We start from the raw sequence: 144,179 nt of genomic DNA, 5'->3' as shown, positions 1-144,179 counted from the left end.
TTTTTATTAAATAAATTAAAGAAAGGATATATATATATATATATATATATATATATATATATATATATATATATATATATATATATATATATATATATAAATCAATTCACATCTCTCTTAGTTACCTTTTTATTATAAATTTAATTCTTGTTCTCTTTTATTTTATTTTATGTTTTTACAAGAAAATACATTCTAGAATGTTGTAAAGTACATGTCATATATTCTAAAGGACAAATATGTAGAATTTGAAAATGGGTGAAGAATTATACAAGAAAGTGGCTTAGATTTTACTGAAAAAATGTTGTTGCAATTTGGTTTTAACAAGTATGAAGTAGATTTATCCATGGAGAAGTTCTTGGATATGGAAAAATTCTTTAGTATTCTCAATGGGCATTATGCTAGCAATTTTCACTGTCTTTCATCAATACAAACTTGATTTTTACTTGTTATTAATGTCATGTAAAACAACGTTTGACTATTATGAAATCTTTTGTTAGTTTCTACATTATGATCATATTTTATTGTAGTATATACATTATACACTTATTAACCTAATTATAACTACAACTCTCTTGTTTAACATGATTATTATGTAGATAAATGATGGTTTTTTTTGACATTTAGCATAAATAAAATTGTCAAAAGACTGGAGGAAAAAATATAACGTCATATTTTCAATCTTGTAAAAAGTTTAAGAATAGCATAACTACAAGTGTTTGACAATTGTCATTGGGGTAATCTTGCGTCAACATGATCAAGCTAAAAGTACTATATTTCAAGAGCCAAAATTTGTGAAGCAAAATCTAGATGGTATGAATGTCAAAATCAAATCATTGTTTTGATCTAATTATTTTTTGGAAACCAACTTTTCTTAACATAGCGATGACATGTTATATTTTTCATAAGAAAAAGGTAAAAGCATTTTTCATATTGAATGCCCGAACTTCCAAGGCCTTACATAGAACCACCACTTTTAAATTCATTCATCATTCTACAATGCTTGTTATGAAGCCATTTTTATCAATAAAAATTAGTTAGTGATCATTTGAGTTAATATATCCATTGTCATGAGTTATCTTATTTTAGAAGGATGTTGTAACAAATTATAATCCTCAAGGTTTATATTTTTTACATTGTAAAACATATTCTTAAATATTTCAACACAATTTTGAGAAAATTATTTGAAGAGAACAATACACTTGTCCCTCTTTAAGGTAATAGATGGGAGAAGATGGCCTAAAATTTTTTTCTATTCAAAATTATTAGTGGTTGGTGTTGGTAGAAGGGGGATGAATAGAGCATGTAAACAAATTCAAACAATACTTGTGCAAACAAAATATTCAACGTAAAGAGTAGAGATAGAGATAATGTATACAAAGAATTTATAATGGTTCACCTCCACCTGAGGTTACGTCCAATCTCTTAAGCAATATACTTAAGATATTCCATTAATCAACACATTCATCCTCTTCGGTTTACACGAGTTTCAACCTCTCTAGGTATGCAAGTACAAACCTTTCCAGGCTACATCAAATATCAACCTCTTTAGGTATCCTTATTAATCTCCTCTTAAGATTAAGAACTCTCAATTACAATGATTAATAAAAAAGCACCCTCACAATAGGAGTGCACAATTCAACTCACATGTTACAATTTTACACAATGAAGGATTTATAATATGTAAGATCTCAACCTAATTCATTAATCACTAATGATATGAAATTTTCTTAGAACTTTGATATTTTGAAATAGCTTCGTTAAACTTCACGTATGCATCCTTTATATAACTGTTGAATTTTTTAGTTGCTAAGAATTCAAATTGCAGTTCTTCACATAATCTTCTTGATATGGAATGACTTGATCAATTCTTTAATTTGATTTTTCGGATGAATTTTCAACATCGTTCTTCAATACTTCAATTATGAATATGTTAATGTTCTTCGGGATTGTTTAATTTAAATGTTCTTCGAGACTTTATTTAAATTATGCTCTTTCCTCAATGTTCACGATTGTTCCGTTAAGAAAACTTTGTGCAATTGGATTATCCACTTGAATTATTAGAGCAATAATAATATCTTAATCAATCAAACAAATCACTTATCAATTGTATGGAACATCTCCTTAATGCTTATATTACTTGACCATTTGATTTCAAAGACTTTCTTCTTATAGGAGGTAAATTATCACACATAATTCTTTTATCATTATAGCTCTTAATTAATTCTCTTCTTCAAATAGTCATATTTATATCAATTCATGTAGTTAATAAGAGATTAAAAAAGTGTAATTAATCCACATATCAAGGTGAGTTTTGACTTGTTATATTTAAAACTAAGTTTTATTATTCATGTCGTCTAACACTCTTAGTCGTTTAATGGCTTAGTTGTCTTTGGTCGTCTAACCCTTATATTACTTAGGTTGTAACATCCCAATAATTATAGCATCAAACTATAATAGAGTTCTTACATCATTGATACAATAGAACAGTTGATAGAAGCAGGAATAAGAGTTTTCCTCATTATTATACAAACCCTCACTGTTAATTCAAACTAATTACACTCCACACCTTAAAACAGAAATAAAAACATAGGTTTCCTTATTAAAACTATTCTTCAGTCGATCCTCCATCTAAGGCTTGCTCCACCGGCATATCACCGACTTCTGCTCCCATCCACCGGATGATCATCGCCAATCAAAATACATAACACAAAATAACAACCAAACAACAGACAAAGCAAGGGTGAGCTAATGCAATACAAAACATCATAGTAAATTAAATTAATAACCAAACTTCCATCTTATAAGTTAAATTACTCAATAATATAATAAACATACCATTATCATTCGTAAACTCCACTCATTCGGATAATCGTATGAATATTGAACTCTTAGCTAGTTCTACACTTACAGTGGTACTTTACTCAGCTACATCCTATCCTACTCTGTCCCCAAACTGGATCTTCGGACATGGATGTACTTATTCGCTAGCTCAATTATTCTATCCTACTCTGTCCTTCAAACTGGATCTTCGGATATGAATAAAACCACTGAAGCTACATCCTTCCTACTCTGTCCACCCCACTGTAGATCTTCGGTAAGGATTTCCCACTCTCCACCACATAGCTTTCTCTCTAAGTGAGATCGAGACTATTGAGAGCATAAGAATGAACCCCTAAGTCGGAGTTCCTATATTCATACGTACAGTACTTGACACAAAATCAACAAGGAGTTCCTCCTTGGAACTCTATTCTACACTTTCCATTCATAAATACACATGTCAACATATTATCATCTTTAGTCATATCTTAAGAAAATAACTCTTACATACTCAGACATTTCACATCCTCACAGAAACATCACTTATTAACACATAACTCTTTATGGTCTATTAATTCGAACCCTTAAGTAGTTCAAACAGCTTGGATACCCTCACCAATGGCTCCGGAACGATCAAAAACCCCCATATCGACCTAAAGAACGTCCAAAACGAACATCCAGAACTCCCAAAACGTCAAAAACATTAAAACACTAAATTTGTTACGCATAACTCGCTCCAGCGAGTTGACTCATTCACTCAATCGAATTTACTATTCCAAAATCACGAAAATTCACTTCCCGGACTATAGCGACTATTCCTTTCACCATACAGACTTTCTAAACATCCAAAAACTCATCTCTTATCAACAACCCATATTCATCCAAATCTTATAAACATCTAAACTAAACATATAATTAAAAAGGCATCGGATAATTAGTACAATCCAAAATTTCCGATCAAGACCTAGTCTCCTTTTAAATCCATAAACAGATTCAAAATCTTCGATCTATACGTATACCTAAAAACTTCCACCGATTCAAAATGCTTAATATGAACAAGATCTCTTCAAAACCATCAAAACAGAAACATATCCCAATTCCAAACCGTACATCAATTCAAAAGATACAATAGAAGTAGAATTTCATTCTAAAATCATAAAGAGAATCAAAATCCTAAACATATACCAAATTTAAAATCATACAGAAACAAAAAAGACTCAAGGTTAGCTCCCCTTACGGTTTTCTCCTAAGCTTGCTTTCAAACGGTTCCCCGACGTTCCTCTGCCTTAGAATTCCTTCTCGTGGCTCCAAACTTAGCTCTAAAACTTCTCTGGTCCAATGCTTTTAGGTAACAGTTCTCAGATTCAACTTAGGAATTCTCTCAGCCCCAAAACCCTCTTAAATAACCAGAAAAACGTGTTTAAATAGTAAAACGCGTTTACTGAGTCAAAACGCGTTCAAAACGCGTCCAAAACGCGTACAGCGAGTGAGTCTGATTTTGACAACTTTGCCAGTCCAGTTGAACCCCTTCCCGATGTCGGAATTACGCGTATAAGTACTCGAATCGAAACTATTCGAGTCTACTTTCTAATGGAAAAAGAATCAACTTAATATCTAATTTGTACAATTAATTATAATTAAAATACCAAACCATGTCAAAGTTGACAGCATTGTATTTTGCATATAAACTTTAACTTTTGTTACAACTTGATACATTTTTGGTTTCTTACTCTACTAATGACCCAAGATTCACATTTTCCTTTAATTTTTCAGGGTCTTACATAGGTCATCTAACACCTTATGTCACTTAGTGGTTTAGGTCATTTAGTGACTTGAGTCTTTTAATGCTTTAATATAGTGATTTCCTTTGTTGTAAAATGTCTAACACATTAACTTGTCTACTACTTAGACTCTTCTAATGTTATGGCTTGGTCTTTGCATTTACCAAACTCTACTTATCATATATAATATTTGAATACCAACCATTTAGCACATAAAAGCATAAGTATAGATCATATATTTTAATATTCAACACATGTTGATCAATCACTAAAACTCATTATATCTATCAGACATTCTTTCTTAGTCATCTAAGGTTGTTTCACTTCTAACCAAAGACTCTCTCGTCTGGTAGAGTGAATGTTTTGTTATCATCAAAAACCTTATCAATTAACAAGGCTTTGATCATGGAGGTTATTTGTGTTTTTGAGTTGATCTTGAAGATCCAAAGTCTTTTCAAAGTTTCCATTTTTCAATATGCAAAGAACCAAGAAGCCCAACTCCACATGGGAATAAATTATTATATTTGATCTACACATGAAGTAAATTAGAATTTATTGTTTGTGAGGGATTCAATTTTAAGAATAAAATGAAGAATATATCAATTGAAAATCCATCAATGAAAATGAAAACAATTACAAAATAAAAGGAAACATAAAGTCTAAGAAAAGGGAATCCTTAAATATAAAGGAATTGAAAAGATTCAAGCACGCTTTTACTTAGAGTATTTAGAATGAATTAAAATTTGTGAGTTAACCTGTCCACCATGGGTTTGTGGCAAATTGAGTTAAAAAATATTTGTAAATTTTCATCTTACCTATGATTAAATTATGCTAAAAACCCCATATTGAAGTTTAAGCATTAAGATGAATATGCTGGATATACTTTTGAGATTATTTAGATTTTATTTAGAATTATGATTTGGTTTTTAGGATAAATAAACTTATTTATTGTTTAAAATGAGAAAAAAACTGATTTTTAAAATAGATTTGGACTTTTTTTATATTTTGGTTACATGTTAAAAAAACCTCTTAAACTGAAGAAGAAAAAAAGTTGTAATCTTTTTTAATTAAGTGAGTCAACCTATGGGAGGTAGGACTGAGCTCAAATTTCTTAAGCTTCCTAATAAGTGTGCCAAGTTGGATTGATTCACTAAATAACTAACTTATAGTTGGTAGAGTCAAACCAGACTATTTTGACTACTCTACTTTTACTAATCAAAGAATAAAAGATATATACAAATGAGAAAGGAAATAACATAAAAGTTACACTACAATATGTCCTAAAGCCAAATAACAGAATACAATAGTCAAAATGAAAAAAATAGAATGAAACAAATATTATGTAATTGTACAATGAAGTTTGTGAATAAACCGTAATGATATTTTTCTTTTACATAATTTATTTTAACTATGATCCATTCAGTGTATATATTTTTTTCATATGTATCCATTCAACCTAGTCGTCAATTTTCGTTCATTTGTACCTCTCAACTTAACTTTAGTGAATAACTCTACTTTTGTTAATACTTTAATATCTTAACAACGAGCAGCATGTTGATTTAGTAGATTATTATGACTAGGAAAGAAGACAAAGAAGTGGTCAATTTCAAAATGCCAAAACATTGTCAAAATCTTTATGTAACCTTATAAGCTTTGTAAAAGAATACTATTATGTTCTTATAGCAAACTTTTCTTTGTTTAGCTATTCTCTAAAAGAAAAAGTGTGCTAATTAGAAGTGACAACTATCCAAACAATTACATTTCAAACAATACTCAATGGATTAATCAGAAGTGATTAAGATCCAAAAGATATTTAGCTTTAAACAAAGAGTAATGAGTGTTTAAATAATACTCATGCAAAAGTAGTTATATTTCAAATATTACTCAATTTATAACTTGAAAGAAAAAATACACCTTTAATAACTTTCAAACAGATGCTAATAAACAATTCAAATATCATTCAACTCAAAGTAATTTAAACATATAGCAAGGGATTTTATATATAAAGGGTTTTGCTCGAAATCAATGTGATACTAGAAACTTTAAACATGAGATGTTTAAATCAATGTAGCCAAAAACTTTAAACATGAGATGCTTAAATCAATGTGACCAAATAAATGTTGAATTGTTATATAGAGACACAAAATAATAAATAAGTTTTTTTAACTTCTAAATCAATTTTGACATAATTAAATATTGATCAAATTTTGCCTATAAAATTAATGTCTTGATGTTGTTAACTCTTCTCCAAACCCAAAAAAAAGTGTATATAGTTTATATATATATATATATATATATATATATATATATATATATATATATATATATATATATATATATATATATATATATATGATAAATAAATGAATAAACATAAATGAAAATTGTTTATTTTTTTTAACTTTTGTTGTGTAATTTTTTAATTAAGAACGATATTATAGTGTTACATCTTGATTTGAAGTGACAGACTTTTTTTTTTTAAGAATGTTATGTTTGATTATAAATATAAAATTATGAATTTTTTGTTTTTATTCGTGAATATGTATTTAACATTTTTTAATGATTTGATTAGTTCGAAAAGAAATTCTATCTTTATTGAAAAAAGATATTATAAAGATAAAGACATACAAATAACAAAATATAAAAAATAAGTTAATTAGAATTCAAAATATTGAAGTTATTTTTACCTTTATGGGAGTTTAAAATCGTAGAAATTAATGAATGTCATAAGCCCCTCAAAAAGTCAATTAAAATATTATTTTATCATATACGAAGATATTTTAAAAAACAACTTGTGCATCAGTCTAAACATGGAAGTATACTCTTTATTTTTAAATAATCCCAGTGTAACATTTTTTAGGAAGCGAACTCAGGAATCTCATTGACCTAGTTTAATTATACAAGCGGACTACAATTCTTTTATTTTTCTTCTTTGTTTTATTCTTTTTAACATATGCCTTGGTCAAATACTTTTGAGTTAACCCAGGATAATTGGATAAATAATTGATCTAATACAATAAATAGTGACATTTTTAGTATGATAAAATATTACAATGTTAATACAGTAATATATGTAATTTACAAATAAAAAATATAACGAAATTTTTTAATGTTAATTTTTCTTTAATAAATATATATCGTTATAATTATAAATCAAACATGTATTCAATTATCTTTATAATTAATACATAAGATAAAACTGATTTAATTAAAGCTTATATATTAAAACTATAATTATACTAAAAATAAAATATTTCGATATTTATTTTTATCATTTAAATTATTTTTATCAAATAAATTTTATACGTATAATTATATGGTCATATCTATCTAATGAACCACATTATTTTCTAATGGTCAATTAAACTGTCACTTCAATCAAAGATTAACTAATGATTTTTAGCTTAGAGCAAAATAAAATTACCAACAATTTGATGGAAAAGTTCACCCAAAAAATTATAAATACAAGTTTAGAATAAGAAAGTAAAATATATATTAATTGCTATATCTACTCTGATTTTGACATTGAAATAGATAATTCTTCAATTTGATCTAACGGTTTCATTTTTGTTGCGAGATAAAAGACACAAGTCCCAACTTGAAAGATAAGTTTGACTGGAAAACTTGTCCCAAATTTCAATTATTAAGACATCAATTTAATTTTTCGTTTTCCACTCCCTCAAATACTTTTCCAATAGATTAAATATGTTTTTCTACAAAACTATTATAAAAAATTATCATGACTAACAAACTATACAACAAATGTTTTTCACATGTGCATAATAAATTAAAATATAACTTTCATATGTCATTTATTGAAAAGGGTATTTTATATAATTTTTATAAAATACAAAATAAAATATTTTATAATTTAATTTAAAAACTAAAACATAATTTTTGTTTTATAATAATTTGGGCCGAAAAACAATGTATAATCTTTAACACAAATATAAATACATTATATAAGTGACTTGACAACAAAACTTTGAGAACTGCCCAAAACTCTGTATTCAAATACATGTGCCTAAACTTTTTTCTAAGTATTAAAACTTGGATGATCTTATTATAGTAGCCAAAACACTTACCAAGTTATATGTTAAACATAAGTCACTATAGAAAGATAGACATTTGAAGATAAGTTTATCTTAAGAAAAGAAAAATATTGTCATGATTAGAATACCCTTTAGTACAATTTCTCAAATATTAGAAAAAAAATGTTTTGTTTTACATACAACCCACTTTTAGAGATATTTTGATTATTAAAAACATTTAACTTTTATATTTATAAAGAAAAAGAGTGATAGAAAAATAAAATAATAAATATAGAGTATGTGTAAAAATTTATTGAGTGTAAAAATAATTGTATCCATGTTAAAATAGCCTTGGTGAGATGTTAATTACTTGTGCTGGTTGACAAAGCATTGGCAGATACTACAGCTAAGCCACCCCATACTGTGTCAGTGATGAACCCTTCTAACTGTGCCAACAAGTGCCGCTTTGTAAGCTGAACCATGTATCACTACACATATCCAAGCCCAATGGTCCCAATTCTTGCATCTCACCCTTTCTTCAATCATTAAAATAGGATCTCAGTTTTTGTTTTCTTTTCTTTTTCCATCTACAGTGAACTCCATCATCTCTACTCTATCCTACTATCATCAATATAACAAAATTGAACTCTAAGTTACCAAGAAAAACAACTTGTAAAACTGAAAAAGTTGTCTTTTTTTCACTTAGCAACATTATAGTTACCAAGCTAGCAGCACCTTTTCACAAGTTATATCTGCTGTTATGATCAGTAAATTGCATAGTTTGGTCCAACCCCATCACCCTTTTGAATTATTATTATTATTATTGCTACTACTATTATGATATTTGATACTGAGTATATAAAGATTAAAGAGTGAGAAGGATTTAATAACACACAACTTGTGTGGCCAGTGAGAGAAGGAAACTAGAGAGATAGATGGGTGGTCAGGTTTTATGGTAGGTGACTAAACAACCACCTTCAGCTCACATGCCTTCTTTATGTTTATAATAAAAACTTTGCCTTTTTATCTCTTCATGTCATGTGTTATGATGTTCAGTATCTATCCCAAATTTTCAACACCTCATTCATTTCTCTTTGATGCAAAGAAAGATAATTACCACCAAAATGTCACTTTTGGAATTTCACACAACAATTTATATTATTCATACAAGGCCAGGGTGGAAGCTGTGTGAAAACAACACAAGGAGTGAGAGTCTGTTACAAATTCCTCAAGTTTGAAGGATGGCCAAAATCATGAACCTAAAATTTGCAGCAAGGAACTTATTCCTTGAAGTATGAACAAAGTAACCAACAAATATCACCCCACCAAAAAAATATAGAAAATAAAAAGAGAAAAGGATGAAAAGTTCCTTATGAAGTACTTGAAGAATAACAGAAATACCTCAAAGAAGATATGAATCCTGAAAAGAATTAATGAAATAAGTGCATAAGCTTTTTTCTATACAGTTTGGAATCTTCACTCTGAAGTTGAACTGAGATTTGAAACCTCTGCTGGAATGAACTGTGATAGGTTTAGTTTAGTTAGAAATGAGGCCTATCAGTGCCTCTTGCTTGTGGCTGCTGCCTCCTACTACCCACCAAGGTTTGTAAGGCTCAGCATGGCCATGGCTGTTACCTTCTTCCTCTGTAGAAGCAGGAAGATTAAGATCAAAAAAGTCCCTAATTTCTGGGTCTTCTCTCCCTAGTACAACTCTTTGACTTTGACAGTTTCTAGCAATATCAGACCCATTAGGCAAGTGATGAGATCTCTTGTGACCACCCAAGGCTTGTCCAGATGGAAAAACCTTGAGGCAAATTGGGCACTCATGAACTTTCCCCTTTTTCAAATCTCTCTCTCTCTCTTCCTCATTGTCAAAACCAGTAGTAGTAGTAGTAACAGTAACCATTTCATGTTCTTCCACATATTCCTTCTTCAGGAACTTACTTTCTGTTGTTGGATCAGGGGAGAGGTCTGCTTCCAAGTCAGTGCTGTTTTCACTGCTCTCATTTCTTGAAGCAAAGCATCCCTTGATCTTCTTGTGACTAGCTCTGTGACCTCCGAGTGCTTGGTATGAGTGGAAGATTTTCTTGCAAGTAGCACACTCAAATTTTCCTCTCTTGTTTGAGCTTTTGCTCAATTCAACTTCTGGGGACTTGTTCTTCACCCAACTCTTTGAAGAACTAGCCTTCAATTCAGAATCCAAATACTTTGCCTTGATTGAAGTGTACTTATTATTTCTATTATCATCTATTCCATTGTCCTCAAATGCAGAATCAGTATCAAGCTCGGCCTTCTTATCAAGTTCTGAGCTTATTTTTCCTTTGGAGTTGAGATATGAAGCATCCAAATTTCCAAAATCCCACTTCATATCCTTTGGTTTGGTAACCTTATTTTCAGAATCATTGGAGACAACCCTCTTGCCTTCAGCCTTGGAATCTAAATTGGTTGGAACCAAAGGAGATTCAAAATGAAATGAGTTCACAGAACTGAGACCACACCAAGGACTAACATCCCTGCTAAGCATCATCAAACTCATGGCAACCTCTTCCTGCTCCTGCTCTGCCTCAGAAACAAAGGACACAGAAGAAGTTGATGGAGCCACGTACCTTGTCCTTCTCCTCCTGGATCTTCTCCTACGGTTTGGAGCAGTGGCTTCATTGTCGGAGTGGCTATCATCCGACACCATCTTCTGGCTAGCATTGGTATTTTCTGTCCACGAATCTTGATCCTCCATCAAGCTGCTGTTGTTCTGGGATACTCTCTCGGAGTGGCACTTCATGTGACCAAACAGAGCTTTCCAAGAGTGAAAGCCTTTGCCACACTCCTTGCACAACTTGTCCAACACCAACAAAGTGTCATCAACGGAATTCGTGAACCTCCAAGTCTTCTTCGGGTTCTCTCTCAGACCATACCCTCCATTGCTAGTTCCCCCTTCAGAACCCATTATTCCCGTCTCTCTATCTCCACCATTGTTGTTGTTGAAAGACGAAACTTTCTCTGTCTCGGATGAAACATTGGTGACGTGTGACCTCATGTGACCTCCTAAGGATCTCCCACAAGGGAAGCTCTTGCTGCAGAACTTGCACGAGTGCTTCACTTCTTGATCTTCTTCCATTGGATTTTCAAGAAACCGAACACACACACACGCAGGGATCAGCAAACAAAGGCAAACCAACTCACTTCTTGATCATCAACACAAGAGGAGAGGATCACAGCGAGAAATAGCAAGACCCCAGATCAGCATAGTATCTTGGAAGCGGTGGGAGAGAAGAACAAGAGAAACCCCATGTCTGGTTTCACGAAAAAATTGAAAGGTGAGTGCAAGATCTAACTCAGAAAAAGAGGAAAACAAAAGGGACAAGAGAACGTGGTGTAGTATGGTAAACTATATAAACTAGAAAGCTTCTTGAGAATACTAGACCAGCAGTAGTAGCTCGTGTCCTTTGGGAAGTTGAATTTTGAAGAAAAAATCAAACTTTGAAGAGATGGAGAGGAGTTGTGCGTGTTACCTTTGTTGCTAATGATAGCGATGATGGATGAGGAAGCCAAGGGAGAAAAGAACAAACAAGAGTGAGTGAGTGAGTGAGCGTTTGTTTCTCCAATTCTCTCTCTAAACTTCACTATATTAGGAGGAGAAATCCATGCATGGAAGCAAAGATTAAAAAACAAAAAAAAAAAGGAAAAAAAGAGAGAGAGAGAGAAAGGGTGGTAAAGGGAGAGGGACAGCACGTGTACTCAACTGAGGATCTTACGCCACCCCTTCATCCAACGGCCTCAGATTCCTCCACGTCCGCAACCAATTGGCTCAGGAACCTGCTCAAACTAACTGCATTTCCAACTATTCCTTCCTTTGTCTTGCCATTAAGGAAATGCTTCTTTTCTTTCTTCTCTATATATGTACTAATGCTAAAAACACTTCAAGTGAAAGAAGTGAAAGGTTCTTCTCTCTGACCGTTATTCTTCTGGACTTTCTATTACTCTGATGTTTTCTTATTTGTCGGATTTACAACAGATTTTTCATGTGGGTCCTCCATCTAATTCCATTCAAGATGCATAATACATTAATAAACCAAGTGTTAGAAAGTGTAGGGTAAACCTTCCTCTTCTGACACAAGTCTGTCAAATGCCACTGTTTTCTTGATTCTCCACTGGGATTGAGTAAGGCATATTTCAAGGCCAATTTGGTAAAGCAAAATTTGGATTGGTGGGTCATAATCAAGTGGGGTTGTCTGATATTTTATTTTATAACTTCTTGTTCATAAATATAAGGTTCATTTTATGGTTGCACCTATAGCTGAACTGAGCCATGCCACCAAAACATAAGCCAGGTACAAGGTGAGCTGGTTAAGTAATGCAACTGAAATCTGGCACATTTATTTGAGTCCAAGAGTGTTGTGTCTTTCATCTTTTTCTTTTTATCTTTCAATGCCCTTTTGGAATTGTCTATGTAAAAACATTGTAAATGCCTAAGGGTCAATTTATAAAGCTAAATTTTCCAAAATTGGATATTGGATGCTGACAAGAATATGGAGATGTTATCCATTAGAGGAGTGTTAATGGCTCCTAGTTAAGCCAGTTGGGCACTTTGATCCCTTTTGGTCACCCTCAAGTATATATATATATAGTCCTAAGCAACTTTAAACTTGTACCTATTTTGCTGTTTCAAAAGCTTTTTAACTGCTTGCAAACAACATTGCTGTGATGTTTTTGTCTTCTGGTGCATTGTAAAGGTGTTGTGGTTTATTACAATGATGAAACTTATAAAGCAGATATGTTTCCTTGGAGCTTAAATCAGTGCAGAAAGCAAAGTAATTTACTAATTCTGAGCCGAATTTTGTTAAATCCAATGATGTTCATCTGGTTCTTCTCTTGTTTTCTTTCACCCTTGGATTCTTCTTAATAAATAGAATTTACCCTTAGGTTATCTTCAATGTAAAAGTCTCACCCACTGAAATTAAATTTCAAGTTTTACTGTGGTAAGTTAATTCTGATCATTGTTTTAATTAAGGTTCTTTGATGAGGGAAAAAAAACATTATCTGATGACAATGTAAAATATGGTTGAATCACATACTACACTCTTATTATGATAAGCTATTATTTCTACAATAACTTGATATTAAGAACATACTAATAATTAATTTATGATCACTAATTTATAACTTGCTCGTGTACCCTTTGAAGATACTTAAAAGACATTTGTCAATAAAAAATCACCATTGTTGAGAATTAGTCTTCTCTTGATTGGAATAGATTTTGTTTAATACGTTGATAAAAGACATTATAAAATCATACGATTAATATGATATTTTAAACTGATAAATAATTTTGCTAATACCATATGATATCATTAGTTTAATATATATTTTAGTGGTAGTGACAAATTAGCATGATGCATATATATTCCAGTGTAACACATTGATTAGTTCCAAGAGAGAAAGTTGAGGAAATAGATACAAAAATTGGGAGAAGAACTTTGTTAGAAGATAAGTTAATTAATTAAAGGTATCTTGTTAAATGAGTGCAAGCTGTCCAACGTTGAGCTGAGGAAGTGCTTCTTTGGTTAATGGCTTCATGTGCTTACTAACTAAAACAAAAGGGCAAAGAAAACTCCAGAGAAGCCATGGTGCCGGCCTTTTTTTTATTTTTTAGAAGAGCTAGAAAATTGTTTTTTTAATTAGAATTTTAATCAAATTCAATTATGTTCCAATAGTTTAATAGGATAAAATGAAAATAATTTTCATTGTGAAAAAACAAGACAATATCAGAATTTTTTTTTTACAAATTTAATTTGAGGGTTTAGGATTGAGAAAAAAAATGAAATACAAAAAGATAAACGGTCGATTTGTAGATTTAAGATTTATACAGTAGTTCATTAAATATTAAATTACAATTATCTAATTCGTTAATTTAATCAAACAAAACATCATTTAACTAAAAATAATTAAAAATTAAATCAAAATATCATTCAATTTGGTTGCTAATTTTGTTGATAATGTAACATTCTATTTTAATAGTGTTTAACTATTAAAGGAATGATCATACATTCAATAACAATTAACTCAAGATAAAATATAAAATACTATTACAGTTATTCAAATATAACTATAACACCAAAAATATATATACAAGATCCTATATTATTAAGAATTATATTACACTTGTCTACAAGTACAATACTAAAGTTTTACAAAAACATATTAATACACAAAAATTAAATTCTTACTCAATACTTCAACCATCTCCAATTTGTACCTGATCACATAAACATTCTCATATGCTCACACCATTAAGGTGATCATAACAAACAAGAAAGCAAACAAACAAATAAAGATAGAAGAGTAAACTAATTGACCAAAAAAGCATTCATACAACAAAATATAGACATTGACACATATATAAAGTTATATCAACAAATCTTAAGGCATATAATCATTCATTCTATACTTGAGCATTTTGATTCACTCTGGCGAGTTATGCATTTGTGAGCTTGCTCACCCTAGCTACCACACATAAAGTTAGTTCGTCAATCATCTTTGGCCAAGGTAAAACCCCTGGACTAGGACCTTTGCTCCTTTTACAACATACTCCACCATTCTCTACTTGAGATTTGATGGTTCTTAGAGCATTAGCATAATCCCCAATACAAAATCCATATATCAATACATACACTACTTTAACCACCACCAATCCTCCTTGGATTCGTTTCAACCATTCATATATCATGTTATAAACCAACCATTGTTTTAATATTCACATAATCACACACATTAAACTCATCATAAGAGATATATGAAAATTTAGTTTAAAAGTATGGTATTTTCGCTCAGCCATAAGATATACTCACTCAACGAATAATGTATGGCAACACATTCGCTTAACCACCAGATAGCTTGCTTAGTGAAAATGCCACTAGAACTTACAGATTTAAGTTCTCCTAAAAGTCACCCAACAAGTATATTTTTGCTCTACGATTATCAAGTCAGTGAACTCTTTGACTTTAGTTGCCTTAGAGAGATTTTTCTTGCCCAACGACCACCAAGTTAGTAGCTCCCTGATTTTGACTTCTCCCAGCGAGTATATGTTCACCCAACAAGTCTGCATAATTTTGTAGAACAAAATTCTGCATATTTATATCATTCAACCCTATAGAACTAGTCTAACACCAATCACAGATGTTAAAAATCAACCAACCATCAGACTATACACAATTCTATGTCTTAAACCTTAAATGAAATTTCAACCATACAACATACCAATATTTCAAATACAATCACTAAAGACTATTCAAAACTACTAACTGAATCCAACATGCCATAAATCATCATACGACTCAGTTTCACAAACCAATTATCGTACAAGCCTTCAATTGTTAATTATAAGTTGTCTATCAATTAAAATCAAAGTAATTATCTTCTCTTGCCTTTTTAAAGAACCAAACTACTCCAAGAGTGCTAAGACAACTCCAACGACTCAAGGAACTCTATCTGCTCGTACAAGTCGCAAAAACATTATCAGGATATACCATTAGTACCATTAATAAGCAAAAAGTCTTATAGAAGACTCATATGACACATACAATGAACCACAACTCACATGCATAAGAAAATGCATAATTTAGATAAAAGAACATAAATTCACTTACTCTTTGTAAAAACTAATCAGATAAAGTTAGTTTTCTATTTAAGAATAACAAAGAACATGAAGGATGAGAGAAAAGGAAAAGGAACTTTGAAATTCAAGAAAAAATTAAAGAAAAAGACAATTTCTAAAATTGAAAAATTAAACTAATTATTTTTGTTTATATCATTAGAGCACATTTAAGCTATATGGTTCTTTTTTATAAAATTTCACCAAAGCTATCTCAACTTTAAAAAATTGTAGAAAATATCATAAGACTACGAATCCAATAAACCATATGTCAGATTTGAAGTCATAAAAATGTAAAATATAATGCAATTAGAACCAACCAGAAATAATATCTACAAAAAAAAATTATGGAAATAGTAAGGAAAGATCGTATTGTTGAGAATACAAAATTAAATTCTTTATATACATTGAACTCCATTTATTATAACTAAAATGAAATGGTTTGAAATAAAGGATATTAGAAGTTTTCAATAAATAATTCTATAAATATGTTTTGGGACAAATTTTATCTTCACAAGAAATAATTTTTTTGATTTATCGTCTTATGCTACGTGTAAAACCATCAATATGGCCTACCTAACATGGTTTGGCCTTTAATCACATGGATTAAAGCCAAAAAAACCCACAAAACCAAAAGTCTTTCTATAGAAAAAGATCACGTGTCCAAAATATCTTTAAAAACCTTGGGGTCAAGGTTAACTCATGAACTTTTTTTTAGAAAATAATATTTAAATACAAAAAAAATGTAATTAACTTCTAATTTGTTACAAATCTAAGTGTTATAATTTTTAAAAATGATCAAATTACATTTGATAGATCAAAGTTATTGCCAAAAACATCTATACAAGTTTTCTAAAAATAAAAAAAGAACACTAGCTTTATAAAAATACTTAAATCATTGCCACATCAAACAGGTTAACAATTAACTTTCTGAAACTCAAGTTGAAACTTAAGTTAGACAAAAAGCGTTATAGTTAGGATTTTTTTTATGTACCTATATTTTTCACCTCGCACCTCAACTACAGGTAACACAGGAAATTCCACTATTACTCTTCCCTAATAAATTCAACAATTTTTTGTTCGTATTTTTGGATTACTATATTTAAAATATAATTTAATGTATTTCAGATATAATTGTTGCTTCGTATTAGCGAGTAAGTGTCGAATTCATTAAAAGAAGATTCTGATTCAGTAAGGGTTCTTTTGTAATGCACTTGTTATATCTTAAAGTAATTATTTTGAAAATAAATATGATATGGACTAATAACTAATACTAGAATATTATTTTTTAGAAGCATCAATTTTTGAAATATATTAGGTTGCACAAAACTTTATTTAGAAACAGACATATTTTATACACTATCATAGATGAATATTTTTTAATTGTTAAATTCAAGTTTTTTTACAAAAGTTGGTAATTAATAAAATCTATATGAAGTTTGGTAGTATAGTAATACATGAGAAATATATATGAAGTGTTATCTTTCTTTTATTTATTTATTTATATATATATATATATATATATATATATATATATATATATATATATATATATATATAAACTAATATAAGATGACCTAAGAGAATGATAAGTGCGTAATTAAAAGCTAAATTTAAGATCAAAGTATACCAATATTGGGATCTTATCAAAACACACTAAATATAAAACTTTTCTTCTCCTTTAGAAAAACAAAAAATCTATTAAAAACACTAGGCTCCTAAAGAAGAACTCAAGTCAAACAAATATTTGTTCAATTATTAAGGAAAAAATATAATTCAATATAAACATTACATAAAACTCAGAACTACATTGAATGAAGAAATGTCAAAACAATTAGTCATTACAACCATCGTTGATGGTGCTCATGATATAAAATATTTTTCTTCCTTTTAGTAGTATAAGACTAAAAGTTCCTAAACTCTTTAAGTTTCTTAAGAAAATTGGATGAATCATCTTTCAAGGGAGATTCCTTATAGAAGAAATTGGATAAGATTACTCCGATTGTGACTTCAAAGAATAAGAATAATACTTTCATAAAAACGACTGAATTCTCATTCAATTCAAGGTGAGTGTTACATGGAGCAAGGGTTTTGTATATAGATGATCTAGTTTCACACACATACACTTGAGCAAAAGATTTTATATCAACATCGTGAATCATGTTCTTTAATCAATCTTCCTCTAATTGATCATTAATGGTGGAATCAATAAAGTCTTTAGTTTGGACACTCTTAACAAGTTTGATAATTCACTATATTATGTCCAAGTTGTATAATTTCAAAGAAAATTATCATAATTTAAGCATTGTCTAAATGTGTGAAAACCTTACTTTTGTATTCAAAGTGTGACCTTATCTTATTTTAGAATATCCACTTTTTCCTATCTCATTAGTTCATAACTTTTAAATAATATTTCTTAAATTTCACAAAAAAATTTAGCATTCAAATGTGTGACCTTATCTCATTCAAGAAGATTCATTTTTCCTTATTTCGTTAGTGCATATAACTTTTAAATAACATTTCTTCAATTTAAAAAAAAATTGGCAATATTTCCCATTAGTATTTAGATTACACAAAATTAAAGTGGTAATAAACCACAATCAAATATGCATTGAAAATAATATAAAAAAGTAATCAAACAAATTTAATGAAATATATGAAATGTAAACTAAAATAGATTTGTATGAATGAACTATTAAAAAATAATTAATCTTCTTAAATTGTCCAACTAGACAATTCAAGATTTAATACAATTACTATTAATACTGCCTCATTTTATTTTTAAATAAAAGAAATAAATTTTTAAATTAGGGATAATATATAATTATTGTATTAAATCTCAAACAAGAAAATAAAGTTAACTTAATGCAATAGTCGTGTAATATTATATAAAATAACAAACTAAATTTTCACATTCAACAAATCAATTAAAAATAAATTATACTTAACAATTACTATTTCAACCAAAATTTCAATAGTATAACACCTAAAATATGAACTTTCTTCAAAATAAAACAATTTGACACCCTATACTCAACACCACTACACTTAAAGAATTGAATATTCCAGCAATCCAAATATAGCGAAAAATAACTCAAAAATAATTCACACATTCGTATAATTGTTTTAAAAATATAAAAACTAAGAGTAATAAGAAAATGAATTAGGGAATGATGAGCAGTGATAATAGTGGTTTATGTGTGGTAGTAATAAGTGAGAAGTATGGTACAAAAAGACTTAATTACAACAACAAATATGACTTCATACAATCACCTTAGGGGAGCAACAGAACCACAAAATAAAAACAATCTAAGAAAAGAAGTAAAGCTGGTGGACAGTCTTAAACCAAGGGTTTAAGCAAAAACCAACAAATGTCACAACACAACACACAATAGTAGAACAATAATGAAAACAAAGAAAGAGACAAGTGGGAGCGAATAGGAGACTTGCATGAATGATAACACGATGGTTAAGTGGGAATTATTGTCTTTTAGACTCAACAACTTTTGTTATGAATTTTTTATCATCTGAGTCTAAAAGTTGATGATTTTCATGTAACCATTGTCATATAGTTGTTTCTTTTCTTCGTAAAAATGTTATTGTTTTAACATAAATGATGATTTTATAAGGAATCATTAGCAGAATTTTTGTAATTACTTATGAAATTTTATCGACAGAGATAAATTTATCAACAAAACCAAATTTATCAATGGATTTTTCCAAAAAAATTTAGCATTTCAATCATAAAAAAAAATATTCATCGATAAATTAGAATATGTGTTACCAACAAATATTTTTGTTGGTAATGTATCTGTCAGTATTGTATACATCAATAAATTCCATTGGTAAAAAATTTAAAATTTCAATTACTGACAAAAATATTCATCGGTAAATTAAAATATATATTACTAACAATATTTTTTTCGGTAATGTATCCGTCACAAAATTTTGTCGGTAATTTATTTGTCAATAAATTTTATCGGTAAATTCTAATGGTAATTTCTATTTTTTATTATCGAAAAATTTATCTATTGGTAAATTTCTTCGTTAAAATAGCATCAAACTTCCTATTTTGGTTTTTACCTATTCAAGTATAATTCGTCGGTAAAATTCGTACGGTAAAATTCGTCAATAATTCTTTACTAATGGATTTTTCCGATGATAAATTCGTTGATAAAATGAACGACAAATTTCTTTCCATATTTGATGATATTTTATAAATTAAGTGAAGATAGATGAGAAGAAGAGAAGAGAAAGAAAACAAGGAGGAGAAGGAGAAAAAGGATGAGGAGAAACCAAAATCGATGATAATGATGGTGGCAAAGACGCGACATCAATGCAACGACGACTAGAAGTGGAGCAAGGATGGTACCCAAAACAACAATGATGATTAGAAAAGAAGTTGAAAGAGGAGGGAAAGGAAAACAAGGAATTGAAATTAAATTAAACGAACACAATGGTGACAAAAGTGGAGGTGAACGGTGAGGAGAAGAGGAAAAGGAGGATGATGAGAGAAAGAAGTAAAGAAAGGAAAAAGAAGAAGGAGAATGGGAGGAAGAAAAGAATTAATCATTGTATTTACCATTTTAATATATATTTACTTATGGATTTAGGTTATGAGTAATCACCCATGCGTATTTATTGTTAGATTTTTTTGTCATTGATAATTATTGACATATTTTTTTTATTTGTTGTTAAATTTATTAACGAATTTTTTTTTCATATGTAATTTGTCAATTAACTCATATTATCAACAAATTTTTATTATTGTTAACATAATTTGTCTTTGACTGCCGAGAAAAAATTTCAGCTTGAAATTTTCAATTAATAGAATATGTCGCTTCGATGTTCTTATAGCAAAACTTCCATCATTTCTATCAAAAATATTTACAAACCGGTAAAAAAAATATTCTACATAAAATAATATTATTTTTTAGTATTTTAAATGTTTATGAAGTTTAAATTTTGCTTGTAATTTATATGAAAGTAAAAATAATAAAGGAAATTTTTTCTTTATCTCTATAAAGTCTTGTTTAGTGTTGAATAAAGCAAAGTATTTTAAATTCATCATCTAAAATTGTTTTGATTTTAGTTTTATCTTTGCAAACTTTTTAATTTCAAATTACTCTGCTTTTGTTATTTTACAGATTAATCCTTAAACTTTTTAGGTTGAGAAAGACATTTATAATGCTTTAGAAGAGGAAAGTTACAGTCAAAAGAATATTTTCGGATTAATATATCTTATAAATTTCAAAATAAATAAGTTAAAAGTATACGTAGTAATAACTTAAAAAAAATAGAGTAGCACAAAATGTTTGAAATAAAATAATGATTTTTTCTTGAGATTCACCACAAAATGTGTTATAAACAAGTCAGGCGTTTTAAAAATAAGAAAAAGAAAATATAACACAGAGGAATGATGATTCGACCGATTTTATCACGCACGAGTGGATGATTAACCGGCTTTTAATCACTTTAGCTTTAATAAGTCTCCATTAAGTTAAGAACATAATAGATAAACAAGCTTTAATGATTTGTTTCCAAATCACAATATGGTGGTGGCTATCACCATTAACAACTTATGATATATGTAAGCAAATTATTACTAATTAGGACATTTTATATCACTATTAAAAAAGCTTAATATGTAAGTTAACTAGTGATAACCAGAACTTTTTAGATGTCACTGTAAGTCTTTTAAAATATTAGAAAAATGAATGTTAAAAATTAACCTCTTGATACTTTTTAAATTAAAATTATATTAAACAAATTAAAAGTATTTAAAAAAAAGTCTTTTTATACTGTAGGATCACCTGATCAATTAAACGACTAGGCGTTACTGACTTGAGCATCGAAGTATCTTCTATAAACATCCTACCTCATGGCTAAAACAAAAAAAAGAAAAAAAAAGAAAAAAAAGAACACAACTAAATCATAAAACGAACAACTTTAAATGCTTTGAATTAGGAATCTCAATTCTATCGATACACTTTCAAAATGATATTAATCTACTATTATACAACACTGGTATTTAGGTTTATTTTGATAGCCATGGTATAGTCTTAAATGAAAGATAAAAAGTGTATATCCTTGAGTAGGATTATGCAAAGCGTAAAGGAAAAATGTGTATTTTATGTTGCTTGGAAGCATTCTAAAAAGCAGTGTATTTACAGCAATTACAGAATGTTTGATTATGCATGTGGCAGCTATTTTCCAGTTTTAACTGTTTCCAAAAGGGTTACTCACATAATGGCATGAGAAAGACCCACATTCTGTGTTTGATGTTATTTGGTGCCTAATCTCTTTGACCAAAACCCTAAACTTTCCTCAATACTCTATCACCCTTCTTCTCGCCTTTTCAAATCACAAATTTCACTCTAAGAAGCTTTTCATCCTCATTCACAAATTTAACTAATCAATTTTTAAATATTAATGATAATAAAAATATGTGAATGGTTATGAATGAAATTTAGCATGAATAATGAATAATTAATATTTGTAAGTATTTATTATTGGTATGTAATATGTTTTTTAATATATGTTTATAAATAGGATTGAGTAGATATCGTATTTGTGGATATTTATTTTTGTAAAAAATTAAAATTTTTAATTTGTATTTTATTAAGATAAATTTATTAAAATTAAAATTAATTTATATTTTATTAATTTAAATTTAATTTAATTTATATTACATTATATATTTTTTCTAAATTTTATTTGAAAATATTATAATTTTTTTTAAATATTCACGTATATTTATAAATGGCATATTTTAAAATACTCATAAATATTTTTTAAATCATATTCAATCAATAACAAGACAAATAATAAATAAATTTTGTTAGTTGTCATTACTATAACCATTATTTATATTACTTATTATCATCTTTAATTATGTTTTATGTTAGCACTTCTTTAATAACAATATATGGTTTAATAATTGGAAATCAACAACAGTTACTTTGAAATGGGAAGAGTAATTCAAAATTCAAGTCTTTCAACAACAAAATCTTTATGCAATAAAATTAATCACTCTTTTTATATATCTTTTTTATCTTGTTGGTATATTAGATTGTTTGAAAGAAAGAGACTAAAAGTTGATTGATATTATATGGTTAAACACATCAAAGTAATTGATTGAAAGCTCTAGAAGATTGCAGAAACCTATGATGATTATTTCAAGATCTGAGACAAAGGCATAAAATCATTACCTGCTTCTAACACAATTTTGTTAGAGAAGAGAAACCATTATACTTATGTTGGTTCATTTTAGTAGCCTCCTTTTTCTCTCTCTCCTTTAGGAGAGTAATAAATGGAGTCAAAAAGAAACCAATTCAAAGCATATAAAGAAAAAACATTGCTCACACAACTATAATAACATTATTATGATGATGATTTCTTCATACAAAACACAGACCCATTAACTTTTTACACACCTTTTTCTCATTGATTTCTTGCTGTTCTTTTCAATATTCAACTACCTACAAGTGGTCACAAATCTTACAAGTTATACAATATAATAGTGAAAACAAAGCAAAGGAATGCCAAACTTGTATCTTTTCCATACTAAATAACAAATATAGGCTGTCAGATTAAACTATTTTGCTCATTAAATCAAATTGTTTAACCAAGAATGATTAAACATTGATTTAATTTTACATAAAATATAAAATTTAGGAGAAATTTATGAAAGTAATATAAATCATACTTAAAAAATTCATAACATAACAATAATCATTAACTACAATTAATTTGTTGTTAAGGCCATGTTGGCCCATTACGTAATCACACAATTATAGCATGCATATATATATATATATACACCTAACTCTTATTCATCGTAAGCCATACAAAATCAAAACCCAGAAAGATAAATAGTGTGGAGCACATGAAAATATTAATTAGATATTTTGTGATTTGCTAGAAATGATTATCTTGACTTTTGAATCATGATATTTGTCTTGAAAGTTTCCCATGCATGAAACGTGTGGGCTAATTAATTACTCACTAAAAATTGTATGGATTATTAGAAACCCTATCATTTTCTCTAATTACAAAATAAAATAAAAGAAAAAATGAAAATGGACGGCTATACTTTAACTTCACCCAAAGACAACAGGGATGAAAAACAAGTATAACTTACAACCTACTCAAAGCATTGCATGTATGGTATAGGAAAAAGAAATGATAAAAATTTGAAACTTTCCCTTCATTATTCCTTCTATTATATGTATATGAAACTTATATATAATTTAAAAGCAAATAAAACAAAGAGTGGTATGTTAATAAATTAAGAAATGAAGAGGTAACTGTTTAATGATTATATATTATTCATGTTCCCTTCGCTTCAAGGTGAGGCATGCCTAGTGTGATTGTGGGGCTCCAATTCATAGCCCATAGGCTTAAAAGTTCAAACCCTTTGTGTGTTTAGGTCTTGCCCACAGGCTCCTGTCCCCCTAAATGTCTTAATTTTTTATTTATTTTGCATTATATATATATATTAAAAAAATAAAAATATCTAATTAAAAAAAATGGTTCCAACTAACAAGTCTTTAAAAAAGATTTATTAATATTTCGGACCTGGGATCAAGGATCACAATCAAAATAATCTTTCGTATTTTTTTTTCAAATTCTTTAAAGTCATTTTCGATTTTCATTACGAAATATTTCTAAGTCTTTGATGTTCCAACTTCAAACCCTGCAGGTGAGCACCAACTTAATACATAGTAAGTACGCTTTACATATAAATTCGTTGTACTTAAGACTATTTAGATTTTGTAATCGCTCAATCGTCTTGGAGACATGATTGACCAGTCGTAGTGACATGTTAATGTTAGTTCACATGATCTGTAATTAGTCGTGTGGACATACGATACAATTAAGAAAACATAATACTTTAAAGTAATAAATTTATAGATATGTATTTAGATTTTCATTTCTAACGTGAGATTTAGATTAGATTTTCTTTTTTTATCTTATCAATGATAAAATTTCTTCTGCCAGTACCAATTATAATGTTCAAAAGAAACATTTGCAACATAGTAGAATTAAGATATTTTTTTATTATTTGAATTTGACACGACATTTTAAAATTTTAGAGAAATAATGATAAGGTGTACCAATTGCATGCATGCAGTGTGGAGACCAGAGAACCTTGTCCACACCAAAGGAAAAAGAGAAAAGAAAAGAAAAGAAAAAGTCAAGGCAAAACACTATAACTTCAACTTTTTGTCAATTGCTTTGATACTTGAAAATTAAGAAATTCTAACAAAATTCTTTTTCCTAAGCCCCTTAGTCTTGAAAGAAGACAGGGGAGAGGGTACAACTTTTTGCATTGAGTGGTTTGAGTCCATTTATATTTGAGTTAATAAAATAAATACATTAAAATTGTTAAATATTTATTTTGCTTACATTTACATATGTATATATAATAAAAGTATTTTATGAATATATTCAAGATTTAAAATAAATTGTTTATTAATGAGTAGTTGTTGGGTATGCTTTTCTGGTGATTGTGGGAGAGAATGTGGTAACGAAATATTGAACGTAAAGGTAGAAGAGTCGATGTGGTACTATTGAAGTCCAAAGTTGAAAAGTGGACAGATTTCAAAGCACTGATTTTGCATCATCACGTGTGTCTCCCAGCCAGCAAACCATCGCTATCCCTCAAATTATGGTATCCCTTTGGCTACGTGAAACATATTCAACTATAAAAGGCCCCCATTAGCACCAACACTTTTCCCCACAGTCCATGAAACCACCTTGCTTTTGAATTCTCACCTATTCTATTCCATTCCTTCAACCCTTCACCTTTCTGCCACACTTCATCGTGCCTTGCCACCATCTTGGTCCTGCCACCATGGTTTCTGAGACAGTCCAGAGCCAATCGAAGAACGTGTGTGTGATTGGAGCTGGACCATCAGGGCTGGTGGCTGCCAGGGAGTTGAGAAAAGAGGCTCACAGGGTGGTTGTGTTGGAGCAGAATCATGATGTTGGAGGGCAGTGGCTTTATGAGGCAAATGTGGAAGAAGAGGACCCTTTAGGGAGAAAGCCTTTTCGAAAGGTGCATAGCAGTATCTATGAATCCTTGAGGCTTACATCTCCACGTGAGATCATGGGGTTCTCTGATTTTCCATTTTTGGTCAAGAAGGGTAGAGACATGAGAAGGTTCCCTAGCCACACTGAGCTTCTTCTCTACTTGAAGGACTTCTGTGAATACTTTGCCTTGAGAGAGGTCATCAGGTTCAACACAAGGGTGGATCATGTGGGAATGCTGGATTACGGTGTCTGTAGTAGTGATTTGAAATGGATTGTCAGAAGCATAGATAAGAACAGTGAGAAGGTGGTGGAAGAGGTGTTTGATGCAGTTGTTGTGGCCACTGGTCATTACTCTCAACCAAGATTGCCCTCAATTCAAGGTAAGTGAAAGTCAGAGTGATCTATCTATCTCTTCTATCACTATCTCTAACACCTTCATTTGTTTCATGCCAAAGAAAATATCAGATTATGTACATATACATAATTTTCCTTTGTTTCTGTCTTTCTGATGCTCAGGAATGGATACATGGAAAAGGAAACAGATGCATAGTCACACATACAGGACCCCAGAACCATTCAATAATGAGGTATCTGCCTTATGCAATCTCTTTATTAATAATTTGAAGAGCATGAACTGAAACAGGAACATGTGCATTAGCTTAAAAAGGATGAATATTCTTGAGCTGTCATATTCTATCAGTCTTAAACTTAACAGAGGCAATTTCTCATGTAACAGATTGTGGTGGTGGTTGGAAATTCCTTGAGTGGACAAGACATATCAATAGAGCTTGTGGAAGTAGCAAAGGAAGTCCACATGAGTTCCAGATCTCTGAACATCTCTGAAGGTTTGTCTAAAGTCATATGCAAACATGCAAACTTCCATCTTCATCCACAGGTACTCTTACTTCAACCTCTTGTTAAGTTTTCTTACAATCCAAAACCTTAAATTAATAACTTGTTTGACTTACCTTTTATCAGATAGAGAGCCTTCAGGAAGATGGACGGGTGACCTTTGTGGATGGTTCTTCCATTCTTGCAGACTCTATTTTGTACTGCACAGGGTAACTTCCTACAACCAGATAATCAATCAGTATTAAGCATCTATATGTGACAGCATCTACTGTATATAATGAATAGTACACCTAATCAAAGGGCAAAACTAATCTTAATATGAGTTTCATTTCAGCAAGTTAAGTTCCAAAAGGTAGCATGATTGAACAATTATGATTTTAGGTTAGGAGATTTCACCGTGGGCCTATGTCCAAACATGTCTCCATGTATCCCTTTAGATTTAATTAGTTGTGTTTTGTAATCATTGATGATGGTTTTCAAATTAAGTTGGTTATGTGTAGGTACTCCTATGCATTTCCCTTTCTTGACACCAAAGGAATGGTGGTTGTGGATGATGACAGAGTGGGGCCATTGTATGAGCACACTTTTCCCCCATCACTTGCTCCATCCCTTTCTTTTATAGGCATCCCTAGAAAGGTAAACTACTATCCCAAAATCAGTGATTTGAATATGGTTTTAAGGTGTCATGTTTTTCACACACACAAATTCCTTTGGGTTGCAAGGAAAATTTGTATCTTCCCATGTAACATTATAAGAGTTGTTTGGGGACAATGCATGTGTTTGTGTGGTTACAGATCATAGGATTCCCTTTCTTTGAGTCTCAAGCAATATGGATAGCTCAACTGCTTTCCGGAAAAAAAGTGTTGCCATCATGGGAGGAAATGATGAAATCCATCAAGGAGTTTTACCATTCAAGAGAAGCAGCAGGCATTCCCAAGCACTGTACTCATGAAATTGCAAACTTTGAGGTAAAGATAGTAAAAATTATTCACTTTAGCTTGAAGTTTATTTTGCTATACATACTACAAACATGTAAACCTCATTCTAATCCTTGAAATTATTACCATTGCTCAACTTTCTTTTACATTAAACAAAATTTGATGTACATTTGCAAATAAGTTATACTAAATAGTAAGTCAAACTAAATAGTTGGTGAGCATGGATTTGAGTAAGTTTTTGTTGCATTGCAGTACTGTGATAAATATGGGGACAATGTGGGGTTCCCACATACAGAAGGATGGAGGAAAGAACTATGCTTATCAGCTATAATTAATGCTGATGTGAACTTGGAGACTTACAGAGATTTGTGGGATGATCATGACCTACTCCAACAGGCCCTTCAAAGTCCTCACTTCACTCAACTTGGTCTGCAAGATTCTCCACTGTAAAGCCAAAAATTAAATATAAAAAAACATCAATCAAAGAAAATTTTGCATGATTAGCCCTAAATAATTTGTTTGTGTATTTTTCTGTTTTTGAACCATTGGAAAAGACAAAGGAGATTGAATGAGAAGAATATTGGGTTTGATACAGAGAACAAGAATGATTTTTGTTTGTATTTTTGTTGCAATTTATTTGTTTTGTGATTAGGTTCTGGGGAACTCTACATAACAGAGTTGGCTAAGTGGAGAATTTCTTGAACAATTAGAGAAGAAAAAGCAGTTGTATACAATTAGCAAATCCTAAATACGCATGCTATTTAAGATTTTATAATTGAAAATTTGAAATGATAAAGATTTGTTCTTCAATATTAAATGTTGTTATACGTTAGAAATTAGAATTATGAATTTAAGGAATATAATTAAAAGGACGTGCATTTAACTCGTTTATTGTATTATATTATATATATATATATATATATATATATATATATATATATATATATATATATATATATATATATATATATATATATATAGGTTTGACGCCTGTTTTCAATTGTGTACCGGATTTTAGTAGACAAAAATATCCTTATATATCATGATTTTAAGTTTTAAGGTTAAGGGTATTTTAATAATTTTTATTATCAAAACTAAAAAGAAAAAGAACCCCGAAACTCTTAGTGACCTTTCTCATTCCTCTCAACCATTCATCTTTCATCTCTCTCAATCCAACATTTTCTCTCTCATCCTATGGTAGCCCAACTGAAAAAAATCAGAAACATTGGTTGTTAAACAATCTTACAAAAAATGATTTTATAATGAGTTTTCATTTTATAATTTTTGTCTTATCTAATTTTATCCAATTTTCACAAGTATAAAAGAATTGGTAATTGACCTGGAAAAAATAAAGAATACTCGTTGTTAAACAATTTCTTACAAAAAAATGATTTTATAATGGTTTTTTATTTTATAATTTTTGTCTTATCTAATTTTCACAAGCATAATGACATCAAAGGAATTAGTAAAAACAATTTCTTACAAAAAATGATTTTATAATGAGTTTTCATTTTATAATTTTGGTCGTATATAGGGTTTTTGTTAGAGATGATGATTCAACATATGCAGATGATGAAATTATAGAGGTTAGTGAAGATGGTGAAATTGAAGAGATCTTGAATGAACCTTTGCTGAAGGTGAATATGTCAATGACTCAACTCTTTACAAAGACAAATTGTTTAACGGCAAGTGTTTATGATTTTTTCAATTGGGGGATGACAGAGAAAAGGTTGGAGTGAGAGAGATGAAAGAGAAAGGGTTGAGAGGAATGAGGGAGATGAGCAAGGGTTTGGGGTTTCTTTTTTTTTAGAATGAAAATTATTAAAATACCCTTAACCTTAAAACTTAAAATCCATTATATATAAGGATATTTTTGTCTACTAAAACTCGGTACACATTGCTAAAATATACCAACGAAAAAATAGGAGTACACGCGTTAGCAAACTCAATATATATATATATATATATCCAAGAAATAAGTTGATCTTGATTCTAAAATGAAACTTATGTTTATTATAAGGTCTATGTAAATACATGTTTCAATAGGAAAGTTGTTAAGTTGTTAGCACAGTCAGAGTTTTCTTTAATAATGTTGGACTATTTTTACTAACAACAAATCCAGTTATGCATATCAAATACATTTTGTTCATGATCACGTCCAACAACAACATCTTAGTCTTATTCACGTGTCAGTCGTTCTCCAAGTTGAAGATGTTTTAACAAAACTTCTCGTTGGTGATTTTCAAACCTTCACATGTAAATTTATGCTTATTGTAAATACCCAATTTCAAATAAATAAATTCGTTTTTAAAAAATAAAAAAAATGTTTTCAATTGATGATAAATAACAAAAGGCAAAAAATATAAATATTTTTTATTCGATTTTTAAACTTTAATTTCAACACAAAAAGAATAAAAAATAATAATAACAAAAATCAAAGAAGAGGAAGAAGGGATAGTCCAATTTGTTTGTAATTATCACATTTTTTTATGTGTAGTTTAGATATATTATATTTATCTTGTTTTTATTTTTATATTTAGTTTGTTACTATTTCTTATTTGTATTTTAGGTTTAGTTTATATTTCTTCTATTATAAATAGAGGATCGTATGTGTATATTTAATCCAAGGAGATTAATCTCATACATAGTTTTCACTATATTCAATATTGTATCTAGAGTTTAAAGTTTTTTCGAGCAAAAAATTTCTTTTTGTCTCTGCCACTACACTCGTTATTGCCAGCGGCGGCGCTGTCTACCGTCGTCGTCTATCCCTGCCAATACAAGACTTCCAGTTTTGACCGACGATCACACAATTTTGATCATCTCAGGCAGGTGACCATCGTGTCGTTAATGATGCCTTCATCGGAGCTATTACGCACTTTCAACGCCTTTTGAAGTTGTGGATATGCTCCCTTTTACGTCGTGCGTGGTGGCACGTCTCATCTCCTCTCAAACAATGATTCAAAGTGTTGAGGTCGCTCGTTTTCCTCTTTTTGATTCGTCGTGCGTGGTCGCATGTCCCATCTCCTCTCAAACAGCTATTCAAATCATCGAGCTTGCTCTTTTTCCTTTTTAAGGTGTCTTGATTGGAGAATCTTGGACTTTCTTAAGGTTTCTCTCTATTGTTCATCCATAGCTTCTTTTGTTGTCTTTTATGACCTCCCTTTTGTCACCATTGCGTTTGACTCATCCATATATGTCTTTTCTCCCGTGGCAAAGATGAGTTTTGTTAGTTTATTTATAGCTGTGGTGGCTCTTCAATAATGACCTCTTTATCCATTGGATGCCAACAATGCATTCATCAATGGCGATTTGCAAGAAACGATTTACATGGAGCAACCTCACATATTTGTTGCTCACGAGAGCCTTCTAGGTTGGTATTTCATCTTCTATGTCGTCTTTGCAAATCATTAACAATTTGATGTCACTTGAATGCAGAAATAGATATTTTCACTATATTATATTAGTAACAAACTTGGTATATACGATTTGTATACACTATCTTGAAGGGGAGTGTTAGATATATTATCTTTCTATTATCTTTATCTTTTATATTTAGTTAGTTTGTTATTATTTCTTATTTTTTATTATTTCTTATTTGTTATTATTTCTTCTTGAGATAATCAATTATCCCAATTGATAATAGATTATCTGCTAGCCTTTTCAAGAGTTATTTTTCTATGATAATAGATTATCCCAAGTGATAATTGATTATTCTAGAGAACCATGTTATTTCTTATTTTAACTAGGATAATCGATTATTCCAATGCATTTTTGAAATAATGCTTTATTCTGGAGATCTTTTGCACTTGTTATGCATCTTGGTAAAGCTAAGTCTAAAATACAATTACAAATAACTTATTATAAAAGCTTTAATTGAATAACAATTTCTCTAATCTTCAAACTCAATGTTAGCTTCACTATTAAAACTCTTTTGACTTCAATTTAACTCAATTCAACCTTGTTGCTAACAATATCAAGGTCATAAATTGACATGCGAAAATTAATAACTTAAAGATCAATGAGTTTCAACCTTTGGTTATAGTACTTGAATTTTTTTTTGCTCTAGGCTTATCCACAACTCTAATTAAATTTGAAAATTTTAAAACATAAGTTAATGTAAATATAACTAAGTAGATGATATGAAAAAAAAAATAACACTTACATTTGTAACATGGATTTCAAGTCAAGTTTCATCCGGGAACAAAACCGTACATATGTGCATTATCTTGGTATGATGACCATTAGTTGTCAATGAGCTGTATCATAAATCACAAATAGTTAGTTGATTAAATAAGTAAATTCATAAAATATTACATTCAATAACACATACTCATGTAAGATTTGACACAAGTTATATCTCTCTTTTTGACTCATACATTCATGTTTACAAATATGTTTGCTTATGATCAAGTGTGTTTCCAGAAGGTTAAATAGTCTGATGTTATAAATCCATACATGGAAGTCCGACCTTGGTCCATAATGATTGTGTCCATATACCTATAACAAGAAAGTTAAGTATATATTAAAAAGTAACACTTCAAAGATCTAAATATGGAAGACAATGAAAAATCTTACATGTACCATAGTTGTATTATTGAAATATTTAACATCATATCTTCCCCAATGACCTCTAGTGCATCATTTATAGTAATGTGCACTAGCACATGATACTAGAGGCCAAATACTATTAATTCTCACTCTAACTCTACTGGTCCTCTATTCAACCTGTGTAATTTCGTCATGAGCTTTGCTAGATGATTATCCTCTACTTCTACATATCATCATCTTCATGGATAACAGGTTGATGCATAACCTGCTTCTCAGGAGGGGAGAACTGGAATAAATATTTTTAAAGTTATAAATCATTTATTATAAAATTTACATAAAAATACTAAGAATAACAACCAAGCTCAAAATGTGCCTAAGGCCTTCCCACGAATTGGATTTCTAAAGTTAGCACAAGTAGAGTCAAGCATGGGAATCTCAAACTTCATCAATCGTCACATATGCGTAGTGGGACAATAGAGAAGCACCATGTATAATTTACCCTCCTTCAAGTTGTCGCCCTACGACCACTACACGTGGGGGATCTCCATCAACAGATAGTTCATACTGATAAATGTAGTCAGTATGATCTACAACAGAGCATGAACATTTTGTGCTCACACAATGTCCTATTAGAGCTTTAGTGGGTACTCCATGTTATGTTGGGTCATGGATTGAAGCTTTTCTTCAAGTGCTCTTTGTATTTCTTGTTGTTGTTGGAGTTGTTCCATGAAGCGTTGCTCCATAACATTCATGCGTTGGTTGAGGTTTTCCTCCATTTGGAGCTCTATCTTTCTCAACGCCTCTTGACTCAAGGATTCACTACTTCTTTGTGGAAGGCCAAAGTAGTCTCGAAGACCAATTGCACCTCCAATGCCACGCACACGACTTGAGTGCTCTAGCTTTCCAATGATCATTGTAAGTATATCGTTCCTACCTTGGCCAACAAAGGAATCTTGAGTTTGTTGCTCAATTAACTCATCATGCACCACATAATCAAGTTTGTTAATAAAACACTTCATATGAACTATGGTTTTGGGTTTAAAGTTTGTACTTATAATTTTTTCATATATCAATTGAGTTGATTGTGATGTCATGTGCCCATTAGACTTAGTCTGAGAAACTTTCCACATCACCTAGCAGGTGCAGGTACTAGGTCATGGGACTGAATTTTTGCACAGCGACCCTTGTCGCATAGCGAATTTTTGATGATACGCACAACGACCCGTTTCGCATAGCGACTCAGTAGTACTGCATTGCTTTGATTTCGGTTTATTTGCATAGCGTACACTGGCGCATAGCGAATCTCATCTGGCAGCATCTCTGATTTGTGTCATTCACTTCCTCTGACCCCTTCTTCCACACTTGTTGCACTGTATATTGTTTCTTGTAGATGACACCTCCCAAGATCACACAAGAGAAGAAGAGGAAGACCACCTGCGGGTCTTCTTCTAGATCCCAACCTTCAGAAGCCCAAGAGGAGAACCTTGTACTGAACTATGATCAGGACTGTTTTATTTCAGAGGCAGTCTCCGATAGGTTCTATCAGAACATTATGGGCAGAGCACTATTACCTGAGAGGAGGATTGAATTGAAACCTGGAGAGTATTAGCCAACCTCCTAGATGAGATTGATGAAATATTGGTCAAAGAATTTTATGCAAACGCCTGGGAACCTGACCACTCTCAGCCTCACTCTAGAGTCTCCAAAGTGCGAGCCAAGCTAGTACGCTATGATAGAATATCATTGAACAGGATATTGCATACACTCATGTTTCAGTCGTGCCCTCTAGGAACTTTCATGTCCAGTCATCCTGACCATGACCTTATTGCATCCACTTTGTGCCTCCCAGGATATGGCTATCAGCTAGGGACTAGTGGGACGCCAGTGAGAATATTAAGGAAACATCTGAATTCACTGGCAACCATCTGGAGTACCTTCACCTTCACAAACATTAGTCTCAACTCTCATACTTCCGACATCAACCTGGAACGGTCGTATATGATATATGGTATTATGACAGGGATTGATATGGATGTGGGAGCTTATATCTCCCTAGAGATTGCGCTGATTGCTGATAGATTCTTGTAAGCTTAGGTTTCTTGCTCTGTTGACAGCCTTGTGTAAGGCAAGTGGAGTAGCTGGGGTATCTGATATAACTTTGAAACTACAACCTGCTCTCAACAAGAAATTTGTTGACACGAATTGCACCAACAAGGGGGAGTTGTTTGCTATGAATGCCCCTCCTCCAGTTCCTCCTCCACGTAGGAATGTTAGAGCTGTCAGACCGCCCTTAGTGCCTTCTGTTCCTTCACCAGACTTGTTAACTCGCTACATGCAGTAGAGTCTAACTCGACAGGACGACATCCGAGACTGGTGCAACAGTATGCGGAAGGGTCAGGTGTCTTTACAGGAGAGCATGTATCACCTGTTCCTGGGCATCCCTGATTTTCCTCCAAATTCACTGATGATTGGAGCCTAGTTTGCGGCACAGATTCCATGGCCTGATGGCAGGCCGAAGTCCAAGTGGGGGAGTGCTTACCTAGCAGAACCAGAGCCAGAGCTAGAGTAGTAGGAGGACATGATGGCCGGTGACGGTGACGAAGAGGAAGAGGAGCCAGATCCAATATGGACACAACAGAGTTACCATACACAGGAGAGCCAATGGAGATCAAGACCTGATGGGTCTTGGTAGAGCAGATGGACAGAGACTCCTGTTGTTTTTGTTTAGTGTCATGTGTTATTTGAGTGCAGTCGTTATTATGTGGAACTTTGTTTAGTTGATATATGTTTGTGGTTGTAAAGACAATTGTGTTTTGATTTAATGATTATGCAGTATTTGATTAAGTCATTTGATTCTTGAGGATGATTGCATATATGACTATGGTTGCAATGTGCTTCATATTTTTATCTGTGAGTAAGTATGAACTATGACCAAATCTGTTGAGTGTTGAGAGCTATGTTGATTGAGAGATATTGAGTTGTCCAGATATGGAATTGACTTTTGCATGATTTTGATTCTACATACATACACACTTGTGTGGTTAAGGATGAGAGAGGCATTGTTTGATATTGATTATACAGCTATTTGGCCAAACAACCATCCTGAACACATATCATATACATTTGTGAACCCTTTTGAACCTTTAAATTTGTTCTTTCCACCTTGAGCCTATTAGATTATATCCTACCTTACACCTTAGAAGACAACAAGTATTATGCTTTAAAAGAAGGTAAGGTTGAATTCAAGTTTGGGGGAGGAAAAATTGTTCAATATATAAAAAAAAAGTTGATCAAAAGGGTGCTTAAATTGAAAAATAAGGTTGAGCTGTGAAAGAAAATGGTATGTGATGAATGATATATTGTGAGATTTGAGTACTGGATTGGGAATTGAAGTTGTTTTCTTCTTAATAGGTGTCTTTGAATCCAAGAAAAACCATGATTCTTTTTCTAGCCAAGCAAGCCTTAACCTGAAAAGACCTTTGGACTTAACCAATAGTGTGTGAAGTGTGTGAATCAAATGAAATACAAAAGCTGATGAAGTTCTATGACAATTCTACTGTCATGTGAGGACAAACACTTGAGTGGTGAGTAATGATAAATATTGATCTGGTTGTTCATATTCTATGCACAGGTGATTTTGTGAGTAATGCACCATGTCATATTTGTTTGAAATATTTGGGAATGCATGTGATTTTTTTTTCTGATGTGCAAAGTCATTTTATCAAAATGTCAAATGTCTGTTGTGTTGTTAATTTTTCTTCTGTGATTTCCTGAGGGCATGAAATAGTTCAAGTTTGGGGGAGTTGATAAGTGTGAAAAAGAGTTGTTTTTACACTTATAAATTATCTCAATCTTATAATTATTCATGTTATTACTCAGTGAAAAGTTGTAATAGGAACTTTTGGCTTGCGCTTAACGAGAATTGGCTGAGACTCAAAATAATACACACTTTCCTGTACAATATTTTACATAATAATCTACTTCCTATTACAATTTTTCACTGAGTAATAACATGAATAATTATAAGATTGAGATCATTTATAAGTGTAAAAATAACTCTTTTTCACACTTATGAGGGACTCAAGTCCTAAAGCCTCTGCATAATACGTCTCACTCGTCTCTCCAATAATGCATAACAACATTCGAGAGTATGTGTGGTGCGTCATTAATCTTTTTTCTTTGTTGGGATGCTATAATTTTTTCTCGTCACACCACCTAAAATTTATAATTGTAAAACACAAATGAATGCCTTGTGTGACTGTATAAAAATTAAGAAACAAACCTATCAGTCTTTAGACTCTTTAGATGCAGAAAACTACATTTACTTTTCCTCAATGGGCAAGCATATTTTGTTGGGCGAACATTTAGTTATGATTATTACACTTTGAGAAATTCATTGGGGGAGCCCATTCATTGGGTAATGAGTTTGAGTTTGTTTTCTTATTTTTGAGTATTTTACGAGCTGATGCGTTTGGCCTTCTTTAGAGTTCTTAGGTGTTTAAGTCTATTTATACATTTCTCAAAGACATATGTAAACATCTTGATTGGTCATATATGACATTAGTTTTCGTTTAAGAGAGAATTCTCTTAGTTTTTTTTTATAAAACACACACTCTTTTAAAGATTGAATTCTTTGTGACGAATCTTCTTTGATTTGTTAATACGTTAGATTGTGACATCATTAATCTTTATCTTATTCTTATTCTTTCTCATATATCTTTTGATATTATCTATTTTATCTTATATAATTTACAAAACGAATTTAAATTTATAAACATTCACAATCTTTCTTTGATAGGATCGTATTACAAAATACAAATTGTCTTACATTAAAGGACAAAAATAATGAAAAAAATTATAACAAAAAAAAATACTAAAAACTCTTAGATCAAAATTTTTACACTTATTTAACTTCTTTAATTAAATTCATACTTTGAGCCCACTTGAACATTAAAAATTCATCTAATTAAACTTAGTTAACCTTCACACTTATATGTTGGTTAAATTATTGTTGAGAAACTTTCTTGAATTTTTATTTCTATCACAGGAAGACAAGATGAATATCTAAATCATTCCTCTATTTAGTTTTATTAAACTACACTAAACCTATTTATATATGAACCAAGAATCATACTAGGCCACCTAATTAGCTAGCTAACTAACAAAACTAATATTCATAAAAAAGTTGCCAACTAAAAAATATTCATTGACACCGATAAAGACCTGATAAAATTCATATTATAGCATTAAACCTCCTTCTTAACAAAGTATGTAATTAACAAAGTATTGAAAATAAATACAAAAACATAACAAAGACTCAATAAAAAGATGTAAAATTCTGATTCTAGTATGAAACGTTCTTCTTAATTCTTTATCCATACATTCATCAAAGTGGTATTAAATCTATCTTATAAAATACAATTAATATAATTATATATAATTTATCTTTATTGGATGCAAGATTCTGTGTAGTCTAATGAAAGTCTATAGTAATTTGGTTTAACTAAGAAAGGTTAAAGTGTAATTTATAATTTCATTTGATGAGTCAAAATAAGTCTTTTTTTTTTATATATTTCCATGTTTGGATATTTCCACTTATGAGATAATCACTTTTACGTATTTCATACAAGTTTCTCTCATAAAAGTGTTATTTCTTTAAATCCTAAAGTTCTCCTAGAACATTCTCATACTAAAAATTTGAATTTAGTTTATTTTATGGATTAAATATGTTTTCAGTGAAAATTGAAAATAATTATTTTTTACAATTTTAAAAATATCAATCATTTTAACTAAATTTATTACATTTTATTATATTTATTTAATATTTCAAACATGTATTTAATTAACAAGTGAAAATGTTATCGAAAAAAAACATAAAATAAATTTAATAAAATTTATTTAAAAAATTTAAATCTTTATAAGATTAAATTGATTCAAAGTCACTGGTTATAATTTTTCTAAAATTAAAAAAATTTAAAATATATTTAATCATTATTTTATAAAATTTGTTAGATATATGACATTAGACAAATCTTCATTTGTCTAAACATTTGGATTTGTCAGAGAAAATCTTCATTAAGATACGTGAGTGAGAGAACATTTAAGATAAGATTCTATATTATAATGTCTTCTTTTTAAAGTATAAATAGAAATTATTGAAATAATTTAATAATAATATTTTATTGAAAGAATAATGTTATTACAATTTAAAAATGTTATAAGTGAAACAAAGAAGATAAATTCAAGATTAAACGTCACAAGTGGATTCAAAGTGAAAATAATATAAATAAATTTTGTTAGATAATTATAACTATAATCTTTATCTAATATTCTTTTATAAATTGTAATATAAAAACTTTCCTTAAATCTTGGATCTTGGTTCTACATTTAACAATTTGAGTTAGTTCCATGCAAATTTCCACAACTTTTGTAGGATATTTTCGAATTACCAATGTAATTCTTAATTCCTATTTTTCTATTAACAATTATATAAACTACGATAACAACAATGACTTAAGCTACATAAACACAAGTTGCAATAATAAAAAGAATTTTTTCACAAAAAATAAGAGAAGTTGAAAATTCAAAGATAGTAAGAAAAAGAAATTAAAGAAACACTTACTAGACACTTATAACGGAATAAATATACAAAGAAATCTTATTAACAACAAATGTGTCGACTTCACAAATAAATACAACAATATTATATTTTGTATACCCAAAATATATATTATTGGAAGGAAATTAAGTTGTTGAGATTAATTTTCTTTCAACAACTCTTTTTAGTGATAAAATATTATATTCAAATAATAATAATAATAAAAAATGTAAATAAAAATTTAGAATAGATTAATAATGCATTTAATTATATAATAAATATATGTAAACATAAATAGAATTTTAGAATACAATTTAGAATAAGACAATAATACGTTTAATTAAATTAAATAATATATGAAATGATATGAGTATGAAGATTACAGTTCCCTTGGTAACATACTTCAATTCAAAATTTAAATGCCCGAAGGAAACATTTCTCCCAATTCCAGCAGGGCGTGAATGTACGCGCCAGAGTGGCACGTGCTTAGTTCAAAACTGAAAACTGCACTCCTCGGTTCAATTCAAATGAAATCAAATCAAATCACATCAAACTTCATTCATTCTGCTGCAAATGGAGCTCACCGAAGAACAACAACGGCAAGTTGAAGCGAACCGTGCAGCGGCGATCGCAAAACGCAAAGCGTTCTTAGAATCCAGAGCGCAACGAGAAGAACAATCTCATGGTGAAGGAGAAAAGACTACGAACCCCAACCCATGGCATCTTTTCAAGTGCCAAAAGTTCCCTAAACCTCAACCCCCGAAGTTCCTCGCCAGACTCGAAATATGCTCCGCCGATTCCTTCTCCATCACACCCATTCAGCTTCCTCCATTCCCCTTCCCCGGTCACCAGCATTGCCTCTCCACTCTAAACTCCATTCTCTCACATGTACTTCACTTCTCTCACTCTCATTTTTAGCCATCACACACCACTCTTCTATTTTTTTATTTACCCTAATTTCGTTTTTCGTTTCTCAGGTGATGCTTTCGCACTTCACGCAGACCACCGGAGGGGTGGAGGTATGCGTGTTCAAGCTCACTGAGTACCACGCTGTGGTCAGACAGTTGAAGGTGGAGGTGGAGGCGCTTCAGGTGGAGGAGATCCCCTGGGCGACGTTCAACGTGGTGGAGCGTCTCTCGCTTTCGGTAGCTGCTGGGCGGTGGACGCCGGTGCGGCCGGAGCACTTGGCCGACGAGGAGGTAGAGCGCCTGATCGCGAAACTCCCAAGGACTCTCCTGGACGTGTTGCTCCCTTTCCAGCATGACGGACTGCGGTTCGCGTTGAGAAGAGGCGCTCGGTGTCTCATTGCCGATGATATGGGCCTCGGGAAAACACTCCAGGTAACGTTCATTGTTGTGATGATTTGTATTTGGCTGGATTGTGTAAATGTGATTATAAATTTCTGACGTGATTGTTTGGATGATGGTTTTTTTTTTTTGTTTTGTATTAGGCTATTGCTATTGCGGGGTGTTTTCTGGATGAAGGTTCCATACTCGTGGTTTGTCCTGCTGTGTTGCGGTTCACGTGGGCGGAGGAATTGGAGCGCTGGCTTCCTATCTGTTTGCCGGCTGATATACATCTCGGTAATGTTTTGCTTTTTAAGAAAGGTTGTGGTATTTGTTAATGACCAATATTGGGGTTGGTCTCAATTGACACTTGAAACCGTGAGCGTGTTGTTCTTGAAAAAAATGTAGAGTGCTTGCGATGACAGTACAGTTCACGTGTTTGAGATTATGTTAATGGAATTCTTTGGATGCATAGATGATTCTACTGAAGATGGTTTGGTATTGGGATATTTGAACAGTAAAAGAAAAAGATGGTTTTGGATATGGTGCCTGGACTAGATGGAAAGATTGGTTAAATGAATCAGCCATGCTTTATAAATATATGGTTTGAGAACTCTACTGTGGAGATAACTTTGTGTGGATGGGTGTTTTGTTGATTACGTGGTTAGTTAAGAGTGGTTTGTAGTTATGCGCAGACGATGATGAGTTGATAATCTAGTAGGGTGTTTTTTGGTGTTGGCACGTGCCACATTAACTACTTAGAAGATTTGGAGCTAAGCTGATTTCATGATTAGATTCAGGAATAATGAACATAGGTTTTTAGAAGAACGTTTGGTGTTATGTGGTCATGGAAGTAAGTCCAACTGTTCAGCGCTTTACAACTTGGTGTGATTGCTTGGTGCATTTAAGGCTACGATTTTCTGAAACATAAATGAAGCATGGGTTTGCATTAGTAAGTCGCCAATTAACCAAGCTTATTGCAGAAAGAAAGGGAGAGGGAAGGGGGATTAGTTCCTCATGTGATCAGTGCATTTACTGTGATCACTGAAAGCAATGAGTAAAAGTACAACTAACTGTATACATGGCATGAAGCATGGTAATGGGAATGCACATAGGACTATTCAGTTGGTTTGAAGAGGGGAGAAACCGGGAGGAGGGGAAAGAAAGAGAGAGAAGAAGCAGGAAAGATCTGAGTAAATGGAATTGCAGGAATAGGCCATGGCTCTCAATGGCTTTGGATAATCTGTATTTATTTTACAATTCTGCTGCTATTTTCTCTGCAGTTATGTTTTCCTGATACTAACATTCCACTGATACTTGTAGCAGAAGTGAGTTGTACACTATATGTACCATTTTCAGTAGAGAGCTGGTCCCTATTTTCTATCTTTTCACCATGCTAGTTCTCTCAGTAGTACAACCTTCTACTACTACTAGGCCAACAAATAAGATCTGTTACTATTTGCTGAGCTCTGGCTGTGATAAAAGGACTTGTTGTCCACCTCTGTACTCTTCTCCTTGTGGATTTCTCTACGGCCAGTCCCAAGTGCCAATAAAGGAGGAGAGTTGTATTAAGCCCTTGACAACCAATGTAAAGCTTGTTGAAACCTTAAAAACAATTTTCTTATAAATGAGACAACAAAAAGTCAGTGCAATCCACATGAATATTCACATATTCAATTTTGCATTTGTGTACACATTAAGTTGATTTGTTGTATTGTGACTGTTTAACAGTAATCCAATTTGGTACAGATTTCAAAGCCAGCATGATGTGAAACATTAGGAAAGATAAGCTTAAATTAAAAATAAAATGACAATATGATCTGGAAAATATAATTTTTCTCGCAGGGCCTCATTATGCCCTTTCCATTAATAACTTACATGACAGCCATGACAAACTGGTAGTTATCAGAATGACGAGTCTGTCCAGCAATTCACTTTAGTCTGCTGTATATTCAGTTAAAGGGTGTCTGGGTAATTTATTTTCAATACTACAGTAAAGCTGTTGGTGAGCACTAATATAGATTTGACTTCTAATAATTTGAAATATTGCCTATTAATTTCCTTTTTCATTGCATGCCCATTTTTGTTCATGATTCTGTTACAAAATTGATAATTTCTTGTGCTAGCTTGTTGACATTTAGATGTTTCTTCAAATTCAGTTTTTGGCCATCAAGACAACCCTATATATTTAACAAGAAAACCTAGAGTTGTGGTTATTTCTTATACCATGCTTCATCGTCTAAGAAAGAACATGCTTGAACTTCAATGGGCTCTTTTGATTGTTGATGAATCACATCAAGTGCGATGTACGAAGAAAACAGAACCAGGAGAGGTATGCAATGTTTCCATTGTGTTTCTTGTTTGTAAAATTTAAAACACCAAAAAGAAGCTACTTAAAGAGAAAAAGTGTAAGATATCTTTTGAATCTCACTGTTTTTTCATGTTCATATATTTATAAGGATTGCTTACAAAATAAGCTTAAGAAAGGAGAAAAAATGAAACCCCTAGGATGCTAGGTTGCGAGTAGATAGAACAAGAAACAACTTTTTGTTCAGAAAATAATATAAACTATTCCAAGGTTATCAAATTCGAGAGTTTGCATAAACTCGTGAGAGTTGAGTAAACTCGACTCGTAAACTCGTAAGAGTTTACTTCAGATGAAAAAAAATTATATAAATAAGTCTACAAAATTATATAACTTTAAATAAATAAAATCTATAGTTATATGGGGTTCATAAAAATAAATATTGTAAAACATAAATACTTGGATTATTGTCATTAATTTTGATGCATTTCATTAAATATATAACTTTCAAGCTCGCAGAATCGCTCCAAACTCACGATTCTACACGATCCTACCGATTTCACAGTCGATTCTACCGAGTTTATGCAGAAAACGAGTTTACTTTCGAGTTAACTCGGAAGCCATGTCTGAGAACGTAAACTCGAGTTTACGAGTTAACTCTAGAGTTTGATAACCATGAACTATTCTATTCTAACACCCCTTTCAAGTTGGAGCATAGAGATTATATGGTCCAATATAAATTGAATCGGAGCTCCCATTGATTTTGTTAGAATGTTTGCAAGTTGATCATTGGAGACAACAAACTCAGTACAAATTTCCTTGGACAACTTTTCTCTACCAAAATCACACTCATGTGTTTTGTCATCTTATGAAACACAAGGTTGGAAGCAATGTGAAGAGTTGCTTGTTTATCATATTACATTCTCATTGGTTGAATTTCACTAAACTTCTCATTGTTTATCTTCATATAGTAGACCTTGTCCTAGAATGTGAGGTATTTGAAAATGTGAAAAACAACATTCAAATAATCAATGCAAGGAATTTACAAAAATTGACTCACCACACCAAATGCAAAAGGTAGGTCAGGCCTAGTAATAGTAAGATAAATAAGTTTTTTTCGTAAGTCTTCTTCATATCTTTGGATCTGAGAAGGGCTCACTTTGTTCCGCCATTAATTTCTATTTTGGATCCACATGACTATCCATCGATTTATAATCAATCATTCCCGTTTCTTTCTAGATATTCAATGCATATTTTAAACGTGTATTTCTGTTGAGCAATTAAAAGACCCTCTTTTGATTGAATCACTTCAATGCCTAAAGAAGTATTTGAGACACCCAACATCTTTGGTTTGAAAAAAGTGGTTGCTCAAATGTTGCTTTAGACTACTAGTTTTTGGTGACATCATTTCCTGTAATAATTATATCATCAACTGATAGGTACTAGAAAAAAGAAAGCACAATACAACTGAATAATCTCTGTATTAGTAATGAAATCAGGACTGTATCAGAATGATATCAGTGTCTGAATCAGGAAAGAAATACATAACAGTAAGCAAAGTAGAAAGTATCTCTAGACAATTAGAGAGTGCCTAGTCTCTCCCAAATCCCAGCCAATTCCAGCCTATTCTCCCCCACTATCTTCCCATGCTTTATACCCATACAACAAAATCACTGCTTTCCTACCGTGCCAGCTCAGCAGTTTGTTACATGGAAGGACTCTTCTCATTCTCTATCATGCCATTTTGATCCCCTACTTTGTCATTCATTCTCTGTTTAATATACACCTTAGATATTTTGGGTTTGGGCCTAACTATTTTCGAGTTCCTATCATCAACATACTCAGTTAGGTTAACACATTTTCTAAGAGATGTATGACAGTAAAAGACTAAATGATCTACTTCATTGCGTTTCAGTCCAAAGATTTGAACAGTATAACTAAACTTTTCTAACCAAACGCCAGAAGATTGTTTTAGTCCAAAGATTTTAACAATATAACTAAACTTTTCTAACCAAACACCTGAAGATTGCTTGAGACTGTAGAGGGATTGTTCCAGGCTTCTTCAATAATCTTCCCTCTGTCAGGATGTTTAATCCACATTAAAAGAAATTTAAATGAGGAAAAAAGATTTAATCCCTCTGTATTTTTTTGTTCAAAACATCTATTTTCCGTTGCCTTTGTGTGCATGAGTGTTTTGGTGGAAACTACTACTGTGGTACTCCTAAGATAGAGGCTTCTTGGTTCCCGTAAATGATGATCACATTATAATTGTTGTAGCTACAATTACTAGCACTGTTATCTCTCTTTTGCCCTGGATTATGAATTTGCATTTACAATGTATTGTAGTTTGTAGCAGTGCTGTATGAATTTGGTTTGAGGGAGGAGATTTATATTAGTGGGATAAGAAGATCTGATTGGGGTTTGGTAATCAAATAACCATATTTTAACATCTGAGAGTACGAAATCAAACATGTGAACTTCATTTTCATTTTGAAGAACTGCTTTCAGAAGGCAGATTTTCATATTGTTAATATCTGCCTTGTAATTGTAATTTAGTGTTATCTTTTCTCTCTGTATCTCCTATTTAGCTAAAGTCTGAAAGTTATATTTTGTCATCTATCTTTTGTTTGAACAGATACAGGCTGTTCTTGATGTGGCTTCAAAAGTCAATCGTATAATTCTGCTATCAGGGACACCTTCTCTGTCAAGGTTGTGGCATAATCACAGCAAGCCAGTTGCATTTATTTTCAAGTTGGAGTGAAAATGAAAAATCTTATTTAATATTTTGCTTTTTACTCTATATTTAAGTTTATGTTCTGTGTCCACTGTTCTTGTTTTTATTATTTTAACAATTAATAATTCTTACATGTTATGGTGCCTCTCTTCCTAGGTGCTCATAGACCGTACGACATATATAACCAGATAAATATGCTATGGCAAGTATATTCATATTGAATGTTTTTGTATTTAAAATTTTCTATCTGCAAAGACTCTGAATGCAATTTTCTGCAAAATGCTTCTATTTACAGGCCTGGTTTGCTGGGGAAGACTAAATACGAATTTGCAAAAACTTATTGCGATTTAAAATATATCAAAGGCAATCAAGGAAAATATTTTGCGGTAATCCTGTTATAAAATCATTTCATTTATCTCTATGAATGTGTACTTTGAGAACATCTGTATTTAGATATTTTGATATCATTATAATTATCTTCTTGCTGCTAAGATGTTATCTCTTACAGCAGAAGATCATCATTACCTTTTGTATGATGTATTTCAGGATGATTACTTTTGTTATTCCTTTAACTTGGTTGGTAAAATATATTTAAATATGGTTGCAGTTGGCGAATGAAAATGTTATAAAATTATTAGAAAAAAAGGGCTAATTCAAAGGTTATAGAATTCTTAGATTCTGTTTTAGCCTCTTGGAGGTTTTGTTTAATACCTGATCTTTTACATAAAGATTTTCATCTTTTTAATCTTTAGTTACGTATGATTAGGGAAAAAAATGATGGAATTTATATATTTCGCTTTCATATTTCTTTTTGGGTTGTAATTCACTGTTATGAAATTGACAGAATGGTGGGATTATGCTGCAGGATTATTCAAAGGGTGTGCGCTTGGAAGAGTTAAATGTGTTACTGAAGCAAACTGTTATGGTAGGATCTCCTCCCATATTAATCATCTGATCAGTACTTCAATATTTTTTTTGTTTTTATTTTAATTACTGACATTAATTACATTCGTTGCGTTCTTCTTTTTTGACATCTGCTCTTCAAATGACCAGCCTGGCATTTCGAAGCTATGAGAGCAGTTTGGCTGTGAAATTTGTACTGCTAAATTAGACTCTGATGAATGGGATCTAATTTTGTTTTCGTCTTGTTTATCCAATCTCACCTTGGAGGATAAGGTTTGATTGTTGCTTTAATTTGATGATTTGGTTATTACATATAGGTTTATATCCTTTAAGTACATCAAACAATACCAAGGAAACATTGTTGTTTTGTAAATAATTGTATTTTGGCTTCACAATAGTATTTATTGAGTTCTCACTAGCTACTGCTTATTGAGTGATTTTTTATTTTAAATCTTCATTTGGTTACGGAGTGCCACATTTTAATTTTGAATACTTAAAATTGGTTTTTATTTAATCATGTCTGTTTTGTTTTCTCCGTGATTGCAAAGAACATGGTTATATGAAGTTGTCCATTGTAGATAAGGCGTCTGAAGGAACATGTGATGCTACAGTTACCTCCTAAACGTCGGCAAATTATAAGACTGTTGATAAAGAGATCGGATATTGTTGCTGCTAAAACTGCAATTGGGGTATTAAGTATTGATGCAACTGAAAGGGAAAGTGAAGAAATAGCTTTGGAAAATTTGGATGAAACTGATGGTATTGTTAAGAAATCTTTAACTCTACTGCAGTGCAATGTTGATTTGTGAGTCATCTATTGTGTCACATGATAGACTTTAAGTTCATTGGTTTACTAGATTGGGAGGAAATTGCATTAAAAGAATACAGCTTTGGAAATTAGTACTTCATAAAAGTGAATTTGATGCCTACCACATTAATAGCCGAATTCTAGTTGAAAACCTAGACGATTTAAAATTTGCTTACGGTGCCAAAAAGGCATATAATACCGATGGTCACAAGAATATCCAATAAGACCCAAAAAAGTGTTAAAAAAAGTCCAATTGTTACCTGTGTTATTTATCGATACCAACCTACATTTGAACTATGCAAAAAATTGAAAATTAATTAAAATTTCATGTTCTTGTCAAACTGCGTTTTGTCAATACACCGTGTCAAAAATGTTGTTTGGTTGTTATTTTTTTGTGCTTTTCAAAGAAAATGGCCATGCTAATTTCTAATGTATAAAAATTATAATTCTATTTCTGTATGTTTGTGTGTCTGTAATGCAAAAGATTGTTATATAAGTTTCTTCTTTCATCTCTCTACCTGTTGCCAGGCAAGCTTTCTTATCAGGAACTTGGAATTGCAAAGCTTTCTGGTTTTCGTGAATGGCTTGCCCTCCATCCAATAGTTGCAGGATCAGAGAATGCTTCAAAAATGATAATTTTTGCTCATCACCACAAAGTTCTTGATGGAGTACAGGTTTGGAAACTACTGCTTCTTGTAATCCCTTTAGCAGTTATATAAAATTGTAGAGTGATGTCAGTGACTCAATGTTTTTCCTTTTTGCATTTCTCTTTTGCTTTTTGCTGACTATCATAGTTTAGCTTTTGTTGGATTTGGTCCAACTTATTTTAGGCTTTTCTTCATAAAAAAAATAGTTTGGCCAAACACATTTCTAAAAGGTTCTTGAAAATTAAGCAACTTACTTCTATAAAAGAAAAATTAAAGTAGTCTGTTTGAAAAAAATGGGAGAGGCAGCTTGTAGGAGTCAAATGAAATGATAATTGTCAAACAGATTCTACTTTATTTTAAAGATAGTTTTTTGAACTTTAACTTTGTTGAATATAGTGAAGAAGATTAGGAGAAATCTCCCTTATGTGTTTAGCATACACATAGGGTAGTTTATTTATAATGTAAGATAAGGGTTAAACCCTAAATACAGAATGGGCTAAGCCCAATTAACAGAAACACACACCTTAACATCTAACAAACTTTGAAGGAACTTTTAAAGCAAATATTGCCCTAATAAATCATGCTCCTGGACTACGTTCATGAAGTAAATAAGAGGTACATTTTACTTTTGGAATCACCTTGACTAGTAGTAATCCTGTGTAGTGGCTGGAGCATGATGTTCTCCTGCTGTCTTCATTTATTTGATTGGCTATCAGAATTTTTGTTTTAAGTTGGCCTCTTGTGATTTGATGACTATTATGAAAAACAAACATTTATATCTATCTTTTTTATGTGAATTTTATCTTTCTAAACTATTCAGGAGTTTGTGTGTGAGAAAGGTATAAGTTTTGTGCGAATTGATGGAAATACTCTTGCCAGAGATAGGCAATCAGCAGTAATCTCATTTAGGTCGTCACCAGAGGTATTGCAACCATTGCCTTTTCTTCTCAAGTTATTGTGAAAAATATCGGTTTATTTATTTTGTTTGCCTATTTAAGATATTTTCTATGTTTATGTTATTTTGTTTGAAATTATAACTTGTTTTACTTTCCATTTCTCATGTTGCACTATTAACAACTTTGAAGTTGTGTTTTCTGACAATCAGACTCAGTTTTATTATCATTGTTCTACTGTTCTATTTTTTAAATTAATGTTTTTTTTAATCTTGTTGGGGGCATGCATTGATACTTGGCAATTTTTTTAAGCAAATTAAGTCATTATATCAAGTCTCTTGCTCCACTCATTGAAAAGACAATTTGTTGTGTATGCTAAAAGTAAGAACCATGTCATTCCTAACATCATCTGTCTTGAGCATTTCTGTCAACATCAAACTCCCTTTACTACCGTATTTATGCACTTATATGCAACATTTGTTCTGAATTCCAGGTTACTGATTCATGGGTTTCATTCTTCATTTAAGTTTACTGACTTATGTGTTGCATTTTTATTGAAGGTTAAAATTGCAATAATAGGTATTCTAGCAGCAGGTTTTGGACTTGATTTCTCAACAGCACAAGATGTGGTGTTCTTGGAGCTACCACAAAGCCCAACTCTAATGTTCCAGGTTCTGTTTGGAATACCAATTCATTGATTAATTTGTATTTATAACTATCGTTGGGTTGTTGAATTTGTATCATATGCTACTGACTTGTGTTTTCTGCTGTGACATTGATTTGGTTTGTGTCAAACCTGTGTTCCTATGTCAATACAACTGATTTATTTATATTGAGAAAATGAAATCAATTCAATAAATAGAGGAGATTTGGTATGATACCTGAATAACTGTCACTAGTAATACCAATATGATCTTAATATTTCTAATTATAAAGATATGATCCTTATTTTTTTATTTACAAAACTCTACCAAAAGTTGGAGCATATAATGTGTTCAGCTTGCTAAACATTTTATTGTTCCTTGATCCTTTTAAGGAGTTGGTGAATATGTCTGTTAGCACTATAGTTGACAAATGTGGTGGTGATATCTTTAGGTTCCAAGTTTTCTTTTATGATTTTTTAAGGTACACATCTGGTTCTTTCATGAATGACAAGATCAGAGGCAGTGTGTAATGCTTGATAGCTTGTTGCATATATGGTGCTGTTGTTAGTAGGATATTCAATGTACTACTAAAAGCTGTTAGAATGTGAAAGATCTTTTTGTAATTATTTCTTTAGAGTTAGAGTTCTTAATATATAGATACTGCTGTACTATTTCAGGTTAATCAATTTGAATAAATATCTTCTTTCTTTCATATTAATCCTTTGAAGTGGTGCATTTGGGAATTTTCATGAAATTTAAGTTTTTTGAGAAATTAGTTTAGCCATATCAGCTCATAGGTGACTAAAGCCATTCATTGCCTTGTATTTTACTTCTACACTTGATCTTGTACAGTATTTTTTTTCTTGTTATTCAAAGATATTAAAGTATTCCTAACAAGAACACAACATCTTGAAATAGAGTGTCTATCACTACGTGAGGTTGCCCCGTTCGCATAAATGTGCTAAACCATTTATGTATTACCCTCATCTTCATACATATGGCCTTTCCCAAGAATATTTCTTAGGATTTGTACAATTGCATCCCAATGATTTTGACAAGGAGAGTTCAAGAATTCACTTATTGCATTCACTGCAAAGGCAATGTTAGGACGAGTCACAATGAGTTGATTTTGTTTACCAACTGATGGTTGACATCTCTATGGGACTGAAAACAACATTCCTTGGTCAGGTACAAGTTTGATACTCGGTTCATTGGTGCCGCCACAATAAGGCTGTGGCGAATCGGATTTTCATGACGGCCCATAGCGGCCGCTTTGTGCATATCGGCTGGTGAATGCGGAACGGCAATGGTGAAAAAAATCGGACTGGAGAAAGAAGAAGATGAAGAGAGACCAGCGGGATCAGAGGGAGAAGAAACTAGCAGCGGCGAGCAACATTCTTGGAGAAGAGAAACCTAAACTGCAAGGATATATTTATTTTTTTAGGGTTTAAAACGCATGGATTGGGTCAGGCCCAATAACATTTAATTTAACCTAATAGGCACACACGGACAACAAGGTAAAACAAGTTTAACCACATGGTAAAAAATATTTAAAACACATGGTAAAAAAGTAGACCAGGTTCAATAAAATTCAATTTAACCTAATAGACACACAACCACTCTCTCATTCCTCTTCAGCATCTCTTAACCCTTTATGTTACTGTCACACAGCCAATAACCAGGAAAGCTCAAGAACATCCCACAGAACACACTTATTTTGCATTATAATTATATTTCTGCCGTAACTCTATAGTTTTCGTTATAACTTTATAGAGGAATTTTGGGTATCTGATATTTTCCGTTGTCCAATATCGATAACACTGTTGTCAATTGACTTAGCTTTAACATTCCTGTTTCTTCTCAAATATCTAGAGCATATTTCCTTTGTGATATGACCAAACCAACCTTGGATTGAGCAACCTTACTACTAAGTAACATAGTTTGTCTTTCTTGTGGAACTATTAAGCAAACTATTGTTTTAGATGGAAAATATGCTCGTTGTACACTACCTTTGATTACAATGTCATTCCCATTTACAATAAGGAAGATGCATCCTTGCAAGGAATGATGGTGAAATCTTGAATGATCAATTTCACTTTGTAATATTCCAAACTGTTGGATGACGTTTTGAAAAATTCTGAACCATGAATGAGGTTCGTGCTTAAGGTCATAAAGGAACATGTGTAGGCGATACACCTTATTGGATGATTGCATATGTCTTCATTTGAAGAAACAAATGGAAGTTATGGAATAGACTCAAAGAAGGAAACATTAGTAGAATAAAAAGTATCAGTTAAGATCAGGAGAGAAACAACCTTTTTTTAGAACAGTGATATCCCAGGAAGACACATTTAGAAAGATCTAGGAGAAAGTTTTTCTCAACTCAATGAGGTTATGTGCAAAATAAAATGGAACCAAATGCATTGAGCAAATTGTATATAGGGGAATGTGGAAAAAATATTGAGTGAGGATAAAGGGAGAAAATTTGATATCCTTTAATGATACAAATATGATACTAGAATAAATATCACCAATAATACAAATATGATCACGATATTTTTAATTATGAAGAGATCCTCATTTCTGTAATTGTAACAGTTTGGAATAGTTTGCGTTAGTGGAGTGTCACTGGGAAACCCTAAATTAGAACTTGTTGGTTTAGCAAAGGGAATGAAATAGCCCTATTGGTGAATGGTACACAATAATGGAATTTTCTGAATTAGGTCAATAATATGTAGGGAATGTCTCCCAATCTTGTACTGCATGGTTGAATGGCAGTATTGTTGGGATAATGTTTTAGGTGTGTTTGTAGGCGATAGTTGGTAATATTTTATTGAAAAATTGGAACTAACTTACTGTAAGATGATAAATCTATAGAACTAATAGTTTGGCTTTCTTACAACTAATTGTGCAAAGTGTTACACTGTAAGTCTTTTCTACCATGCAACAGTTGCAGTTTATCTTAAGTAAATAATGTTAATATGTTTTGAAGGCTGAGGATAGAGCTCATCGTCGAGGACAAACAAATGCGGTTAATGTTTACATATTCTGTGCAAAGGTGACTAGGTTCTCATTTATTTTGACAGTTTGGGATTAGGGTTTGTTGTGATATGCCTAATATCTCTTACAAGCTGCATTTGTTGGTATACTCCTTCTGCAGGATACCTTGGATGAATCACATTGGAAAAATTTAAACAAAAGTTTGCAACGTGTTTCATGTACAACTGATGGAAAATATGATGCGAAGAAAGAGATAGAGGTACCATATTTCTAGTCTCTGTTAGTTTCGTATTGAAAAGCAATTGTATTTGCAGATTATCTTTACATTAGTAGGCTATTTTTAAATCTGAAATTAGCTCATTATGATTTGTGGGTCTACCATCTATTTCAAATTTTAAATGACTTATCATTAAAATATTTCGTGTATATAGATATCAATTGTTTTGCATTTAATATGTCCACATTTCTAACACTTCTTAATCCTCACACTTGGTCCTGGTGTACTATTTTTGCTCAAATATATGAAATTGAATACTGAGACAATATATGCAATAAATAAATGGATTGGAGGATGCCTGTGGGATGGATAAATGAATTCCCTTTCCTACTTGTGATGATCCTCTTTACAATTAATAACATTTCATAAGTTTCCTACTTCGTCCAATTGAATGACTTATTTTTTCACCGGTTGTCACTAAAGTTCTCCAACCTATTGGGATCTTTTTTTGCTTTCAAAACTGTATATTTCTTTGGTGTGAAAGTTTGCGTACTAATTTTATTATTCTGATAATCTTACAAGATACACTTCTATTTCCATTATTATGAAACTAAAGTGCTTGATATTTTGCTGTGTCATAATGTTTTTCCTCCCTTATATGACATCTGCTTCCTTTTGGGTGGTGGCAGGTTGAAGGTATTTCTTATTTAGGCTCATCTTTTAAAAGAGATAATAGTGAAGAGCAATCCACATGCAAAGATGCAGAAGGGGAAACACAATTGGATTTGCAACCTTCTGCGGTAAATTCAAATGATTCAGAAGCAAATGAAGATGATAAATCTGGGGAGGGAACTTCTTTTCTTAACAAGTCAATTCAGAGTTTTAATGTTTTGGTAATACACTGGTACTTGAACTTCAAATTGTTTTGTCTCACTTAAGCACATCATTTCATTGTCTTTGTTTATTCATTATTTTACTTGCTTTTTAAATTATTCTAACATGTTGCTAGAATAGGCTGATGGCGTCTCCTGCCAAGATTTAGGCACAGGTTTAGTTCTGGATGGAAATTGTGATGCTGATGTTTTTGAAGATGTGGAGAGATATCCTGGAAAGAGTTTAGAAGACGCACATCCAGTAATTGAGATGCAGTTTCATTTTCAACTTTCTAATGTACAGAATAACTACTTGAGTGTTTAATTGTCTTATTTTACAGTTGCAGGATATAAAAACTGTTTCAACAACAGAAGCAGATGATAACCAGTCTGCTCAGCTGGTTGAAGCCGAAAGTCATTGTTCTAATCAAATTGATTTTCTGCGATTTGAGGTGAATTTTATTTTAAAACTTGTTGGTTAAGTCCATTGTACAAGAAAATTGATATTTCTTTTAGTGATTTATTTGTTATTATAAAATTGTGTGCTGGAATATACCATTGATGCATGATTATATAAATTTATTGCAATCATTATATGTGATCAAAGGATATTGTTTCCCCTAAACACGACTCTTAAAAGATGGACTTTAAGTTTAGTTGAATTTTATAAAATCGGCTTGAAAGATAAGATTTGCACCCACTTATTTATTATACTTTTGTCATATTTGTAATTGCTGTAAGATCTCTAATACTCCATCATGCCAAAAACTGAACATCTTGAGTGTGAAATTAAATGTTTTTGGGTCATTCAATAGTGGGTGACATAATAGGCCCAACAAATCTTGTTGGGGTTGGGATAGGTTTTGATACATATTAGAATCTGAACTTTCAACTTAACTCAAAATTACAAAATTTATTTGTAAGATAACATTTATACCTACGTATGTTCTATAATTTGGTCATATAGGCGATGGTAGATGTTAGATAAATTGCATTTTATGTTAATTAAGGAAAACATGTCCTTATGTTAATTATGTTATTTTTACATATTCATTTGTATTTGGACTTAGCCCACGATCTCTTTATTATAAATACATTTATCCCATGTGTATTTTCTACACAAGGGAGATTAATCCTATATTTAGTTTTTCACTATATTCAACCGTAGATAATGATGACTATTAAGTTTTGCATCACTTGTGAGAAGAACATGACCTAATGCTCAAAAGAGAAATGTGATGATGGATGATAACAAATTCACTGGACATTTATAGGAGAGATCCATGCATTAAAGATACATATAAGTAATGATAAATCCTGTAGGCCAAATCAATGTTATCAAAACTTGGTTATGGTGGCACCATGGTAGAAATTGTTGGTGGTTTTGCAGTCTGCTGCCACAACATGGCGGTGACAAAGAGGTTTCTCATGGTGGCCCTTTTGCGTACCGGTTGGTGGGCATGGAACGGATATGCCGAAAAAGTCGGGGCAATGACATGGAGAAGAATTGTTAGATATATTATATCTTTTATCTTTTAGTTAGTTTGTTATTGTTTCTCATTTGTATTTTGGGTTTAGCCCATATTTCTTCTATTATAAATAGAGAACCCTATGTGTGTATTTAAAACAAGGGAGATTAATCCCAAATATAGTTTTTCACTATATTCAACATGGTATCAGAGCAGGTTCTCTGATCTTCTTCCGGGGTCTCTGCTGTCTGCCGGCGGCCGGCCGCCGGCAGCCCTTAAAATTTCAGTGGGCAGCCCTTTCTCTTCTTAAATTTGTGCCACAGTCAGCACCAGTGCAGCCAATCGCCTCTGCCGTCGACCATCGCCGCTATCCGCCGCCGCCGGCCGCCGTCACAGTTTCGACCGGTGACCAGCGGATCTGAAGCGTCTCCTCGAGCAACGACCAACCCTGCCGGAGTCAAGACCAGACTCATCTTCACGCGCCTCCACGCGCCGCCTGTCTTCAGCTGGTCTCGGGTCGCGTGTGCTGCCACGCGTTGCCTTGTCGCCGGCCACCGTCACAATTCCGACCGGTAACCAGTGGATCTGGATCGTCTCTTCAAGTGCGACCTAACCCTGGTGGTCGTCGTCTCTGTCTCGTTCGCATGCGCTGTCACGCGCCTCCTCTCTCCGGTAGATCTCGAACGCGTGTTCATCACGCGCCGTCTTCTCGGCGTCGGCATCAAACCGCGCTGTTGCCGGTCGTCTCGCCGGAGCTTCTTCTCTCTGTTCTGACCCTCCATAGCAACCATAGCTTCCATCTTCTTTGGTCTTCACAGAATCTCCATCTTCTTCCTTTCTCACTAGATTTGCCGCAGTCGGCACCGGCGCAGTCAACCGCCGCTGCAGTCGCTACCGCCTCAGACAGACGCAACTGCGTCAGTTCTTCTTGGGCTAGAGTTTAGCCCGATCTTCTTGTGATACACTGCTAAGTATCACCACTTGGGAGTTGTCCAGCAAAGAATTTTGGACCTCCAACATGTCTTTGGATCTTTGATGCCTTTGTTTCCGCATTGTAGCTTAATATTTTGTTTTGTTTTAGTGGTCCAGCAACTGTGATATTTCACATTTCCGCCGTTCACACTAAGGGGGAGTACGTTTCCAAGACACTGCAAGTCACATAAATATGGGTGTAGTCCCTGCAGTTTTGTAGATTTCAGCCACTACTGTTGATCCCATCACCCATCCATCATTGATGAGGATTTAGTGTAGTCCCTGCAGTTTTGTAGCTCTTAGCTTTCAGCTACTACTGTTGATCCCGTCACTCATCCATCACTGATTGGGAATCAGTCCTTGCAGTTTGTCATTGTCCACCACTGCTCTCCTTCATCCACTTTTGAAGTTGAAGTTTCACAAGCTGCTGTTAGTCCATCTATGTTTGTCTCACACTCTTGAAGACAAGTCATCTAGTTCAACACTGAGTTCATCTATTCCAAGCTTAGTTCATACAATTTGTATGCTCCAGCTTGAGGGGGAGTGTTAGATATATTATATCTTTTATCTTTTAGTTAGTTTGTTATTATTTCTCATTTGTATTTTGGGTTTAGCCCATATTTCTTCTATTATAAATAGAGAACCCTATGTGTGTATTTAACAGAAGGGAGATTAATCCCAAATATAGTTTTTCACTATATTCAACAAGAATGAAGGCACATAGTTACCAGAAAGCTGGCATCAAACGTGGCCCACCGTTAGCCACTTTAAACAAAATTTAACCTCAAACAAAATTTAATCTCAAACAAAATTTAACGCCGTTGCTTTTGGAGGACTAAAAATTATAGTTTCCTTTAGGAAAAAGGATCAAAGTGAAACAAAGTTTGGAAGAGGGACAAAACTCAAAAACGCTTGATACTTGAGGAATTAAAAACATATTTAACCTTATTTCTTTTGATTGTAATGTTTCTGCAGTACATATTATGGTTCCCTTTATAACTTTATAAAGGATTGTTGGGGTCTTTGATATTTCTTGTTATCCAATATTGATAACACTGGATTAGATAGGAAACTATGAATAAGTTAACTTATTTTGAATAAGTGTCACAGTTCAAACAATTGTCAAGAATGAAAAGGTCATGCTATTGATTAAATAGCACTTAGTAGAAGTGCATCACCCCGAAAACGGAGAGGTACATTATAGTGAAGGAGGAGGGTAAGTTGTTAGAACTAGGTGACTATTTTTCATACAACATTTTCTTGTGGTGTGTGGACACAAATTGTTTCTCTTAGAATGCGATGTAAGGCAGGTCCGAGTGAAGCTTGGAAGGCAAAATAATCATCAATAAAGGTGCAAAATAAAAATGTTTGAATAGCCTTTCAGGTTCTTGAAAGTATGTCACCTAGTTAGTTCCTAAAATTGTCGAAATAAAACTTAATATCCTCCTGTAAGATCTTTATTTTGGTATAGTCCCTTCCTTGTATGCATGGCGTTAAGTAACAAAGTTAGTTTGTTAGCATACTGAATGACATGTCAATTAACACCTATTGTGAAGACCAACATGAAATGCCACATGCAGTGCAATGCATTAGTAGATTTGCTATAATCTCATGTATTGCACTAGCGTCTACTCAACATCACATGCATTGCATGTGCTAACTTTTAGAATGTTTTTGTTAAAGGGTGAGTCTAAGCGCTGACAAAAAAACGGGTAGAGGCCAACCCATATCTTTGAAAGGCTCAACATGTGATGTCTTTCCCGCCTCCTAGAAAGCAGTGTCATGATCATATCACGTTATGCTTTCAAACTTTCAAGAGCCCTAAGAAAATTAACTGTCACTCAAACTTCCTATGCAGGTTAACTCCTTTTTCTCCCATGGCCCTGATTTCTCTCGCATTACCTTTTTCTCTGAAACTGTTTGGCAGGGAAGTAATGAGAGGGGTTGGAAAGTGTATTATAGGAAGAAATTTAAAAATAAAATTATTTAAGTAGCTAGTCGTTAGGGGGGTGAGACTTCATGAGAAAGTCTGTATAATTTTCTTGTGGGATGCTAGGAAATAAGGGTTTTAGTTGTGACAGGGAATGCCCTGTATGAAAGGAAAAACTGTTGAATAATACAGAAAAGGGATATTTTTCTATGTTTTCTTTATCTTGTTTTATCATTTCTTGAGAAGGCATTCTGAATGTTTATCAGAACACATAATTCTGTATCTAAAAAGATCAAGAATACAAAATATTTAAATAAAATAAAGGAGAAATAAGGAATATAATCTAAGTGTTAGCTATGCATATTTCTCTATTTACATAGTATCATATATTTAATAATAGGCTGTCATACCATCTGTACAGGAATTTAATCTACTATAATTTGTGTTTATTATAATCAGTCTATATATGAAATGGACTCTTGCATGTAGTTCGTGCACACATTTTTCAGCTTCTCCTGCACCTATTGCTATCTCTTTTAAACTTGTATTGGAAATAATATAGGAGCTTAAATTCTGGTTGTAGGGTAGGTTTATTGTGATTTCCTTGGTGTACTTTTTGTTAGAGTGTAATACAGACATTTTCAACTTTAGGTTATTTGCCACCCTTGGTGTTGTGTATAGAGGCTGAATTGAGCCGTTGATTATTATTTATGAATACCAATAACATTTTCTTGCTTTTAGGTGAGCCCTTACACCGGAAGGATCCACTTGTATACTTGCATTTTGGGTACCGATAAACGACCACAACCACTTTATGAAAATTTTCGACCAGAAGAACTTGAGTTGTTGAGTCCTGTTGCTCCTGATCAGAAACAGGTTCATGATGAAAAACAAAAAATAGAGTCTGTTAAGGACAACCCCTTTTATAGGCATGCTCTTCTAGCTTTTGCGGAAGAATGGAAGAACTTAAGGTCAATTGAACGCCGGAAATTAATTGGAAAACCGTTGCAACTCCCTTTGGCTGTTGAATTATGCTATTTGAGTGAAAGCAACGACTACAACAACAATGTAAGTATAGCGAATTTGACTATTTTTAGTGGATATGATTATTTTTCATGAAGTTAATCCATGCTTGCTGTAACACTCCAATTTTTCACTCACTAAAATCTATAATTAACACAAATTACATAATTAAAATAAAACTTTATTTCTCCCTTATTTGAAATCTCAATAAAAAATAAACATAAACATTGTTTTACAAACAACCTTTATTGAAAAGGAAAAACATAAGACTACAAGATTATCCCAAATATTTACCACTCTCTCTAGTGTTGTGTATCTTCTTCAACATCTGTACAATCATTTCTCCAGTATAAAATATGATCATTGTGGGTGTAAATCATAATCATCAAAATTGAAGGGTGAACTAACATATAAACATCAAAACCAACATACACATCAACCATAATAGCCACATGTCTCATAATGCTATACAATTACACTAATTGTTTCACACAACCACACCAAGCATGTTATAACTACAAATAATACAACCACTAGTAAACTCAATTGCAAGATTTGATTTACAACTCTCGCATGCAACTTACCAATATAGTTGTCACCTCCCATTACTCTCCTTGGAAGTCTCGACGAAACATACATAGTCACTTCACATTACTCTCCTTGAGAGTCTCCATAAAGTATGTATGTGTCACTTTCCATTACTCCACACCTTCGGTACAACTATATAGAGTTACCCTTCACCACCTTTTGCCAAGTCACTAAACACAAGCATACATTTATGTTTCCAACAAACACATATTGACATATCATCACAATCATTATAAATATCATTAACTCAACAATTTAGACTTATAAAATAATACATCATATACAAACAAGAAAAGAAAGAAAACAAGAAAAAAAGAGAATGTAAGCTCCCCATACCTCTTACTCTTCACTTCTTCCTTTAACCCCTTCTAAACTCAACCTTAAAAGCTTTCTCGCTATACCTTGTTCTCCCACATATTTATAAGCTTAATATTTTTTAGGGAAATACCAATGTTTTTTTCTCAGTTATTATTATATAACAATAGTATATAACAATATATAAGAGTATCTCATTATATCTAACAATATTTCTTAAGATATCTTTTAATTTCTAACAATATAACAATATCTAATAATATATTTTTCTAATTAAATAATTATTCACCAAATCTTATTTTATAGAAAATCTTTTAAAATAAAATAAATTCTTTAAATTATTCACCAGTTCTTTAAAATAAAATAAATCTTTAAATTCTTTTATAACAAATAAATTCTTTAAATTATTCACCATATTTGTACATTTTTCTAATTATTAAAATTTCTACTCACACTTGCTGGTATTAAGTTTTATATAATGTCACAGAACAAAAGTCTATGATTGACAGGGATTATTAAATGGTGGAAGTAAAAGGCGCAAGACACCCATAATAGAGGTTAGCTATCCATTACCTCCTGATGCAGTTTGGAAGAAGGTTTATCTGCGAAGTGGCCTCGGTAAGAGGGAAAGAGAATATACTCAAGGCTGGAGTGTGACAGATGAGCCACTCTGTAAACGTTGTCAAAAGCAGTGCATGTAAGTTCCATACCAATCATATATTGCTTTTATTTTTTATATCCGTGTTCAATATTTAGCAACTCTACTTTCAGGGGTAAGAATGCCAAGAGACCTGAATTTCTAGAAGATCTTTTTTGTAACCTTGTCTGCTATGAGGAGTATCGATTGAGAACTAGCAACCGTTTCCTCCGTGAGGTCAGAGCATGGATCATATTCATTTCAAATGAAGATTTCATTTACTAATTTTGCTTTTTAAGTTGAGTGTTTCACTCAAACAGTATTGTGTAATTTTGTCCTGTCCCTGAGCTAGCATTAAATATACTTGAGTTGAGATCTTCAGGAACTTTTCAAAATTGAACATGGTGTGTGCACAAACTGCCAATTAGACTGTCATAAGCTTGTTAAGGATACAAGACCTTTGTCATTGGAAAGGCGACGAGAATTTATACAGAAAATAGCACCAAATATTGCTAAGCGGAAAAACATGTAAGTATAAAGTATGAAAATGAAATACTTAAGGTTAATTCTCTTATGGTAGTAAACAGTATTACAGGCTTGTTAAAGGATTTGCTATACAGAAGATTGTTACTATACTTGCTTGTTAACCTTGACAGTATTCTAAAGTACGAGTTCACTATTTGCAGGTTTGAGAAGCTTGTCAATGAACCAACTGAAGGGAATGCATGGCATGCTGATCACATTGTTCCAGTATATCAAGGAGGAGGTAGAATTTATCTAAAAGTGTAATCCTACTTGCTTTTTAGGAAGATATATAATATCAATCCCTAGGAATGACCAATACATTGTACAATAACACTTATATTCAACATAAAGAGCGTTTGATTTAAATGAGATGTCTATTTTTTTTTCTCTAAGTTAGTTTTAGAGTTGAGATTGCAAAACATGACACAAGTGGTCTCATTTTCGAATAATAAAGTTATTGTGATTCATGCCCTTTGCCAATTAAGTAACTTTTACCATGTTCAAGTATGACAAACAAATTAGCACAACAATTTAAAGATCAAGCTAATTTCCTTAGACTAAATTATAAGGAAACTGTGGAATGCGCAAGAGAACATTATGATTTAAAAATGAAGATAAAGGAACTTGACCAATTCTTTGAGATGTAACTTTGCGTTCATTGGCTATAATACTAAGGTGGAGAATTTTTGGAGATGAGGTAAATGACAATGAAGAGCTATTTCCAAAAATAAGATAATAGGTACTGAGTCAAGTATCCATGAACCTTGACCTTCCAAAGATTGCGAAATAGAGTTGTTTGAAACACATCACGGTGAAGAAGATTGACATTGATGGTTGAGTTTTTTAGATTTAAGTCTCGAATACTCTTGGACTTAGACTTTCCTTTTACAGATTTAAACACGAATTCCTTGATTGCAAAATCTTGCAAGGAGTAGCGATTCTTTTGGGTGTTACCCATTCATCTACAATATGTCTAGGATTGTTCTTGGGTTGGGTTGGGTATGATTTTAGAAAACCCATCATTACCTAATCCTTTGAGCTTGCCTTTCTTTGGTCGCTCTTAGTTGCTCAACTGTTGCTTAGTGTTCATCGTGTAAATTGACTTGGATCATAATTTGAACTTTATTCAACATAGCAGATGGTCTAATAAGAGTGTTTGTTCTCAACGGTTGATCATGTGGAACTTGCATAAGTCAAGAAGCATTTAGTGAAGCTTCAACCTGTATAGAGATTAATGCTTCAGCTTCCTTCCTAAAGGCGTCCTCTTCGACTTTCTACTTAGCTTCCTCTTCTTCTTTCTTCTTAGCTTTATTTGCTTTCTTGTGAGCTTTCTCTTCTGCTTTCTTTCCTAGACTCTTCCAGCAAAGGGTGGATGATAGAAAAGGAGTCCATGGTAATGGCTTGTGAAGGCTTGAACCAACTTCCACAAGGTAAAACCTAGTTCTTGTAAGAATAGAGTTGTGGAATCGTCTTTTGAGAACATGTTCAAAGGCCTCACAAAGCTTAAACAATCAAAAAAACATCTCCCTATTCCAATGTGGAGAACATCCTTCTTGAAAACATAAGAAGATGAAGTCTCATCAGCATGTCTCCACAAGTTTTCTCTCCAACCATAAGCAGCTTTGTCTTTATTTGGGATTCAATATAATCCTATCTTCTCATTATAGACATAACTCCAATCCTAAAGATAGGCTTGGAGGAAGAAGCTTTGGATTTCTTTGGAGCATGTTGAGCAACTTTGGTTTGTTCGACTTTCTCTCATCAAGAGGTTGTACAACAGTCTATTAGAAGTCGTTAGAGGAAATGTGTAACGTTTTGTAGTGTTAAGTGGATTTTAAATCTAACTCAATCCCACGAAACCAACTTATAAGGTGCAGTTTGCACTCACTTATATACTATAAATTGGTCTTCTCACTTTGAGAAATAACAATTCCATTTATTGATTGTGCTTTCCCAATCCTTAAGAAATATCCGAGTTTGTCCTGTGAGATGTCATGGTGATCACTTTGCTTGTAAGCACAATATCATCAACATATAGTACTAGATAGATGCATCAAGCATTCACGTGACGGTAGAATACTGAATGATCTACCTCACTGTGAATCAAACCAAATTGTTGAACAATAATGTTAAATTTGTCAAACCAAGTCCTAGGAGATTGCATGAGGCCATATAAAGATTTGCAAAGATGACATACCAATCCAGAATATTCATCTGAGCATCAAAACCTAGAGGTTGTTCCATATAAATTTCTTTCTACCAATCCCTATTAAGAAAAGCATTTTTGACATCTAATCAAAAAAGAACCCAACAATAAAGGGTAGCCATGACTATGAATAGGCAAATAGAGGCCATCTTTCATACAACACTTTTGTTCGATTTTTTTTAGATGTGTCCATGTCTCTCCTTCCTTTCTATTTCCTCTTGATTCGGGTTATACTTTAGCTGGGTGTTTGAATTTGATATCTTAGTTAATTTTTTGTCATTCATCACAATTCCCTCTATTTTGGAGGAAAAATTTGATTTTACCTTTGATTTTAATTTCATACCTTATTTAATTATTTCTATAGGTGAATGCAAGCTAGAGAATATGCGTACTCTTTGTGTGGCCTGCCATTCTGATGTGACTGCCGCACAATGTTCTGAACGATCTAAAGCAAGAGTGAATGCGAAGAAAAAACTGAAAGAGTTAATGGGCAGTATCAAAATTGGTATGAAGTGTTCTGCTGTCACTAATATTAAGGTATTGTTTATATAATTAGACGATTTTAATTAATCCATTTAATATTACAATTTGTTGTAAATAGAATCTGTTGCTGTTGTTTGTGTTTTAGAATTAGGCTTATGGGAATGAATCTTACCTGATATTCAGGCCTAAATTAGTGTACAAAATTAATCTTGTCTTTGTATTTCTTATTCCCAATTGTATCAATTTTAAAATCAGTGAAAAAATTTACTTTTCTGCATGGTATCAGAGCTTGATCTGAATCATATTTAGTACCCTTGCTTACCAGCCTTCCTGAAAGCCACATCTCTTGAAACACTAAAATCCATAGATAGGACACCCAACCTTTAAAAATGGAAACTGGAGAACAATTTAGTCATGGCATGGCTTATCAACACCATGACAAATGAAATTAGGGGAAACTTAATGTACAATTACAAAAACGAATAGATGTGGGATGTAGTGAAGGAAACATGTTCCAATGTGGATAACATCTTTGAAAGTAAATGCATGCCGCAAAAGTTGTGACAGGATGAAGCTTGAGTTATCGAGTATTCCAACATGCTTGGTCGACATTGGTAGCAGCTGGATATATATGAAGAGGTCTAGTGGAACTATAGGCACTTAAAAAGAAGTACAAAGGATGGTGGGAAAAGATAGAAACTACAGTTTTTAGAAGTATTCACAGAAGGGAAGTGAGGATAGAACGAAGTAGGAGGAAAATCTTGTTGGCGAAATCTATTCCAGCCCCATCCTCTAATAGCTCAGCAATGGAAGTAAGGGGAAACCAAGCTCTTCCAACACACAATAAGTATTGTCCTCAGTGCAATCATTGCAAGAAAATTAGTCAAACCACGGACAGTTGTTGGGACATTCATGGGAAACCTCCGGATAAAAAATGGTTCCCAAACAAGAGTACAAAGGCAATGCAGCAGCCTGTAATCTGGAAAGGTAAACCTTGAACCATCTCTTTTCAGCAATGAACAAATGAGAGCTCCACAAAAGAATCCTCTAACAAATTCACATTAGAAAAGGTGGTACAAGCCAAGAAAGATAATATCTTGCATGCTTTAAATACTAGCAAAGGAAAATAAAAATCATGGATCATAAACTTAGGAACAATTTATATTATTTTCTAAGGAACTTTTTAAAAGTTGGTTTGTGTTATACTCACTCTATTCTTTGTTCTAGGGGTGAACTCTGTTTTATTTATTTTCTCTCTCTCCCTTTGTTGCAAGATACACATCTCTATAAATATGAATATTAATATTAATTTAAAGAGATCTAAGGTGAGATTTCTTAATTTGGAGTCAAAGCTGATTGAGCATATCAAGAAAAGTGGAATGTCATTTTTTCCGGTTAGCCATTGTCATTTTGTCTCGCGCTAGTACTGGATTTGAAGCACCTCGCTGAGCGACACCAAACCTGACATGATGCAAAGGTTGTTTCCTCCTCACACACAACTTCTTTTCATGGCTTACCTTAGCAAATGATGTCCACCTTCCCACCACTAGAGCGACATCATGTTGGTTTGACTTGACAGAGCGATTATAGCGAAATGGTTAGTGTGGGATAACAAACCAAGAGGGGGGGTGAATTGGTCTTTAATAAAAACGTGTGCCTTTTAAAATTTTTAAAATTTTTACTCAATTAAACTTACTAAGCAAATAACAATAACAAATAAAGAGAGTAAGGTTGAGAGAAATTTCCACAGATGATTTTATCCTGGTTCGGATCTTACCAATCCTACGTCCAGTCGCCTATCTCAAAACAAGATAAACAGTTCACTAATCACAAAACAATTACAAACTACAATCACACAGATACAATTTGTAATAGTTAGAAAACACCTCTCTTGAAGCCACAAGAGATGAACCTACACCTCCTTTGAGTCTTCACAAAGGATGAAACACTTCCTTTGAATACTTCACGAAGGATGACTTTCTCTTTTGAACACTTCCTTAGACACACCAAGGATGAACCAGCTATTCCTCTGTCACCGTAGCAGCACTTCAACAGCTCCACAGACGAGAGTTTCTTTAGTCGAACAAGAGCACACAATTCTCAAGAGTTTCTGAGTTCTAGAGCACAAGGGAAGAGTTATTGTTGAAGGAAAATGAGAGTCTATTTATAGACTCAAGTAAAGACTTTTCCATTTTTTGTTTTCTGCCTCTCTGGCGCTTTTAATTAATCGATTAAATTGAGTGTAACTGCTAGTTCAACGGCTAGAAAACTCCAACGGTCAAATTTAATCGATTAATCTACTTGTTAATCGATTAGCTAATTGATTAAATGGTAGTTTAATCATTCCAGAGACAATTTGAGTTTTCAGTTTTTACTATGATTAATCAATTAATTCCAGATCTAATCAATTAATTCAATGTGTTTTTGACTCTGAACATAAATTTTATAATTCTAAGATACATGGAATCAAAACCACTAAGAACCTAAGTCCTATACACTAAATTACAATTATTACAAAAGCTTTTTATCTCAATACAAGTCTTCAAAAGATCTTCTTGAACCTTGATTTCGCTTGACTTGATTTCGCCATCATCAAAACTTCATCTTCATCATTTTGCTAACATGACCGGCCTCACTATCCCTGTGTAACCTCTTTTTTTCATATTTATCGTACTGTTGATTGTAGTTCATGTTCAACACATTAATACCCAAATTGATCTTCACTTGTTGAGATTTGGTTCCTTGGTCAAGGTTCTATGAGCACTTGGCACATGTTAGTGGTGAAATATCATTAGAAAGTGCTGAACAACGAATGAAACTAGACTTTCAACTTTGTGCTCTCCTATGGCAATATGTGGAACCCCTAAAATCTTGTCTCAAATACTTCCTTGGTGTTAGGTTCCTAATTCAAGAACCTAATGTAAACGCACACTGAACAACCCGAAACTTCTGTATAACCCTCTTTGTATTATCCACAAACACGAATACAATGTCTGGATACAGCTAGGGAGCTTAACCTCCCCCTACAGGAATCACGCTTCCTGAACAACTCACACAACACCCTTTCTCTATTCAATTATTCACCGTTTTATACTACCCATCCCGCCTTTCCTAACTGTTATTGTAGTTAGGCTAACTAACTTCTAATTACTTCTCTTTCTCCTCTCATATACACGTAACTTCCTAACACTTGGTATTTAAGGGACTCAATCCAAGGAAGTTATTGTGATTTCTCAAAGGAAATGTGTTAATTATCTTTAAAGAAACATGCATGATTGATTGTATATCCATGGATAGTCTTATGGATCCATAAATTAAATTAATGGCAAAGTGAACCTTTTTCGGACCTAGAGATCTAGAAGACGTCAAAAGAATTATTTCGCTAACTACTATGTGTTAGGCAATTTATGCAGACTCCTCGTACTCATTATTGGAATGTTGTTAGTTGCATCCTCAAATACTTCAAGACTTCCACTACATGGTCAACTATATGAAAGTAAAAGAAATATCCAAATCTCTTAAGTATTGTGATGTCGACTGGGCATGATCTCCCATAGATAGATGTTCCACTACTGGATAGTGTTTCATTGTAGGGATATTGTTTCTTAGAAAGCCAAATAAACAAATGTTATTACTCAATCAAGTCTTGAAGTTGAGTATCAAGCGATGATGTCACTCACTTGTGAACTTATGTTTATAAAGCAATTCTTTAAAAAGCTGAAATTTTGTGAATTCCAACAAATGAGGATATATTGTGATAACCAAACAACTTTCCACATTGCTTTTAAGCCCATGTTTCATGAAAAGACTAAACACATAAAAAATTATTGTTGTTTTTGTTCTAAAGAAATTTGCACTAAGTATGATAGTTCCAATTATCAACTTGCAAATATTTTTACAAAATCTTTGAAAGGACTTTAAATTCAATTTATATTTCAAGCTTGGTACTGTTCCAACTTTAACGGGGGGAGTGTTAGAATAGTTTATATTATTTTCTGAGCAACTTTATAAAAGAAGTTTTTTTTTGTAGCTGTATATAATCTAGGTTCTAGGGTGAACTCTCTCTAATCTCTCTGTACTCTGTTATGAGAATCGCATCTCTAAAGAGAGACCTAATTAAGATCTCTCTAGTTCCTTTTCTCCTATTGTGTCTCATGTCGCCCAGCCACCCACACACATAAAAGCCCACTTGAATATAGAGGATGGTAAAAAATCAGTGATTCAGCCTCAGCCCTTAGCTTATGTATTATATATATATGAAAAGATGAGAACAAGTACAATACTTGGAAAACCCTGATTCCTAATCCTAACAATAGATACGTCCAAAAAGGGGAAGCTTTATAAAATCTATACAACAATTAATGAATAATTATTAACACTCCTCGAGATGGAACATATATTGTATGTACTAAGTCTGGAATATATAGACCGAATTCTAAGCCCTCTTAAAAGACTTGGTTAGAATGTCAGCAAGATCTTTTAAGTTGATAAATCTAGTACTAAGTTGCTTCAATAACAACTTCTTCCTAATGAATTGATAATCAATTTGTGTTCCATTTGTTCATGAAATACTGGATTGAAGAAAATATTTGGTTGCTTGACTTCACAAAATTTGAACTATTCCAAATGGTATTGAATCCGAGTTTTGTCTGCTCATTTGAGGCAATAAGAAGGGTTGCCTTATTATCAAAATACAACGTCATCTGTTTAATTTCAGAAAATTTCAACTCTTTTAGTTGCTTATTCCACACAAGGTCACAAGTTATTTGTTAATGATTTATATATAAAATGATGAAATTATCAAAGTAAATCATGTTAAATTAAATTATTCTGAAAACAGATATAGACAAAATTAGAAAACCAAAGACACCCTTGACTGGCTAGTAAGGTTCAGTGGGAAATTTCCATCCTAGGGTTTAAGTTATTCGCTGCTTTTCATTTAGGTGCATGTCGGTTGGAATTGCCATTTGGGTAAGATTGATCTGCCTGCCTTAAATAATTGTATCTGTTGGCCAGGTATTCTTCAATTTTTAACATTGTGAAGATAAACAAATTTGGATTAGTTATTTTACTATATAGGTTGCTTTGATTAGTTATTGTTGTGTTCTACTATAGGTTACTCACTCAGCTGTTCTGTATTTTACTATATAGGTTGTTGATTACTTATGCACCTGCTTCCTGATAGTATTTCCATAGGTTGCTTTGATTACTTTTGCATTCCTTGGAAGTAAATTGGACCTAGTTGTAAAATATGATTTTTTTCTCCACCTCACTGTCCAAAATTCTATTAACACAAGTTATTTACATTTTACATACATGTAAAACCATTGATAAGACATCTTATCCTAAGTTGATGAGTGTTCCGAGCTTTCTATTCACATCACTTCATGAATCAAATTCAGGACCATAGGGCTATCGATGAACGAGGGAGTAGTGTAATCGAGGATGAGCTTTTACTCGAGGTTCCTGGAAGTGCCTATTCTATAGCAGACAGCTAATGAATAGAGATGCACCATAGAAAGGATTGCGGACTACAGAGAATTTCCAGCGTCAATCATTTATTTGTAAGAGGAAAAAGTAAAATTTGGTAGCCTCATGATGGAAACTGGCACGTCAGTGCAGTTGGTGTTCCATGTGGTCTTCTGCTGGAAGAGGTCGAGCCATGAAGGAAGAATTACTTTTGGACAGATGTGTTGTATAGGTGAAAAGCATGCAACAGTCAACATTTATACGTGTAAAAGGCCATTAAGTCTAAGATATAGGTAATTTTTGCGGTGTAATGACACTGATCGGGTCATCCATCTCTTGCCCATCATTGATTATGTATGGCCTGGCAAGGTGTTGTATATTGCTACCTACACCCTATCACTTCTGGAATTTATTTTCCTGAACACACTTTCGAAAATTCTTCTCAGGAAAGCAATCACTCCTCCCTGTCATACGGAAATTTCCGGTAGCTTTTTGATGGGGTGAGACAAATTTGACAGGGTGTAGGAAGCAATACCCTCCTACCAATTTTTGGGCCGCTTTTGTATAATGTAAAGGCAATTATTGTTGGATCAACTACAAGAACATTCTCGGCAAATTCTTCCTGTAGATTTTTCGTGATGCACACCCATAAATACAAAAATTGCTGTTTTGCCCATTGTGAATTGGGAAATTTGGGGGTGTTGTTCCCTCCACCACCCCAAGTGCTCCTGCACCTCTTCACTATTTTCTTTTATTCCAAAAATACTTTACACCTCCCCATTATTTTCTTTTATTCTAAAATTACCTTACACCTTCCCACTATATTCAATAATTTTTCTCTTTCTCTCTCCACATTAATGGAACATTCACATGGTTCAGATTTAAACTTGTGATATATTGTAAACTTTTATTTACACTTTTCCTTAAATAAGCTTGATTCAATCTTATTTTTACTGTTCAATATATTTTTTTTTCTTCAAATCACTTAATAAATGGTAAAAATTTGTTCTAAATTTTTAGAAAAATGTTTATATATATGTGTGTTTTTTTTACATTTAATATCTATAATTTTTAACATTATATTATGTTTTAACTTAACTTACCGACATGTTTGACTCAAATAACTTGAATAAAGTATTTAATTTATTAGATAAATAATATAAAAATATTATTAAATACTTAAAATATAAAAGAAAAGTTATTTGTTAAAGATTTGGTATTTATTTAGTTCTTTTGTCATTATAAAGTTAGTATATAATAATAATAATAATAATAATAATATATTAATTAGTATTAATATTATTATGTTTATTATTTTGTATTTGCATCTAATCTTTAAGTTTATAAAATGGAAGTGGTAGAAACACTAATATTGAAGTTTCCTCTCAATTTTATATTTTGCAATATATCACAATTTAAATTTAAGCCATATGAATGCTCCATTAATGTAAAGAGAAAAAGAGAAAGATAATGCTCCATCAATGCAAAGAGAGAAAGAGAAAGATGGTTGAGGACAGTAGGGAGGTGTAAAGTATTTTTGAAATAAAAGAAAATAGTGGAGAGATGTAAAGTATTTTTGGAATAAAAGAAAATAGTGGAGAGGTGCAGAAGTACCCCGAAATCTGGATGTTGAAAATGACTTCCAAATTGTGTAATCCAGTCAAAATAAACTTCTAAAGTTCGGAAGTCATATCCAAAATGACTTCTGAGTTGTACAAACCGATAACTTTTGAATTATACAATTTAGAAATGTGTTTTTTTAAATTTTATTTTAAATTTAAGTTAACATTGACCTTCACAATTTAAAAGCAAACAATAACTTCTAGATTTCGTAAATTATATAATTTAAAAGTTAAAAATATATTTTGGATTATGTATATTCTGAACATTTTACTTTCAAATTTTGTGTAAAAGGAAAATGTTTATATTTATAGAGTACTGTGGAGGTGTAGAAAGAATTTGTCACGCTTGAGGTCTGCATGAAATACTGGTTTGTATGGTTCGACAAAATGATATCATTTTTTTGGTATAATCAATTTTATTGATATCATGTTATTTGTACTAATTTTTTTAATATATATATATATATGATTTGACAAATTTATTTAAAATTAAAATTTGAAATAATAAAATAGCAGGCAATTTTGATTTCATAAGTCAAATTTTAAAATACGATTATGGTAAAGTTATCAATATCAAAATAAACTTATTAACAAAAATCATAAATAAAATTAAAAGAAAGAGTGTTATTTTGTATCTAAGTTTTGAAATATATGTATACATATAAGATACATATATATATATATATATATATATATATATATATATATATATATATATATATATATATATATATATATATATATATATATATATACTTTCTATATCCTTGTAGTATATTTACCAAATATTTATTATGTACTTCTTTTTGTTGGAATTCTAGCTAGAATTAACCCAATTGTGGACTAACATTTTTTGCAAATTATTTTTAATAAAAGAGGGGAGAAAAATTTAACTTCTAAAATAATTTAGGTTGTAGATTTGTGAATAATAAAATAAACTGATTAAAATTTAATAAATATTAATTGGGTTATAGAGTGTAGAATATAAACTTTTATTATTTCCTTATTGTTTCAATATTGTAAATGATGATAATTAATTCTTTTAAATAATGAAAAAATTATTAAAATAAAATGGCGATAATTAATTTGAAATAAATCTTTAAAAGTTAATTTTATGTTATTAATTTGGTGATAAAAGAACAAATTGTTAATAATGAAAAATCAGATATGCATTATGAAATATGAAATACAGATTGTATAATAAATATGTTCTCGTTATATTTTAAAAAATCTCATAATTATATATAAAATGTTAATATATTTTGGTCTTTAAACTTTAAATATAATTATTTTAGTCTTTAGTAGTTTTGTCTAACTCTTATTATTCACTCTTGTGCATCATCCATCCTAAGCACCTATACGATTATTTACTCCCTATAATATGATCATTGTAAGTGAAAACTACATATACAACGGTAAGCTAATAAAACAACATAAAATCTCAATCTTAAATCAAATTCATAAATCGTTAAAAATCTCAAACATGATATAAATTTTTTTCAAGAATCTTTATCTTCATTAAAAGTAAAACATATGAAAGTTTATCAAGTAGACCTCCAAAAGCGAAAGATGAGTCACAACAGACAAACTTAAAAACTTCGTCTTTTCTAACCGTAGTTTTCCACATATAATTTCCACATATATTATTTCTAACAAAGAAAATGAAAGTCATTTAAAAAATGTAACATTTTTTAACAAAATCCAAACTTTTAGAATTTGAAAACCAAAGATTGTAAATCAAATACATAGAACAAATATTGCACACAATGTTTACTCTTTTGAGCAATCTCTCCCGCTATGAAGAAACAAAATGCTCTTTTGAGCAGTCTCTCCCGTTAATGGAATGCATTATATTTTTGAGCAATCTCTTCAATTAATGAAACACTTCACTCTTCCCAGCAATCTTCCCAACTAATGAAACACTTTCAAAAGATTCATTTTTTTAATCACATTTTTTAAAAAACAAGTTGAAATACCTACAAAATTTACATTCACTTAAAATCATCATCCTTCTAAATTTGAAAACAACACTTTGTTAGCCCTTATACCCCAATTCAATCATCAAAACCTCAATTTCAACCTAATTCACATAAAACTCTTTTAAGCATAATGAGATAATAAAGTCAACACCTTTCAAGCATTATTGAAAACTAATTACCATATTTTCTAATATCTCAGTCCTAAAATCATAACCTACACCTCACACCTTGATCTCATCAAAAGAAGTTAGATTTCTATCATCAAATTCATCCAAAACCATGTCATTATTCATGTAAAACAAAAAGTCAGTTAGCTTACCTTACACATAATAGTGAACACACTTTGTATCTTTTTAGCAAAAACTAACTTTTATCATAGGAAAACCTATATAATAATAGTATGGACTCAATTCAAACCCCAAAGAAAGATCAAGACTAGTTAGCTTCCCTTATGCATATGTATGAACACAATATGGACTCAATTCATACCCAAAATAGAGATCAAAACTAGTTAGCTTCCTTTTCCTCTTAAACGTTTTGTATTCTTCTAAGATTTTTCTTCCTTTTGTTTCCGTCATACTATACATTTCTTTCACTCTTTCTTGTGCTTGCAACACATCCTTTAGAGGGTAAAAATGCAGCTTGCCTCTTATCATATTTATTATCCTATTTATAGAGCTTTGTTCTCCCTAAATCTTGCAACCTAGGAAAGATTCATGTCACAAATCTCATTCCATAACTAACTACTCCCATTTTCATGAGTTAAAAACAATAAATATCAAGGGATTCAGTTTGTAGCCACTTTAATTGAATAAATATTCACCAATGTTTCTTTTTTTTCCATAATCTTGTAAAAATCACATTTTTGGTTATCTTAACCAACTCCACCATGATACTAATTATTATAATTTTCTAGGATCTCATACAAACAAAAATCCTCACCACGCCTAAGTTGATTCCAATATCCCACACCAAGAACTCTCTTTAAGACTGTGTTTATTTCAAAGAATTTATCGTTGGTGAGCGAGTGAGACTCGCGTTTGCATCAAGGGATTTACAGGTAAATGGGGAGCGAATTTGAGGGAAGAACCTTAGATTATATCTTCATTGAAGTTAGGAGATTTATACATATGCATAGTGCAATTATCAAATAAACCTTCCTTTATTTCAACATTTTGCATTTGCATTTTACAGCGTATGAGAAGAGCTCAAAAGATGGAAGGTTTTTTTTCGTTCCATACATACAATGAACTGTAGAAAGTAATGGAGTACGGAACGAGCAAGAGGGAATGTTTTTTTTTCATGGTTGTTGACTTGTGGTTTTTGGTGTGCTCGTGGTGTTTGTTAATGTACTCGTGTGGTTGTTGGTGTATTCATGGTGGTTACTGGTGTGGTCATAGTGGTAATGGTTGGGACATTGTAGATAGGATTATTGTTGGTGGCACTAAGGAAAATGGAGAATAAGATGAACAATAATATTAATAATATCAATAATTAGATTTTATTTAAGGGTTAAATATGTTTTTGGTCTTTTAACTTCAAATAAAAATTGGAATTATTTAAACTTTAATCTAATTTAGTCTTTCAACTTTAGAAATATATGAATTTAGTCATTTTAACTAAATTTTGTTAAGTTTATTTGACATTTCAAATTTCATGATAACATTTAAGTTGTTTATACCATTTAACATATTTGGAAATGTGTTTGAAATGTCAAATAAATTTAACAAAATTTAGTTAAAAAAACTAGATTTATGTAATTTTAAAAATAGTAGACTAAATTAAATCAAAATTATAAAAATAATTTTAATTTTTATAAGAGACTAAAAAAATATTTAATCAATTATTTTAATTATAAAGATAAAATTATAATGTTATATTTTAATCTTAATAGAATTTTATTATCCATTATATTTATTAAATTATTATAATTTTTATAAATTTTCCTTTTAAATATTTTCACTTACACTTATCTATATCTTAAAGCAATGATCACTCACATTTTCCATGTCAAATTAATCTTTTAAAACAAACATAACCTAATGCTATGATTGATTTGAAATGTGACAATTTAACTCCTTTAAACTCCGAAAATAACCATCAGCTCACAAATTTTAAACTCGAAATCTGGTGATAATTCATACTTAATAAAATTAGATTGGGTTAAATAAATCAGGTCAGAGTAAAATATTTACTTTTGAAAAGCATTAAATTAATTAACTAAAAATATTTAATCTTCTGAAATATTTAATAAAATATGCTAAAAGTACGAGAAACAATTAATAACTTCTACTGATTTAAATTGACTTATATATGATCTTCTTAATGGAAAATGTGTGGTATTTAGTAATCACTAAATTTTCGTTTTTGGTTTTAGAAAACAAAAAAGTATTTAGTGATTTCTAATTTTATTTTGCTTTAAAATTTCTTACTTTTTCCATAACCATCTATACAGCAGCCATGTCAGGATAGTGGAACAATAATTCTCCCTCTATAATTAATTATTATTAATGCTGTGCAGTTTATCTTATTTTATGTGCAACTTTCAGTTACGTTCTACAGTCTTACAGAGGAAGAAAGGAACCTAAATAGGGAAATTATTATCCTTTCCACTCTGAAATACAATGACCCATGTTTTCTATTCAATTTTAATTTTTTATTCATCTGAGCATCAGACATAAACTTCAGCCTACCGACACTGAAAACTAAAGAAAAGAAAGTACCTTTTTTCTGCCATTATTGATCCTCACAGTTGGGACTCATCAATGGCGAAAGAAGCTTCCAGTTGACACCCACCATTTCCAAAGTTTGCTCCTTTCTGTACCCCCTCTTCTTCTTTTTCATTTTTCTCTTCTGGGTTCCTCTTCTTCTTGTCATCTGTGTTTAGTTTATAGCTCCACATTTTGCATCAACCAGTCAAGGAAGGTCAAACCCACTTCATTTCACTCCACATTTTGAAAGATTTTCAATTACTGTGGCAGTTTTGTCGTGATCTTCAATACTGCGACAGACCAATGTGATAGATGCAGTCACTAATAATTTTCTAAAATCTTGATACCGTGGCTGAAATCGCCGATCACTGATAATTTTTAAAACTTTGAACTTTCGTATTTAATACCATGATCTCACAATTCTTTGATGTTTCATTCGGATCTCAATCTCTGTATATATAAAATATATGTTATCTCTTGTTGACCTTGTTAATGAATTTATTTTATTTAATTAACGTGTGATTTTTATCTAAGTAAGGTGCTCCAAAATTTTGAGAAGCGGTTCCCAATTTTTTAGTTGCCTTTCGCTGCAATAAAGTTGTTTACGACACTGGTAATCATGATTGGGACACAGCATGATAGGACACCAGTGTTACTCTTCACTGTTTTTAACGTCAACTAAGTAGTTCTAACTTATGTTTTGAAACTATCAATTTGGGGTATCATAATATTCACTTCATTTTATTTTTATTTTTATTTTTTTGAAAATAATTATGAACACTATTACTTTTCATTTCAGAAAATTAGACAATCAATCATGATATATATTAACAATTTAACCATGACCAGTCATTAGGTAGTGTTCATTTAAATGCTTTCGAATTATTTAGCATGAGAAGATCTGTGTATAAATTTTCTTTATATGCTCTATGCAGCTGATTTGGATTAGTTGTGTTGAACTTGGATGCTGCAGCTTATACAGTGGATCAACTAATGAGATTCCACCTTGCATTGTTTCTTTTGTTGGCTTCTGTTCAAGCCAATTTAAGTCAAGATATTGAACATGGTTCACTTCTAGTAGATGGAGCTCAAACAAAGGCTGAAACAGGTGATAACTTTATTTGTGCCACCATTGATTGGTGGCCTCATGACAAGTGTGACTACAACCATTGCCCCTGGGGATATTCATCTGTGGTGAATTTGGTGAGTATTTTAAAATTCATTTGTATAGCAAATGAAATGAAACAGTCTCTACCATTTATCATCTCCTTCCATCCACTCCCACCTCTCCTATTTAGAACCATGGAAACCAATTAAGGTGCTGTATGCATTCACTTCAATCTGGATTGATTTTTCAGGACTTGTCTCGTCCATTCCTTGCCAAGGCCATCCAAGGTGTGTGTATATTTGCATTACTTCTGTATGATCTATAAAGTCTTTATGAATATCTTTAACTTTGGAGTAATAATGTTAAGCATGATGTTATTCTTTTTGTAATGGTTGCATGATAGAACTCAAGCCCTTGAGGATACGACTTGGAGGTTCTTTGCAAGACCAGGTTATATATGATGTAGGAAGTTTGAAGTCTCCCTGTCATCCCTTGCAAAGGATTGAAGGTGGATTGTTTGGATTTTCAAAGGGATGTTTACACATGAAAAGATGGGATGAGCTGAATCAGTTTTTCAATGAGACAGGGTGAGAATTTTAACATTGAGACTTAACTATCTTCACCTCTTCCATTGTCCTCTCTTCCTTCAATTAAAAGCAAAAGTATGAAAAATAAGATGAGCTATTTAATTTAGTACTTTAACAAAGTAATGACCTTAATTTGTTTGGGTCATATTTTAACATAATAGCTGGTGAAGGGAGTGTCTGCTTCTGTTTAAATATCCAGTCATTGCTTGTAATAGGCTCTACAATTGCGTCTCTAAGTTATTTTACCACTCTAGATCACAAAACCATGCAAATAAAAGGTTATACGACACTACTGACTTAGTTTCTTATTCCAAGAACATGCAATTTATATGCAGTCATTGCTGGTATAACAGTCTCTATAATTGCATCGCTAAGTTGTTTTCCCACTCTTGATCACAAAACCATGCAAATAAAAGCATATTGTAATAACTTGGTTACCACACTCTCTAGATGCTTTATTTTAATTATTGAAGCTTCTATATTCCATTTTTGCAATTATTGGTGTAGATTTTTGTTCTGGCGAATATCTGACATACTAGTCTATGGTCTGTACGCTTGATTCCATTCCTGTTACTTGACTTTGTCTAAATAAATTAAGACATGGAATACAAATGTCAGTACATGCATGATTAGTATACTACGTCTTTATATGCATTATATAATGGTAGAGGTTAAGAAGAAAGGGATGAGGGATGAATTGTTTAGCTGTGATGTAATTTAACTGTAGTTTGGTACTTGCAGGGCCATTGTGACATTTGGTTTGAATGCACTCCATGGGAAGCACCAGATTAGTCATAATGTTTGGGAAGGGGCCTGGGACCCCACAAATGCTTATGATTTTATAAAATACACTGTTTCAAAGGGATACAAGATTGATTCATGGGAACTTGGTAGGACTACGTATAACAAGTGGAAGGGTTATTTGTTACGTTTAATTTTGTTTGATTTAACCTTGTTCTTGAATCTGCTGCTGTAGGAAATGAGTTGAGTGGTAAGGGCATTGGTGCAAGTGTTGGGGTTGCACAGTATGGGAAAGATTTGATAAAGCTTAAGCAAATTCTAGGAACATTGTACGAGAACTCCAACTTCAAGCCTTCACTTGTGGCACCTGGAGGATTTTATGAAAGACAGTGGTATGACAGGCTTCTTCAGGTCTCTGGTTCAGGCATAATCAATGTTCTGACTCATCATTTATACAATCTGGGCCCAGGTTTGACTGTCACTTAATTCTTTCTACTGTAGGCATTCTTGCCAAATGATTAATAATCTGAAATCTCTGGACAGTCCTTCCTTTGCTTCTGTTTCTCAGTTCTTGTGGTTAATACTATTGTTATCCGGGAGCACCCACAACAAGTTGATAATAAGACAGCATTGCATCTTTATTATAGGAGGTTTAAAAAGAAAATAATACAGTTGTAAGGTAGCTTTTACAGCTAAGAGTTTGTTAGATAAAAGGAGCCCTTTAATAGGAAGCTTAGAGGAAAAAGGGGAGGGGGTTGTGAGATTTAGAGACTTGTAATTGGAATAATCCAGTGGAAAGGAGAGTGCTCCTTTGTAGTTTGTACGTTTGTGAAATAAAGACGTTTTTATTTTCTTTTCATTGTTATTCTTTAAAATAGTGCTGATTCTTAACTATTTTGGTCCAACCTCCTCAATCTATGAGTGGCATAATGGAAAAAGGTAGTGAGTGCTTTGGAGAGATGAGTTGGTGAACAGATGAAGGGGATTGAAGACCTGAGAACAAACATGACTCTAGTGAAAGAAAGCGTACTGAACATGAGAGAAATAAAGGCTTTACTTTTTGAAGGGAATGATCCACAAGGATGGATAGCCAGGGCAAAGCAATTGTTTGAAGTACAAAACGTCAAAAGGTCAAAAAAATTGTCCCTAGGCCTCATTAGCATGGAAGAAAACACTGACCATTGGTTCAAGTACTAGTGACAAAAATTGAGGGAATGATCAACACTGTCAAGGAGATTTGGAGGCAGTGGACAAAACACAATTTTTGAGAGATTTGCTACGATAAGACAGTCAACAAGTGTTGAAGATTTCATCTAAGAATTTGAAATTTTGGTGTCTCAAGCAAAACAGACATTAGGATAGATCAATTGATGGGACATTTCTCGGCAGGACTGCATCACAATATATACTAGAGTCATTTGCATGGCCCAAAAGATGTGATTCAAGCCACGGAAATTGCATGAGATCTGAAGAAGGCTATGAAGGATATTACACAACACATCAGGTGACCTTCGAATCAGGAACCTAATTCAGGTTTTCTTTATCAAAGGTGGAAGATGAACTGTGTCTCAAATGGACACTCAAGGAAGCATGCTTAGTGTAAACTCATCTAACGAGTTTGGATGAACGTGGCATGGGGTTATGTCAGGGATTCTGAAAAGAATTCCTAACCAGTTCTATCTCTACTCAAACACCACAGTCAAGAATGGGAAAAGAAAGAAGAGTATGATTGATATTCACAACAAAAGAATCAAGATTACACTGTATCTCAGGAGCTTAACCTCCTTCACCTGGTGCTAAGACCGGTCTACACATACAAACTACTCAACAGCCAACTGAAACACTAAGGGTCCTAATATATAGGCCCTTTTCCCGCCCCCTCACTTAACTGATTAGCAGTTAAGTAGTTAGGTGTTCTTAACTGACTAGCAGTTAAGTAGTTAAGTGTTTAAGTGTTTTGTTTCCCCTTCCTCCTCTCATATACTCTCCACGTCCTAACAGGTTAGGAAATCGTTCTCTGGGTTGTCAATGTGCCAAGCCTCATTTGGGTCAGACGGGGTCAAGGATTAGAGAAACCATGAATCTTTTATATCCTGAATTTAGTAAGAGAAGGGGATGCAAATCTTTGTTGGCAGAGCCTTTGGTCCAAATCATAAATGTCCAGAAAAGATTGAGGATTGTTCTTTTGGCTGAAGATCATATTAATGAGGCAGGGAAGATAGTGCAATTAGTATCAGAAAAGGATTTTGTTGAAAGAAAGGAGGATGAACACCAAAGTTAAATTTTTTGTGGTTAGAATTATCAACTTGCTCAGTCGGGGGTATGATTCCGCTGCAAGCCTTTTTGCATAGAATGCAACGCTTCAGGGAAAGTATTAGGTTTGTATTATTCCAAGATAAAAAAAAAACCCAACTTTTTTCTCTGAAAAACGTTGGTGGACACATCTTCCACTAGTCTATATATGGACAAGAACATTTAGTTCTGGTCTTTGTCATTCAGCATTGTCATCTTTACTTGTTGAGACGTAAGTTCACATTCTGTATAGGGAAATATCTTACAGAACTCGTTAGAACAACACATCAAAACTCATAATCAACAAAATTGGTTAGCCAAGCTATTAAGGTATGAATTCAACATTTATATGGTGGGAGTAGGGAATCAAGTAGTGGATGCCTTAACAAGGAAAAAAGAAAACAAGGAGCTATGGGCCATATCTAAACCCTTTTGACAGGAGATTGTGTCTATGATGAGGAGGTTTACTATTGACCTAGTTTTGTAAAAAATTAGGGAGGATTTAAAAACGATCCATACTCGCACTCCAAGAGGGCTTTTGCAACCCTTACCTATACCCACACCATAAGGGAAGATGTTAGCATATATTTTTGTGAAAATAAGCCAAATACATAAGATGAGTGGGTTTAATTGTGTAGTTTTTTGTATTTAAAATTTCTGAAAATTTCCAGCATATAGATGATGAAGCTCGTTGGACACAACTTCAATAGGACAAAAGCACGGTTAAATACTTCATTTAAAGAACACGTTTAGGTAAAACTCTCCTATTTAAGTTAGTTGTAGATAAATAACTTGCAATAGAAAAGATAAGAGTTGAGAGAGATTTACATAGGGTATTTTTATATTGGTTCGTCTAAAACACAAACTACATCCAGTTCTTGATCAATCCGATCAAGTCTACACTAACATGAGATGCAATGTTAGGTTCCTAGGTTGCAAACCTAACTATCAACGCTCACAGTAATCAAAAGAACAAAGAAAGAATAGATTTCTGTATTGATATTGAGAACAAAGTACACTGATAGCGCTAATGGAGGCCTAATCCCCCCCTTAACCTTAACGGAGGCCTAATCCCCTCTTCTGGCCAATATCCAGATTTACAAAATAATATTCAAAAACACTCCTCTCTCACAATGAATAGAACTTTATTTATATAAGATCTCCCATCCCGCCTTTCCTAACCACTCTCTCATTTTCCCACCTTTCTTAACTGCTTTCTCATTTCCTCTTCCTTCTATCCTCTTACCTTAGATCCTATCATTACACTCTGCTGCAAAACAACCTTGTCCTCAAGGTTGGAACAATGAAGTTTGAGCCCATAGCATTGTGATATGGTCTTATCATAGGAAGGAACCCTCTGGCTACTCCTTGCAACTATTTGTCTGGAGGCTTGGGTGGTGGTCGAAATGAGAGACAAAACTTATGGGACCATTTTCGTGTCTGCATTATTTCCTTGAAGGCGAGGAGCTTCTTATTCTTCCTTGTAAAATAACTTCTTCTACCGTTCGGTTCTCTTCCCACTATCTTTATACCGTTCGGCTCTCTTCCCCCTATCTTTTTACCGTTCGGCTCTTTTCCCACTGTCTTTATACCATTCGGCTCTCTTCCCCTTATCTTTATATCGTTCGGCTCCTCCCCTTTGCCTTCAACCGTTCGGCTCGCGTTAACATCCCTCGGCAAAGTTGCTGCAAGATCTTCAATTGTGGACAACTCTATCTGCTTCAAGTCTAATTCTGTCTCAACTCCTTCAGTCTCCTTCTCTTCATCCTCCGCCAACCTAACCATCCGTAGACTCCTTTCTAGGCAATAGTTGCCTGGACCGAACGGTCCCCTGAAACACCTTCCCTCCTCACTCCGTTTTAGGAATTCTGAGTAAAGCAGTTTCCGGGTGTTCAGTACTATCCCCACACTCTTGGTGGCTCCTGATCAGCCTGGGTGATTTGCTTCGGACCGCTTGTCACATCCCGACCGACACGGGTTATAACGATTGGCCTCGGACATTGTCACCTCTCCGCTCGTTCGTCCCCAAGACGACTGGTCTTCAATGGCCTCGGACTACTCGGCCAATAACTGGGAGACCATTTTGACTGTAAAATCGTTCGGCTTTTGATTGTAACCGTAAGACCGTTCGGTTCCGCTTGTCCTCTCACGTTCGGATTCAGCAGTTCTCTCCCGTTCGGATCCAGCAGTCCTCTTTCGTGCAAATCTGTTAGTCCTCTCCTGTTCGGATCCGGCCGTCCTCTCCTTTTCGCCTCCCTGGAATTCTTCAACACCCCTTGCGATCCGCATCGCCGCCATCAAGTCCTGCGGGTCATGGGGTCAGACTTGATTCCGTATGTCCTCTTGCAGTCCCGCCAGAAAATATCCTAATAGCTGCTCGTCCGGCACCCTCTTCATTCTACTTGCAAAAGTCTTGAAGTATTGTACATACTCTTCCACCGATCCCGTCTGTTTCGATACTGCCAAACACTCAACAATGGTTCCAAACCTTATCACCAGGGCTTCCTTCAAACCATCCCATGAACGATTCTTAGCTTTCTCCTTCCAGGCTTTGAACCAGTAGCCAGCGCTCCCCTCCATCCTGATGTCGGCTAGGCGCACCTTTTCCTCCTCCGATACCCTTTGTAACTCGAAAAACTTCTCTACGCAATTGATCCAGTTTAGCGGATTGATCCCCTCGAAGACGGGTAGCTCCACCCGTTTCCACCAGTTGTTTTGCCCCTTGGTAGGTTCGCCTTCCCTTTCTCCTTCTTCGTCTTCCCACCTCGCCCTTCGATGTTCATTGACGGAAGCCTGGCTCCTTTCCGATAGCCTTTCCTGGTCGCGAGTCCGTCCTCCCAAGATTCGCATGATTTCTTGCAAGTCTTTCCTAATTGCCGCCGAATCTTGGCGCAACGCCGCTGACTCGACCTTCATTCCATCCACCGCTAGTTCCACCGCTTCTATATGATCCTCCATTACATTCAATCTTCTGTCGATTATGCTCTCCATTTTTCCCCCAATTTGGATCTGGCAGGTCGGACCAATTTGTTAGGTTCCTAGGTTGGAAACCTAACTATCAACGCTCACAGTCATCAAAAGAACAAAGAAAGAATGGATTTTTGTATTGATATTGCGAACAAAGTACACTGATAGCGCTAATGGAGGCCTAATCCCCCTCCTAACCCTAACGGAGGCCTAATCCCCCTCTTCTGGCCAATGTCCAGATTTACAAAATAATATTCAAAAAAACTCCTCTCTCACAATGAATAGAACTTTATTTATATAAGATCTCCCATCCCGCCTTTCCTAACCGCTCTCTCATTTTCCCATCTTTCTTAACTGCTCTCTCATTTCTTCTTCCTTCTATCCTCTTACCTTAGATCCTATCATGCAAGACTGATTAGAACCAACCACTTCTAGCTAAACTACAAGTATTGTTTGGAAAAAGCCACTTCTAGCTAAGCATGAGCATTGTTTGGACCCACACTTCGATAAACAAAGTTTGTGATCTAAAAGATCCAAATGTTTTTGCTCATTAAAAGAGATTAGCATCCTAAGATAGATAAAAGTTTGAGAGCACTCTTTTAGTTAGCTATGAACATCAACATTGTTCTTTTCTCATACATAGAAGACTTAGGATTGCTTGAAAGCATTGAGACAAGTATTGTAAGAGTTGTGTCACTACTTAAATGCATGTGGCCTCTTTTACACATGATTTATCAATTCTAGTCAGATAGCTTCTTTAGACTTTAGCAAAATGCATGGGACATAGATTGTTGACTCTGCGGCACTAACTGTCCACCTTTTTAGAGAAGTTGTTTTCGGCTTTAAGTACTCTCTTCAAGAGATCTTGATATTGACACTTCAAAGCAAGATTCTCTTGAAAGAAATGAAGAGACAAGCATTCCCTGCACACAAATTATGAGCATTTAAAATCTTTTATATGTACTATGAAATGCTTAAGGCTTATCATCTATTAGACAAAGTATATTTATCATCTTTCTATGTAAAAGCTTATCAGATGAAGAGTACTAAGCAATGTGCTTTTATTTGTCAAACGAAGCAAATAAAGAAGGGCCTTTTGAACTTTGATCTAACAGTTTTCATTGTGAGCCTACCTAAATCTAAAGGTTTTATACTTTTTTGGTGGTGGTAGATAGGCCTAGAAAGTATGACCATTTTATTTTAGTTAAACAACCATATTTAGGTCAATCTATTGCTGTAATATTTGTTTGGAAATAATTTGATTTCACAGAGTGCAGAGTTCTATTCGAAGTGATCGTGACCCAACTTTTATGAGTTTATTTTTGGCAGGAGTTATTCACGTTACAGGGAACGAAACTGAGGGTGTGTAAGCACTATCATCCACAATCGGATGGACACACCGAGGTGTATTGAATAGGATCTTAGAAACCTATCTATCTATGCTGCTTTTTGTTGTGAGCAGCCTAAAGTTTGGGTAGAATTTATCCCTTGGGCAGAATACTGATACAATACTAATTTCCAAAGTGTCACTAACTGTACTCCATTTGAGGTGTTATGGCTATTTTCCCCCTTCAAAGCTAGGTTTATACTTGGAGAAAAGATAGTGGAAGCTGTGGCGCAAAACCTTACAAACAAAAGATGAGACTTTGAGACAACTGAAGTTTCATTTTCAAAGAGAGCAAGTTCAAATGACAATTCATGCTAAAGTTCATCGCAAACCTTCCTAGATCAAACTAGGTGATTTGGTGCATCTAGAAATTTGGCCATATAGTCGGAGTTGTGTATAACAAGCTTCATCCCAAGCTTTCAACATGTTACTATGGATCATATTTGGTTCTTAAGCAATCAGTCTTTTAAATTACAAATCCCGAATGAAGCTCAAATGCATCTTATGTTCCACCTATATCAGCTCAAAAAAGAAAGAGGGGAATCATTCAGTGACAGCTGCACTACCATTAGAATTGCATGGACATGTGTTAATTCCGGCTTACATTTAAGGCATCGATCAGTCAAAATGCTGAACCAGTACAAGTGTCAGTGCAATGGAAGGGGAAACATCTGAGGAATCCACGTAGGAATACTGTACCAAATAAATTTCCTGATTTTAACCTTGAGGAAAAATTCGTTTCCAAGGGTGGTATTGTTTGGAAAGAGCAAGCACAGCAAGTTGATAACTAGACAGGATTGTAGGTTTATTATGGGAGATTTAAAAGAAAAACTAAAAATACAATTGTAAGGTAGTTTCTGAGGCTAAGAGTTAGGTAGCATAAAGGAGCCCTTTAATAGGAAGCTTAGAGGGAAAAGAGGAGTTTCTTGAGGTTTGAGAGACTTCTAATTGAAATGATCTAGTGGAAAGGATGGTGCTTCATGCTAACATTTTTATGTATGTTTGGTGAAATTAAGAAGTTTTTCTTTTCATTTTCATTGAAAATAATGTTAATATCTAAGAAAAACACTGGCTTGAGTTACTATCCGTAGAGGCAACAAGTCATGTTCATTGCTTCTCTTTCATGACAACATAGATGATGGATATGCTTGGACAAACTTTTCCATAAGCACTTTTAAAAGAATAAAACAAAGGAAACTAGTTTGTCCACAAGCTAACATTAATTATAATACATAAACTCATTTTAGCTTATGGAGAACCTTATTACATTTGTTCTTATTTTTCTCTCCTTGAAGTGCTTATGGAGAAACTTGTTCGGCAAGCTTGAGGTCTATTATCATATTTTTTTATTATATATTACATTCTTTAAAAGGAAAATGCTGCACGTTTGAAAAACCAAATAATTGCAAGAGTTTGCTAAAACAGAGTATGATCGACCTCTTTTGGCAAAACTCATTACCAAGATAGCTAATATGTGAAGGTTGGATTTGCTAATTTACGTAGAGACACGTCTTAGCTGCCCCCCATCTGCTTGATTATCTTCACAGCCACCCAAAGATTGTTATGCTAATACTGAATGGTAACATGAAATTTTCGTATGTAGAACTACTTCCTTATATACTTCAATACACTCAGTATTTCTAATTTATTTTTCTCATAAATGCTGGAGAGCTGGCAATTGATATATTTATTTCAAGGCTTAACCTTATCAGCTTATGTGGTACAAAAGATGATACACTTTGTTTACATGTTGGAAAAATACTGTTGTTTGTCAGTGATGATCAATTTCTGAGTTGATTTCTCTTTCAGGTAGTGACGACCATCTTGAAAGGAAGATTCTAGATCCTGAACGCTTAAGCAGGGTGAAATCAATTTTTGGCAATCTTTCTGAAACCATTCAAACATATGGTCCTTGGGCTTCTGCATGGGTAGGAGAAGCTGGTGGGGCATACAATAGTGGTGGAAATCATGTATCTAATACTTTTCTTAACACCTTTTGGTAGGTGATATGGTTGTCCATTCCTTCCATCATTTTCTGTTCCTCTTCTTCATAACTGAAGCACAGATTATGATGTTATATTTAGCAAAAACAATTACTAGTGATGTGATTCTTTGTAAGTTTTGAAATTGAAATGACTTAGGTACTTAGATCAACTTGGAATAGCATCCTGCTACAACACTAAAGTCTATTGTAGGCAGACCCTAATTGGAGGGAACTATGGACTTCTCAATACCACAACCCTCAATCCTAATCCTGATTACTACAGGCAAGTACATATAGAAAATTGCAAAAAGAAAAAGCAAAAAAAAAAAGGAATACCTTTTTTTTTTCTCGAAGGTCACTTCAAGTTTTATGCTATCATGTTTGAGAATATCTAAACCTGTTTTCTGGTTTTGTTCCTAAACAGTGCACTTTTGTGGCATCGATTAATGGGAAAGAAGGTTCTTGCAGTTTCAAGTGATGTTTCTTCTCCCTTTTTACGTGCTTATGCCCATTGTTCAAAAGACAGGGTAAGTTCCCTAATTTATTTCAACTTGGGTAGCTATTGAATTACATTACTATCTGGTTTGCTTTTCTATATATGATATTTTTAATAGCATTCCAACTACCATAAAATCAAACATGATATAATATCATATCAAGCTTAGCACACTTTACACCTGATATTTAAATTTAACCATTAGAGTCAAGAATATTTCACATGAAGTTATAGGCTCAAAAGTTTAACAAATTGAATTTTAACCCATCCACACAATAAAATCTTTGATTCCTTGTTTTGATGGTTTGTTATTATTAGAATTGGAGAAGTTGAGGAAATGAGAAATAAAAGAACGGTGCAGTAAAATATGAATCTGTATTTCTGATAAGTTCTGAGTACAATCAATTCAACTAAAACAGAAACACATGAGTCTATATAAAATAGACTCTGAACCAGAAAAAGAAAAGACAGCAGTTATGGACAGTTACCAAAACAAAGGAACTGCCATAACTTACAAAACACCATAGAAAACTGCCTAAAAACAGAAAATAAACTAAGTACAGTCTGTACATTACATAGCAGAAAAAGAGACCAACTAAATACAAGTCTAATAGTTATATACAAAATTGTAATGAATTTGGGAAAATTTGTGTAGAGGTGTGACTCTGTCACTCTTATATACTAGAAATTATTTTTAACTGAAATTTGCTAAGACCTGAGCTTTATATTCTGAGTTAACATTCTGAGGCATTAGAAGTATATATTTTGATTCAGTATTTTTTTTAGCATATTTCTAGTTCTTATCAATTTCATTCTACAGGTTGGTGTGACACTACTTCTAATCAACTTAAGTAATGAGACACGTTTTACTCTCACTATTAGAAACCCTGTGAGTGCAAGTATTGAAAATGAAGTGGCCACAAACATCCATAAGGAAAACTCATTCTTTGATAAACTGAAGAAGACATTTTCTTGGGTAGGAACAAAAGGGTCAGAGGTCACATTTAGGGAAGAGTACCACTTAACTCCAAAAGATGGTTATCTGAAAAGCCAAACCATGGTTCTTAATGGTATTCCACTGGAGTTAACAGACCAGGGAGATCTTCCAAAATTGGATCCAGTGAGTAGTAATGTGAGGTCTCCAATATACATTACTCCTTTATCCATTGCATTTATTGTATACCCCAACTTTGATGCTCCAGCATGTGCTACACAGAGAAAACATTAGTTGAAGGTTTCTATAGCAAATAACTTGGCACTTGACTAATGCAATTTCAAGCTCATGGTAATTGTATGTACTGAGCTATTATTGGCTTCACATGAAAGTTACAACCTTGCAATAATTTAGATTTGAAGGAACATGCAAGTTGTATCATTTAGTTGTAAGTAAACTGTTTGATAAAATTTAGTTTGAAGTCCAATGATAAAGAAGTGATTTTGTTTCACTCTTAGTTAGGAAATGCCATTTAAGTCCATTGGAAGACATCAACACGGTTGACAAATAATTGTCTTTTTAGTGTGGTTAAGAGTTTGTATTCAAGTTTAAGTATAAAAAAATTAGATTGATTTTTTACTCTCTTGTGTGGATTCTCTTAGATTAAAAAAATATTCTATTACGGACATAATGAAGGGAGATTGAGCTACTAAATGTACTTTTGGTCCTTACAAATGTCGTGATTATGAGTTCTTTTGAAAGATTTGTTCATTCATTCGCATATTAGTCTCTCTCGGGGAACTAAAAGTCAGTATATTTCTAAAATAACTCACTTTTGGAGTTTGAAAATGAATAAATTTTTGGCTTAATAGTATTTATGATTTTTATATTTGTAATAATGATTTAATATTTTTCCTTTTTTTAGTTTTAACTTAATATGGTTCTTTTTTTTCAAATGATTTAATATGATATTTTTTGTTAGATTAGTATTAATGTCATTTTTTCCGTTTTGTTTCACAGATTGGACAATAAACACTTAAAAAGAGTGTGATTATATAATAGTAGATGTCAGTTATCATTTTCTAAATGAGGTTAACATTATTTAATGGAATAGACTATATTGAATAATTTTAAATTTAAAAATAAAAAAATTACATTGAGTAAAAGGTAAATTAAAAAAATATTAAAATATTGCTAGAAACATAGGATTAAAAGTCCTATTAAGTTTAAACTATAAGGAATATGTGATTGGATTAGAGGTTTTAGAACTTTTAAAGAAATAAAATGTATGCAATTAAAAAATATATTTTTTATTTTTGTATTTTAGAATGCTTGAAATATGATTTATTATGTTTTTGACTCATAAACTATAATTTAATTTTAGTTTTTATTTCTATTTCAAAGTTTTATCCTATTATGACATAACAAACTGTCTGTTGCGTCACCTTTATAATTATATTTTTTAATTTTAATTTTGAAAAGTATGATCTAAATTTATATATTTGGAATGTACATTATGTTATACAAATTTTAGATTCTATAATTTTTATTTTGTATTCCAGATTTTACGTTTTAATATATAAATTTTATATTGTAAATTGTACTACGAAATGCATTTTTTATTTTATATTTTGGATTATATATCTTATATTACAATCTATAATACAAATTTATATTTTGGAATATATAATTTAAAATAAGAATTTGTATACGAAATTAAAAATCCTAAACCACAGGATGAATTTGGAATGTTTAAGTTTATCAATGTGCAGATTGAAATTATGGAGGTACAAGAATTATTTGCCCTGTATATGGGCTCAGTATAAACCGAGAAGCTATGACGTTAAATTTTCTATGTTAAGACGTTAAATTTTCTATGTTAAGATGTTAGATTAGCACGTTTAGTATGGTTTAAATTTGAAATTCGGAAATTTATCGCAACAAGTTAACAGAAATAATCTATCATTCAGATGGACTACCAAGAGAATTGATTTGAATTTCTAAACAGACCAAAGCACTGAAGAGCAAAACCACATGCTGTTATGCCAAAACAAGAGGAGAAATAGAACCAAGAACTCTTGATAGTTAAAAAAAATTCTTCAATACAGATTATTACTTTTTGTGACGGAAATACGAATTTCGTGGTATAAAAATACGAGTTATATAGAATGAATCATGCCCGGAAGAGGTAATATTGGAATCACGATGTTGATGATAGAATCATAAATAATCTCACAAATCAATCAAAACTATATATATTTCAGAGACAAATATTTCACAAGCGGATTGTACATTACTATATTTGGAACCAGTATCCTGGAACATGGAAGCTCCTTTAATTGAAAAATGCAAAGTAAAAATCAGTATCAGTCTCATGGCATACACCCTATTTCCCAAGCAAACGACGGCCACGTTGATTAGCACCATTCACACGGATGACCAACTTATCCATATCATTTTCAAAACCATCCAATGCATCCTTATGCCTGCAACATTACCAAAACCAGCATAAATTATGACATCTTGAAATAAGTGAAACGGTTCTGAATAATCATTAACTAGGAGTACTTCCTGAGCAAACATTGTTGCCAGTGTCAAAGAATCTCTATTTGGTAAAATTAGAGAGATCGATCATAGAATCCAATAAACTTACTTCTCAAGTTCAGATCCCATGTCAATGGCCATATCTTTCAGTTCTCCCAAGAGGTCACTTATATCTGACAGTGCATCGTCTTGCTTTCTCTTTTCAACCTGTTCACGATATTCTAGTCATTAGCTGAATTCGATGCTGAGAAATTTTTTTACAATATTGTACACGGTAAGCAGAAAGTCACAGCAAAAATTAGTATCCAGAGTGCACTAATATAATATTGACTACAGAATAAGATGTTTTATGTGCTGAAATAGTTGCAAAACTGTCAGTGTTTTTAAATAAAATGGTTGGCTTCAAATATTAAGGACAAGCAGAAGCAGAACAATACTACAAGAACACATACATAGATATTAATCACATTTCAAAGCACTAAGGAACCGAAGCTTTGTCATGCTCAGCACTTCAAATGACTTCAACATGAACAGTTAAATCTTCATAAAATCAATACGAACCTCAACTTTTTCAAGCGCATTTGTTGACTCAGAAGGTGCTGCCCGTGACTTCGATTGGCCTTTAGTGGCAGAAGTCAATCCTAACTTCTCTCTTTGCTCCAAGTGATTGCCCTTTTTTCTCACAGGATCATCTATATGGTGAAGCACGTAACAAATACAATTATCAAACAACCAAAATCAGTTGATATTAAAAAGATGAAAGGAGAGAAAATACTAACCTCCAAAAATAACTGGGCCAGTTATCGCGCCCGTCTTTTTGGGTTTCCATGTTTTGGAAAACATGCCACCAAGACTTCCCAAAAGTTTTTCTCCCTGTAAATACATCAACGAAACAGTCAAAAGAGTAGTGCAGAATACCAATTGAAGAAGCAACAATTTCTTTCAGAAGATGAAGAAGCTGTGACTGAGAAAATAACAAGATCAATACCCGACTCAGATCATGATCAATATCAGCAGCAACATGGTGGCTCCTTGTAATCTGCTCCCCCTGTTGGTGTAGCATCACCAGAGTCTTGGTAGCATCCTCTCTCATTTCCTCAGCGATCTTCAAACAACTGTTCACTGATTTTGTGGTCTCTTCAGCCTTGTAAACAGCATAGTCCTCCAATTCCTGGACAGATTGGCTCTCCAACCCCCCAGAGTCGCGGAAATCGTTCTTATACCTATTTCTATGTGCAGAAGAAAGGCCATAGGAAGATGTTGAAGAGTGGCCACTGACTTCAACATCATCATCAAAGGGGTTGGTGTTGGTTAAAGTCTTCTTAGAGGAATTATACTTTTTATCTTTTGACTCTTTATCAGAATCAAAGGGGCTATGGACAGGACCAACAGAGCTAGGTTTAGCCTCTCTCGACGGAGTTTTCTTTGAACCAAACATCCTCTCTCTCTCTCTCTCTCTCTCTCTCTCAATGATCTTGTGTATCAATTTCACCCCGGGAAGACAAACAAGGAAAAAATCCAAAGATCAAAATCAAGTTCTATAGCAAGAACCCTCTACTCAAAATTGAATTTTGAAATTACGATGAATCCAAATTCATAGAATTTATGCTGAAATAATCAAAATTGCAGACAAAACCGAAGGAGAGTTACAAAATTGAGAGTGGAAAATAAATTTAAAAAAGAAAAGATACAAAGAATGGCTCAAACAGAAGGTAGAAGGAGAAAGGAAGAGACTTTGGTACCTGCAGAAGATAATGTAATCAGACGAAAGAAGGAAGGAAGTGAAGACAACGAATTTAAGGTTAAAAGCGTTGGATGTTTCAACGCGGAAGCTCTGCAAAATCGCGTTGAAAATTCACTGTTGCTTGCCTCATGAATGCGCTTGTTTGAATTAATATTATATTATTATTGCATTACATTAATGTTATCAACAAATAGTTGTCAATTTTCTTACACTAAATTCTTTTCTATTCATCCTTCTACTTTCAAATTGGTAAATTAAATCTTTTAAGTTTTAAAAAAGTGATTTTAAATATTCTATAATTCAATTTAATATTTACTGAAAAATTTTAATCATCACAAAGTTCATAAAAGAATTAAATTTATATAAATGATATGTGTTCTTTATTATACTTAAATCTAATATTTAGTAATGATTTTTTTTTCTTACCATAGAAGGATTAAGTTTACATACTTTTAATGTTTGAGAACTAATTAATCTAATTTTAAAGTATAGGAACTAAAATTGAGTTTGATGTAAAAAAGAAAGGCAAAAAAACTTATTTGAATCTATTGAACGAAGGTCATAATTTTTTGTTTTGTAGTTTATTAAATATCAATTATTTACAATTATATTAATTCACAACTATTGAAATATTTTCTTTTAACATGTTTTTAGTCAATTTTTTCCCCTTTGAATTAATCTACCATGGACCTTGTAAAGAGGTAAGTGGGTGGATGCCATCTTGGACTAAATGTGGTAGATCATTTCCTTATTTTTGCTAATAATAAAATTGTCTAAAATTAATGTCACGTGTTTATATTTTGAAATTATTTTTTCCCACTCAATATCTTTTTATTATATATTTATACTTCATTGTCCAGATAAAAGGTCTTACTTTTTTATTTTCAAATTTCCTTTTTTAAAATGAAGGGATTGTATTTTACAAAATAATTAATGCACGTATGTACATTTATTATAATAATAAATATTTCTTATGGTAATTTTTATCATAAGCGTGTTTTAATTTTTATTATGTACACGTTTTTCTTTTGCAACAGTGATATTTAATACATAAATCTTTTAGTGATATTATTATTTTTTACTTTATAATTTAAAAAATATATAAAAGTTGACTATACTGTAATTAAAAAAAATTGACTTGTATAAAGAAAAAATTATATAATAATTATGAATTTTTAAATCGTATAAATTTTTAGATGGATTAACTCAGACGGAATATGATTAGTTAGTTATTTAAAAATTATTATTATTATTATTGGAAAAGACTTTAATATCGACTCTTTCCATTATTATGGTTAGAAAACAATGAAAATTTTGATTTAGACAAATATTTAGGCTTAGTAATTTAATTTTTTAATTTTTATGTTTAGATATGTGATTTGTTCTGATTTTTTTATTTGTAACTAAGTTTTAATATTTGTTAAAAAAATAAATCTTTCTCTTATGTTAAATTGAATTTAATTCAATTTGGAAGGTAATTTCATTTTAGTCTAATACAATATTTAATTAATAATTTGATTCATATCTTTAAGTTTATGATTTATTTTTGTTTTTATATATTTTTTTACTCAGTTAAGTCTCTATATTGTTTAATTAGAGACAATGTGTTCTTTTTCATGAAATCATCATTAACATCATGAGAAGATGTTATCCGTTAATCAAAATCATACTTCTCTCCACAACTCCTTCCTCTTAGGTAACATAATCTTATTAAGATTGACTATTTTAGATCCAAGATTACACATCTAAGATCTTTATTTATTCTTACTTCATTGTGAGAGATTGACACATGAACCCAATTGTGATTTCTATGTTCGTTTCTAGGATCAGTGAAAATAACAAAAAATAGACCACATTGTTTACATATAAAAAATATAAAGACTCAATTGAATCAAAAGAAAAATATAAAAATCAAATTACTAATTAAGTATTTTATTATTAATACGTAGTTACCTTCGAAACAATAGTAGCGTCAACTTAACACAAATGACCATATTAACTTTCTTTAATAAATATTGAGACTCAATTAAGTAAAAAATATATATAGAGACTAAAATAAATAAAAGACCTAAATATAGGAATCAAATTACTAATTAAATCAGTATTTTAATATTTATTTAATTAGTTATTATAAAAAACAAGAAAACGTAAAGATGTAGAGTTTTTTTTTTAATATTCTTTGAAAAAAAAATTAATTTTGTATTTAACTTGCAAGAATGTTCGAAAAACATATAATTTGGCCGTGAGGTTAAGAAGTTAAAAAATCATATATAGACTTATTAATTTGGTCAAGCCTACATAGTCTGGTCTTGCCCACATGGGTCAAGATAAAAAGGCCCACATGACCAAAATGTTCACATATAAAAATGCTCACATAAGAAAAAAACTCACAAGATCAAAATAACCCTTAAAGTTCTATAGACAAACTTATGTAAGTTGGTCTAAGATCAAGGTTTTGATTAGACTTAGGTTGACTTAGCTCTATCTTCGTTGCAAGTTGGCTTAGTCGGACCATTCAGGTCGAGTCAGCTCGCAACAAACTTGATTTGACCTTAGCTCGACATATCACAATTTCGATAAACAATCAATTTGTTTGAAAACTAAAATTGTTGCCCAAGATTAGTTCATAATTTGTATAAAGTAAAAGAAAAGTAAAATAAACAAAAATTCTATGATTTAATGTTGATTTATATTAACAAAATACTATGTCTTATTTTTTACTGTTTATTAATAGATGTTAAAGGTTTTCTTTGTGTTAGTGTAAGTTCAACTAGCAAGTAATAATTGAAACATAAATATTGTTCAATGTCACCATGTTAGAGTTGGAAAATATATCTTAATAGTCTAACCTTGATAAGAGCTAGTCATCTCAAGTATGTTAATCATAATAAATAATATTAAGTTTTGATGGACTAACCATGTCTTCTTGTGTATGTTAAGGACAAAAGATCGTTTTTCAAAACTTAAGTCACTAGATTATCTAGAAGACTACTTAATTAATTATATGTTCTTTGATAAATCACTATGTGACACATGAATAGATATTATATTTAAGTAAGACACAAAACAATACAAAACACGATTCCTCTTAAAATTGTTGAATCATCTAATGTTAGTAGAGTTGGCTCATGTCTTTTGAAGTAGATCTTGACACAACAACATAACTTACAATCAAAAGGACGTTAGACATGTATGTTAAAAATATGTTTTTGAGAAAATAAGCAAAAAACATAAAGATGGGGATTTAAACTTTTTTCAAACATTTTGCAGATTTTGCAATATATCATATGATGATGCATAATCAAACAATATTTTTACTTAACAGATAATATGTCAAAAGTATTTTCTAAAACTTGGTTCATAAAACTTCCCTTCTTTCATTAGAGTGGTGCAATAAAATATAATGAACATAAAAAAGGAAAATGAAGATTTACCTTGTTTCTTTTTTGTTGATTGAGAAATTTCACTTCAAATTCATTTTCAAGTATTCATCTATTCATTCCTGAACTTAGAGATGCATTAAATGTTTTCCATACAATACAAAATATTTATCTCTTCTTTAAAGAACATATTGATAACTAGCATGACTTATCAAGCTTAGATTAAAGAACTTTCAACAAAACCACAACACAATAAAATATAGGGTCATTAGATAATTAGTCTTTTCAGAATTAACAAAGTACGTCATAATATATATTGATATGAAATAATTTTAGTATGTCTTTTAAAAGATCTTGATATTGACATATATTTTATGAGATCTAGCAAATGTAAAGATGAAAATTTTTATATAATACATAATAAACTCTGGAATTTATTTTGTTAAATACAACAGTAACTTAGAAATTGAGTGCTATGTCGTGAATGAAACATTTTGCAAACAAACAAAAAATATTCATGTTTGCACTTAGTTGTTTTATAACACTTAATCAAAGATTGTTGGATAATTACAAGAATATTCTCGGCAAATTCTTTCTATATTTTTTTACGATGCACAACCATAAATACAAAAATGTTGTTTTGCCCTATATGAATTGGAAAATCTGAATGTTAAAATTATTTTCGAATCATGTAATTCAGTCAAAAGTAACTTGTGAAGTTCAGAAGTCATACCAAAATGACTTATGAGTTGTACAAACCGAAAGTTAAAATTAACTTCTGAATTATACAATTTAGAAATGTGTTTTTTTTTTAATTTTATTTTTGGATTGTGTGATTCAGAAGTTAACATTGACCTTCACAATTTTAAAGGCAACAATAACTTATAGATTTCGTAAATTATATCATTTAAAAGTTAAAAATATATTTTGGATTATGTATATTCTGAAAAGTTTACTTTCAAATTTTGTGTAAAATGAAAATGTTTATATTTATAGAGTACTGTGGAGGTGTAGAAAGAATTTGCCACGTTTGAGGTCTGCATGAAATATTGGTTTGTACGGTTCGACGAAATGATATCATTTATTTTGGTATAATCAATCTTATTGGTATATGTTATTTGTACCAATTTTTTAATATTGCTTGTGCCTGAAATAATAAATAAAATAGCAGGTGTATAGTAAGATATTTATTAGATAAAATATCTTAGATATTTTAAGCAGTTAAGATATTTTTGAGTAACTAATTAGATTTTTAGGTAAGGTTATTTTTATTGGCCTATAAATATAATGACAGGACAAAAGTTTAAGTATGTTTACTCTATATTCTAGAGACTCTAGATAAGATTCTAGGGTGATATTATAATCACTTTCTTGAGAGCTGAAACTCCATAACTCACATGTGACTTGAGCGTTGGAGTATTTTCGCAGGTACCTCCCCTTCCTTTTGTTTGATTTTATAAGTCAAATTTCAAAATATGATTGTGGTAAGGTTATCAATATCAAAATAAACTTATCAACAAAACTCATAAATAAAAGTTAAAAAAAAATTAATTTTGTAAATAAGTTTGAAAGATATGTATACATATAATATATATATATAAAATAAAAAATTAGAAAAAAATGGATTATGTCAAGTCGATCGATTCCACTTGAATGCATTTTTCATATAAACGTCAAAACAGTGAACCTCAACAAGAAAAAGTTTCACATTAGCTCTAAAAAAAAAATCTGCAATTAACTCTTCTCTTATTATATTTGTCGTTAGTTTGAAATTAATTGAATTTCTTTTTCATTGAGGAAGTTGTTTTACAAGTTAGGGTTGGGACTGACCGCACCGCCCAAACCGGAAGAAAAAAATTAGATATCGGTCGGTTTTGCACTGATTCAGTTTTGTTGGATAAAACGGATTTAAATGGTCCGAAATGGATATATATTCAACCCGACACGTGAGTAATATTCAATCATAACTCCGGCTTAATACGATTTCTTTTTTTTTCTACCATATCACAACTCCTTTTTATTTCCTTGTAGTATATTAACCAAATATTTATTATGTAGCACCATTTATTGCTTCTTTCATTGGAATTCTAACTAGAATTAACCGAATTATGCACTAACACTTTTTGCAATTTATTTTTTGAAAAGAAGTATGGGTCTATGGGTCGGGTTCGTAGTACGTAGAGTTCGTAGACGGGTATCCCCTAGATATCGAACGAACTAACCCTAGCTGCTTCTGCAACTTCTTCGCTCAGAAATGGCGACGTTTCCATTGATTCAGCGTGCTCGTACAACAATGCTTTCTTCCTCCTTCAAGCTTCAGACACACCTTATCCATGGCAACCACTACACCCAAAGCCTAACCACTAAATTTCTAAGCACCTCTGCTCTTCCACACCATTATCAAAGATTCCCTTCCCACCAAAACCAACAGCAGTCACCTTCTGATCCTACACACTTACAGCCTCAACAATGGCAGCATCAGCCTCAACATTTCAATCCACAGACCAATCAATTTCTTCACCATAACCATCAACCTCGTCAACATAATGTGCCTCCTTCATTTCCAGAACATGGCCAAAACCATAATCAGTGGAATCCTCAATCCCCAACCCATCAAAGCCCTAATTTTCAAACTCCCACTTCTCAAAATCCTAACTTACGCCCATCCACTTCCCCCAATCGATGGCACAATCAAAACCCTGCTACCCCGAATCCGTGGAGCCCTACGACTCAGGGGTTCCCAAACCCTAACCAATTCCAAAACCCTAGTAACCAGCTGAACAACAATCAAACATCTATTCAAGGACAAGCATCCCCTGCTCCTCCACCGCCACCTCCTTCAATCACTGATTTGGCACTTTTGTGCAAGGAGGGTAATGTTAAAGAAGCAATAGAGTTGATGGACAAAGGGGTCAAAGCTGATGCTGGGTGCTTCAATCTTCTGTTTGACTTGTGTGGCCAATCCAAGTCCCTTGAAGATGCTAAGAAGGCCCATGACCACTTTCTGCAGTCTTCTTTTAGGAGTGATCTCATGCTCAACAACAAGGTGATTGAAATGTATGGGAATTGTAAAAGCATGACGGATGCACGTAGGGTGTTCGATCATATGCCCAGCAGGAATATGGATTCTTGGCTCTTGATGATGCGGGGTTACGCAAATAACACCAATGGGGATGAAGCCTTGCAGTTGTTTGAGCAGATGAATGAACTGGGTTTGGAGATTACTTCAGAGACTTTGCTTGCTGTGTTGTCAGCTTGTGCCAGTGCAGAGGCTGTGGAGGATGCTTACGTACATTTTGAGTCAATGAAAAGCAAGTTTGGAATAGAGCCTGGGGTGGAGCACTACATGGGGCTTTTGGATGTTCTGGGACAATCTGCATATCTCAATGAAGCTGAGGAGTTTATTACCAAATTGCCATTTGAGCCCACTGTAACCGTATGGGAGAAACTGAAGCATTATGCTCGGGTTCATGGAGACGTGGATCTTGAAGACTATGCTGAAGAGTTGATGGTTAGTCTTGACCCATCAAAGGCTGTTGTGAATAAGATCCCCACGCCACCTCCGAAGAAGTATACTGCAATTAGCATGCTTGATGGAAGGAACAGAATTATTGAGTATAAGAATCCCACTCTTTACAAGGATGATGAAAAGTTGAAGGCCTTGAGTGGGATGAAAGATGCGGGATATGTTCCTGATACAAGATATGTTCTTCATGACATTGATCAAGAAGCAAAGGAGCAAGCCTTGCTCTACCACAGTGAACGTCTAGCAATTGCCTATGGCCTTATTAGTACTCCACCAAGAACACCTCTTAGAATCATCAAGAACCTTCGTGTCTGTGGTGACTGCCACAATGCCATCAAGATCATGTCCAGGATTGTTGGGAGGGAATTAATTGTTAGAGATAACAAAAGGTTTCATCATTTCAAGGATGGAAAATGTTCTTGTGGGGATTACTGGTGAAATCTTTACTTGAAATCTTCCAGTAGCATGGATATATCATTTTCTATCCCCTTATACCGGAGAACATCTGTATTTAGATATTTTGATATCATTATAATTATGTTCTTGCTGCTAAGATGTTATCTCTTACAACAGAAGATCATTACCTTTTGTATGATGTATTTCAGGATGATTACTTTTGTTATTCCTTTAACTTGGTTGGTAAATATATTTAAATATGGTTGCAGTTGGCGAATGAAAATGTTTTAAAATTATTAGAAAAAAAGGGCTAATTCAAAGGTTATAGAATTCTTAGATTCTGTTTTAGCCTCTTGGAGGTGTTGTTAATACCCGATCTTTTACATAAAGATTGTCATCTTTTTAATCTTTAGTTACGTATGATTAGGGAAAAAATGATGGAATTTATATGTTTTGCTTTCATATTTCTTTTTGGGTTGTAATTCACTGTTATGAAATTGACAGAATGGTGGGATTATGCTGCAGGATTATTCAAAGGGTGTTCGCTTGGAAGAGTTAAATGTGTTACTGAATCAAACTGTTATGGTGGGATCTCATCCCATATTAACCATCTGATCAGTACTTCGATTTTTTTCTGTGTTTTTTTTCTTTGATTACTGGCATCAATTACATTCCTAGAAGCGTTCTTCTTTTTTGACATCTGCTCTTCAAATGACCAGCCTGGCATTTTGAAGCTATGAGAGCAGTTTGGCTGTGAAATTTGTACTGCTAAATTAGATTCTGATGAATGGGATCTGATTTTGTTTTCGTTTTGTTTATCCAATCTCACCTTGTAGGATAAGGTTTGATTGTTGCTTTAATTTGATGATTTGGTTATTACATATAGGTTTATATCCTTTAAGTATATCAAACAATACCAAGGAAACATTGTTGTTGTGTAAATAATTGTATTTTGGCTTCACAATAGTATTTATTGAGTTCTCACTAGCTACTGCTTATTGAGTGATTTTTTATTTTAAATATTCATTTGGTTACTGAGTGCCACATTTTAATTTTGAATACTTAATACTGGTGTTTATTTAATTATGTCTGTTTTTTTTTCTCCTTGATTGCAAAGAACATAGTTATATGAAGTTGTCCATTGTAGATAAGGCGTCTGAAGGAACATATGATGCTACAGTTACCTCCGAAACTTTGGCAAATTATAAGACTGTTGATAAAGAGATTGGATATTGTTGCTGCTAAAACTGCAATTGGGGTATTAAGTATTGATGCCACTGAAAGGGAAAGTGAAGACATAGTTATGGAAAATTTGGATGAAACTGATGGTATTGTTAAGGAATCTTTAGCTCTACTGCAGTGCAACGTTGATTTGTGAGTCATCTGTTGTGTCACATGATAGGCTTTAAGTTCATTGGTGTTCTAGATTGGGATGAAATTGCATTAAAAGAATACAGCTTTGGAAATTAGTACTTCATAAAAGTGAATTTGATTGCCTACCACATGAATAGCAGAATTCTAGTTGAAAACCTAGGAGATTTAAAATTTGCTTACATGCCAAAAGGGCATATAGTACCGATGGTCACAAGAATATCCAATAAGACCCAAAAAAGTGTTAACAAAAGTCCAATTGTCAAACAGCTTCTACTGTATTTTAAAGATTGTTTTTTGAACTTTAACTTTGAAGGAACTTTTAAGGAAAATTTAAGTTCTTTGAGAAATTACTTTACCCATATCAGCTCATTGGTGACTAAAGCCATTCATTCATTGCCTTGTATTTTACTTCTACACTTGATCTTGATACAGTATTTTGTTTCTTGTTATTCAAAGATATTAAAGTATTCCTAACAAGAACACGATATCTTGAAATAGGGTGTCTATCACTAGGTGAGGTTGCCCCGTTAGCATCAATGTGCTAAACCGTTTGTGTATTACCCTCATCTTCATTCTTAGGATTTGTACAATTGCATCCCAAAGATCTTTGACAAGGAGAGTTCAAGAATTCACTTATTGCATTCACTGCAAAGGCAATTTTAGGACGAGTCACAATGAATTGATTTATTAGAGAAAGAAACATTTAACTATATTCATTTTCATTTTAAACTAAAATAATGATAATAATATTGGAAAAGTAATATTATTCATTTCTAATTTTTTTTATTTAGTACTTTATTAAAAGAAGCAAGTTCATAATTCCATAATGTTATAAAAAGGGTAAAATATGAAATTTCAGTTAGTTTATAAATATATATGTATATAAGTTTAGGGTGAAGTTTGAGTTAGTTTACATATACAAACAACTGTAGTTTATTAAATATCAATTATTTACAATTATATTAATTCACAACTATTGAAATATTTTCTTTAACATGTTTTTAGTCAATTTTTTCCCCTTTGAATTAATCTACCGTGGACCTTGTAAGAGGTAAGTGGGTTGATGCCATCTTAGACTAAATGTGGTAGATCATTTCCTTAGTTTTGCTAATAATAAAATTGTCTAAAATTAATGTCACGTGTTTATATTTTGAAATTATTTTTTTCCACTCAGTACAGTTTAATTTTTTTTATTATATATTTATACTTTATTGTCCAATAAAAGGTCTTACTTTTTTTTTTATTTTTCAACTTTCCTTTTCTAAAATGAAAGAATTGTATATTACAGAAATAATTATTGCATCTATTTACATTTATCATAAAATAAATATTTCTTATCATAAGTTTTATTATAAGCGTGTTAATTTTTATTATGTACACACTTTCTTTTGCAACATATATGAATGTGATTTCATTTAATATAGATATAGTTAGTGTTATTAAATACGAACATGATTAAACAATTTGACTTGTATAAAGGAAAAATTATATAATAATTTACGGATTTTCAGACAGTATGGATTTTCAGATTGATTAAGTATCAGTTTCAATATGATTTGATAGTTATTTGAGGATTATTATTATTGTTGGAAAACACTTTAATTTCAACTCTTTTCATCATTATGTTTAGAAAATAATGAAATTTTTTATTTAGACAAATATTTTTAGTAATTTAATTTTTATATTTAGATATGTGATTTGTTTTGGTTTTTATAATTTTTTTTATATAATTAAGTTTTAATATTTGTTAAATAGAATTAATGTAATATTTTTTCTGCCAAATTAATTTTAATGTAATTTGAAAGGCGATTTCATCTTAGTTTAATAAAATGTTTAATTAGTAATTTTGTTCTTATGTTTAGGTTTATGATTAATTTTTTATCTATATTAATTTTTACTTAATTGAGTCTGTATATTGTTTAAATAATAAATAGAGATCATGTGATCTTTTCAGTAAAATCAATATTTATATTGTGAGAAATAATAAATAGAGATCATGTGATCTTTACGGTAAAATCAATATTTACATGGTGGGAAATTGATTACATGTGAGTTCAAATTTATTTATAAGATATTTTTAGATCTAAGATCACAAATCCAATATCTTTATTTATTTTTACTTCTAAATTTATTCCTAAAAATTATTAATATTTTATTTGATGATACTGTGTGATTTTTTTTACTTTCAAATTTTGATTAAAGTTTTACTGAAAATTATTTATATTTTATTTGATAATATTTTTATAACTCACAATTTTTTCACCTTTATAATTTAGTTATTTTTACTAATTCAAAACTTTTAATCTACCTTTTCTATTTTATGTGTTCATAATTTGGAACTCCAATTTTTTTAAAATATTTTATTAATTATTCATTATTTTTAAACATTTTTAACCTCTCATTTTACCGTTTATGAATAAATTAACTTAATTTAGAAAAGTGCAATAACAGGATATTTAAAAATGTTTACTCTAGTGTTAATAACATAAATAAACAAGTGTACTATAATAATTACTTTATTTATTAAATACAAATTATATTAAGTGTGATAATATCTTTTGTATTAATTGAAAATAGCTAATAATAACATGAGATAAATACGAGATAAATATTTAATATTATTAGTTAGTTTTTTCTTACCATGGGCGAAAAATCTAATAAGGTGCAATTCTCATGAAAACATTGTATTTAAATAAATTTAATAGATTTAAATTTGAGATAATGTATTCTTTCAAATCACTTATAGAGAACAACAATTAATCATTAAAATATAGTTTCATAATATGTTTTGTACGATGTAATTTAAATGAATAATTTATTTATTTAATAAATTTAAAATTAAAATGATAAAATTTGAATATGTGCTACACATGTGTGTTATTTTTTCTATAATAACAACAAATAATAAAATTATAATCATAAAAATAAACATAACTAATTTTTATTTTGTTCATACGTCATTTTTTATTATAAATAATTATTTTAGTTTTAAAAAAAGTTAAATTTTAAATAAGCAGTAAAATAAAAAAGAAAGAGTTAAATTTAAAGTGAAAAAAATTAATTTAGAATTTTGTTTTATTAATGGATAAAATTGAAAAACAAAATGTAAATACTAAAAGAATAAATTTTATTTTTATTATATATATATATATATATATTAAAAAATAAATCATTAAACATTTATTTAAATATTTAAATTTGATTAATATGTTTTTGTAAAGTTTAGTTTTAAAATGTTACATTTTAAAATGAATAATTTTAAAATAAAATTTAATCTGAAAAGAGAAATTCAATTACTTATTCAAAACTAAAATATATGATATTTTAATTAATCTATTCAAATAAAATATTTAGAAAATGAAGAGAATTCAATTACAAACAATTTGAATATATACATTTCAATTTTAGAATTGCAATTTCATTGTCTAAAAATAATACTAGAAAAATATACAATATATAGATCTGTTAGTTGGGTGATCTTGCAATGTTAAAATATTTGTGAAAAGAATATAGAAAACATAATTTAACTTTTTCTTAGTATCCCTGGTTGCCTCCAATGATTTAACGTCGAACACGTTACAATGTCATAGAGAATTGACTTATTATTGAAAGAGCTTCAGTTGCAAGAACATTATTTTCTATTTTTGAAAATGATTATCCTACAAGAGGCACAAGATGTAATTGTTCATAGTATTGTAAACCTAATAACAATTTTACACTTGTAGTTTCAATTTTACTAGAAAAGAGTATATATATATATATATATATATATATATATATATATATATATATATATATATATATATATATATATATATATATATATATATATATATACTTATAGATGTGTTAATAATATATTGTCTCACTTTTTTCATTTCCACTTACATATAAAAAAGTTTGGTAGTGTATTTCAATTACTAATTTTGTTAAATATTCGTAAATTAAGTTGGTTAAATAATCCATATATTAAACTAAACAAAAATCCATATATTAAAGAGGAAAGAGATATGATACTTATGACCCACTATACTCATGGGACCAGGTGGATATTCAGAGCCAAGCTTTTTCAAGAACAAACTATAATATTATGAATAATTTGTGGGATATTCTAATAAGAAAAGGGAGCAATAAAAAGAAAAAAATATTCTTTTTACTTTATCCTTTACAAGCATTTTCCCCAATTATAATGGAGCAAAATAAAGCATTGTTTGGGTTAGATAAATGAAAAAAAAACATATATTATATTATATGAAGGGCTTATATAATAAAGAAAGTGACATCACTTTAAAGTCATTTAAGAGTTATATGAATTTTTGGTGCATACCATCCTTCTCAAACATTTTTTTTTTCAAAACAAGTTATATTAACTAATCTAATAGTTTTGGATTTCTTAATCAATGTTGTTGTTTGAGAAGTAGGAAATGGTAAAAAAAATTCATAAATCTTAAGTAACTCTTAAAAAGGAAATGTCTTTTCTTAATTCCAAAAGTCCTTTGTGTCATATAATATATTGAATGTTTTAACCCATTTTCTATAATCAAACAATGCTTAATCTCATTTTGCCCTAATATGATTTGAATGATTTTGCTAGAGGACAATATGTTTGAACCAATAATTTTGAAGATCTTAACTTTGATTGCTCCATTGATTTTCCTACCATGGAAATATGCCACTTGTAGCTCATAATATTATTTAGAAAAAGATGGCTATGAACATCCAACTAGTCCCAAGAATATGAAAGCCCTAAGTATCATTTTTTATCTCTCTCTTCCTTAAAGGAATTTTGATTATGTTTAAGATCAATTAAACAACTTAATTTACATGTGATGTGAACAAAAGTAATGAAAACCCATGATTGAAATACATTACCAAAAAAATAATAATTATATATAAGAAAAATAATAAGACACTAGAATTATAACTTTATTAATATGCAAGCCCCTTTATATTATTGTAATAAAATTAAATTATTTATACAAAATATTGTTGATTTTATACTTTAGTGACAAACCCTTTTAAAATTTGAAAGACAAGGATCAAATATATATTACCATGGTTTGAAACAACTTAAAAAAATATATTTACCTTCTCAATTTGATCAGCAACTTGTTGAACAATAAGCATGCATGTTCTTCAAATCTCATCAAGATCTCAACCTGTTTAATTATGAGCATACTAAAACATATTATAGAGTACACTTGCTTATTTTATAACAAATAAAATATAACTAGGAAGTAGTTCTATAATATGGGTTAAAACATTAGGAGAATCAAAATCACATCTATAAAATTTGTTTGAAGATTCACAATTTCGTCAAATGAAATATATTAATATTAGAATTTAGAAAAGTTCACGTAACCATTATATGAGAACTTAGATATAAATATTTAATATTATATTACAAGTAAAATCACTATCATGTTAATTTCTCTATTAAAAAGTGTAGGTGACATTTGTTTTTCTTTCTTTTCAATTGAACTTTATTGTTAAGTGTGTCTTTCATGGGCGTGTTTCGAAAATAATGAATATATGAACAAAATCAGGGAATAATAAATTGTGTTCTATATGGATACTTACTTCCTTTTAATATTTCTCTTAAGTTCCTGCTAAAAATCATATAAACAAAATGAAATAATTAATTTATGGATATCGAAACTGATAACAAAAGTTGGAAAAAGTCAAATAAGATTTAAAATTTCCACTTGCTTGTAAAACTCAGTCAAATACCAAATCAAATCAAATTCATCCAAGTGTTAGTGCACTATATGAAACTAAATTTTTTTGGACAAATTTAAAATCTATACCTATTGACAGTGAATGCATATTTTTAGAATTTGTAATTAATGATTAAATCATAAAAAAATTAGAGATACAAAAAAAAAAGGGATTTGGGTTGTAAGAGAAAAAAATATTGAATAAAGAGAAAATTACATAATCAACTAATTAGATTTAAAACCATAAAAAAATCTTGATATTTTATGAAAGAAACTATTTCATAGTATGATTTTAAACATTATATCATACCACAAACTAGTGACGGATTTTGAAAAAAAAAAATAATTTTGAGGGTGTGAAAATTTTTCTAAAATTTTAGAAATCCAAGTATACAAAATATATTAAAATTAAAAAATGAAAAGAAAATTATAAAAAACAACAATATTTTTACACAAAACTAAACTCTATGACTGCTGTGACAAAAGAAATTTCTTCGATTCAATTATGGGTGGATTTGAAACACATTTATACACACTTCACAATGATCTATCCTAAACCAAGTGACCAAAAACATGGTTTTACCCAAACAATTTTGGTTGAAATGATACCATCTCCTTTGATCCAAAAAGGGGTCTCATTTTAACTTTTCTTGAACGAACAACCTAATGCAATCATAAACTGTACAAGTTTAAACCAAAATTAAACATATAGAATAGAAAATGGAACAAATAATTTGATCAATTTAAAAAATCCAAAAAATGTTTGCTCAGAGGGTACGTAAATGATTTACAGAATAGAATGTGTTCTTTTGGCATGACAAGGGTATAAGATTCAGACCATGGTAAAGATAAAGGAGGCTTTTGTAAAAGATGAAAATGAAAGGGACTATTTTCTAGGAGTGAAAGCAAAACTATGGAGAAAAGGAAGTAAAAGATTTGGGAAGGACTCGAGAAGAAAATGGATCTTCACAATCAAAGAGATTAGAATGTAAATGAAATCAAGTGTGAGGGAATGTTGAGAGAGAGGAGGCTTTATAAGGTAGATAGATGTATCAAGTTTAGGCTTTGTGAGTTTGTTTTTAGAAAGTTTTTGAAAGATATTTTCAGAAAAGAAATTTTTTTAATATTTTTATAACGTTAAGATTAATATATTTATTATTAAGGTGGTGGGAATTCAACTTTACTGAATCTTATTTATTTATTGTAATTTTGTTTTATTTTTAGTTGATATGAAATTTTTCACTTATTATTTTATAGAAAAAAATATCGAGTATGAAATTAAAGAAGCCTATAAGAGATAGCACGATAAATTCAAATTTCAATTAAGATAAACTCTTATAATAATTCTTATACCATATTGAGTGTAACACCCCTAAAATATAAAACATCTCACACCCAATTTATTTCATTAATAAAGAAAACATCATACAATATTACAATCCTCCATTTAGGAGTAACATAGTTCACACTGGAAATACATTATATTTTCACACATAATTAAAACACTCTTAATCTTTTTTTTTCTCTTAAAACATTCTTCAATTTTCTGCTGCTTCCTTCTTCACTTGAATTGGTTCAGACGTCGTTCCCTCATCTGCTCCCGTATAACAAAAATATTATACGATCATCGCAAAAATAAGATTTTTCCGGCACAAACAAACAAGTAAGGGTGAGCTACCATGCAAAGTTCAAAGAAAAGCATGACACTATTATTATACGTAATACATTCACCATAAATTCTAGCAAGATGCAATTATCATACTAGACTCTATTATCCGGATATAATGTTGATGGAAGTCTCGGGTGGTCATGCACTTGTGGTGATTTCAACAACAAAAATTTTGGCCAAATATAATATATCACATCACCCACAAGGTTAATCCATTAATGTCTATAAACATAGACTAGGACCTCCTACTACTCTCACAACATAACACATCCTTCTCTAATTGAGACTGGAAGATTATTAGAGTTTTAGGATCACCACCAACAACAGGACCCTCAACATCAACATATACACTAATACCATGCCAATTTAGAGTCTCTCCCCGAGACTCATACTATATTTCAAATGAATAATTTCATATCAAACATCACAATAAACACTCATAATAGAATTCATACAAGATTGTCGCAACCGGAATCGCGACGGGACGACGATCCAATAAAAAGATTAATAAAATTGAAAAGAGATTTTGGAGTCGCCACCATAGTTTATTCTGGAAAACTACGGAAAAACCATAAAATGATAAGGCACGGTCAAATTGAACCAGATTCTTGATTCGGGAGTCGGTTACGTGTAGGGAAGGTATTAGCACCCTACAACGCCTGCCCTAAGGCAGTACCTTTAACTAAATGCGCGAATGTGGATGTGGTTTTTCAAAGTGTTTAACATTCCCTTAAAATAAAACTCAAAAGAAACAAACAATATTTTTTAGCTTTTTGGGGCCCGACAAGGATTGACCTTGCTCCTACGTATTCTCATTCAAAATGAGAAATCAGGGTTACGTAGTTCTTTTGAAAACTGTTTGAGAAAATTGTTTGGAAATTTGTTTGAGAATTTGTTATAGATAAATTTGGATTTTTGGGAGAATGAACCTGACAAGGACTGGCCTTGCTCCTACGTATCTCCACTTTTGATGGAGAATCAAGGATCACGTAGTTCTGGCAAGGCGATATTGTTGGGTGTTTTGAAAAGTAGATGTTTTTGGTTTTTGAAGATTTTTATATTTTTGGTATTTTTGCTGTAATATTTATATTTTTTGCGTAATGAGTACTAGGCTGATGCGTACGACCGCACGAGCACTCACACGGCTTTCTCTTTTTATTGTTTTGCGTAATGAGTACTAGGCTGATGCGTACGATCGCACGAGCACTCACACGGCTTTCTCTTTTTATTGCTTTGCGTAATGAGTACTAGGCTGATGCGTACGATCGCACGAGCACTCACACGGCTTTCTCTTTTTATTGTTTTGCGTAATGAGTACTAGGCTGATGCGTACGATCGCACGAGCACTCACACGGCTTTCTCTTTTTATTGCTTTGCGTAATGAGTACTAGGCTGATGCGTACGATCGCACGAGCACTCACACGGCTTTCTATTTATTTATATTTGGGCAATAAGTACTAGGCTGATGCGTACGATCGCACGAGTACTCATACCGATTTATTACATTAAATGTTCTTTTTAAAGTTTTATATATTTTTTATTATTTACAATTTTTATAATTTTTATACAAAATAACACAAATAAGCTTACTATATACAAATAAAACAAAGGGGTGAAGGTTACTATACAAGGGGCTACAAAGAGAAAATTTGTGTTTTTTATCATTTTTTTATCATGGGTCCGAACCCAAGGATAAGGACAGGGGGTGCGTGGGTGAAATATGAGGGTGCGTGTGAAATATGGGGGTGCGTGTGAAATATGGGGGTGCGGCCCGAAACCTTCTGGATCTGGGTATAAGAATGAAAATAGAGGTGTAATCTGAAATGCGTGTGGGATCCAGTTCTTTTCTTTTTACTGGTATTTTGCTGGCAGAAGAACCACACCACAGTCTCTCTGATTCCAACGTTGACAGCCACCTCCCACTTCGCATTCTTGCCGCCGGCGGTGCGGGTTGGCGGACGGACGTCGCGGTAGCAGGCGAGGCAGAGCGAGGCGGCGTCAGCCTTGCAGGTGACATTCGCGGGCGCTCGCTCGCAGACCTCACAGAGTATAATGCGTGGATGGCGCGAGGCGAAGGTAATGAGGTGGATGATGGTAGTTCGGTGATTGCGGAAAATAGTAACAGAGGGCGTCAGCGTCCCCATGCGGTGGGCATGAGGTGCTGGCCGCGTGTAAGAATGATGATGTTGGGTGAGGTAAAAAGGAAGAAGATGATGAAGTTGGTCGTGAGGTTCCAGATGAAGGTGATAGTGGGTGCTCGAGGGTGGCTAGGACAGTGATTCAACTACCGAGAAGCTCCCGGACAGCTTGCATGCATGAGAGTTGCTGCACCGGTTTCTGGAAGTTGCAAGAGTGGTGGGTTTCTTCCAGGTCGTGAGTCTTCTTTCAAGCTTGGAGGGGAGCTACTTGCTGGGACCCTTTCTCGGTGGTTGATGGATTATGGTTGAAGCTGGATGAAGGGATAATGATGTTGGAGATAGTATATGGATGAAGATGAGCGTGATGAATATGGTGGGCTGAAAATGGGTCTCCGTCAATGTGCGTTGGTGATGGTGAGTGGAAATTGTGGATGCTGAATCTTGAAAGTGAGATTGTCGTGAGTTGTTAGTGAATGAAGAGTTTTAGGTTCAGAGATGAATGATGGATGATGGGTTGGAGGCAATGGGCGTTAGAGATGAAAATAGGGAAGATGAAGGGGTTGGCCGAATGGTAACAACGAAGATGGTGTGCTGGAGTGGTGAATATGGGAGTTTGGCCGTGCGCGTTAGTAGTGGAAGGCATGTACAAGTATTCCAGGTGATTGGGTTGCCTCCTGTATTTCTTGTAGGTTTGGTGTGATTCACGGTGGTTCCCTGGTAACGGGTGAATGTTGAGGTATGGATGAAGATGGGGATGATGGAGGATAAAGTTCGGGATTAGGCCGTGGTCATCGGTTGTTGGAGATGAGTGAAAAAAAGGGTCAGAGGTGTAGGCCATGATCTCTGGTTGTGGTCATGAAGTGTCGGCTGTGAGGTGTAAGGATGGCCGTGAGGTATTGGATATGAAAGTGATGAAGTTGGCTGTGCATGAGTATAGGAGATAATGGAGAAAGAGAATGCGATGAAAATGATAGGTGCAGGCCGCGGGTGTCAATATGGCTTGTGGCATTGGGTGAATATGGATGATTGATATTGGACGTTCAGTGTCATGGAGGGATGAAGGTTGATTTTCGGTAACAACAGACGTGCACAAATATTTACAACACTAGCCATTCATTAAACAACAACATATGCAAACTTAACATACGTAAGCTGAACACATGCAAACTTAGCAACAACATAACAGAGGCATGCTCAAAGGCAACTTAACAGAGGCATATTCAAGATCAATCAATCAAATTCAGAAAAACATGGAGTGGAAGGCATTACTTACCTCTTGAAGCTTGGTTCACTCTTTGCTAGCCTCCTGCGTCCGATCTCCTCCTCCTCTCGGTTGGCTTTCCTTTGCAATCAGGTGCTCCTTCCCCAGTTCCCTTTTTTTTATGGCTGGAGTGGATGAAGGTTGTTGCTGGAAGTGAGGGCGAAAATGGAGGGCTGGGTATGGGCGTTTGGCTGTGTGTGTCGGTGGTTGGAAATGGAAGAAGATGATGATGTTGGATATGAAAATGGATGAAGATTAAAGTACAGCCATGAAATGGTATAAGGATGAAGAAAAATGGTCGTGAGGGGTATCGGAGATGAAAGCGATGAGGTTGGCTATGACAGTGGGTGAATATGGATGGGGATGATACTGTATAAGAGTTATAGGTCCAGTGGTGGAACAATGTTGGAGATGAAAGTGATGGCCGAAGGGTAGGGATGTATATGACGGGCTGAATATGGACCTTTGGCAGTGTGTTGGTAAAAAAAAATGAATGAAGATGAGGTGAGGTGGTTACGGGCGAGAGGAGTCAAAGTTTGGGATTGGTGAGGCTACAGTGGAAGGGAGTTTTCGGGTGTTGGAGATGAAGGTGATGGAGACGGTTTTGTTAGGGGATTCGTTTTCTGAGTGATGGTCGTGAGGGGAAATAGGTCAGGGTTGAAAATCCAAGCATGGTGGCTTACAAGTAGGACCAGAGTTGGAGTGGACAGAGGCTCGAAAAAATGTGTGAATGATGATAAAGGTTGGGGAAATGGCGGGTTCTTATGATGTACATGATGGAGGGAATGTGAATCAAATCTGTCTCAGGCAAGCCATTCAGAGTGATGCTCAAGCGATGTTGGAGTTGAAGATCCTGGTGTTCAGTACTGTGGTAAATGAATATGGATGAAGGTGGTGATAATCTCGGCTGTGTGCAAAAAAAAAAAATGGAGGATCAAAGAATCAGGATCATGGTGTTGGTCCTCCGTATTGGTTATTGGGAATAGGTGAAGATGAGGTGAATAACCGTGAGCCAAAACCAAGGTTGGTGTCCCCTCTCCATGATGATGAAAGAATCCCCGATCATGGTGTTGGCCGTGGGTGAATGTCATAGTGGCGTAGCAGGCTTTACAGATGCCATACGGAATCTGTACAGAGATTCCAGATGGGCGCTCGTGGAAGACCAACTCAGGTGGGAGTGTCAGAAAAATGATTCCCTTAATCTGCAGAAACCCATACTGTGAGTGGTTTTTCCGACTGGCTGCGTGTTTGCTTCCCCATGTGCCTCCAACAATTGCTCTGTCGTGTTGGCCTGCTTCCTTTCCAGCCAGGCCACGAATATGGAGCTGCCCATGACGCTGCCAGCGTGTTGCTCCCCATGCTTCCAGTCGTGTATGCCTCCAAATTATAACCCAAAAGTGAAAGCCAGACAAAAATGCCAGAAAGCCATACCGTGAATAGTTTTCCAGACTGTTAATGGCGGACAGCGGCAGCTGGAGGTGGGAATCCTCGGTGGAGAACTCAGATCAATTTTAGCACGCAGCCACCACTATTTGGACGCTCGGTTAAACAGAAAACGAACGTCCGTTCATATTAAATGAACGAACGCTCAAACCAAACGCTCACGAGGTAAAATCCGATACAGGCCGAACGCAAACAGTACCAAAGAACGAACGTTCAAATAGCCAATGAACGAAAACCGAACGTTCACTAACACAAAACAAGACCGAACGTTCATTAACACAAAACACGACCGAACGGGTGCGCAGTGAAAAGGACGAACAGTCACTGTTTGACGAGCGGCCACAGTAACAGTAGGTAAGGACGAACGCTTGATCAAAGAGGACGAACGCTCACAAGTTGAAATACCGGACGAACGGTTGAATAGTGAAAAGGACGAACGGTCGCATAAAGGAGAGGACGAACGTTCGCACGAGGCAAGGACGAGCGGTTTGAAACTGAGGACGAACGTCCCAAATTAACACATGGCCGAACGGCCGAATAGTGAAAGACCGAACGCTCAAGCAGTCGATTCTGGGCGAACGGTCGCAGAAACAGTGTGTGAGGACGAACGTTCGCAAAAGGCACGGACGAGCGGTTTGAAGCGGAGGACGAACGTCCAAACGTGCTGAAGGCTCACGGTTGAGGACGAACGGTCCCAGCAACAGTGGCAAAAACCGAACGCACCCAAAGAAGGACGAACGCTTCATCCTATTTTTATACTTTTTTTTTTTAATAATTTTTTATTATATACTTTTTTTCTTTTATATAAACACACATTTTTTTTAATTTTTCCTTTTATGAGGATAAAACAATAAAACAAAATATTTAGTCAATCCGGACGAAATTGAGTGTTGACAGCTGCCCCTCTTTACTTAGATTTTACTAGATCATATGATAAACAATGTTTTCATATTATCAGAGTAAAAGATAAGTAAAGATAGAAATACTAATTTCGTCTGGATTTTAAGATAAACAAGAAACAAACAGAGAATGAAACAAACAAACAAAACTGAGAATTGAAGTGTGACAACCTTGTGGAGGGTCCACTAAAGCTACACATGCAGTGAACGAGGAAATATATTTTTATTGTTTTTGATGAAAGAAATTTATTAATCAATCCGGACGAAATTGAGTGATGCCCCTCTTTACTTAGATTTTACTAGATCATATGATAAACAATGTTTTCATATTATCAGAGTAAAAGATAAGTAAAGATAGAAATACTAATTTCGTCTGGATTTTAAGATAAACAAGAAACAAACAGAGAATGAAACAAACAAACAAAACTGAGAATTGAAGTGTGACAACCTTGTGGAGGGTCCACTAAAGCTACACATGCAGTGAACGAGGAAATATATATTTTTATTTTTTTTGATGAAAGAAATTTATTAATCAATCCGGACGAAATTGAGTGATGCCCCTCTTTACTTAGATTTTACTAGATCATATGATAAACAATGTTTTCATATTATCAAAGTAAAAGATAAGTAAAGATAGAAATATTAATTTCGTTCGGATTTCCATGAAAAGGAACCAGGATCAAACAGGGGATTTTTTTTTTTTTTTTTTTTTTTTGCATAAATAAAATGAACTGGATTAAATGAAATGAGAAACTTGAATTTGATTGGTTTGACCATTGCCATGCAGAGAGTCATTTGAGAGAAAATTAAAAAATATGTAGTGACCATTGCCATGCAGAGGGTCGTGTCGAAAAAATTAAAATCTGGGCTCGACCATTGTCTTACAGAGGGCCGAGATACCAATGACAGAAAGTAAAATTGGGCTCGACCATTGTCTTACAGAGGGCCGAGATACCAATGACAGAAAGTAAAAATTGGGCTCGACCATTGTCTTACAGAGGGCCGAGATACCAATATTCAAAAGTGCTTTCGACCATTATCTAGCAGATGGCCGAGATAAAAAAAGAACAAAAGGTGCTTTCGACCATTATCTAGCAGATGGCCGAAATAAAAACAAGAGAAAAGTGCGCTCGACCATTATCTAGCAGATGGCCGAGATAAAAACAAGAGAAAAGTGCGCTCGACCATTATCTAGCAGATGGCCGAGATAAAAACAAGAGAAAAGTGCGCTCGACCATTATCTAGCAGATGACCGAGATAAACAAGAGAAAAGTGCGCTCGACCATTATCTAGCAGATGGCCGAGATAAAAACAAGAGAAAAGTGCGCTCGACCATTATCTAGCAGATGGCCGAGATAAACAAGAGAAAAGTGCGCTCGACCATTATCTAGCAGATGGCCGAGATAAACAAGAGAAAAGTGCGCTCGACCATTATCTAGCAGATGGCCGAGATAAACAAGAGAAAAGTGCGCTCGACCATTATCTAGCAGATGGCCGAGATAAAATGGCAGCGAGAAAAAGTTTGATTGCTTTGAATTTGAAAATTGGAAATGGTTGAAATTTTGAGAAGAATTTTTTTGATTTTGATTTTGATTTTTGATTTTTTTTTTTTTTTTTTTTTTTTTTTGAAAATTTTGAAATTAAGAAACAAGGTGGTGCATTTTTGTACAAGTATATGGAATCTTGATATACAAGAGAAACTTGGTTGATGAAAATTTTGAAATTTGGAGAAGAAAAGTTTGATGAATGCTGATTTTTTGTCTTTTTGAAAGAAGGAAAATTTGATGAATATACATGGAGGCAAATTCAAAGTTGATGAAAATATGTACATGATGTATTGGAAGATTATGAAACTATGACATTTTTTTTTTTTGAGTCAATTTGCTTTCTTTGAAATCATCAAATTTATGACGATCTAGACTTCCAATTTCCTTTCAATGGACGTCCAATTCTAAAGTCAACTGTTCAAAATGAAGCTTGTGTGCTACACATTTCTTGACGAGAACTAGTGTGTACATGCTTGATATCAGGGGTTGGAAAAATATGTGGAGGATGATTGGAAGGATTTGGAGAGTACCGGGTTGGCTCAAGCCTTCTACTCCTTAAAACGGCTATAAAGGCCAATGTGAGGTAGTAGATTCCCAGAAGCTACTCTGGAACATGGTAGAAGTATTGGTATGGACAAATGTATTTGTGAATTGTGAGGGAATAGGTCAGGAATCAGGGAGTGAGAAAATCCTGTAGGATTTGCAAATTGCCCCAATTTTGGTGGTTTTAGACTTTGAAGTTCGGGGCGAACCAAGATCATGCAAGGCCCAACAAGGGATGCCTCGGTCTTTGTATGAGCTTTGAATGTTCAGATGAAAATTTTTGAGATTTAACAAAATTGCTCAATACTCTGAATGGGTCAAAACATTTGAAAGTCACAAAGGTGCCTTGGTTTTGGGTATGAGTCAATTAAGCGAGGTTCAACAAAAGGCTGCCCCCCCCCCCCCCCCCCCCCCCCCCCCCCATTTTGGGGTTTACGAATGATAAGATGGACTCAAAATCATACAAAGCCCCAAAGTGTCTGCCCCTGTTTTGAGGGTGGATTCATGAATTTTGGTGCGGACAAAATCTGAGAGGCCCAACAAGGGATGCCCCGGTCTTGGTACGAACTTTGAATATACAGATGAAACAAATGTGAGACTAACAAAGTTGCACCATATTTTGAAAGGGCCAAAACATATGAAATAAAGCTGCCCAAAGTTGCCCCCTAGTTTGGGAATGGGGGGAAGAGTTTGAATGGGATTTGAATGTGTTCAGGAATTTGTGATGGATATGGAAAGGGTTGGCTTGAAAAGATTGCCCCAACGGTTTGATTTTCCTTTGTAAAATTTTGATCACTAGAGAGTTCCCTTCATCCGAGGACATTTTTTTCATCATTTTTTTTCATTTTTTTTTTGATTGCATTGTTGGTCATTTTTGTCTTGTCTCAAAATTAAGCTTTATGAAAATTTAAGCAACCAATATTCAATCTGTGTGGGCTTTTATTGGGCTTGTAATGTGGCTTGGGCTGAAGGGTATTGAAAGAAATGATATAAAGGCTCAAATAAATTTTTGTGGGTTATTTGAAACAAGAGTTATCATCTGCACTTTGTATCAGTCATTTGTCAACACTGTTGACTTTCTTTGCTAATTTGCAAATTTCACTCTTTGTTTGCCATCACTTTGTGATTCTTTGTGTTTTTTGCTTCACTTTTGAGGAATTCTCTTTATTTGATCACTAAGTGTGTTCTTCTTGCAACCTGAGTAGACTTCTACAGTGATGGTAACCCTTGTTTGGGTAAAATTTTGAAAAGAAATTTCTTATTGGCTCAAATTGGGTATCAAAGGATATATTTTATATTTTTTTTGGATGAAGAAAAATGGCCACACATCATTTCAAATTTTGGTTGTTTTATTTTCAAAAGATTAATTAAGAGACAAAGACTAAATGATCTCAACAGAGTCATTTTTTTTATTTATTCATTTTTTCCTTGTTTTTGTTTTGTCCTAACGGATTCAGGAATCTCCCAAATGAACGACAGTGGAGGTAAAGGAAAATCTGCCTCAGTGTAAAACTTGGTGTTTATCGATTGGGCTCAAGAACATGATTGGGCCAATTTTGGTTTAATGAAAGCTGAAGGACGATGATTCCAAGCAATGCACACACAAATACCTCTTAAGAATATGTGATTTGATCATTTGACTCCAGGAGATTATGACATCCATTACATTTTTTTTTTTGAAATCTCATAAAATGGATGATTTGCATCGAAAACAAAATGACTCAACTTTGCGTATTTTTGGCTTTATGCATGAAGAAAAGTAAAATGAAATGAAAAATGATGATGCTAGTTGAAAAATAGATTTTTTTTTTGTTTTAAGAGAAAATTACGTATGGTGGCCAGTGTGAAAACTGGGCTTGGGGGCCAGTGTGAGCTGGGCTTAAGGGGCCAGTGTGAAAACTGGGCTTAGGGGGCCAGTGTGAAAACTGGGCTTAGAGGGCCAGTGTGAGCTGGGCTTAGGGGGGCCAGTGTGAGCTGGGCTTAAGGGGCCAGTGTGAGCTGGGCTTAAGGGGCCAGTGTGAGCTGGGCTTAGGGGGCCAGTGTGAGCTGGGCTTAGGGGGCCAGTGTGAGCTGGGCTTGGGGGCCAGTGTGAGCTGGGCTTGGGGGGGCCAGTGTGAGCTGGGCTTAGGGGGCCAGTGTGAGCTGGGCTTGGGGGGCCAGTGTGAGCTGGGCTTAGGGGGCCAGTGTGAGCTGGGCTTAGGGGGCCAGTGTGAGCTGGGCTTAGGGGGCCAGTGTGAGAACTGGGCTTACGGGCCAGTGTGAGCTGGGCTTTTGAATTTTGAGAGTTTTTGAAACTTGTGATTTGAAAAATATTCGCTAGTGTGAAGACTGGGCTTAATGGGCCAGTATGGAAACTGGGCTTGGGAGCCAGTGTGAGCTGGGCTTGTGGGGCCAGTGAGAGCTGGGCTTAGGGGGCCAGTGTGAGCTGGGCTTAAGGGGCCAGTGTGAGCTGGGCTTGGGGGCCAGTGTGAGCTGGGCTTTTGAATTTTGAGAGTTTTTGAAACTTGTGATTTGAAAAATATTCGCTAGTGTGAAGACTGGGCTTAATGGGCCAGTATGGAAACTGGGCTTGGGGGCCAGTGTGAAAACTGGGCTTTTGGGGCCAGTGTGAGCTGGGCTTAGGGGGCCAGTGTGAGCTGGGCTTAGGGGGCCAGTGTGAGAACTGGGCTTAGAGGGCCAGTGTGAGCTGGGCTTAGGGGGCTAGTGTGAGAACTGGGCTTAGGGGGCCAGTGTGAGAACTGGGCTTACGGGCCAGTGTGAGCTGGGCTTAGGGGGCCAGTGTGAGAACTGGGCTTAGAGGGCCAGTGTGAGCTGGGCTTAGGGGGCCAGTGTGAGAACTGGGCTTAGAGGGCCAGTGTGAGCTGGGCTTAGGGGGCCAAAATGGAAACAAAGGCTTGGGAATCAGTGCAGAAACTAGGCTTGGTGAGCAATGCAGGAAATGATATGAGAAAATATGATTTAGAAAAAACGTTTGAAAAATGTTTTTTTTTTTTTTTTTTTTTTTTTTTTTTAACTTTCTGACACAGGAAAATCCAGATCGGATCAGCCCTGAGGAGAAGTAACAAAAGGAAGTTGGACTTACCAGGCACATTGACCCAATGGATCAGATGACCTGAGCCGTGTGAACTTGACACAAGAAGATGACCAAGGAAGCATTTTTTTTTTGCACAAATAATTGTTCACACAAATGAAAAGGGAAATTATGAATTGAAAACACAAAATCTACACAAACAAGGATTTTTATTTTTTTCCAGAAATTCAGATGGACTGGTTCAAGAGAAACCACATATGCCAAAAGGGCCTAATGGGCTCAAAAACTGTTCATCTTTCATTCTCATATTTTTTTTACTGCAAATTCAACGAAAATCACACAAGACAAATTGAACAAAAGTACAAAACATCATTCAACAGCAAAAATGTGAAAACAAAATATTTTTAAAATATCCAAAAGAAGTATACTCGAGAGAAAAACCACGAAGGCCATTGGGCCTAATGGGCTCGAGCACTGTTCCTTTTTCAATATTTTTGTTCTTAGATTTATTCAAAATGTAGAAGAAGAAATAAAAACAAACAAAATGGTGTGATGTGAAATTACAAACATGCCAAAATAATTCTTCACTCAAATTTATATTTCAGAAAGAATTGGGTTCAAAGAAAGCTAACATGGTAATGAGGCCCAATGAACCTGAAAAATGTCCTTTGTCATGCAAATGAAAAACAATTTTGAACACTTCAAATTTTACATCAATCCAATTATTATTTTTTTTGAAAATTTTCTATTTATCCTATTTTTGATTTTTGTTTTATTATTTTTTGTGAAATCGGGTCATCCAAGAAGTATTGAATTGGGCCGGATCGACCCAACAAAACCCTACCCGTTTCAGATCAAAAAATTTTTATTTATTTTTTTTTTTTTTGAACTCAGAAAGACCGGGACCGACACCAGACGGTTGCAGCGACCGGAACTGTAGCCACAGTGGATTTGCTCAGCTATAAAACGGGTATCCCTTCGGGGTCGAGCGACATTTTCTGATTTCGCTCTCTCTCTATCCTTCTCTTTCTCCCTCTTCTCTCTTCCTTGAGCGTCTGAGTTCTGCGAGGCTCTTCTGCCCCCGCGTGCCGTCGAAGGCGTCTGAGTCCTCCGAGGAGCTTCTGTGTGCCAACACTTCCAGGTAAGTCCTCTAAACTCTTAATCCTCTTTCCTTAAATTTTTCGTTCTTCCTTTTTTCTTTCCTCCTCCCCTTTCAGCTTTCTGTTCTTCTTTTCTTTTACGCTTTCGCTTTCTGTTTTTGCTTTCCTTCCCCTCTCCCATTTATGTTTTTCTTTTCTGCTTTCCTTTCCGCAAGCTCTTCTATTTTCTTCTGCCTTCCGCTTTGTCTGCTTTTATTTCCATCTTGCCCTTCTTTGCATTTCTTTCTGAGTCTTCTTTTCTCTTTTCTTTTTTTTTTTTAATTTTTAAAAAACTTAAAACACTTAAAAACACAACTGTCTTAAACTTAAGGGGTATATAGGCTGGAAACCAGACGTTCATCTCCCTTCGTTTGAAGGTATGGCAGAGACAATCGGGTAGAACAACGCCACGTACCCCATAAAATCAGAAAACTTAAAAAGATAAATTTAAATGATGAACCGGACATGGACAATATGGACAAGGACAAAAGGACAAAGATCCGTTTAGGAACCTTTGCGAGGACCGTGAAACAGATCCGAGACCGGACACTAAAATAACAAAGACCAACTGGACAAAATAAACTAAAAGGAAATAAAAACGAAAAAAGAAAACACTGAAAATACTTTTTTTTTTGTTTTATGCTTCTGTTTTGTTTTTTGTTCTTTTTATTTTCATATTTTTTTTTGTTTCAGAAAACTTAGAGAGGAAAGATGAACGAGATGGAGATGGAGAGGTACACCAGTCAGCGGTGGAGACCTACTGAAGATCAGGTCAAAATGATGACCCATATCTACAATTACGGGGTCACACATCCCAGCAGAGCCCAAGTTGTCGAGATTGCGTCTCGACTAAGAGTTTTCGCAGACGCTACTGAATACAATGTGCACTGCTGGTTTAACAACCACGGCAATCGGGTCAGGCGCTGGCAAGCAGAGGTAGATCCCACTGGCACCCAGTTTTCACAACTGCCGCTATACATGTATGGTAAGTACCCTGATCACCTCCATCCTTTTTTTTTTTTTTTTTTTTTTTGGCGGAAATTTTCTCCTCATCTTATTATTGACAATTTTTGTTTTTTGTTTTTTTTTTTTTGGAAAGAAAACGACTGGGTGATCATGAGGGCGCCGAGGCTGCTGAACTTGTTCCCGGTTCCGATCATCATTGACGACGACAGGGACGGACGACAAATCGCTCCACCCATGCTTCTCACATTCCGGACCAGGGCTCCCTCGACGGAGCTCTCCCTTAGACCACCGCAACCAGCCCGGGAGTATTTTCGCTGAATGTTTTTTTTCATTATTTATTATTATTTTTTTTTATGGTCTGTAACTTAACGATCACCAGTGATCGAACCTTGCACAATCTTTTATTTGCTTTTGTTTTATTTTCAGCTTTTTTTTTTTTTTTTTTGTGTTTGAAATTGTGATTTTGCACTTTTTTTGTTATATCCGCCCTTTTTTTCTTTTTTTTGCATTTTTATTTTAAATGTTAAGATCGTATGAGTGTATTTAAATTGCCGTCCTTGTTCAAAATCAACTCTCCGACCTTACTGTAAATCTTGCTCAAATGATGAAATAAAATTAGATTTTTATGGTTTTTCTTATGTTGTTTTTTTTTATTCGGCCCAAAGAAAAATTCTAATCGAATAAACCTATGAAACAAAGAAGAAGACACAAAAAAATTTACGATGAAGGAAGATAAGGAAAAATAACTTCGGAAAAACCTTTGATGGAAAAACAACGAAGAAAAGGGCTCCAGATAAGCCTTTGATGGAAAATATGATGAAATACACGCTGACACAAATGTAAAGATGGAAAACATGCCTCGCAATAAATTGGGGAAAATCTGACATTGTAACCTTGTTTTTGATTTTCAAATTTGCTATTTTCGGAAAACAGGAGTTTGGCAATTTGCAATAAAGACAAGCGACTCATGATTTTCATTTGTTTTTGTTTTTTTTTTTTTTGTTTTTTTTTTATTTTTTTTTTCACGACACCCTATTAGGACATGATTTCCAGTAAACCTTGGAGATACCAAGTGATGAAAGTTCTCATTAAAAGTTCATGGATGAAAGTGTGATGTCAATGAGCGTAAACCTCATAGTGAGACAAATTAAAGCTCGAGCAAAACAACATCAGTTCAACTTTTACAATAACTTATGCTTTCCAGATAATCCGAGAGTCCTCTTCACTCGTCCATGGCATTTGTAGAGGTGAACTCACGCCTTGCCGCAGTGCTAGATTACATTTCTTCAAACTTTAAACATCCTGAATCGATCAAAAATTGCACTTTATGCTTTAGAGCCTTGCATGCCTCAGTTGAATGTCCACACGCTCCTGCATGATAATCACACCTGGCATTTACGTCATAGTTCTCTGGGTACGGAGGTCGTATAGGCCTAGTTGGACAAATCTTCATGAGGTTTCTACGGAGAAGATCTGGTAGTAACTCCGTATAGGTCATGGGGATAGGAGTGAAATTGGCGACCCTCTCATCACGATTGTAATTTCTTCGTTCAATGGCTCGACTAGACCCATAGGAATGTGACATTTGAGGATAGGCAGTAAAATGGGAATTAGCTCTTCGCTTCTTACCTTTCTCATGTCTAAGACCATACCCGTTTAGACTGGCTACTAGCTCTGGGCCGAGTGCAATTTTTCCACTTCTTATGCCACTCTCAACCCTCTCTCCAATTACTACTATGTCAGTAAAACTTAAGGAAACGCTGCCTATCATGTGTTCATAAAATGGGGTTTGCAAAGTATTCAAAAATATGATAGTCATCTCCTTGTCGCTCAGAGGCGGTTCTACTTGAGCAGCAATTTCTCTCCACCTTTGGGCATATTCTCTGAATGATTCAGACTCTTTCTTCACTATATTTTGCAGTTGTAATCTGTCAGGTGTTAGATAATTATTATATTCATACTGCTTTAGAAACGCGTTAACCAGATCTTTCCATGAGTAGATGTGAGTCGATTCCAAACGCATGTACCAAGTTAGAGCCATGCCAGTTAAACTTTCTTGAAAGAAATGAATCAAAAGTTTTTCATCGTGGACATAAGCTGCCATTTTCCTGCAGTACATAGTTATATGGCCCCTCGGGCAAGTATTTCCCCGATATTTCTCAAATTCTGGCATCCTGAACCTTGGAGGTATCACCACATCATGAACTAAACACAGTTTTTTAGCATCTTCAAATTCAAAACTTCCTTCACCCTCTATGGCTCTCAACCTCTTCTCAAGGACTTCTAATCTGCTCTTATCATCTTTAAAATCTCCTGGTGTAATGACACAAGATGGAGACTTCGTCTTAGGTTGTTTTTTCATCATCATGCTTTCAATACCTGGTTGGATAATCTGCCTAGGAATTGTGAAAGTGGTTGCCCCAGGCTCGTCTTCTACCTCAACTGTATTATCTTCGACCCTTTGAGTGTCAAGATGGCCCGAGTCCACTCCTGAGGGTGGAGTATAATTCGGGGGAAGACCATAGGAAGGGAAAGTTTGTGCTTCTGGAACTTCTTGTTGTAGTCTTTGTGCGGATGGATCTCCGGGGATTTGTAAGGCATTCAGGGCTTCTAAGATTCGACTGATTTGTCCTTTCAACTGTTGGATATCGGCTTCTATTCCTTCTTGAACTTCTACTTGGTTCTCCATGATTTTGCCACCGGTTCGTGTCCTTTAGGGTGTCTTAGATGCTTAGCTGTATTTTTTTTGAAACAAATTAAGAAAAAAGAAAAATAAAATAAAGAAAATAAAAATAAAAAAAGAAAGGAAAAGAAAAGAAAACAAAGTTCAAATTCTCTAATCAGAAACTATAAAGCTGTGAAAATATTTGCCCCGGTATAATTTTGGAAATTAACACGAAATAGAGTCAATAAGGTGGTTCATCATTCTGAAATCCCCAAAATGCTAGACATAGGAATTCTTGGTCAACCATCGCAGGCTTTAGTCATCACTTTCTTCATTTGTCTGATCAGTTTCTCGCAGCAATCGAGGAATGTTTCAATCCCCTCAAGCGGGTTGATGATTGACATTACAAACTCAATATCAGCTAAGAACTTAGGGACGTCTTTAATGGCCTCATTGGCAAGGGAAGCTAGCTGTGAGAGACTTCTCTTCCAATTCTTTTAGCTTGTCCTTATTCAACGACATATTCTTTCTTTATCTGACTCACCAATCTTTTATGTCCCCTTTTAGCTGAACGGCAACGTTCCTTCTCTAGTTTTGTCATTGCTGCTTCTATCCACTACTCATCATTTTGAAATTTCTTCTCACAAATTGGGTAGGGGAAATTAATGTGAATTACAACCTGATTGTCTTAACCCTTTCTGCGATCACATTGGCTAAGGGAAACTTCCATTAATAGTCCCTAATCTTGGGTCTCCCTTGAAGCGAACAACATTGCCCCCAAGTGTCTTTAACTTGATGAAACATTTCACCCAAAAGTTCATTCCTCACAAGATAAAATGGCCATGGAAGAAGATGAAGAATCCAATAGGAAGAAGGGAGTGTTCCCACGAGCCCTAGCAGCCCTCCAAACTTTCCTCTAAGTGAGATGCACCTCCAACGAACCAAAGACAGTAACCCCTTCGAATTTCTGGACTAAAGCGCCCATAGAAAAAATCAAGAGTGGACGAGCGTCCACTGAAATCTGGACGAGCGTCCTATTCTCTGGCCTGGACGAGCGTCCTAAATCTTGGACGAGCGCCCTCTTATCCACTGGACGAGCGTCCTCTTAACTCTCTGGACGAGCGTTCTCTACTGCCTAGACGATCGTCTTCTCTAAACGTCCTGGACGAGCGTCCCAAATTTTGGACGAACGCCCTATTATCCCACTGGACGAACGCCCTCTTCTATCCTGGCCGAGCGTCCATTTCTGCCTGGGCGATCGTCCTGAGCGTCATGGACGAACGTCCTCTTCCCACATCATTTGGACGAGCGTCCCCTTTAAAACGAGCGTCCTCTTAATTCTCTCGACGAGCGTCGTCTACAGAGAGCTGGACGAACGTCCACTTGGCGCTGCATGTGTGACGAGCGTTTCTGCGGGCCTTGTTGATTCATCTCTATAATTTGTTGGAGACTCTTCCGAGCTCATTTTTAGCTCCTGCAAATGATATACAATCTGCGATCTATGCTCCCAAGGGACACACCATTTAACTTGTTCTTCATTTAAACTTGCACAAAGTTGCGCCCATTCATTTACTCTTTTCACATGTGGTTCACAAGGAACAGCCTAAGACAAGCGCAAAAGTGCCTAAAAGTCACTTCTTTTTCCAATGGTGACCCATGTTCACCTGACTGAGTACCTGTGATGGACTTTTTGTACAAAATCCAATTTTCTCTTGGGTAATCGTTTACAATGTCCTTGTAATCGATTACATACTACAATAATTCATCCATGGGGTACAGGGAATTTAAGGGGTCTCCAGTCTCACGGGAAATGAACCGCAAATACACCACTGGTAGACAACATAACATCTTTCCCTCTTTAAGTTCGTAACAACGATTAAGGGTCCCATAAACTTCAGCCAGGACGGGACATGGGTATATTGCCCGATTTAGTTGTATAGAGCTTTGGCCTCAAGACTTGCATTTAATATTTTCCCAAATTCTTCCCCTCTGACAAACTCACCAAATTCTTATACCCCTTGACTCAAATTCCATGTTAATTTCCATTTTTAGCTTAAAGGCCTTAATCACAACTTTATAATTTTTGACTGGAATCCACAAAATGTGACAAGACTATGAAGAAAAAAACAATGAGCGAAGAAAAAGGAAAAAGAAAAAGAAAGAAAGAAAAAAAGATAAAGAGATATGATGATATGTACGCGGTGCGTGATTTTTATTAAGCGAACATGAGGGTTATAAGAATACACATTTCTCCCTTTTGTGCCTTATCAAAGGTTGGATGACCGAAGTTCTAAGGCCAAATATATGCACTCACAAGGACAGCTTCCTAATGCTTAAATCAGGCCACCAGAGCTATGGCTCTTTTCACTGTTTCTCCACAACAGTCAGAGTAATCAACTAGGTGTGGAGACACAAATGAAAAGAACAGACTCTGGCTGGGGTTCTCACGATAGCCAAACAGGAAGTACATCCCAGAGTGACACCGCTACACAACCCCTCTATTTCTAAGTTGCGCTCAGACCCGGGTATAGGGCCTCACTCATGATATGCATATGATGTGTGTGTGTGAAGGGAGAATGCAATTATACACCCTAAACCCTCACCTGCAAAACAACCAGAAAATTCCCAGGCAGATATAACATGTTTTCTATCCTAGGGTTCAATATAATCAAAACAAACATGTATACAAAAAAAAAATGACAAATATCAAACAAAGATAAAGAAAAGAGAAAGGGAAGAAAAACACAAAGAAAAACCACATTAAATTCGCACATCTAACTAAATGGCCTGACTCTCTGGCAGTCCCCAGTGGAGTCGCCATCTGTCGCAACCGGAATCGCGACGGGACGACGATCCAATAAAAAGATTAATAAAATTGAAAAGAGATTTTGGAGTCGCCACCATAGTTTATTCTGGAAAACTACGGAAAAACCATAAAATGATAAGGCACGGTCAAATTGAACCAGATTCTTGATTCGGGAGTCGGTTACGTGTAGGGAAGGTATTAGCACCCTACAACGCCTGCCCTAAGGCAGTACCTTTAACTAAATGCGCGAATGTGGATGTGGTTTTTCAAAGTGTTTAACATTCCCTTAAAATAAAACTCAAAAGAAACAAACAATATTTTTTAGCTTTTTGGGGCCCGACAAGGATTGACCTTGCTCCTACGTATTCTCATTCAAAATGAGAAATCAGGGTTACGTAGTTCTTTTGAAAACTGTTTGAGAAAATTGTTTGGAAATTTGTTTGAGAATTTGTTATAGATAAATTTGGATTTTTGGGAGAATGAACCTGACAAGGACTGGCCTTGCTCCTACGTATCTCCACTTTTGATGGAGAATCAAGGATCACGTAGTTCTGGCAAGGCGATATTGTTGGGTGTTTTGAAAAGTAGATGTTTTTGGTTTTTGAAGATTTTTATATTTTTGGTATTTTTGCTGTAATATTTATATTTTTTGCGTAATGAGTACTAGGCTGATGCGTACGACCGCACGAGCACTCACACGGCTTTCTCTTTTTATTGTTTTGCGTAATGAGTACTAGGCTGATGCGTACGATCGCACGAGCACTCACACGGCTTTCTCTTTTTATTGCTTTGCGTAATGAGTACTAGGCTGATGCGTACGATCGCACGAGCACTCACACGGCTTTCTCTTTTTATTGTTTTGCGTAATGAGTACTAGGCTGATGCGTACGATCGCACGAGCACTCACACGGCTTTCTCTTTTTATTGCTTTGCGTAATGAGTACTAGGCTGATGCGTACGATCGCACGAGCACTCACACGGCTTTCTATTTATTTATATTTGGGCAATAAGTACTAGGCTGATGCGTACGATCGCACGAGTACTCATACCGATTTATTACATTAAATGTTCTTTTTAAAGTTTTATATATTTTTTATTATTTACAATTTTTATAATTTTTATACAAAATAACACAAATAAGCTTACTATATACAAATAAAACAAAGGGGTGAAGGTTACTATACAAGGGGCTACAAAGAGAAAATTTGTGTTTTTTATCATTTTTTTATCATGGGTCCGAACCCAAGGATAAGGACAGGGGGTGCGTGGGTGAAATATGAGGGTGCGTGTGAAATATGGGGGTGCGTGTGAAATATGGGGGTGCGGCCCGAAACCTTCTGGATCTGGGTATAAGAATGAAAATAGAGGTGTAATCTGAAATGCGTGTGGGATCCAGTTCTTTTCTTTTTACTGGTATTTTGCTGGCAGAAGAACCACACCACAGTCTCTCTGATTCCAACGTTGACAGCCACCTCCCACTTCGCATTCTTGCCGCCGGCGGTGCGGGTTGGCGGACGGACGTCGCGGTAGCAGGCGAGGCAGAGCGAGGCGGCGTCAGCCTTGCAGGTGACATTCGCGGGCGCTCGCTCGCAGACCTCACAGAGTATAATGCGTGGATGGCGCGAGGCGAAGGTAATGAGGTGGATGATGGTAGTTCGGTGATTGCGGAAAATAGTAACAGAGGGCGTCAGCGTCCCCATGCGGTGGGCATGAGGTGCTGGCCGCGTGTAAGAATGATGATGTTGGGTGAGGTAAAAAGGAAGAAGATGATGAAGTTGGTCGTGAGGTTCCAGATGAAGGTGATAGTGGGTGCTCGAGGGTGGCTAGGACAGTGTTTCAACTACCGAGAAGCTCCCGGACAGCTTGCATGCATGAGAGTTGCTGCACCGGTTTCTGGAAGTTGCAAGAGTGGTGGGTTTCTTCCAGGTCGTGAGTCTTCTTTCAAGCTTGGAGGGGAGCTACTTGCTGGGACCCTTTCTCGGTGGTTGATGGATTATGGTTGAAGCTGGATGAAGGGATAATGATGTTGGAGATAGTATATGGATGAAGATGAGCGTGATGAATATGGTGGGCTGAAAATGGGTCTCCGTCAATGTGCGTTGGTGATGGTGAGTGGAAATTGTGGATGCTGAATCTTGAAAGTGGGATTGTCGTGAGTTGTTAGTGAATGAAGAGTTTTAGGTTCAGAGATGAATGATGGATGATGGGTTGGAGGCAATGGGCGTTAGAGATGAAAATAGGGAAGATGAAGGGGTTGGCCGAATGGTAACAACGAAGATGGTGTGCTGGAGTGGTGAATATGGGAGTTTGGCCGTGCGCGTTAGTAGTGGAAGGCATGTACAAGTATTCCAGGTGATTGGGTTGCCTCCTGTATTTCTTGTAGGTTTGGTGTGATTCACGGTGGTTCCCTGGTAACGGGTGAATGTTGAGGTATGGATGAAGATGGGGATGATGGAGGATAAAGTTCGGGATTAGGCCGTGGTCATCGGTTGTTGGAGATGAGTGAAAAAAAGGGTCAGAGGTGTAGGCCATGATCTCTGGTTGTGGTCATGAAGTGTCGGCTGTGAGGTGTAAGGATGGCCGTGAGGTATTGGATATGAAAGTGATGAAGTTGGCTGTGCATGAGTATAGGAGATAATGGAGAAAGAGAATGCGATGAAAATGATAGGTGCAGGCCGCGGGTGTCAATATGGCTTGTGGCATTGGGTGAATATGGATGATTGATATTGGACGTTCAGTGTCATGGAGGGATGAAGGTTGATTTTCGGTAACAACAGACGTGCACAAATATTTACAACACTAGCCATTCATTAAACAACAACATATGCAAACTTAACATACGTAAGCTGAACACATGCAAACTTAGCAACAACATAACAGAGGCATGCTCAAAGGCAACTTAACAGAGGCATATTCAAGATCAATCAATCAAATTCAGAAAAACATGGAGTGGAAGGCATTACTTACCTCTTGAAGCTTGGTTCACTCTTTGCTAGCCTCCTGCGTCCGATCTCCTCCTCCTCTCGGTTGGCTTTCCTTTGCAATCAGGTGCTCCTTCCCCAGTTCCCTTTTTTTTATGGCTGGAGTGGATGAAGGTTGTTGCTGGAAGTGAGGGCGAAAATGGAGGGCTGGGTATGGGCGTTTGGCTGTGTGTGTCGGTGGTTGGAAATGGAAGAAGATGATGATGTTGGATATGAAAATGGATGAAGATTAAAGTACAGCCATGAAATGGTATAAGGATGAAGAAAAATGGTCGTGAGGGGTATCGGAGATGAAAGCGATGAGGTTGGCTATGACAGTGGGTGAATATGGATGGGGATGATACTGTATAAGAGTTATAGGTCCAGTGGTGGAACAATGTTGGAGATGAAAGTGATGGCCGAAGGGTAGGGATGTATATGACGGGCTGAATATGGACCTTTGGCAGTGTGTTGGTAAAAAAAAATGAATGAAGATGAGGTGAGGTGGTTACGGGCGAGAGGAGTCAAAGTTTGGGATTGGTGAGGCTACAGTGGAAGGGAGTTTTCGGGTGTTGGAGATGAAGGTGATGGAGACGGTTTTGTTAGGGGATTCGTTTTCTGAGTGATGGTCGTGAGGGGAAATAGGTCAGGGTTGAAAATCCAAGCATGGTGGCTTACAAGTAGGACCAGAGTTGGAGTGGACAGAGGCTCGAAAAAATGTGTGAATGATGATAAAGGTTGGGGAAATGGCGGGTTCTTATGATGTACATGATGGAGGGAATGTGAATCAAATCTGTCTCAGGCAAGCCATTCAGAGTGATGCTCAAGCGATGTTGGAGTTGAAGATCCTGGTGTTCAGTACTGTGGTAAATGAATATGGATGAAGGTGGTGATAATCTCGGCTGTGTGCAAAAAAACAAAATGGAGGATCAAAGAATCAGGATCATGGTGTTGGTCCTCCGTATTGGTTATTGGGAATAGGTGAAGATGAGGTGAATAACCGTGAGCCAAAACCAAGGTTGGTGTCCCCTCTCCATGATGATGAAAGAATCCCCGATCATGGTGTTGGCCGTGGGTGAATGTCATAGTGGCGTAGCAGGCTTTACAGATGCCATACGGAATCTGTACAGAGATTCCAGATGGGCGCTCGTGGAAGACCAACTCAGGTGGGAGTGTCAGAAAAATGATTCCCTTAATCTGCAGAAACCCATACTGTGAGTGGTTTTTCCGACTGGCTGCGTGTTTGCTTCCCCATGTGCCTCCAACAATTGCTCTGTCGTGTTGGCCTGCTTCCTTTCCAGCCAGGCCACGAATATGGAGCTGCCCATGACGCTGCCAGCGTGTTGCTCCCCATGCTTCCAGTCGTGTATGCCTCCAAATTATAACCCAAAAGTGAAAGCCAGACAAAAATGCCAGAAAGCCATACCGTGAATAGTTTTCCAGACTGTTAATGGCGGACAGCGGCAGCTGGAGGTGGGAATCCTCGGTGGAGAACTCAGATCAATTTTAGCACGCAGCCACCACTATTTGGACGCTCGGTTAAACAGAAAACGAACGTCCGTTCATATTAAATGAACGAACGCTCAAACCAAACGCTCACGAGGTAAAATCCGATACAGGCCGAACGCAAACAGTACCAAAGAACGAACGTTCAAATAGCCAATGAACGAAAACCGAACGTTCACTAACACAAAACAAGACCGAACGTTCATTAACACAAAACACGACCGAACGGGTGCGCAGTGAAAAGGACGAACAGTCACTGTTTGACGAGCGGCCACAGTAACAGTAGGTAAGGACGAACGCTTGATCAAAGAGGACGAACGCTCACAAGTTGAAATACCGGACGAACGGTTGAATAGTGAAAAGGACGAACGGTCGCATAAAGGAGAGGACGAACGTTCGCACGAGGCAAGGACGAGCGGTTTGAAACTGAGGACGAACGTCCCAAATTAACACATGGCCGAACGGCCGAATAGTGAAAGACCGAACGCTCAAGCAGTCGATTCTGGGCGAACGGTCGCAGAAACAGTGTGTGAGGACGAACGTTCGCAAAAGGCACGGACGAGCGGTTTGAAGCGGAGGACGAACGTCCAAACGTGCTGAAGGCTCACGGTTGAGGACGAACGGTCCCAGCAACAGTGGCAAAAACCGAACGCACCCAAAGAAGGACGAACGCTTCATCCTATTTTTATACTTTTTTTTTTTAATAATTTTTTATTATATACTTTTTTTCTTTTATATAAACACACATTTTTTTTAATTTTTCCTTTTATGAGGATAAAACAATAAAACAAAATATTTAGTCAATCCGGACGAAATTGAGTGTTGACAAAGATAATTATAAACAATTAACAATAATAAAGTATTACTATAAATGATCATATAAGAATACAATATTTGACAATCATAAAAATAATCTTAATATAAAAATTCATGGGGAAACAAGAAGTTGAATCTGGCAGAGCCGGTTAGACAACCTCTAATCCATCCAAAAGTACAATATAATTAAATAACAAGAATAATAACATATATGGGGAAATAAGAAGTTGAATCTGGCAGAGCCGGTTAGACAACTTCTAATCCTTCCAAAAATGCAATAAAATAAATAAGTAAAGCAATAAATAGTTTGGGGAAACAAGAAATTGAATCTGGCAGAGCCGGTTAGACAATTTCTAATCCTTCCAAAATACAATAAAATAAATAAAGAAAAACAATAAAATGTTTGGGGAAACAAGAAATTGAATCTGGCAGAGCCGGTTAGACAATTTCTAATCCTTCCAAAATACAATAAAAACAAATAAGGAAAACAATAAAATGTTTGGGGAAACAAGAAATTGAATCTGGCAGAGCCGGTTAGATAATTTCTAATCCTTCCAAAATATAAAAATAAACAATTTAATAGCATACATATGGCATAACATAATTAACATCACATTTTACAACTATCACACTTGGATCTAAACACAGAAGCATATTCTCATCCAAAATTCAAAATCATACAGAAACAAAATACTTCACATTCAAGATTTAAGATAAACAAAAGTAACATATACAAGACTCAAAATAATACCAAACAAAATGTAACTCCCCTTACCTCTATTCCAGACTTAGTTTTCCTCTTCTCAAATCAGTCTCCGGAAACTTCCAGAATTTCCCCTCTTCAACTAGAATTTCTTCAAACTCTCTTCTCTCACAATTTCTCTAGAATTTTGGTGCAAATTTTCAGCCTCCCCCCCTTGGCTATTTATAGCCAAAAAATTTTACTATTCATTTTTACTATTCATTTTTACTATTCACTTTTACTATTCATTTTTACTATTCAAAAATTATTTTTTATTCACCATTCTTATCTCTGAATAATTGAGTTTTACGTGGAATGTTCTCTTCCACAATTTATTTTAATTAAATTTTTTTTTTTACTATTCACTATTCACTATTCAAAAATTATTTTTTATTCACCATTCTTATCTCTGAATAATTGAGTTTTACGTGGAATGTTCTCTTCCACAATTTATTTTAATATTATTTTTTTTTTACTATTCACTATTCACTATTCACTATTTACTGTTTACTATTCATTTTTTTTTTAACTCTTAAAATAAATTCTCAAATTTTTAACTCCTTCCTTTGAAATTATTATTATTGGTACCTATCATAAATTTTAATTTTTTTTTTACCATACTATTATTAACTTTATAAAAATAAATAAAAAAACAACTATTTATTAAATTTAAATATTTTACATGGGTCTTACATTCTCCCCAACAACAAAAATTTTCGACCTCGAAAATTCGACACTTCACAAAAAAAGATAGGGATAAGAATGTTTTACATCATCTTCTAATTCCCAGGTAGAGTCACCTGTTTTTCTATCCCAAACTACTCTTACTAAGTTGATAGTTTTCCCTCTAAGCTCTTTGGTTTTAGTGTCTTCTATACAAACAGGTTGCACTTCTACGGATAGATCCTCTCTGATTTGAATATCTTCCACTTCTAAAATGTGAGAAGGATCATGAACATATTTTCTTAGTTGAGAAACGTGAAATACTGAATGGAGTTTGGCTAACTGAGGAGGTAACGCCATCTCGTAAGCGACTGGCCCAATTCTTCTCAAAATTTGATATGGACCAATGAACTTAGGAGAAAGTTTCTTCGAACGAAGAGCCCTTCCTACTCCTGTAGTTGAAGTCACCCGCAAAAAGACATGATCTCCGACTGCAAACTCCAATGGTCTCCTTCTTTGATCAGCATAGGACTTTTGTCTGCTCTGTGAAGCCTTCATTCTTTCTCGTATCAACTTTACTTTGTCTGTGGTCTGTTGTAGTAATTCAGGTCCTATCAGAGCCTTCTCACCGTCCTGGTACCAGCATAAAGGAGTTCGACATCGTCTTCCATACAGAGCCTCGTAAGGTGCCATTCCAATACTAGCATGAAAGCTATTGTTGTAAGTGAACTCCACCAAAGACAATACCTCATCCCAGACTCCCAAGTGATCCAAAACACATGTCCTCAACAAGTCCTCAAGTGATTGGATTGTTCTTTCAGATTGCCCATCGGTCTGGGGATGATACGCTGAACTCATCTGCAATCTACTGCCCATCTCACTCTGAAGTGTCTGCCAAAAGCGTGATGTGAACCGCGGATCTCTATCTGATATGATGCTAGAAGGAACGCCATGTAGTCTCACGATCTCCTTGATATACAGTTGTGCCAACTTTGCCATTGACATTCTCAAATTAATCGCCAAGAAATGAGCACTCTTGGTCAATCTATCTACAATCACCCAAATAGCATCATGTCCTCTGACTGTGCGTGGTAAATGAGTAACAAAATCCATAGCTATGCTATCCCATTTCCACTCAGGTATCTCAAGTTGCTGCAATAGACCTCCAGGTCTCTGATGCTCTACCTTAGCCTTCTGACAGGTTAAACAAGAAGCAACAAATTGCGCTACATCCCTCTTCATACCAGACCACCAAAAAGACTCCTTGAGGTCTTGATACATTTTAGTCATGCCAGGATGCATGCTAAAACGACTCTTATGACCTTCCTCAAGGATTAATCTTATCAACTCTGAATTGCTAGGAACACAGACTCTACCTCTGAACCTCAGAATGCCATCAGCTCCCAAGGTAAAATCTTTACCTTGCTCAGTCCCAATCAAACTTGCTGATTTTTGAAGCTCAACATCTTTCAACTGCTCTACTTTGACACGCCTCAACAAGTCATTGGACACCACCAAATTACTGCATCTGATACTATTAGCTTCAAATTCCACCTGCAATCTCAAGTCTCTGAAGCTTTCTACCAACTCTAACTCTTTGACCATTAAGGCTGAAATATGCACTGACTTCCTGCTCAATGCATCAGCCACCACATTAGCTTTCCCTGGGTGATACAGGAGATCAAAATCAAAATCTTTAAGAAACTCCATCCATCTCCTTTGTCTCATATTAAGCTCCTTCTGATCAAAGAGATACTTTAGGCTCTTATGATCGCTGAATACTTGGAATTGAGCTCCATAGAGGTAGTGCCGCCAAATCTTCAAGGAAAATACCACTGCTGCCAATTCCAAATCATGAGTAGGATAGTTCTTCTCATGAATCTTTAATTGTCTTGAAGCGTATGCCACCACTTTTCTTTCTTGCATGAGTACACAACCTAATCCCTGATGAGAAGCATCACAATAAACTTCAAACTTTTTACCTGGTTCAGGGATTACCAAAACCGGTGCACTGGTCAGTTTCTGCTTTAGCTCCAAAAAACTCTTCTCACACTTATCCGTCCAGACAAAAGGTTGATCTTTGCGAGTTAGTTGTGTTAAAGGCGCTACTATTCTAGAGAAATTCTCTATAAACCTTCTATAGTAGCCGACTAATCCCACAAAACTCCTTATTTCTATTATGGTTTTCGGTTTTTCCCACTGCAGTACTGCTTCAACTTTTGTTGGATCCACCGCTATACCTTGAGCTGATATAACATGTCCTAAGAATTTGACTTCTTGCATCCAAAACTCGCATTTTGACATCTTTGCATACAATTTCTTCTCCCTCAAGATCCCTAGGACGGTCCTTAAGTGTTCAACATGTTCTTCTTGAGTCTTAGAATAGATAAGTATGTCATCTATAAAGACTACGACAAACTTATCAAGGAATGGTCGGAAGATTCTGTTCATGAAATCCATGAACAGGGCTGGAGCATTAGTTACACCGAACGGCATAACTACATACTCGTAGTGTCCGTATCTGGATCTAAAAGCGGTCTTCTGTACATCTTCTGGCTTCACCAAAATTTGATGATATCCAGACCTGAGATCTATCTTTGAAAACACCTGAGCTCCATGCAACTGGTCCAACAGATCATCAATCCTAGGTAGAGGATATTTGTTCTTGATGGTTAGCTTGTTCAACTGTCTGTAGTCGATACACAATCTAGAGCTTCCATCCTTCTTCTTTACCAACAGTACTGGTGCTCCCCAAGGTGACACACTTGGTCGAATAAATTGCTTCTCCAACAATTCTTCAATTTGCTTCTTCAATTCAATTAACTCCGCCGGAGCCATTCGATATGGGGCTACTGATACTGGTCCAGCTCCGGGTATTAAATCAATGGAGAATTCTATTTCTCGTTGAGGAGGCAATCCTGGTACTTCTTCTGGGAACACATCATTAAACTCATTAACTATAGGAACATCGAGATTTTGTTCATTTTTCTCGACTTCCACATGAGTCAAGATAACGAAACACGAAGATCCTTCTTTGACTTCCTTTAACACTTGTTGTACTGACAGCAACTCCGCTTCTTCAGGATTAGGGAAAATCAACTCCTTTTTGCTACAATCAATAAGGATACGATTGGCAGATAACCAATCCATTCCTAAGATTACATCTAAACCTTGTAAGGGTAAAGATATAAGATGTACTTTGAACCTACGTCCTTCTACAATGATTGGACATTGAGGACACATCCTCGATGTTTTTATCAATTTAGAGGCTGGTGCAGATACCATGAGATCATACTGTAACTCTCTCACGGGTAGGTTCAACTCTTGAATAAGAGTTTCAGACAAAAAGGAGTGTGTCGCTCCAGAATCAAATAGAACATTAAACTCTCTACCAGCTATCATACAACATCCAATGATGAGATTACCTGATTTTGCAGCTTCTGCTCCAGTTAAAGCATAGACCCTTCCAGTTGCTTGAGGCCTGTTGTCAGTCCTTCTCTGTTGAATCGGTTGTTGAGGTTGAGCTGTTCCGCTTTTAGAGGGACAGTTTCTAGCAAAGTGTCCTTCTGCTCCGCAAAGGAAACATTTGTTGTGTGAAAGAAGTTGCGGACAAACGCTCTTCAGATGAGGTCCTCCGCAAACGAAACATCGGATTATTCTCTGCTGGTGTTGTTGTTGATGAGAATTCCTATGAGGTTGTGGTTTGACATAAGGTCGATTCTTTACATGTTGTCCAACTCGTGACCCAGATGGTCCTCCCACCCTTTGTAACTTTTGCTGAACTTCCATCTCCCTCCTTAACCTTTCCGCAACTTTGGCATGTTCAACTAAAGCAGAAAACTCTTTAATAGCTACAGGGTTCAAGGCTAGTTGTATGTCTGCTCTCAATCCATTTTTAAATTTTCTACACCTCCACTCTTCATTTGATGGTTGGGTGTAAAAACGTCCCAACTGTTTGAACTTGTCTGCATACTCAGCCACCGATTTGTCACCTTGCACGAGTTTCAAAAATTCCACCTCTTTTGCATGTCTTACACTGTCCGGAAAGTACTCAGCGTAAAACTTATTTTTAAAAACTTCCCAGCTAATAATCTCACCACCTTCCTGTAATACTAGCTTCATATTGTCCCACCAGTGTATTGCTTCTCCGAACAGCTGATACTCGGAATATGCCAACCTAGTTTCTGATGAACAATTTTTCGCATCGAAAATCTTTTCCATATTCCTTATCCATAAATCAGCCTCATCTGGGCTTGTTCTCCCATTAAAAGTAGGTGGACGGTGTTGTAGAAAGTTTTCCAAGGTCCATTCCTGAATCCTTTGAGCTCCTACAGACGTGCCATTCGCAGATAGTTGCCTTAAGGCTTCCACATGTTCTCTTTGACTGGCTTCAGAACTTAGCCTAGCCGCTTCTAATTGTTGTAGAGCAGTTTCGTGCTGCTGCACTAAAGCAGCGCCCTGTTGTTGAAGAGCAGAGGCGATAGTCTCCAAAGCTCTTGCCAAGCTAGGCACATTAGAGGATTCACCATTGGATTGCCCACGTGCCATTTCTCTCTATTCACACAGAGAATTATTGTTATTATGATTTATAATATGAGTTGGTAGGATAAATCCACAACTCTTAGGTCGTCTTAAGGACGAACCGCTCTGATACCACTAAATGTAACACCCCTAAAATATAAAACATCTCACACCCAATTTATTTCATTAATAAAGAAAACATCATACAATATTACAATCCTCCATTTAGGAGTAACATAGTTCACACTGGAAATACATTATATTTTCACACATAATTAAAACACTCTTAATCTTTTTTTTTCTCTTAAAACATTCTTCAATTTTCTGCTGCTTCCTTCTTCACTTGAATTGGTTCAGACGTCGTTCCCTCATCTGCTCCCGTATAACAAAAATATTATACGATCATCGCAAAAATAAGATTTTTCCGGCACAAACAAACAAGTAAGGGTGAGCTACCATGCAAAGTTCAAAGAAAAGCATGACACTATTATTATACGTAATACATTCACCATAAATTCTAGCAAGATGCAATTATCATACTAGACTCTATTATCCGGATATAATGTTGATGGAAGTCTCGGGTGGTCATGCACTTGTGGTGATTTCAACAACAAAAATTTTGGCCAAATATAATATATCACATCACCCACAAGGTTAATCCATTAATGTCTATAAACATAGACTAGGACCTCCTACTACTCTCACAACATAACACATCCTTCTCTAATTGAGACTGGAAGATTATTAGAGTTTTAGGATCACCACCAACAACAGGACCCTCAACATCAACATATACACTAATACCATGCCAATTTAGAGTCTCTCCCCGAGACTCATACTATATTTCAAATGAATAATTTCATATCAAACATCACAATAAACACTCATAATAGAATTCATACAAGATAATTATAAACAATTAACAATAATAAAGTATTACTATAAATGATCATATAAGAATACAATATTTGACAATCATAAAAATAATCTTAATATAAAAATTCATGGGGAAACAAGAAGTTGAATCTGGCAGAGCCGGTTAGACAACCTCTAATCCATCCAAAAGTACAATATAATTAAATAACAAGAATAATAACATATATGGGGAAATAAGAAGTTGAATCTGGCAGAGCCGGTTAGACAACTTCTAATCCTTCCAAAAATGCAATAAAATAAATAAGTAAAGCAATAAATAGTTTGGGGAAACAAGAAATTGAATCTGGCAGAGCCGGTTAGACAATTTCTAATCCTTCCAAAATACAATAAAATAAATAAAGAAAAACAATAAAATGTTTGGGGAAACAAGAAATTGAATCTGGCAGAGCCGGTTAGACAATTTCTAATCCTTCCAAAATACAATAAAAACAAATAAGGAAAACAATAAAATGTTTGGGGAAACAAGAAATTGAATCTGGCAGAGCCGGTTAGACAATTTCTAATCCTTCCAAAATATAAAAATAAACAATTTAATAGCATACATATGGCATAACATAATTAACATCACATTTTACAACTATCACACTTGGATCTAAACACAGAAGCATATTCTCATCCAAAATTCAAAATCATACAGAAACAAAATACTTCACATTCAAGATTTAAGATAAACAAAAGTAACATATACAAGACTCAAAATAATACCAAACAAAATGTAACTCCCCTTACCTCTATTCCAGACTTAGTTTTCCTCTTCTCAAATCAGTCTCCGGAAACTTCCAGAATTTCCCCTCTTCAACTAGAATTTCTTCAAACTCTCTTCTCTCACAATTTCTCTAGAATTTTGGTGCAAATTTTCAGCCTCCCCCCCTTGGCTATTTATAGCCAAAAAATTTTACTATTCATTTTTACTATTCATTTTTACTATTCACTTTTACTATTCATTTTTACTATTCAAAAATTATTTTTTATTCACCATTCTTATCTCTGAATAATTGAGTTTTACGTGGAATGTTCTCTTCCACAATTTATTTTAATATTATTTTTTTTTACTATTCACTATTCACTATTTACTATTTACTATTCATTTTTTTTTAACTCTTAAAATAAATTCTCAAATTTTTAACTCCTTCCTTTGAAATTATTATTATTGGTACCTATCATAAATTTTAATTTTTTTTTTACCATACTATTATTAACTTTATAAAAATAAATAAAAAAAACAACTATTTATTAAATTTAAATATTTTACATGGGTCTTACATTGAGAATATATAATTAGTGGGGTCAAATATCACTCTTGTAAAAGTAAAATTGAATTAGACTTAATTCCTCAAACTTAATATATATTAATTAAAAAAAGCGAGTTATGATTTTTATCCTTAAACTATAACACAATTTTGATTTTTGTTCTTATTTCAAACTTTGATCATGTCTCTATATTTAAGAAATGCATAGACATAATCCTCATCTTCTATTTTGTGTTAACTGTTTTTTGAGTGTAAGGTGAATCACGTTAACCTAAAACGTGGGCAAGAAGAAAACTTGTAAACTAAATTAACATAATTTGTCATTTGTCACGTTAAAAAACATTTAATATTGTTAGGCAAAAATGAATGTATCGTGATATTTTTTTAAATATACGTACTTAATATATCAAAATTTGAAATAAATACAAAAATAAAAATTACATTATAGATTAAGGATAAAAATATAGTTAACCTTTAAATAAAAAGTTTAGAAAGATAATTAAAACCTCGTGCAAATTAATTATAACTTAACTTTTAATTTTTAAAATACTTATTTACTTATTTTTATTTTTCTCTTTCCTAAAATTATATATGAAGAAGTTTATTTAATTAGACTCGTAAGATATTATTGACTATTTTTTTAACATCTTAATAGCTTATTTTCTTATAAACATTCGTTAAATAAAATTTTAGCCTTAGGAAGTATATTTTATATTTTTTTACTCAAAAGATTTATTTGTTGGATTTTTGTCTTTATAATTATTTATTTAGTTTTATATTTATCATATTGTTGTAATAATTTCAGTGTATCTATTATTACCTTTAGTTCCAATTTTTTTTTTAAAGTATTGCCTAACAGTTTTTTTTATAAAGACCAGAGGAAAATGTAAAAATATTACAAAGACAAAAAAGTAAGTATATATTTTATAAAGACTACGAAAAATAACTACGATCCAAATAAAAAATAATTAAACTTCACAGACACTAAAATTTAAGAAAACAAATTGGAAAACAAAATACAATTATATACACTAATAGTTTCATTCATTGAATAAAATATTTAATTAACATTTATGATATAATTAAATTTGATATTTGTGAAATAAAAAACTTTTTTTATATTTAATAAATATATCTACGCTAATAGAAAATTTATTCTTTTTTGTCACTATCTTTATTTCTCTCTCTCTCTCTCTCTCTCTCTCTATATATATATATATATATATATAAGCATCTTTATATTTATATTTATTTTTTAATTTATAGAAACACATCTAAAGGTAAATTATAACGTCGGTTTCAGTTGAATTGGTCATGTCTTTTAAGTAAGGTTTCAGATATTTTCTTTTTGAATGAAAAGAATATCTAAATAAATTATGATTGAAATGCAGTCAAAAGGTAAATCATGCACAAAGTTAATAACATGATGGGTTAAATTTATACTACAATCAAGTCTTAAATGTACTATTTATTAAGATTTATTTATATATTCATTTATGATAGCATCAATATATATATTAATTACAATATTTAAATAAATAACATTTCTATCCTATATTAATTACTTTATTTATTAAATATAAGTAATATTAAATAAATCTTCTTAAAATAATTCTCGTATGAACTGTTTCATCAATCAATTGTAATATTTAATTAACATTAATCATATTATTAATTATTAATATTTATTAAATGAAATTAATTTTTTATATCTAATAAATAATTATCAAACATATAAACTGCATTTATCTATTTGAATAAAATCAGTTACTACAAATTATATATATATATATATATATATATATATATATATATATATATATATATATATATATATATATTATTTAATATAAATATATACAAGTTGCTCATCTCAATTCTTGAGAAAGTAACCTCACATTTATTTGACCTAATCAAATGCAAATGTCATCTACTAGATTGTTTTATCCATCTGAACCTTTATGATGTGTTCCATTTGTCAGAATTGTAAGGACATGTATAAGACCAATGATAAGAGGTAAAATATTTAAGAAGGAAAACTCGTCGTTATAAATTAGTATTTATATATTTAACACTATACATCATTGTTTTTTTTAATATTTTTTTAAGCATAACTATTTTTTAATTAGTCTATTTTATAATCCAATATTTATGCTTTAAAAGTTGTAAATAATTATTTCAGTTTCTCATTGTAAATAAAATTTCATCATATTACTTATAATTAAATTATTCAATATTAGTACATATTAAGAAAATATAGGAAAAATATTAATATTAATATTAATATTATTATATTGATTTAACTATAATTAACATCATATTTAATGATTATTTATTTTTAAATGACAATTTTTTCAGCTCAAACATAGATGACAATATAATAATGTAGAACGAGTTATGTGAGTCGATTCATAAATATACAAGAAAAAGTTGAGACAAATTAAGTTTTTGAATTTATTAACCAATTTAGGTCCATTCGCATAAATCGTAATTTGTGTAGGTCAAGGACAGTTCGGGGGGGCTAACCTACATAAAAGAAATTTCAACCCTAAACAGGAGCAACTCTCCATCCCTTCCCCAATGTTGTAGCATGCATGTTTCAAGTTGAACATTGTGGCGTGGGGCTTCCTCTTTAGTTTAAGTGACTCTAGATGCACGAAATGCTAATGTGGTAATGTATAAAAGGGTGATGGTGATGTGCTTTTGGGTGATGAGCTGGCTCGGGCTAAATGTCGAGTTGAGTAAATCTAATATGGGAAGTGAATTTGTGTTACAAATTTTATGTATTATTGTGAAGAATAAGGGATAAGGAGATTTCTAAAAACTTTGTATTCACCATAACAAAATGACGTGGTAAAGAGGAAGACTAGGACCATTCTTGTGGTAAAGAGGAAGACTAGGACCATTCTTGATATGGTCTGAACCATGCTTAAAGGGAATAATATGCCAAAGAATTTCTAAGTCGTGGCTATACAGTGTACTGTATATGTACAAAACAAGCACTTGCGTTCAAAGTTGGATGGAATGACACCACAGGAAGCCTGGAATGGAAGAAAGTAAAGTGATAAGCATTTCAAGGTCTTCGGTAGCATAGCATATGGACATGTCCTAGGACAACTCATAATGAAGTTTGATGATAAAAACAAAAGGTATGTTTTTATTGGCTATGACAAACAAGCAAAAGGCTACAAGTTGCACAACCCAGTTTGAGGCAAGACTCTAGTAAGTTGGGATGTCTAGGTAGATGAAGATAATGAGTGGAACTGGACTGATTCGAAAGAGCACTAGTGCAAAATTTGCCTTTCACGTCACCCAATAGACGTCCGTCCACGAAAACACCAACGTAAATAATTGACCAGTGGCATTTTCGTAAATAAGTTTGACTTTAGACGTCCGTTGTGGAGGGGCCCCGACGTCTATAATATTATAGACGTCGGGAACCCTCCACAACGGACGTTTAAGCGGCTGACAGGGTAGTTGAAGAGTTAACTTTTTCAGCCACTTAAACGTCCGTTGGAGGGGCCCCGACGTGTATAATATTATACACATTGGGGCCCCTCCACAACGGACGTTTAAGCGGCTGACAGGGTAGTTGAAGAGTTAATTGTTTCAGCCACTTAAACGTCCGTTGGAGGGGCCCCGACGTCTATAATATTATACACGTCGGGCCCCTCCACAAGGAACGTTTAAGCGGCTGACAGGGTAGTTGAAGAGTTAATTGTTTCAGCCACTTAAACGTCCGTTGGAGGGACCCCGACGTGTATAATATTATAGACGTCGGGGCCCTTCCACAACGGACGTTTAAGCGGCTGACAGGGTAGTTGAAGAGTTAATTGTTTCAGCCACTTAAACGTTCGTTGGAAGGGCCCCGACGTGTATAATATTATAGACGTCGGGGCCCCTCCACAACGAACGTCTAAACCCCCCGCGAATATCAATATTTAAATCCAAAACACGTCATATTAGTTATGGCCCCGACGTCTATAATATTATAAACGTCTGGGCCCCC

At 33.6% G+C, this 144,179-nt stretch overlaps 7 protein-coding genes and 1 long non-coding RNA gene across 14 annotated transcripts; 4 read left to right on the top strand and 4 right to left on the bottom strand.

Moving 5' to 3' along the window:
- Window positions 1-2,413: 2,413 nt before the first annotated feature.
- On the bottom strand, window positions 2,414-4,321 carry LOC128196380 (uncharacterized). The gene is made up of 2 exons (XR_008248647.1): window positions 4,055-4,321; window positions 2,414-2,661 (listed from the first exon to the last, which is right to left on the bottom strand). It is a non-coding gene; the product is annotated as an uncharacterized LOC128196380 (long non-coding RNA).
- Window positions 4,322-9,989: 5,668 nt separating this feature from the next.
- LOC108345025 (zinc finger protein ZAT4) lies at window positions 9,990-12,427 on the bottom strand. The gene is made up of 2 exons (XM_017583581.2): window positions 12,139-12,427; window positions 9,990-11,919 (listed from the first exon to the last, which is right to left on the bottom strand). The coding sequence occupies exon 2, from the start codon at window positions 11,742-11,744 to the stop codon at window positions 10,167-10,169; it is 1,578 nt and encodes a 525-aa protein (XP_017439070.2). The 5' UTR covers window positions 11,745-11,919; window positions 12,139-12,427; the 3' UTR covers window positions 9,990-10,166.
- Window positions 12,428-26,013: 13,586 nt separating this feature from the next.
- LOC108345101 (flavin-containing monooxygenase FMO GS-OX-like 9) lies at window positions 26,014-28,865 on the top strand. The gene is made up of 7 exons (XM_017583674.2): window positions 26,014-26,695; window positions 26,832-26,902; window positions 27,052-27,210; window positions 27,294-27,376; window positions 27,668-27,803; window positions 27,962-28,135; window positions 28,358-28,865. The coding sequence occupies exons 1-7, from the start codon at window positions 26,137-26,139 to the stop codon at window positions 28,553-28,555; spliced, it is 1,380 nt and encodes a 459-aa protein (XP_017439163.1). The 5' UTR covers window positions 26,014-26,136; the 3' UTR covers window positions 28,556-28,865.
- Window positions 28,866-39,693: 10,828 nt separating this feature from the next.
- LOC108344510 (uncharacterized) lies at window positions 39,694-69,854 on the top strand. 2 transcript variants are annotated; one of them, XM_052877194.1, is made up of 24 exons: window positions 39,698-40,142; window positions 40,232-40,594; window positions 40,705-40,837; window positions 42,700-42,872; window positions 45,481-45,554; window positions 45,746-45,781; window positions 45,875-45,965; window positions 46,445-46,504; window positions 47,061-47,241; window positions 47,819-47,964; window positions 48,758-48,859; window positions 49,391-49,501; window positions 52,467-52,532; window positions 52,635-52,733; window positions 53,381-53,584; window positions 53,706-53,825; window positions 53,905-54,015; window positions 58,676-59,002; window positions 60,370-60,557; window positions 60,632-60,734; window positions 60,880-61,025; window positions 61,184-61,263; window positions 63,593-63,765; window positions 69,114-69,854. In XM_052877194.1, the coding sequence occupies exons 1-24, from the start codon at window positions 39,828-39,830 to the stop codon at window positions 69,207-69,209; spliced, it is 3,498 nt and encodes a 1,165-aa protein (XP_052733154.1). In that variant the 5' UTR covers window positions 39,698-39,827; the 3' UTR covers window positions 69,210-69,854. The 2 variants fall into 2 exon arrangements, 1 of the variants encoding a protein (XP_052733154.1); XR_008248646.1 differs by lacking the exons at window positions 60,880-61,025; window positions 69,114-69,854 and having other exon boundaries at window positions 39,694-40,142; window positions 63,593-63,645.
- Window positions 69,855-75,376: 5,522 nt separating this feature from the next.
- On the top strand, window positions 75,377-88,627 carry LOC108345696 (heparanase-like protein 1). Of its 4 annotated transcripts, none has more exons than XM_017584383.2 (10): window positions 75,377-75,587; window positions 76,466-76,695; window positions 76,851-76,887; window positions 77,004-77,187; window positions 77,929-78,077; window positions 78,164-78,397; window positions 86,384-86,573; window positions 86,716-86,841; window positions 86,983-87,085; window positions 87,875-88,627. In XM_017584383.2, the coding sequence occupies exons 2-10, from the start codon at window positions 76,486-76,488 to the stop codon at window positions 88,280-88,282; spliced, it is 1,641 nt and encodes a 546-aa protein (XP_017439872.1). In that variant the 5' UTR covers window positions 75,377-75,587; window positions 76,466-76,485; the 3' UTR covers window positions 88,283-88,627. The 4 variants fall into 4 exon arrangements, with proteins under 4 accessions (XP_017439872.1, XP_017439870.1, XP_017439871.1 ...); XM_017584381.2 differs by having other exon boundaries at window positions 75,377-75,601; window positions 76,428-76,695; XM_017584382.2 differs by having other exon boundaries at window positions 75,377-75,706; window positions 76,428-76,695.
- A 1,588-nt stretch (window positions 88,628-90,215) lies between these two features.
- On the bottom strand, window positions 90,216-92,410 carry LOC108344716 (SNAP25 homologous protein SNAP33). Of its 3 annotated transcripts, none has more exons than XM_017583184.1 (6): window positions 92,275-92,410; window positions 91,521-92,140; window positions 91,312-91,405; window positions 91,094-91,224; window positions 90,642-90,739; window positions 90,216-90,474 (listed from the first exon to the last, which is right to left on the bottom strand). In XM_017583184.1, exons 2-6 carry the CDS (start codon window positions 91,968-91,970, stop codon window positions 90,375-90,377), a joined length of 873 nt encoding a protein of 290 aa, XP_017438673.1. In that variant the 5' UTR covers window positions 91,971-92,140; window positions 92,275-92,410; the 3' UTR covers window positions 90,216-90,374. The 3 variants fall into 3 exon arrangements, with proteins under 3 accessions (XP_017438673.1, XP_017438674.1, XP_052733153.1); XM_017583185.1 differs by having other exon boundaries at window positions 91,521-92,006; XM_052877193.1 differs by having other exon boundaries at window positions 91,521-92,396.
- A 5,309-nt stretch (window positions 92,411-97,719) lies between these two features.
- LOC108343678 (pentatricopeptide repeat-containing protein At2g15690, mitochondrial) lies at window positions 97,720-99,861 on the top strand. The gene has a single exon (XM_017581999.2). It carries the CDS (start codon window positions 97,911-97,913, stop codon window positions 99,618-99,620), a length of 1,710 nt encoding a protein of 569 aa, XP_017437488.2. The 5' UTR covers window positions 97,720-97,910; the 3' UTR covers window positions 99,621-99,861.
- A 22,720-nt stretch (window positions 99,862-122,581) lies between these two features.
- On the bottom strand, window positions 122,582-123,994 carry LOC128196189 (uncharacterized). Its single transcript, XM_052876420.1, has one exon. The coding sequence runs from the start codon at window positions 123,992-123,994 to the stop codon at window positions 122,582-122,584; it is 1,413 nt and encodes a 470-aa protein (XP_052732380.1).
- Between the last annotated feature and the right edge of the window lie 20,185 nt (window positions 123,995-144,179).

Source organism: Vigna angularis, chromosome 4 (genome assembly GCF_016808095.1).
Source record: "Vigna angularis cultivar LongXiaoDou No.4 chromosome 4, ASM1680809v1, whole genome shotgun sequence".
NCBI classification, from domain to species: Eukaryota; Viridiplantae; Streptophyta; class Magnoliopsida; order Fabales; family Fabaceae; genus Vigna; species Vigna angularis.
This window is presented reverse-complemented; position numbering and strand designations above follow the sequence as displayed.

Excerpts from the sequence above, each read along its gene's own strand:
- LOC108344716 (XM_017583184.1), bottom strand. The coding sequence starts at position 91,970 with ATGTTTGGTTCAAAGAAAACTCCGTCGAGAGAGGCTAAACCTAGCTCT. Across the intron at positions 91,225-91,311 it reads TGGCCCAGTTATTTTTGGAG|ATGATCCTGTGAGAAAAAAG; the intron begins GTTAGTATTTTC and ends TTCACCATATAG. Across the intron at positions 90,475-90,641 it reads ATGGGATCTGAACTTGAGAA|GCATAAGGATGCATTGGATG; the intron begins GTAAGTTTATTG and ends GTAATGTTGCAG.
- LOC108344510 (XM_052877194.1), top strand. The coding sequence starts at position 39,828 with ATGGAGCTCACCGAAGAACAACAACGGCAAGTTGAAGCGAACCGTGCA. Across the intron at positions 52,734-53,380 it reads ATGCGAAGAAAGAGATAGAG|GTTGAAGGTATTTCTTATTT; the intron begins GTACCATATTTC and ends GGGTGGTGGCAG. Across the intron at positions 53,585-53,705 it reads TTCAGAGTTTTAATGTTTTG|GCTGATGGCGTCTCCTGCCA; the intron begins GTAATACACTGG and ends TTGCTAGAATAG.
- LOC108343678 (XM_017581999.2), top strand. The coding sequence starts at position 97,911 with ATGGCGACGTTTCCATTGATTCAGCGTGCTCGTACAACAATGCTTTCT.
- LOC108345696 (XM_017584383.2), top strand. The coding sequence starts at position 76,486 with ATGAGATTCCACCTTGCATTGTTTCTTTTGTTGGCTTCTGTTCAAGCC. Across the intron at positions 77,188-77,928 it reads CAGTTTTTCAATGAGACAGG|GGCCATTGTGACATTTGGTT; the intron begins GTGAGAATTTTA and ends TGGTACTTGCAG. Across the intron at positions 86,842-86,982 it reads CCTAATCCTGATTACTACAG|TGCACTTTTGTGGCATCGAT; the intron begins GCAAGTACATAT and ends GTTCCTAAACAG.
- LOC128196189 (XM_052876420.1), bottom strand. The coding sequence starts at position 123,994 with ATGGAGAACCAAGTAGAAGTTCAAGAAGGAATAGAAGCCGATATCCAA.
- LOC108345025 (XM_017583581.2), bottom strand. The coding sequence starts at position 11,744 with ATGGAAGAAGATCAAGAAGTGAAGCACTCGTGCAAGTTCTGCAGCAAG.
- LOC108345101 (XM_017583674.2), top strand. The coding sequence starts at position 26,137 with ATGGTTTCTGAGACAGTCCAGAGCCAATCGAAGAACGTGTGTGTGATT. Across the intron at positions 26,903-27,051 it reads CAGAACCATTCAATAATGAG|ATTGTGGTGGTGGTTGGAAA; the intron begins GTATCTGCCTTA and ends CTCATGTAACAG. Across the intron at positions 27,804-27,961 it reads TTATAGGCATCCCTAGAAAG|ATCATAGGATTCCCTTTCTT; the intron begins GTAAACTACTAT and ends GTGTGGTTACAG.